General features: G+C 38.1%; 1 protein-coding gene across 1 annotated transcript; it reads right to left on the bottom strand.

The window, feature by feature from the left end:
* Window positions 1–27,997: 27,997 nt before the first annotated feature.
* On the bottom strand, window positions 27,998–130,648 carry LOC100666235 (putative serine protease K12H4.7). The gene is made up of 9 exons (XM_023541023.2): window positions 130,469–130,648; window positions 111,711–111,895; window positions 109,112–109,344; window positions 107,529–107,664; window positions 78,920–79,034; window positions 69,748–69,937; window positions 68,156–68,246; window positions 65,936–66,144; window positions 27,998–28,276 (listed from the first exon to the last, which is right to left on the bottom strand). Exons 1-9 carry the CDS (start codon window positions 130,625–130,627, stop codon window positions 28,167–28,169), a joined length of 1,428 nt encoding a protein of 475 aa, XP_023396791.2. The 5' UTR covers window positions 130,628–130,648; the 3' UTR covers window positions 27,998–28,166.
* Window positions 130,649–144,179: the final 13,531 nt, after the last annotated feature.

Below are 144,179 nucleotides of genomic sequence, written 5' to 3'. Positions count from 1 at the left end.
GATATGAGAATTTGCTCTAGAATGTGTTAATAGAAAAGTAGTGTAATTCTATGATTAGTTATTTCAATAAATCTTGTCTACATTTTTCCAGTTTCATCCCATTGGCTTGAATTTATTAAGTACACATCTGGCTTGAAGGACGGCTGGGATACATAGAGTGTATTCCAGCCGCCATACGCCCAGCTGAAAAACACAGCTTGAATTACCTCAAGGTAAAAAGGAGAATGGATGTAAGGGGAAACTTAGTAGGTTCTGATGTAGCTTCTTAGTAGGAGAATCGTTAAAGCAAGATAAATGTTTTGTCTCTTGAAGCACTTATTATATGAGGACAAATTATTTTCAGAACGATTCTACCACTGGATACTTCCACAAGTGGTACAGGAGAAAGCCTTCCTCATCACATTAATGCCTATAAAAAAAAAAAAAATGCCTACACTGAGTACTAAAATACATCTTGCCATCTGATAGGAGGGAAAAAATACTCATATTTCTGTTACTTTCATAATAGAAATGGTTAAGCATTTTCATGTATTTGCTGGCCATTTGTATTTTTTCTTTTTGAACATTCTATATTCTTTGACTACTTTTAAATTCATAATCAACTAGTTTTAGCATCATGCAGGGGGAGGGAGATTTTTTTTCTTTAACAATAAGAACTAAAAAGTTCCCAGGCCTGTGGAAATACTTAGTACAGAGAAAACACCATCAAAAAGTAAATAACCAAAAATATACTTAGTTTTTTTATAACTAAAAAAATTAGGTTCAAACAGGGCTTTGTCTAGATGTAGCAACAAAACAGAAAGAATGAAAAATAGCATCAGTGTAATTTACTATGGATTTTCTTAATGTCAAGGGAAACAATTAAATCACTGGTATTTTAACCCTTTCAAAAATGGGCTCCTCTCTGAGTCAAGATAATAGTGTGATAATTGTGGTTCAGTACAGTGTATGGAGAAAAGTCACCATATGAGTGGTGACAGGCATTCAAAGCTTCTTCACAGTGGTAACATAACTAAAATGAGAAAAATGCTAGCAATCATTGCTAATTCCTGCTTTTACATTTCACTGTCACCAGATTATGCTAAATAAAATTTCAAATTTGATGCGTACAAATATTCAACACGTTTTCAAAATATACGTTCTTATTTTATAGCCAAACTGATGTTAAATAGTGTGTTTTCTGCTCTAATTGTTGTCACAGTGTACCAAACTAAGTAAAAGTTAATTTTTACGGTGAGTTTCTCTATATATGGGAGTCCTTGAGTGGGGCAAATGTTTCAAGTCCACCCAGAAACACATTGGAAGAAAAGTCTGGCTATCTACTTTTGAAAAATCAGCATTGAGAAACCTATGGAGCACAGTTCTACTCTGACACACGTGGGATCACTATAAGTTGGAATCAACTTGATGGCAATTGGTTTGGTTTCATATATATATATGGAAACCCTGGTGGCATAGTGGTCAAGAGCTATGGCTGCTAACCAAAAGATCAGCAGTTTGAATCCACCAGGTGCTCCTTGGAAACTCTATGGGGCAATTCTACTCTGTCCTATAGAGTTGCTATGAGTCAGAATCGACTCAACGGCAATGAGTTTGGTTTTTTTGAGTTTATATACATATATATATATCAGTGGAGTGGATATATATATGAACTCAAGCCAAGTTGGGTGACCCTGATTTATTCGACCACGATTGTTAAAGTAATCACTGACTTACATATACTTTTGTCATTATACAAATATGTATATATACATATATATGCATATATAATACATGTTATATATACAATGCATATACATGCACACACACACACAAACACACTACCAGAGCCAAAGTACGACTTGAGTATATATCCCATCAGAATTTAGAGACCATCACAGGAATAGATTTGACCCATTGAATAGTAATGACCAAAGACCAGAGGACTTGTGGAACAACATTAAGGGCATCATACATGAAGAAAGTGAGAGGTCATTAAAAAAAGAGAGAAAGAAAAGATCTAAAATTGGTGTGAGAAAAGATTCTGAAACTTGCTCTTGAATATCAAGTAGCTAAAGCGAAAGGAAAAAAAATGATCAAGAAAAAGGGCTGAACAGATGATTTCAAAGGTGGCTCAAGAGGACAAAGTAAAGTATTATGATGACACGTGCAAAAAGCTGGGGATAGAAAACCAAAACAGAAGAACAAACTCAGAATTTGTCAAGCTGAGACAGCTGAAGAAAAAATTCAATCCTCAAGTTGCAATACTGAAGGATTCTACAAGGAAAACATTAGAAGACACAGGAAGCATCAAAAGAAGATGGAAGGAATACACACAGTCACTATACCAAAGAGAACTGGTTGACATTCAACCTTTTCAGGAGGTAGCAATGATCAGAAACCAAAGGTTCTGAAGGAAGAAGTCCAAGAAGCACAGACGGCATTGGCAAAAAACAAGGCTCCAGGAATTGATGGAATACCAATTGAGATGTTTCCACAAATGGATGCAGTGCTAGAAGTGCTCACTCGTCTTTGCCGAGAAATTTGAAAGACAGTTACCTGGCCAATTGACTGGAAGAGATCCATATTTATGCCTGTTCTCAGGATGATTTCAGAAGAGGATGTACAACCAGGGTTATCATTGCTGATGTCAGATGGATCCTGGCTGAAAGCAGAGAATACCAGAAGAATATTTACCTGTGTTTTATTGACACACAAAGGCATTCGACTGTATGGATCATAACAAATTATGGATAACATTGCAAAGAACGGGAATTCCAGAACACTTAATTGTGCTCATGAGGAAGCATTACATAGATCAAGAGGCAGTTGTTCTGACAGAACAAGGGGATACTGATTGGTTTAAAGTCAGGAAAGATATGTGTCAGAGTTGTATCCTTTCACCATACCTATTCAATCTGTATGCTGAGCAAATAATACCAGAAGCTGGACTATATGAAGAAGGAAGGGCATCAGGATTGGAGGAAGACTTATTAAAAACCTGTGTTATGCAAATTTAAACAACATTGCTTGCTGAAAGTGAAGAGGACTTGAGTACTTACTGATGAAGATCAAAGATCACAGCCTTCGGTATGAATTATACTTTAACATAACGAACACAAAAATCTTCACAACTGGACCAACGAGCCACATCATGATAAATGGAGAAAAGATTGAAATTATCTGGAATTTCATTTTACTTGCATCCACAATCAACGTCCATGGAAACAGCAGTCAAGAAATCGAGATGCATTGTATAGGGCAAATCTGCGGCAAAGCTTCTCTTTAAAGTGTTGAAAAGGAAAGATGTCACCTTGAAGATTAAGATGTGTCTGACCCAACCTGTGGTATTTTCAATTGCACCATACACATGTGAAAGCTGGACAATGAATAAGGAAGGCCGAAGAAGAATTAATGCCTTTGAATTGTGATGTTGGTGAAGAACACTGAATATACCACGGACTGCCAAAAGAATGAACAAATCTGTCTTGAAAGAAGTACAACCAGAACGCTCCTTAGAAGCAAGGATCGTGAGAATACGTCTTACGTACTTTGGACATGCTGTCAGGAGGGATCAGTCCCTAGAGAAGGGTATCATGCTTGGTAAAGTACACGGTCAGTGGAAAAGAGGAAGAGCCTTAACAAGATGGGCTGACAAAGTGTCTGCAAAAAAGCAATCAAGCATAACAACGATTGTGAGGATGGCGCAGGAACAGACAGTGTTTCGTTCTGTAGTACATAGGGCCACTATGAGACAGGACCAACTTGATGGAACCTAACAACGACAACACCTCACAGATAGATTTGAGGCACTGAACACTAATGATGGAAGAGCAGACAAGTTGTGGAATGACATCAAGGACATCACACATGAAGAAAGCAAGAAGTCTTCAAAAAGGCAAGAAAGAATAAAAAGACCAAAATGGATGTCAGAAGAGACTCTGAAACTTGCTTTTGAGTGTCTAGTGTCGTTGTTGATGTTAGGTGCCATCGAGTTGGTTCCGATTCATAGCGACCCTACTCACAACAGAACAAAACACCATCCAGTCCTGTGCCATCCCTACAGTCATTATGCTTCAGCTCATTGTCGCAGCCACTGTGTCAATCCACCTTGCTTAGGGTCTTCCTCTTTTCCGCTGACACCGTACTTTGCCAAGCACGATGTCCTTCTCCAGGGACTGATTCCTCCTGACAACATGCCCAAAGTATGAAGGACGCAGTCTCGCCATTCTTGCTTCTAAGGAGCATTCTGGTTGTACTTCCAAGACAGATTTGTTCATTCTTTTGGCAGTCCATGGTATATTCAATATTCTTCACCAATATCACAATTCAAAGGCATTACTTCTTCTTCGGCCTTCCTTATTCATTGTCCAGCTTTCACATGTATATGATGTGATTGAAAATACCATGGCTTGGGTCAGGTGCACCTTAGTCTTCAAGGTGACATATTTGCTCTTCAACACTTTACAGAGGTCCTTTGCAGCAGATTTATCCAACGCAATGCGTCTTCTAATTTCTTTTTTTTTTTTATAATTTTTATTGTGCTTTAAGTGAAAGTTTATAAATCAAGTCAGTCTCTCACACAAAAACCCATATACACCTTGCTACACACTCCCAATTATTCTCCCCCTAATGAGACAGTCTGCTCTCTCCCTCCACTCTCTCATTTCGTGTCCATTTCTCCAGCTTCTAACCCCTTCCACCCCCTCATCTCCCCTCCAGGCAGGAGATGCCAACACAGTCTCAAGTGTCCACCTGATCCAAGAAGCTCATACCTCACCAGCATCCCTCTCCAACCCATTATCCAGTCCAATCCATCCTGAAGAGTTGGCTTTGGGAATGGTTCCTATCCAGGGCCAACAGAAGGTTGGGGGCCATGACCACCAGGGTCCTTCTACTCTCAGTCAGACCATTAAGTCTGGTCTTACGAGAATTTGGGCTCTGCATCCCACTGCTCTCCTGCTCCCTCAGGGGTTCTCTGTTGTGTTCCCTGTCAGGGAAGTCAGCAGTTGTAGCCGGGGACCATCTAGTTCTTCTGGTCTCAGGATGATGTAGATTCTGGTTCATGTGGCCCTTTCTGTCTCTTGGGCTCATAATTGGAGTGAGATGAAATCTCATTGTACTTTTGATCTGCATTTCTCTAAGGGCTAATGATAGTGAACATTTCCTCATATATCTATTAGCTACCTGAATGTCTTGTTTAGTGAAGTGTCTATTCATATCTTTTGCCCATTTTTTAATTGGGTTATTTGTCTTTTTGCCATTGAGTTTTTGCAGTATCATGGAGAATTTAGAGATCAGGCGCTGATCAGAAATGTCATAGCTAAAAACTTTTTCCCAGTCTGTAGGTGGTCTTTTTCGTCTTTTGGTGAAGTCTTTGGATGAGCATAGGTGTTTGATTTTTTAGGAGATCCCTGTTATCCAGTTTTTTCCCACATCCTTTATAATGTTTTCTATACTGTTTATGCCATGTATTAGGGCTCCGAAGGTTGTCCCTATTTTTTCTTCTATGATCTTTATCATTTTAGATTTTATATTTAGGTCTTTGATCCATTTTGAGTTAGTTTTTGTGCATGGAGTGAGGTATGGGTCTTGTTTCATTTTTTTGCAGATGGATATCCAGTTATGCCAGCACCATTTGTTAAAAAGAATCTCTTTTCCCCATTTAACTGTTTTGGGGCCTTTGTCAAATATCAACTGCTCATATGTGGATGGGTTTATGTCTGGATTCTCAATTCTGTTCCATTGGTCTAGGTATCTGTTGTTGTACCAGTACCAGGCTGTTTTGACTACTGTGGCAGCAAAATAGGTTCTAAAATCAGGTAAAGTAAGGCCTCCCACTTTGTTCTTTTTTTTTTTTCAGTAATGCCTTATTTATCCCGGGCATCTTTCCCTTTCATATGAAGTTGGTGACTTGTTTCTCCATCTCATTAAAGAATGTCTCTGGGATTTGGATGGGAATTGCATTAAATGTATAGATTGCTTTTGGTATAACAGACATTTTTATAATGTTAAGTCCTTTTCCTATCCACGAGCAAGGTGTGTTCGTCCACTTATGTAAGTCTCTTTTGGTTTCTTGCAGAAGTGTACTGTAGTTTTCTTTGTATAAGTCTTTTACATCTCTGGTAAGATTTATTCCTAAGTATTTTATCTTCTTGGAGGCTACTGTAAATGGCATTGATTTGGCAATTTCCTCTTCGATGTTCTTCTTGTTGGTATAGAGGAATCCAACTGATTTTTGTATGTTTATCTTGTATCCCGATACTCTGCCTAACTCTTCTATTAATTTCAGTAGTTTTCTGGAGAATTCCTTAGGGTTTTCTGTATATAAGATCATGTCATCTGCAAAGAGATACTTTGACTTCTTCCTTGCCAATCTGGATGCCCTTTATTTCTTTATCTAGCCTAATTGCTCTGGCTAGGACTTCCAGCACAATATTGAATAAGATTGGTGATAAAGGGCATCCTTGTCTGCTTCCCGATCTCAGTGGGAATGTTTTCAGGCTCTCTCCTCTTAGGGTGATGTTGGCTGTTGGCTTTGTATAAATGCCCTTTATTATGCTGAGAAATTTTCCTTCTATTCCTATTTTTGCTGAGAGTTTTTATCATGAATGAGTGTTAAACTTTGTCAAATGCCTTTTCTGCATCAATTGATAAAATCATGTGATTCTTGTCTTTTGTTTTATTTATGTGGTGGATTACATTAATTGTTTTTCTAATGTTGAACCATCCCTGCATACCTGGTATGAATCCTACTTGGTCATGGTGAATTATTTTTTTGATATGTTATTGAATTCTATTAGCTAGAATTTTGTTGAGGATTTTTGTATTTACATTCATGTGGGATATAGGTCTATAGTTTTCTTTTCTTATGGTGTCTTTACCTGGTTTTGGTATCAGGGATATGGTGGCTTCATAGAATGAGTTTGGTAGTATTCTGTCCTGTTCTATGCTCTGAAATACCTTCAGTAGTAGTGGTGTTAGCTCTTCTCTGAAAGTCTGATAGAACTCTGCAGTGAAGCCATCCAGACCAGGGCATTTTTTTTGTTGGGACTTTATTGATTACCTTTTCAATCTCTTCTTTTGTTATGGGTCTATTTAGTTGTTCTACCTCTGTGTTAGTTTAGGTAGGTAGTGTGTTTCTAAGAATTCATCCATTTCTTCTAAGTTTTCAAGTTTGTTTGACTGTAGTTTTTCATAGTAATCTGATATGATTTTTTAAAATTTCAGTTGGGTCTGTTGTAATATCGCCCATCTCATTTCTTAATCGGGTTATCTCCTTCCTCTCCTGTTTTTCTTTTGTCGGTTTGGCCAGTGGTTTATCAATTTTGTTGATTTTTTTAAAAAACCAGTTTTTGGTCTTGTTAATTCTTTCAGTTGTTTTTCTGTTTTCTATTTTATTTAGTTCAGCTCTAATTTTTATGATTCATTTTCTTCTAGTGCCTCTGGGTTTCTTTGTTGCCCTCTTTCTATTTGTTCAAGTGGTAGGGATAATTCTTTGATTTTGGCCCTTTCTTCTTTTTGGATGCGTGCATTTATGGATATAAATTGGCCTCTGAGCACCACTTTTGCTGTGTCCGAAAGGTTCTGATAGGAAGTGTTTTCATTCTCATTGGAGTCTATGAATTTCTTTATTCCATCCTTGATGTCTTCTATAATCCAATCTTTTTTGAGCAGGGTATTGTTCAGTTTCCAAGTGTTTGGTTTCTTTTCCCTGCTTTTCCTGTTATTGATTTCCACTTTTATGGCCTTATGGTCAGAGAAGATGCTTTTTAATATTTCAATGTTTTGGATTCTGCTAAGGCTTGCTTTCTGACCTAATATGTGGTCTATTCTAGAGAATGTTCCATGTGCTTTGGAAAAGAAAGTGTACTTGGTTGCTGTTGGGAGGAGTGTTCTGTATATGTCTATGAGGTTAAGTTGGTTGATTGTGGCATTTAGATCTTCCGTGCCTTTACTGAGCTTCTTTCTGGATGTCACGTCCTTCACTGAAAGAGGTGTGTTGAAGACTTCTACTATTATTGTGGAGCTGTCTGTCTCACTTTTCAATGCTGACAGAGTTTGTTTTATGTATCTTGCAGCCCTGTCATTGGATGCATAAATATTTAATATGGTTATATCTTCTTGGTGTTCTGTCCCTTTAATCATTATAATGTATCCTTCCTTATCCTTTCTAATGGATTTAACTTTAAAGTCTATGTTGTCAGAAATTACTATTGCCAGTCCTGCTCCTTTTTGATTGTTGTTTGCTTGATATATTTTTTTCCAATCTTTGAGTTTTAGTTAGTTTGTGTCTCTAAGTCAAAGTGTATCTCTTGTAGGCAGCATATAGACGCATCTTGTTTTTGTAATCCATTCTGCCACTCTGTCTCTTTATTGGTGCATTTACTCCATTTACATTCAGGGTAATTGTGGATAGGCTATCATTTTGTTGTCTTTTTTTGTGTGTTGACAGCTCCTTTTTCCCACTTGATTTTATCTGCTGAGTAGATTTTCTTTATATATTGTCCTTTCCTCATATTTGTTGTTGTTGATTTTGTGTCTGCTGAGTCTCTATTTTCCCCTTGTATTTTATTTTGATGAGTAGGATAGTTTGTCTCCTTGTGGTTACCTTACTATTTACCCTTATTTTTCTAAATTTATAACTAACTTTTATTTCTTTGTATCGCTGTACCTTCCTCTCCATATGGAAGGTGTGTGATTACATTTCTTAGTCCCTCTTTATTATTTTAATGTTGTGTTCTTTTATATAATAACATTGCTGTTACCCTGTGTTGGGCTTTTTTTTTTTTTTTTTTTGGATTTCCCTGTCTGGGTTGACTTCTGGTTGCTCTGCACAGTGTTCTAGTCTTGGGTCGATACCTGATATTATTGATTTTCTAACCAAAGAACTCCCGTTAGTATTTCTTGTAGTTTTGGTTTGGTTTTTACGAATTCCCTCAAATTGTGTTTATCTGGAAATGTCTTAATTTCAACCTTCATATTTAAGAGACAGTTTTGATGGATATATGATTCTTGGCGGGCAATTTTTTTCCTTCAATTTTTTAAATATGTCATCACATTGCCTTCTTGCCTGCATGGTTTCTGCTAAGTAGTCTGAACTTATTCTTATTGGCTCTCCCTTGTAGGTGACTTTAATCCCTTGCTGCTCTTATAATTGTCTCTTTATCTTTGGTTTTGGCAAGCATGATTATAATATGTCTTGGTAACTTTCTTTTAAGATCTACCTTATGTGGAGTTTGATGAGCATCTTGGATAGATATCTTCTCATCTTTCACAATATGAGGGAAGTTTTCTGCCAACAAATCCTCAACAATTTTCTCTGTATTTTGTGTTATCCCTCCCTGTTCTGGTACTCCAATCACTCATAGGTTATTTCTCTTGATAGAGTCCCACATGATTCTTAAGGTTTCTTCATTTTTTTTAATTCTTTTATCTGATTTTTCTTCAAATATTTTAGTGCCAAATGATTTATCTTGGAGTTCAGAAATTCTAGCTTCTACTTGCTCAATTCTGCTCCTCTGACTTTCTATTGAGTTATCTAATTCTGTAATTTTATTGTTCATCTTCTGAATTTCTGATTGCTGTCTGTCTATGGATTTTTCTGGCTTATTAAACTTTTCATTATGTTCCTGAATGATCTTTCTAATTTCTTCAGTTGCTTTATCTGTGTGTTCCTTGGCTTGTTCTGCGTATTGACTCATTTTCTTCCTGATATCTTGAAGGGTTCTGTATATTAAACTTTTGTATTCTGTATCTGGTAATTCCGGGAATGCACTTTCATCTAAAAGATCCCTGGATTCTTTGTTTTGAGAGCCTGTTGAGGTGATCATGGCCTGTATCTTTGTATGACTTGATATGGACTGTTGTTTCTGAGCCATCTGTATGTTATTGTATTAGTTTATACTTTGCTTACTGTGTCGTATTTGCTTGCTTTGTTTTGGTATACCCCTATGGGTTGCTTGAGTGAGCCAGCCTGACTATTTTCACCTTTGAAGCTCTGGTGTCCTGTTCCCAGCTGGCTAGAGCTATTATCAGGTATATCAGCGTAGGAGTCCATTCAGTTTTCTTTTATGAATTCAGCTCAGGGTCCAGGTAGCTGATCATCAAGTGTGTGGTACAGGCTCTGTCCTACAGTCTTAGAGGGGCAGGGGTGATTGGTGTATATACCGGTATCTGATTGCAGCAGGGGGTCACGCTCTGAACAATGCAGGGGCTGATAACCGAACCCCAAATGTCTCTGAGGAAAATGCATCTCTGTTCCCTACAAGGTGCTGGTGGGTGGGTTCTGCAGATTGACCATGGGCACCCAAAGTTTTTGGTTGTAAGGACTGGGAGGTACCAGTTATCTTTGGACCACTGTCACGGGTGGCTGGGTGACACGAGTGGAGCTACCAGTCCTTAGGTCCCTGATGTGGGTAGGCGAGGACCTTGTTTAATAGGCAAAGCAATGTCAAACATCAAACACCCTCTTTTCCACCGCACAGCTGAAATGGTTGGAGTTTGCCAACAAGAGCCTATTCTCCCGAAATAGGCCCACGCAGGTCCATGAAGAAGGGAAAGGTGCTCAAGGTCCATGGACAGTTTATGCCTGGACAGGAGCCGCTTCTATCCTGAGCTCCCCCTGTTAGTGGAGCTAGCAAATTATCTTTTCCCCCCAATTGCCAATTTTTTCCTTTCCCAAGGCCAGAAGGATGGCTCTAGGTGCTCACCAGGGTCTATTTCAGGCCCAGGGATTCAGCCGCTGAAGCCGGCTTGGGGGTGGGGTGGGAGTGGTAAAATATACACAGGTACTTAGCTTTTGCTGACAGCATTGGTCTCCTCAGGTTCCCGAGGTATGAGTAGGCTGTGTCGCTGGCTGCTTCTCCCTGAGGAAACTGTGGCCGAATGCTACTACCACCCCTTGCTGCCACCGCCTCCACTCCAGGAATGGTGCCTGAGGGCTCCCCGTGATTCAGGTCCGGTAACTCCTCTCCACTTCTGAACGGTCTCTTCCTCTGCCTGCCCTTTAGTTTGTTGTCTAAACTTACCTTTGATGCTCAGAGCTCCCAGCTTGTCACAAATATACTCGTTTCACTTGTTTTTTCGAGTCTTTGTTGTAAAGACAGCTCGCGGAAAGCCTCTGTCTATTCCGCCATCTTGGCTCCACCTCTCCGTCTTTTAATTTCTTGACTGCTGCTTCCATGGCTGTTGATTGTGGATCCAAGTAAAATGAAATCCTTGACAACTTCAATCTTTTCTCCATTTGTTGTGATGTTGCTCATTGGTCCAGCTGTGAGGATTTTTGTTTTCTTTATGTAGAGGTGCAATCCATACTGAAGGCTGTGGTCTTTGATCTTCATTAGTAAGTGCTTCAAGTCTTTTTCACCTTCAGCAAGCAAGGTTGTGTATTCTGCATAATGCAGGTTGTTAATGAGTCTTCCTCCAAACCTGATGCCCCGTTCTTCATATAGTACAGCTTCTCGGATTATTTGCTCGGCATACAAGTTGAATAAGTATGGTGAAAAAATACAATCCTGACACACACCTTTCCTTACTTTAAAGCAATTAGTATCCCCTTGTTCTGTAAGAACAACTGCCTCTTGATCTATGTAAATGTTCCTCATGAGCACAATTAAGTGTTCTGGAATTCCCATTCTTCGCAATGTTACCCATAGTTTGTTATGATTCACACAGTTGAATGCCTTTAGATAGTCAATAAAACACAGGTAAACATCCTTCTGGTATTCTCTGCTTTCAGCGAGGACACATCTGACATCAACAATGATATCCCTGATTCCACATCCTCTTCTAAAAGCAGCCTAAGTTTCTGGCAGTTCCCTGTCAACATACTGCTGCAGCTGTTTTTGAATGACCTTCAGCAAAATTTTGCTTGTGTGTGATATTAATGATATTGTTCTTAATTTCCACATTCAGTTGGATCACCTTTCTTTCTTGGGAATAGGCATAAATATGGATCTCTTCCAGTCAGTTGGCTAGGAAGCTGTCTTCCATATTTCCTGGCATTGACAAATGAGCACCTCCATCTTTGCATCTGTTTGTTGAAACATCTGAATTGATATTCCATCAATTTCTGGAGCCTTGTTTTTTGCCAATGCCTTCAGAGCAGCTTGGACTTCTTCCTTCAGTACCTTCAGTTCCTGGTCACATGCTGGTGTGGCTGCAACAATAAGCTCAAGCATAACAGCAATTGTGAGGATGGCGCAGGACTGGGCAATGTTTTGTTCTGTTGTGCATAGGGTCGCTGTGAGTTGGAACTGACTTGACGGCACCTAACAACAACAACAACAACAACAACAATGCTACCTCTTGAAATGGTTGAACATCTACTAATTCTTTTTGGTATAATGACTCTGTGTATTTCTTCCATCTTTTGATGCTTCCTGCGTCATTTAATATTTTCCCCATAGAATCCTTCACTGTTGGAACTCAAGGCTTGAATTTTTCTTCAGTTCTTTCAGCTTGAGAAACGCCGAGTGTGTTCTTCTGTTTTGGTTTTCCCTCTCCAGCTCTTTGCACATGTCATTATAATGCTTTGTCTTCTTGAGATGCCTTTTGAAATCTTCTGTTCAGTTCTTTTACTTCATCAATTCTTCCTTTTGCTTTAGCTGTTCGATGTTCAAGAGCAAGTTTCAGAGTCTCCTCTGACATCCATCTTGGTCTTTTCTTTCTTTCCTGTCTCTTTGAAGGATGTCTTTTCATGATGCTGCTTATTTGTCCGTGTGTGGATTTTTGTTTTCTTTATGCTGAAGTGTAATCCATACTGAAGGCTATAGTCTTTGATTTTCATCAGTACCGTGCTTCAAGTCCTCTTCACTTTCAGAAAGTAAGGTGGTCTCATCTGCATATCACCGATTGTTAATGAGCCCTGAAACAGCTTTCTCTTTACATAGTCCTGATTCTGGGATAAGTTGTTCAGCATACAAATTAAATAAATATGGTGAAAGGATACAACCATGACACACACTTTTATTGATTTTAAAACACATAGTATCATCTTTTTTCTGTTTTAACAGTGGACTCTTTGTGTTTATACAGATTTAACATGAGCACTGTGATAAATAAAGCACATTTAACATTAATTTAATGTTTTTTTTCAATGCGGATCCTAGAAAATTTTTAATTGCATAAATATCTTGCATTATATTTCTATTGAACAACACTGTTATAGAGCAATTGCTAAGAAACTTTAACATTCCTGTGAATTGCCTGGGGAGATTATTTTAAAGCAATTTATCAAGTCCACCAACATACCCCAACAGATTCCATAATAGATTTACATAATAGGTCTGGGGTTAGATTCAAAGGCCTGTCTTTTAAACAAGCCATATCAGGTAATATGTAGAGTTCTGAAGACTCTTTCGAGTAATAAGACCCACAATCTTGATTTTGCTAGTTCAAGAAAAAAAGACCCAGTACCCCAATAGGGAGCCACAGTGGCTGTGGCTGTAGCTTTTCTACACACCAAAAAACACCTTCTCTGTCATCCCTTGGACTGGATACCCAAAACAATTTCTTGCCTGAATTATTAGTTGTCATCTGTTGCCATGAACTCCAGTTAATTACTTCCACCTGCTAGACTGGACTTCCAGGATCTTTTGATGTACTATTCTCCTTCAACCCCACTCATTAAATCTCTCCTCTCCTTGTAGGACACAATGGTTTGTCTACTAAACTGACAAGTTCCCAAAGTAGGACTTTAGGTGCCTGTCCTGTTCCTCTGCATAGGACATCTACCTCCTTAAAAATAAATCACAAATAATTATAGATTCATGAGCCTCAGCATTTATGTAAAAATTTACTAATTCTAAATAGCTTTCATTTATACATATCAAACTTAAATATTATTGTGAGAACCATTACAAATTAAAACTAGTTTGGTAAGGAAATATGGAAACTTTAATTCTCACAGGCCATTTTACCACCTGACTTAATCAAAACTGAACCACAAAGGTCAAGAGAAAATGAAATCATTTTATTTTATTGGATTTCTTTCATATTACCCATTGTACTTTGTTAATTAGTTTTTTAACCATAGGACTCTTGTAATTATAAAATAGCTTTTTACTCAGACAGTATAAAATCTATAACCAAAACTATTGTCGTCGATTCTGATGCATAGAATCTTATAGTACATAGTAAAACTGACGCAGAGGATTTTCAAGGAGCAAGTGGTGGACTCAAACTGCCATTCTTTTGGTTAGCGGTCAATTGCTTCAACCACTACTTCACCAGGGCTTCTCAAGTGGTAAGTAAATATCATCCAAATTATTACCGCACAAAGATAGGCTAAGACAGGAACTATTTTCCTTTTAGAGTATTTCCTTCACATTCTCTTTACATGGTTTGGATTTTAATGTAGATACATTTTGGTGTATTACTTTGTCACTCAACATTTTTAGATTCAGAACAATATTGTGTTTCATGGCTATACCATAATTTATCTATTCCTTATAACGGACATTTACGTTACAGGCATACCTTGGAGATATTGCCACCTTGGTTCCAGACCACCAAGATAAAGGGAATAGCACAATAAAGTGAGTCACACAAATTTCTTGGTTTCCCAGTGCATATAAAATTTATGTTTACCCAAGACTGTAGCTTATTAACTGTGTCTAAAAACACAATGTGCATACCTTAATTTAAAAAAAACACTTCATTGCTAAAAAATGCTAATGATAACTGAGCCTTCAGCAAATTTGAATCTGTTTCCTGGTGAACAGTCTTGCCTTGATATTGACGGCTGCTGATTGATCACAGTGGTGCTTACTGAAGGTTGGCGTGGCTGTGATAATTTCTTAAAATAAGACAACAAGGTAGTATGCCACATCAACTGAGGCTTCCTTTCCCAACATATTTCTCTGTAGTACATAATGATGTTAATAACATTTTGCCCACAATAAAACTTCCTTCAAAATTGGAATTAATCTTCTCAAACCCTGCCACTGGTTTATCAACTGTGTTTATGGAATATTCTAAATCTTTTGAAGCTATTTCAACAATACTCACAGCATCTTCACCAGGAGTAGATTCAATCTCAGGAAACCAGTTTGTTTGCTCAACCATGAGAAGGAACTCCTCGTCTGTTAAAGTTTTTTCAAGAGATTGCAGCAATTAGATCACATCTTCAACTCCACGTCTAATTCTAGTTCTCTTGCTATTTCTACCACATCAGTAGTTACTTCTTTCACTGAAGACTTGAACTCTTCAAAGCCATTCATGAGGGTTGGAATCAACTTCTTCCAGAATTCTGTTACTGTTGATATTTTGACCTCCTTCCATGGATCACAAATGTTCTTAATGGCATCTAGAATGATGAATCCTTTCTGGAAATTTTTCAATTTATTTTGCCCAGATTCACCAGAGGGATCATTAAATATGGCAGGGAAGCCTTATGAAATTTATTTCTTAAATAATAGGTCTTAAAAGTTGAAAAAAAACTCCTTGATTCATTGGCTGAAGAATGCATGTTGTGTTAGCAGGCATGAAAACAACTAGAATTCCTTGTATATCTCCCACAGAGCTCTTGGGTAACGTGGTGCATTGTCAATGAGCAGTAATATTTTGAAATAAATCTTGTTTTTTTTATTCCCCTCTGAGTAGTAGGTCCCAACAGTGGGCTTAAAATATTCTCTAAATCATGATGTAAACAAATTCACTGTTATCCAAGCTTTGTTGTTCCATTTATAGAGCACAGGCAGAGTAGATTTATCATAATTCTAAAGGGCACTAGGATTTTAGTAGTGGTAAATGAGCACTGGCTTCAACTTAAAGTCACCAGCTAACAAGTTAACACAAGTTAACATTAGCCCTTAATGAGATAATCAACCTGTCCTTTGAGACTTTGAAGCCAAGCTTTGATGTCTTCTCTCTAACTGTGGCAGTCCTAGATGGCACCTTCTTCCAATGTAAGGCTGGTTCATCTATATTGAAAATCTCTTGTGTAGTGTAGCCACCTTCGTCAGTTATCTTAGCTAGATCTTCTGGATAACTTGCTGCAGCTTCTATATTAGCACTTGCTGCTCCACCTTGCACTTTTACATTATGGAGATGACTTCTTTCCTTAAACTTCATGAACAAACCGCTTCTAGCTTCAGACTTTTCTTCTGCACCTTGCTTAACTCTCTCAGCTTTCACAGGATTGAAGAGAGTTAGGCACTTACTCTGGATTAGGTTTTGGCTTAAAGAAAAGTTGTGACTGGCTTGATCTTCTATTCAGACCACTAAAATTTCCTCCATAACAGCAATAAAATTTCTTCATTTTCTCATCATTTTTGTATTCACTGGAGCAGCATTTTCAATTTCCCACAAGACTTTTCTTTTGTATTCACTACTAGACCTTTTGGTGGAACAGTCAGAAAATACACAGCACTTATTGATTATGTTTGCCATCATATGGGTACAGTTAGTGGCTCCTCAAAAAATTACGGTAGTAACACCAAAGATCGCTGACCACAGATCACCATAACAGATATAAGAATAATGAAAAAAATTTGAAATACTGCAAGAATTACCAAAAAGTGACACAGAGTCACGAGGTGAGTACATACTGTTGGAAAAATGGCACTGATAGACTTGCTCAAGGCAGGGTTACCACAAACCTTTAATTTGTAAAAAACACAATATTTGTGAAGCTCAATAAAGCAAAATGCAATAAAACAAGGAGCATACCTGTACTTAAAATGTTTTGTTAGTAAAGTAGCAGTACAATGAGCATCCTTTTATTAAAATGTTTAAATGCAGTTATTTCCTTAGGTAAAGTCCATGAGAGAAAATTTAAATTTCTACAGTGAAGAACCTTTAAAATAGCCTAGATATTTATGGTTAAATTGCTTATCAAAAAGTTTTGTCCATTTTTAGTGGTCTTTGGATTAAATTCTTTCACGTTTCAAAATCTTTCCTGGCTTAATATTGCTGTTGTGTGCCATCAACTTGATTCTGACCCCGAAAGGACAGAACAGAATTGTCCCATAGAATTTCCTAGGTTGTACTCTTTACAACAGCATATTTTTAGGTCTTCAACCAGTTAGTGCACTTGTCTCCTTAATGAATAGTTGGAGTTGAAGTCCACCCAGAAGGGGCTAGGAAGAAAAGCCTGACAATATACTTCTGAAAACCAGCAGTGAAGCCCTAAAGAGCTCTGTTCTACTCTGACACAAAATGCGCTAGTATAGTTGTTGTCAATTAAAATGCAACAATTTTATCTCCAGTTTAATATTTATGATGGTCTTCAGAATGATTTCATCAATTTTTTTGGTTTAATTCTTCATTCATTTTATTGTGATTTTACTAAACTGTAAATTAGATATTTGATCAATACTACTTTATGATATTCATTCCTGTCTCTAAGAGTCTAGTTTCTGTCTATTATCTTAAGTTTTTGTTTATATCTCAGCAAAATGCTAATGTGTTCTTATTAAAAGCCTTTCAAACTTTATTAAAGGTGGTCCTGGACATTTCATATGTGGGGCCCTATATTATTTTTCCATTATCTTTATCTACATAACCATAGTATTTTGAAAAGCTATTGATTTATAAGGGCTTATTTTGTAACTGTGGTTGGTTACAAAATGAATTTTTATTCATTTTCTTTGGATTCCTAAATTCCAATAAAATTGGCCATAAGTAATCATAACCTTATCTTTTCATTTCCAATAGTTTTTCTTTTATTTCCGCCTTTGTGGCACTAAAAACAATTTTAGGAGTGATTTTTACTGTTGACATCTCTGGAATATTTCCCACAAAATACTTGAGAGACTCTAGGGAAGTCTACTCTGCTAGTCAGATGCATTGAGGAGAATGTATTTAGGTCTAGACACAATAGTTCAAATGGAAGCATGTTCAAAGGAGAGTGACAAAGGTGGTTTCAAGGACCTTGAACCAACATTAAATGAGAATCAGTTGAAGGATTCAGGAGTGTTCATTATTCAGAGACAAACCAGATCATAATGGAACAAGAATTTTCATTAAACCAAGGATTAGAAATGTTAAATAAATTCTCCAAAGAACCAGGAAGAAGATAAGAGGAGGACTTTATTTAGGGCATATAAATAAGTTTTAATTAAAAAAGCAACATCATAGAAACAGCTACCTGAATATTTATAACATCTGTATTCATAAGAGCCAAAAGGTGGTATTGACTGTTATTGGCCATTTTGAATGGAACAATCATATGGTCTACTATGCCGGGAAGGACAATTTGAAAAGGAATGGCTTTGATTTTATCGTCAAAAGAACATTTCAAGATCTATCCTGCAGTGCAATGCTGTCAGTGATAGGATAATATCCAAATGCCTACAAGGAAGACCAGTTAATAAGACTATTATTCAAGTAGTCTTATTAACCACTAAGGCCAAAGGCCAAGAAATTGTACACTTTTACAAATTTCTGGAATCTGAAATTGATTGACCATGCAATTGGGATGCATTGATAATTACTAGAGATTGGAATGTGAAAGTTAGAAACAAAGAAGAAGGATCAGTAGTTGGAAAATATGGCCTTGGTGATAGAAATGATGCTGGAGATTACATGATAGAATTTTTCATAACCAACAAATTCTTCATTGCAAATACTTTTTTCACCAACATAAACAGCTACTATACACGTGGCTCTTGACAGATGGAACACACAGGAAACAAATCCACTACATCTGTGGGAAGAGATGATTGAAAAGCACAATATCATCAGTCAAAACAAGGCCAGGGACTGACTGCAGAACAGACCATCAATTGCTTATATGCAAGTTCAAGTTGAAACTGAAGAAAATTATAACTTGACAAGAGACAAAGTAGAACCTTGAATGTATGCCTCCTGAATTTGGAAACCATCTCAAGAATAGATTTGGTGTGTTGAACTCTAATGACCAAAGACGAAACGAGTTGTGCTATGACATCAAGGACATCATATGATGAAAGCAAGAGGTGATTGAAAAGACAGGAAAGAAAGAAAAGACCTAAATGGATGTCAGAAGGGACTCTAAAACTTGCTCTTGAATGTTCACTAGCTAAAGCTAAAGGAAGAAATGTTGAAGTGAAAGAGTTGCACAGAAGATTTCAAAGGGCAACTCGAGAAGACAAAGTAAAATATTATAATGACATATGCAAAGACTCGGAGACAGAAAACCAAAAAGAAGAACAAGCTTTGCATTTCTCAAGCTGGTAGAACTGAAGAAAAAATTCAAGTCTCGAGTTTCAATATTGAAGGATTCTATGGGGAAAATATCAAACAATTCAGGAAGCATCAAAAGAAGATGGAATCCCTATACTAAAAAGAATCGGCTGAAGTTCAGCCATTTCAGGAGGTAACATATGAGCAGGAATCAATGGTAGTGAAGAAAGAAATCCCAGATGCAATGAAGGCATTGGCAAAAAACAAGGCTCCAGGAATTGACAGAATACCAACTGAAATGTCTCAATAAACAGATGCAGCTCTGAAAGTACTCATTTGTCTATGCCAAGAAATTTGGAAGACAGCTACGTGACCAAAAGACTGGAAGAGATCAATATTTTTACCTGTTCCCAAGAAAGGTGACACAACCGAATTTGGAAAATACTGAACAATATAATTAATAGCTCATGCAATTAATATTTTGCTGAAGATCATTCAAAAGCGGCTGCAGCAGTATATCAACAGAAAACTGCCAGAAATTGAATCCAGATTCAGCAGAAGATGTGGATCCAGGGATATCATTGCTGATGGCAGATGGATCCTGGCTGAAAGCAGAGAATACTAGAAAGATGTTACCTGTGTTTTATTGATTATGCAAAGGTGATCAACTGTGTGAATCATAATAAATTGCGGACATTTGGAAGAATGGGAATTCTGGAACACTTAATTGTGCTCATGAGGAACCTGTACACACATCAAGAGGCAAGCATTCAAACAGAATAAGGCTGGTTTAAGTCAGGAAAGGTATGCATCGGTGTTGTATCCTTTCACCATACCTATTCAATCTGTATGTTGAGCAAATAATCCAAGAAGCTGGCCTATATGAAGAAGAATGGGGCATCAGGATTGGAGGAAGACTCATTAACAACCTGCATTATGCAGATGACACAACCTTCTTATTGAAAGTGAAGAGGACTTGAAATACTGATGAAGATGAACAAAACACAAATTCAGTGTGGATTACACCTCAACATAAAGAAAACAAAAATCCTGACAGCTGGACTAATTAAACAACATCATGATAAATAAGCAAAAGTTTGAAGTCATGGGGATTTCAATTTACTTGGATCCACAATCAAAACCCATGCAAGCAGCAGTCAAGAAATCAAAAGGCACATTGCATTAGGACAATCTGCTGCAAAAGACCTCTTTAAAGTATTTAAAAGCAAAAATGTCGCCCTGAAGGCTAGGGTGTGCCTGATCCAAGCTAAGGTGTTTTACTTCTTCCTTTTCAAACTGTGCTTTAAGTGAAAGTTTACAGTTCACTTTAGTTTCTCAAACAAAGAATTTATACACGCATTGTTAACACGACCCTAGTTTCTCTCCCCATTACATTACAGCACAATCCTTTTTTCCAGCCTGTAATTCCTGTGTCCGTTCAAAGAGCCCCTTTCCCTTTCTACCTTCTCATCTCTCCTCCAGATAGGAGCCGCCCTTTTAGTCTCATGTACATACTTGAGCTAAGAAGCACTTTCTTTGCAAGTATCATTTAAAGGCTTATGGTCCAGTCTAATCTTTGCCTGAAGAGTTGCTTTCGGAGATGGTTTTAGTTGTGGGCTGAGAGTCTGGGGGCCGTGTGTTCCAGGGTCCCTCCAGTCCTTGTCAGACCCTTAAATTTTGTCTTCTTACTAGAATTTGAGTTCGCACCCCGCTTTGCTCCTGTCCAACAGGGAATCTCTGTTATGTTCCCTATCCTGGTGGTCATTGGTGGTAGTCGGACACTATCTGGTTCTTCTGGTCTCAGGCTGATGGAGACCCTGGTTTATGTGACTGTTTCTAACTCTAGGGTTCATATTTTCCTTGTATCTTTGGTGTTCTTCATTCTCCTTTGCTCTAGGTGGGTTGAGACCAATTGATGCATCTGTGATGGCCACTTGCTAGCTTTTAAAACCCTGGACATCACTCACCAACGTGGGATGCAGAATATTTGCTTAATATACTTTGTTATGCCAATTGACCTAGATGTCCCCTGAAACCATGTTCCCCAGACCCCCGTTACTGCTCTTCTGTCCCTTGAAGTGTTTAGTTGTGTTCAGGAAAATTCTTAGCTTTTGGTTTAGTCCAGTTGTGCTGACTTCCATTTTATCGTCCATCCTTTTGCCTAAGATAATTCTTGTCTACTGTCTAATCAGTAAATTTCCCTTCCTCTCCCTCCCCACCCTCGTAACCATCAAAGAATTTTTTTTCTGTGTTTAAATACTTTCTTGAGTTCTTATAATAGTGGTCTCATACAATATTTGTCTTTTTGCTACTGACTGATTTCACTCAATATCATGTCTTCCAGATTCATTCATGTAGTGAATCAGGGATTCATCATTGTTCTTTATCATTGTGTAGTATTTCATTTTGTGAATATACAATAGTTTATCCATTCATCTGTTGATGGACACCTACCATGTTTCCATCTTTTTGCTATTGCGAACAGTGCTGCAATAAACATGAGTGAGGATATATCCATTTGTGTGACAGCTCTTATTTCTCTAGGATATATTCCAAAGACTGACATTGCTAGATCGTAGGGTACTTCTATTTTTAGAATTTTTAAGGAAGTGCCATATTGATTTCCAAAGTTGTGGTACCATTTTACATTCCCACCAGCAGTGTACAGTGTTCCAATCTTTCCACCACCTCTCCAACATTTATTATTTTGTGTTTTTTGCATTAAGGCTAGCATTGTTGGTTGAGATGGTATCTCATTGTAGTTTTGATTTGTATTTCTCTAGCCATGGAGTTTGCACTCACCACCTATGCATGTGAAACCTGGACAATGAATAAAGAATACCAAAGAAGAATTGATGCCTTTGAATTGCAGTGTTGGAGAAGAATATTGAACATAGCATGGACTGCCAAAAGAACAAACAAATCTATCTGGGAAGAAGTACAACCACAATGTTCCTGAGAAGCAAGGTTGACAAGACTATATCTCACATTCTTTGGACATGTTGTCAGGAGAGATCAGTCCCTGGAGAAGGACATCATGCTTGGTAAAGTAGAGGGTCAGTGAAAAAGAGGAAGACCTTCAATGAAATGGATTGACACAGTGGCTGTAACAATGACCTTAAGCATAACAAAGATTGTGAGGATGGAGCAGGACAGGGCAGTGTTTTGTTCTGTTGTACATAGGGTTGCTATGAGTGGGAACCAATTCGATGGCACCCAACAACAAGAAAAGGTGAAAGATCAATGGAGAAACAAATTGTGGTGTATCCATATAATGGCATATTATTCAGTTATAAAATAATGAAACATTGATGCACGGTGCAATTTGGATGATTTTTTGAAACATGACAAGTGAAAGAAGCTAAACTTAAAAGTTCACATACTGTATAACACCTTTTATATGAATTTCCAGAATAGGCAAATCCATAGAAACAGAAAGCAGATTAAGTGGCTGCCTGGAGATGGAGTAAGGGAGAATAGGGAGTGGCTAAAAGGAGAATCAAGAGCGATGGGTACTTAATGGGTACTAGTGTTCTGCTGAGGTGATAAAACTGTTTTGAAACTAGAGTGAGCTGCTGATTTCACAGCATGGTGAATGCACTGTCACCGAATGGTACACTTTTAAAATAGTTACTGAATAGTTTGAACACAGATTCTCTAGAAGAATCCTAATCAAAAGGTGGTGATTGCACAACAGAAATATTAAATTCTAATGGAATCCAGACATTTTGGAGTCATGGATGCTGAAAGAACCCCTGAAACTATTGCCATGAGATAATCTTTAAACCTTAAAACCAAAAATATCCCCTGAAGTCTTCTTCAAACCAAACAATACTTTAGATTAGCTAGTAAAGTATGTCTGCCTTGAGCACTGTTCTCTTTTAATAGCTAACTACGTATTCAAATCAACAACAGCAACTCTAAAGATTAGATAGGAACCTTAGGGGGAATGAATTCGTGTTTATGAGAACAACAAGTCAGTAATGGAGGGTGAGAATGGTTGTACAACTCAAAGAATAGAATTAATGTCTCTGTCTTGTAGAAACTTTGGAATTGGTGTCCATTTTGCTATATATTCTCAGCTAAAAATAAATTTTTTTTGTAAAAAATGGTTAATTGCTTGTTATGTGAATCTCACCTAAATTAAAAAAGAAAAAAGCAAGCAGTGTATCTTTGTAGACAGAGACACTCCTGCAGGAATATTCTCAAATACAGGTTTAATGACGCATTAAAGACATGTTGTGTAGCAGATATGAGTACCTAATAGGTGGTTAGTCTGGATCACCTTTAAGATCACAACTTACTGTACAGTCCATGTTTCTATAACTGACTTTACATCCTCTAGACTGCCTGGGCCATAAATGGTTACTGAAATTGATTTAAATACAAACAGAAGTAGGATATAAAAACAACCTCATTTCTGTTGACTGACTTTTTAGTAAGCAAATTCTAGTATTTGAATACATAAAATTAAGTTGTATAAATTAAAAAGGAATAATATTTCCTCAAATCACTCCTTTCAACTGTCACCTTAGAATGATTAACTGATATTGATTTGAATGGACTGAAAAAAAATAATATACATAGAAAATAAATGAGCATCATAGAAAGTTTTCTAATCATTTTTACCCTATGTCAAAAGGCCATTTATTACATAAGTGGAAAAACATACTTTGCTCATGGATAGGAAGACTTAACATAGTAAAAATGTCTATTCTACCAAAAGCCATCTATACATACAGTGCACTTCAGATCCAAATTCCAATGACATTTTTTAAAGTGATGGAGAAACAAATCACCAACTTCATTTGGAAAGGCAAGAAGCCCCGGATAAGTAAAAAAAAAAAAAAAAAAAAAAACATTACTGAAAAAGAAGAAGAAAGTGGGAGGCCTCACTCTAACTGATTTTAGAACATATTATACAGCCACAGTAGTCAAAACAGCCTGGTATTGGTACAACAACAGGTACATAGACCAATGGAACAGAATTGAGAACCCAGATATAAATCCATCCACATATGAGCAACTGATATTTGACAAAGGCCCAGTGTCAGTTAATTGGGGAAAAGATAGTCTTTTTAACAAATGATACTGGCATAACTGGATATCCATTTGCAAAAAAATGAAACAGGACCCATACCTCACACTATGCACAAAAACTAACTCCAAGTGGATCAAAGACTTAAACATAGAGATGGAAGAAAAAATAGGGACAACATTAGGAGCCCTAATACAAGGCATAACAGAATACAAAACATTACTAAATATGACAAAGAGAAACTAGATAAGTGGGAGCTCCTAAAAATCAAACACCTATGCTCTAAAGACTTCACCAAAAGAGTAAAAAGACCATCTACAGATTGGGAAAAAAAATTTCAGCTATGACATCTCTGACCAGCGCCTGATCTCTAAAATCTATATGATTCTGTTAAAACTCAACCACAAAAAGACAAACAACCCAATCAAAAAGTGGACAAAGGATATGAACACGCACTTCACTAAAGAAGATATTCAGGCGGCTAACAGACACATGAGAAAATGCTCTCGATCATTAGCCATTAGAGAAATGCAAATTAAAACTACGATGAGATTCCATCTCACTCCAACAAGGCTGGCATTAATCCAAAAAACAAAAAAATAAATGTTGGAGGGGTTGTGGAGAGATTGGAACTCTTATACACTGCTGGTGGGAATGTAAAATGGTATAACCACTTTGGAAATCTATCTGGCGTTTTCTTAAGAAGTTAGAAATAGAACTACCATACAACCCAGAAATCCCACTCCTCGGAATATACCCTAGAGAATTAAGAACTTTTACACAAACAGATATATGCACACCCATGTTTATTGCAGCACTGTTTACAATAGCAAAAACCTGGAAGCAACCAAGGCGTCCATCAATAGATGAATGGTTAAATAAATTATGGTACATTCACACAATGGAATACTATGCATCGATAAAGAACAGTGATGAATCTGTGAAACATTTCATAACATGGAGGAACCTGGAAGGCATTACGCTGAGTGAAATTAGTCAGATGCAAAAGGACAAATACTGTATAAGACCACTATTATAAGTGCTTGAGAAATACTATAAACTGAGAAGAACACATTCTTTTGTGGTTATGAGAGGGGGGAGGGAGGGAGGGTGGGAGAGGGTTTTTTACTGATTAGTTAGTAGATAAGAACTACTTTAGGTGAAGGGAAGGACAACACTCAATACAGGGAAGGTCAGCTCAACTGGACTGGACCAAAAGCAAAGAAGTTTCTGGGATAAACTGAATGCTTCGAAGGTCAGGGGAGCAAGGGCGGGGGTTTGGGGACTATGGCTTAAGGGGACTTCTAAATCAATTGGCATAATAAACTCTATTATGAAAACATTCTGCATCCTACTTTGAAGTGTGGCATCTGGGGTCTTAAATGCTAACAAGCGGCCATCTAAGATGCATCAATTGGTCTCAACCCATCTGGATCAAAGGAGAATGAAGAACACCAAGGTCACACGATAACCATGAGCCCGAGACAGAAAGGGCCACACGAACTAAAGACTTACATCGCCCTGAGACCAGAAGAACTAGATGGTGCCTGGCCACAACTGATGACTGCCCTGACAGGGAACACAACAGAGAACTCCTGAGGGAGCAGGTGAACAGTGGGAGGCAGACCCCAAATTCTCATAAAAAGACCATACTTAATGGTCTGACTGAGACTAGAGGAATCCCGGCAGTCATGGTCCCCAAACCTTCTATTGGACCAGGACAGGAACTATTCATCAGACATGGAAGGGACTGGACAATAGGCTGGAGAGAGATGCTGATGAAGAGTGAGCTACTTGTATCAGGGGGACACTTGAGACTGTATTGACATCTCCTGTCTGGAGGGGAGATGGGAGGGCAGAGACGGTTAGAAACTGGCAAAAGGGTCACGAAAGGAGAGACTGGAAGAAGGGAGCGGGCTGACTTATTAGGGGGAGAGTAAATGGGAGTATAAGGTGCATATAAGCTTACATGTGACAGACTGACTTGATTTGTAAACTTCCACTTAAAGCACAATAAAAATTATTTTAAAAAAAGGCCATTTATGTATAAATGTTAATAAAGTTTCTTAAAAGATCCTACTAACAGAGAGCATGCTATTTAAGATTTGTGCTTCTACTTCCTAACAAAGAAACCTCTTCACAAAATAGGTAATTAAAGCTGTAACTGCTCCATGTCATTCTCAACCAAGATTAATGTTCAACCTGTATCTTCTTACATTCCTCAAATATCTCTGGACAGCCATTCCCATGTAAACACTCTAAAATTAAATAACAGCAAAATGCTTATAGGTTAGAATCCTCCTGAGAAGTAATTATATATATCCCTGGCCTTACCTTGAGGAATTTAGGTAAAACTATCAGCATCATATTTAAATAGTATTACTGCACTGGGACAAAGGTTACACTTCCTTAATAATAGGTAGAAAATTAATAATTTACCAGAAAAGTACAGAATTACAAAATACTTTGCAGAGAGCACAGAGTATTCTTGGTACGTAACAGTTTGGATATATTAGTGGCAGTTAGCAATAATGAGAAATATTTAGTCCTAGAAGGAGCAATAGAAGAAAGACTGAGTTGCTGGTGTGGTGGTAAGTTCATGGCAGAAATAAGAAACTGTCTTTTCCCTGGCAATTCTTGGGGAAATTCTCTTTTCTTCAGGCACAAATCAATAGTTTAGAACTGTGAATGGATATGAAACGAAAAATACAAAGTAAACTCTGTTCTGAAAACAATACCCAGAACGAATAAGTCATGGTGATCCCTTACCTCCCTTGAGAGTCTAATTGCCCAAATGATGAAAGATGACATACAGCTGAATGACATGTATTGTTTGGGAATGTTGAATCTGAGCTGATTACTAAACATTTTTAACTTTCAGTTTCTTCAGCTGGAAGTGGGATTTTTAAATTTTTTTTTTTTTAACAGAGCTGTGTGGCTTAAATGCAATAATATAGGCTAAGTGCTGAGCATAGCATCTGGCAAGAACACATATGTAATTACATTCAATTATAAACAGTGTCTAGATTCTTAAAAAGCTTGTGAGTGGGCATCTAAGATACAACTGTTTGTCTTTATTTGTCTGTAGGAAAAGAGAAAGTAGGAAACATAAAACTCATAGAAGAAACAAGCCTACAACTATACCCACTCCTCACTAATTGGATAGTGAGTTTTGCAAGACCAGCTCCTTATACAAAATCAGTGTTATGTGAGAAGGGAGATGACTGCCAGATGAATGAACAATTCTGTCTTGAAAGAAGTGCAGCCAGAATGCTCCATAGACACAAGAACTGCAAAACTTCATCTCATGTATTTTGGACAGGTTATCAGTAAGAATAAGTCCTTGGAGAAGGATATCGTGCTTGGTAAAGTACAGGGTCAGTGAAAAAGAGGAAGACCATCAAGAGATGAATTGACACAGTGGCTGCAACAATGGGCTGAAGCATAGCAACAATTGTGGGGATGGTACAGGACCAGGGGATGTTTCCTTCTGTGGAACCCAAGATCATTATGAGTCAGTTTTTCCAAAAGGATGTTAACATACCTAAAGGATGTATTTTAATACTTCACTTAAGTTGTACCGATCCTTAAATTTCCTTAACAAAGTCAATGATTCATTATTTTGCAAAGTATTTTTTCCTGTTTATGTATTAGTGTATACTGAAATCAATCAAAATCCATTTATATTTGCATGTAACGAATAGCCTTTAATGAAAAGAATAAGAGTTCTTGAAATAGAGGCTGTTCTGGAAAACCTGGGATGCATAGCTTCTGTCCCCATAGCAACCAAGTATCTGGCTGCACATGGTCCTCCAGGGTGCTTAATTTCTTGTGCGCTGGGATGCTCTGCTGCTTCTCAAGGTCAGCAAGAAAGGAGGAGCAAGATGACTTATCATTAAAAGAAAACAATCTTAATTCTTACATAGAGGAATTATACATTTACATCTGATCTAATTTCACCCTTGCAGAAGAAGTTACATTTGAGCAATAGAATTAGAGCCAGATTTTGCGTTATGTTGCCTATAGCTTTCAGAGAGACCTATTCCTTTAGCCATTCTTGTAGAATCTGGAAGATTTTTTCTCGTGCTTGAATTAATTCGGCCGAATCACTATCCATTTTTTCGTCCATATCAGCACAGTGTGCTTCACCTAAAAAAAAGAAAAAAATATAAGAATACCAAACACCGTGTATGCAAAAACCAGCTGCACATTAGAACCCATGGAACCCTGTACAAGCAAGCCTATATCTCAGCCTCATCCTGAACGTGTTCTGATTTAACTTGCCTGGGGGTGGACAGGCATCAGTAATTCTTAAAAGCTGGTTAAGAGGTGACTATATCGTGCTGCCATAATTGAGGATTAGTTTGCTACTCTAATGGGCTTTGAATCAAAGTAAATATTTGTAGATTAAGTTTGAGTAAAGATGATATTTATTAAAATGAGGTTCTGTTGTGCCTCAGCAGTCCTTCTATGCCACAAACTAATGAACATTTCAGGAAATAACTAAGGTGGAAGGTTTAGAGAATTTTTTTTTTTTTTTTTTAGCCCAAATGCAACATAACTTAAGATCCATCCAAGGAGGTTACAATGTCTGAATTTCAGTGAGTCTCATTTTAGAAAGTTTTCTACTGGTCTACTGGAGTCACACTGTACAAGATCTGTCACACTCTAAAAGCTGATTGTTCAATTTTCAAAAACTCTTCAAATTAGCTGTTAAACTGGGAGCTTGAAATTGGCCAAGATGGGAGTATTTTCACCATAGAAATCAGAAGTTGCTATAAATCCAGGCTTCTTTTTTTTCCTTATGAGAGTGGACTGATAAACATATAACATATGAGAATAAGATCAAGTGGATAAAATTTGATGGGGACTTAAGTATTTGTCAATGCCTTAATTTTACAGATTTAGAACCTACACTTCAGTGAGTTTAAGTGACTTTTCAAGGAATTTGGTGGTGGAACCACTCAGCTGGAGAGCCACCAGCGTAAGGCCTCCCTGGGTCCAGGTAACCCCAACAGAGAGCTTCCTCAGAACCATTTTTTCTTCTTGTTCATTTGTTTTTTATTTTTATTTATTTGAAATTGTTGTTGTTGTTTCTTCTCTCTCTCTCTTTCCTCCTGTTCTTTCTCCCATCCATCTAACCCTGTGAGCCATCTCCCCCTCTCGATGGGCTGTGATGTATTTGCTCAGCTAGAGAGCCTCTGACACACAGCCTCCCCGGATCTACACTGTCCCCACAGGCCAGCTCCCTAAGTACCATGTTTTAAAAAATTTTTCCTTATCTTTCATCCTCTCCTGTTTCTTTCTCCCTCCCATCAAAGCCCTGCACTGCCCTCTTTCCTTCCTGAGTGGCTATGCTGTACTGCCTGGAAAGAGAGACATTAGCTCCCTGCCACCCCATTCCACTCCACCCCAAACAACCAGCTCACCCAACACCATTTTTTTATGTTTTTGTTTTTTCATTTGTTGTTGTTGCTTTGCTTCATTGGTTTGTTGTGTCTGCTTTCTCTTTCCTTTTCCTGCCCAATTAGTCTCAAGTGTCAGCCATGTCTCTTCTCAACTGGCCAAATGGTAATGCTCAGCTAGAGACCCACTGGAACACGGGGCCTAGCTGAATCTGCCCCTCCCTTACATGCCAAATCCTGAGGTGCCATCATTTTTTAAAATTATTTCCTTCTTTTTGCTTGTTTTGCTCCTGTTTCTCTTTTCTTTCCCTCAACCACTTACATCCCCAAATTGCATCTTGTCCCTTCTCTCCTGCCTATCTGCAACACTTGCTAAGTGCTGTGCCCCCAAGCAACACTGGTATGGACCACTGGATCCTATCGGGCACTACCCCAGCCCCACCCCACTGGCAATGGTACATGCTGCAAACGACCCATCTCTACCCCTCATCCCCAAGTGGACCTTTCCTGCTGCACCATAACTAAGCCACCAGATTTGTTCACCTGAACCAGGTGGTGAGAAGTGTCATGGCCACAGACGAGCAAGGAACAATGCATGCTTAGCCTGCCTGGCCATACATAACCTAATAAAACAAAAGATCAAGAAGAAACCAACAAACATACAATTGATACATGAAGGAAATAATTCCTGAATATCCTGAAGACAGCAGAGAATATCAAAACACATTAAAAAAAAGTACAGGATGGCTCCAGAAGGAACCAAAATAAAACATCAGATGACCTTCCAGTAGAAGAAAAAGCACTGGAATTGCCCGATATGGAATTTAAATCTCTAATATTCAGGACTGTCCATGAGATAAAGGAAAATGCAGACAAAAATAAAGAAAAATAGGCAAAACAATGGAAAATACAGACTAAATCAGGGAAAACACAGACAAAGCAAAGGAAGAATTCAGGAAAATAAAACAGGAACAAAATGTCAAAATAAACTCACAACTAAAAATCATACAAAAACAGCAATTAGAAATCCAAAAGTTAAATAACAAAATTTCAAAAATGGACAGTGTAATAGAAGGTTTTAGGAACAAATTTGAAACAATGGGAGACAAGATCAGTGAAACTGAAGCAAATTCTTGTAAATCACTTTGTTTGAGGGAGAATAAAAAATTCAGAAAACCTGAGATCAATGTGGGATAAAATCAAAAGCCAAAATGTGCATGTGATTGGAGCTCCAGAACAGGGGGAGAAAATGGAAAACACAGACTGGGTCAGTAAAGATTTTCTGTCAGAAAACTTCCCATATATCATGAAAGATGAAAAGTTGACCATCCAAGAAGCTCCACAAACCCTGTACAGGAAAGACCACAAAAGGAAATCATCAAAACATACCATAATCATACTCGTTAAAGCCAAAGATCAAGAAACCAGAGAGCAACTTGAAAAAACAAAAAGTCACATACGAAGGGGAAACAATGAGACTAAGCTCTGATTACTCAGTAGAAACCATGCAGGCAAGAGACACACGTTAGAAAAAAAACATAAATATATCAAAATCAAAGCATGGAAAAAATATATCAAGCAAAAAGGGCAAAAGTGGCAATGCTATTCTCAGATAAAATAGACTTTAAAACAAAATTCACCATGAAAGGCAAGGAAGGATATTATATGACGATTAAAGGAAAAATCCACCATGAGAACATAACTGTAACAAATAACTGTTCCCAATGACAGGGCTCCAAAATACATAAAACAAACTCTAACAGCCCTGAAAAGAGAAACTGACAGTTCCAAAATAATAGTAGGAGACTTCAACACACCACAGTTGGTAAAGGACAGAATACCTAGAAAGAAACTCAAAAAAGATACAGTAGATCTAAAGGCCAAAATCACCCAACTTGACCTCATAGACATATACAGAACACTCCACTCAACAGCAGCAAGAAACACATTTTTTCCCAACTTTCATGGAGCATTCTCCAGAATAGGCCACAAGGCAACCCTCAACAAAATCCAAAACATTGAGAAAATATAAAGCATCTTCTGTGATGACACCACCATAAAAGTAGAAATCAATAACAGGAAGAGCAAGGAAAGAAAAATCAAATATGTGAAAAACAAATAACACTATGCTTAAAACCCACTGGGAAATAGAGGAAATAAAATTTGGAATAAAAAATTTCCTAGAATCAAACAAGAATGAGAACACATTCTATCAACGCCTTTGAGACACAGCAAAGACACAGCTCAGAGGTTAATTCGTAGGAATAGATGCACACACCAAAAAAGAAGACGGGGCAAAAGCAAACCATTAGCTACGCAACTTGAGAAAATAAACAGCAAATAAAGCACAGCAACCCAAAGAAATGAAAGTAAAAATCAGAGCAGAAATAAATGAAATAAAGAATAGATAAACCATAGAAAATATCATCAAAACCGAAAGGTAATTCTTTGAAAGGATCACCAAAATCGCCAAACCGACATAAGAAAAGAGGAGAGAACACAAATAACCCAAGGAAGAAATTAAATGGGTGACGTTACGACAGACCCAGACGAAATAAAAAGGATTATAACAGAGTACAATTAAAGACTATACTAGAACAAATTCGTAAAACTAGAGGAAATGGACAAAGTTCTAGAAGTATACTACCAACTTTAACACAAACTGAGGTTCAGAATCAGAATGGGGCATAACAAGAAAAGAGATTAAAAAGGTAATTAAAAAAAAAATCATAACAACAACAAAAAACTCCTGGCTAATATAACTTCACTGGAAAATTCTCCCAAATAGAGAGGAGCTTGCCCAAGTACTAGTCAAACTTTTTCAGAACAAAAAAAAGAAATGAATACTTCTGAACTCATTCTACGAAGCAAGCATAACACTGATACCAAAACGAGGCAAAGACACCACACACACACACACACACACAAAATACAGATCAATGTATTTCTTGAATATAGAAGCAAAAAAAAAAAAATTTTTTTTTGAAATAAATTCAGTATCATATAAAAAAATACACCAAAAAAAAGATACATACCAGGTAAGCAAGGAGGGTTCATCATTAGAATATCAATCAAAATAATCCATCATATAAACAAAAATAAAGAAAAGAATCCCATGATTACTCCAATCGAAACAGAAAAGGCATTTGATAAAGTCCAATATCCATTCTGCCAAAAAATTCTCAACAAAATAGGTATAGAAAAGAAATTTGTCAAAATAATAAATGGCATCTATACAAAACCAAGAACCAACATCATTCTTAATGGAGAGAAGCTGAAAACACTCCCCTGAGAGAAAGAATAAGACAAAGATGTCCTTTATCACCACTCTTATTTAATATTGTGCTGGAAATCCTATCTAAAACAATAAGACAAGAAAAACAAATAAAGGACATCCAAATTGGTAATGAAGAAGTATAAATGTCCCTGTTTGTGGATGATATGATAGTATTCATACAGAACCCTAAAGACTCCACAAGAAAATTACTAGAACTAAAAGAAAGACTCAGCAGAGTAGCAGGATATAAGATAAACATTAAAAAAAAATCAGTTGGATTCCTATATAACAATAAAGGGAAAGATGAAAAGGAAATCAGGAAAACAACACCATTTACAACAGCCCCTAAAAAATAAAATACTTAGGAACAAATCTAACCAGGGACATGAAAGACCTATACAAAGAAAACTACAAAACACTACTGCAAGAAACCAAAAGAGAACTACATAAATGGAAAAACATACCACACTCAAGAATAGGTAGACTCAACACTGTGAAAATGCTAATTCTGCATATATAATGCAATCTCAACCCAAATACCAATAGCATTCTTTAAAGAGATGGAAAAACTAATCATTAACTTTATGGAAAGTATAAGCAAAGCACTATTGAAGAAGAAGAATAAAGTAGGAGGACTCACACTACCTGATCTTAGAACCTACTATACAGCTACGGTAGTCAAAATAGCCTGGTATTTGTAAAAAACGGACACATTGGCCAATGGAATAGAACTTAGAACCCAATGTAAATCCATCCATCTAGGGTCACCTGATCTTCAACAAGGGCCCAAAATCCATTAAATGGGGAAAAAAGAGTCTTTTTAGCAAATGGTACTGGTAAAACTGAATGTCCACCTGTTAAAAAAAAAAAGTAAAAGGAACCATACCTCACTCCATACACAAAAACTAATTGAAAATGGATGAAACACCAAAATATAAAACCAAAAACTGTAAAGATCACAGAAGAAAAAAATAGGATCAATATTAGAGGCCCTAATACAGGGCATAAATGAGATATAAATCATAACTAACAATACACAAATACCAGAAGATAAGCTAGCTAACCGGGATCCTCTAAAAATTAAACACTTATGCTCATCAAACAACTTCACCAAAAGAGTAAAAAGATAACCTACAGACTGGGGAAAAGAAAAAAAAAAATTGTCTATGACAAATCTGATAAAGGCCTAATCTCTAAAATCTACAGGAAAATCCAACACCTCTACAGCAAAAAGACAAATAATCCAATTAAAAAATGGGCAAAGGATCTGAACAGGCACTTCACCAAAGAAGCGACTCAGGAGGCAAACAGACACATACGGAAATGCTCGAAATCACTTGCTATTTGAGAAATGCAAATCAAAACTGCAATGAGATACCAACTAACCCCACCATTACTGGCATGGGGGAAAAAAAAACACACAGAAAATTACAAATGTTGGAGAGGCAGTGGAAATTAAGAACACTTACGCACTGCTGCTAAGAATGCAAAATGACACAACCATTTTGGACAACATGGCACATCCTTAAAAAGCAAGCAATAGAAATGTCATATGATCCAGCAATTCCACTCCTAGGAATATATCCTAAAGAAATATGAGCTGTCAACCAAGTAGACATTGCACAGCCATGTTCACTGGAGTATTATTCACAATAGCAAAAAGATGGAAACAATCTAAGTGCCCATCAACAGATGAATGGATGAATAAACCACAGTATATACACACAATAGAATACTACACAACAAAGTAGAACAATGATGAATCTGTGAAGCATCTCACAACGTAGGTTAATCTGGAGGGCATAAGGCTGAGTGAAATAAGTCAATCAGAAAAGGCAAATATTGTATGAGACTACTATTATAAAAACTTATGAAAAGATTTACACAGAGAAATATTCTTTGATGTTTACTATGGAGGGAAAGAGTGGGGATGGAAAAACACTAACTAGATAATAGATAAGTGGTAACTTTGCTGAAGGGTAAGACTACACAATACTGGGAAAGTGAGCGCAGCTTGGCTAAGTCAAAGTCATGGAAGCTTAACAGACACCAAAGGTGTCAAATGAAGAGATAAAAAACTCAGCCAAACACCAAATGGAATAAGAAACTGACGAGGACAGAGATCAAGGAAAGATACCTATGGAGCTTTCTTATCAGGTAATGCAGCAGGGAATCGCCATCTTGGACTCCTGTCCATCGGCTGACAGGAAACACAGGAACGCAGCCTCATGAAGTTCCCAGCAGGACACAGAGCACCCAGTAACAAGCGATATACACTTTCCTAACCCCCATCCATTTTCCCGTTCCCCTTCAGTCTCGTCTGCTTCTGCTAGCCACAGTCTTTTGGCCAGGAGGCAACTGCTTTGGCCTCAAGCCGCTTGGATTCACCCCACCCACACTGGCTGGCCTCTTGAGCTAGTGTTTCCTCTTTCTATCTCTTTTGGTCTCTGCTGTACTTCCCACCACCTCCCCCTCATTTCTCTCAAACACCTGGATCCATGTGCCATCTTTGCTTCTTCTTGAAAGGCTGTGAAGCCTTGCTTGATTAGGGAACCACCCCCCTGGCCTGCAACACCAGGGTGGTGGGATCCCTGGAGCTGTTTTTATTATTATTATTATCATTTCACTTGTTTTGTTTTGTTATGTTTGTCTTCTTTCTCTTTTCACAGTTGGGAGGCTCTTCTAGCTTGGCTACACTTCGTGGCTTAGGAGCCACTCCCCTAATATGCACAGTCGTGTAGATGGGATTCCTGGGGGCACTTCTTTTTTTCTTCTCTCTTTTTCCCTTTCTTTCTTCATTTCTCAGTTCTCATCTGTCTACACTTAGCTTCTTTTCCTGTTTCCTGAATACCTGGTGCTGTGTGACATCTATAGCCCCTCTAGCCAGGCTATACTGAGCCTCCTGAGAGACATCCCCAGTCTTCATGGCCATGCCAGTGGGACCCTAGGGACTTTTCCTTTTTTTTTTTTCCAAATTTTTATCTAGTTATTTTTTCTCTTTTTCTTTTTTTTTTCCTTTTCTCCATTTCTCAATTTCTCATCTCTCCACTCTAATGGTAAGCGCCATTTGCACTCTTTTTTTTCCTTTAGTTGTTTTTGGTTCCTACTTCTCTGTCTTTTTTCCCATACCACTATTCCATATATCATAACCAACCCCCCTCATTTTCTGCCTACCTGCACAGTGTGCTGAACATCATACGTCCAAACAGCACAGGCACAGCTTACCAGATCCTGCCCGGCACTGATTCTTGGCTTTCCCTGTTGGCCCTAGCACTTGCTGCAAACAATCCATCCCAACCCCTCCCGTTCAGCTGGGCCTGCCCTGCTGCACCATAGCTGAGTGATTGAACCTGCCCATTAGACATGGAGGTGAAAAGTACTGTGACTACAGATGAGCTAACAACAAACAGTGCACAGCCCACCTGCTCAGACATAACCAAATAAAACAAAAAACCAGAATGAAACAAACAAATCTAAAATCAAGAAATGAAGAATAACGACTGAATGTCCTAGAAACCACAGATGATATCAAAACATACTAAAAAAAAAAAGGACAGGATGGTTCCAGTAGGCATCCAAAATAAAACACCAGATGATTTTCCAGTAGAAGAAAAGGCATTACAACTACCTGACAGGGAATTCAAATCCCTAATATTCAGAGCTATCCAAGAGTTGATGCAAAAAGCAGACAAAAATAAAGAAAAAAAAAGATAAATTTATGGAAAAGGCAGACAAATTCATGGAAAATACAGACAAAAGAAATATAAGAATTCAGGAAAATAATACAGGAACAAAATCCCAAAATAAATTCACAACTAGAAATCATATAAAAACAACAATTAGAAATGCAAATGATAAACAACAAGATTTCAGAAATGAACAGTGTCATAGAATGGCTGAGGGGCAGGCTTGAAATAATGGAAGATAGGATCAGTAAAATTGAAGACAAACACTTGGATACAACTCTGTTTGAAGAAAAATCAGAAAAAAAAAGAAAAATGAGGAAACCCTGAGAATTACGTGTGATACAATCAAAAGCAAAAATTTGTGACTGGTTGGAGTTCTAGAACAGGGAGAGAAAACAGAAAATGCAGAGAGGACCACCAAAGAATTGCTGACAGAAAACTTCCCTAATGTCATGAATGATGAAAAGCTGACCAACCAAGAAGCTCAACAAGCCCCATACAGGATAAACCCCAAAAGAAAAAGAGCAAGGCATATCATAATCACACTTGCTAAAACCAAAAACAAAGAAAAACTCCTGATAGCAGCTCAAGAAAAACAAAAAGTTGCATACAGAGGAGAAACAACAAGACTAAGCTCTGATTATCAGCAGAAACCATGCAGGCAAGAAGGCAATGGGATGAAATATATAAAACCTTGAAAGAAAAAAATCCCAACCACAAATAATATATCTTACAAAACTTTCATTCAGATATGACGGTGAAATTAGGACATTCCCAGATAAACAGAAATTAAGAAAATAAGTAAAAAACAAACCAAACCTATAAGAATTATTAAAGGGAGTTCTTCAGTGAGAACAAACATCAGACCAGAGCCTGAATCTAGAATGCAAGATTGTACCAGCCAGATACCAATGTAGGAAATGAACTCTCAAGGGCTATCCAAAACCAAAAGAATTGCAACAGGGAACCAGATATGTTAATCTGTAAATGACAACAATGTCAGAACAATAAAAGAGGGAATAAATGGTGTAAGTATAGAACTTTCTAACGGAGAGGAAGGCAAGGGGATACCAAATAATAATAGACTGGTTCAAAGCTAGGAAGATAAGGGTGAATTTCAAGGTAACCACAAAGAAAGTTAACAAAAGTACTCATCAAAATAAAGAAGAAAACATAAAGTCTCAATAAAAACAAAATCTACAAAACCAAAATAAATGCAAAAGAAATTCACAAACAAAAGGAACTCAGCACAGGAGAGCAAGAGGAACAAAATGTTAGCAGCAGGAAAAAAAAAGCACTACAAAATGATGGGAATAAACTCACACCTATCAATAATTACTCTGAATGGAAATGGCCTAAGTGCCTAAAGAGACACAGAGTGACATAATAGATTAAAAAAATAGGCTCCATCAATATGCTGTCTACAAGAGACACATCTTAGAAAAAAAGGTGTAATGTTATTAGAAATCAAAGGGTGGAAAAAAAATATCAAGCAAATAACTACCAAAAAAGAGCAGAAGTGGCAATATTAATCTCAGATAAAATAGACTTTAAAACAAAATCCACCATAAAAGACAAAGAAGGGCACTACATAATGATTAAAGAGATGATCCATCATGAAGACTTAGCCATAATAAACATCTACACACCCAGTGACAGGGCTCCAAAATATATAAAACAAACTCTAACAGCACTGAAAACAGAAATTGACATTTCCACAGTAATAGTTTTTAGTAGAAGACTTCAATGCACCACTTTCAGTAAAGCACTAGATGACTAAGACATCCAGCGACTGGCCACTCCTGATAACACGTGCAAATAATGTGAAACAAAGCCTCACCATCCTCTCTTCCAAGGGGCATTCTGGCTGTACTTCTCCCAAGACTGATTTTTGCATTCTTCTGACAGTCCATGAATTATTCAATATTCTTCACCAGCATTAGAATTCAAAGGAATTCAATTCTTCTTTGGTCTTCCTTACTCATTGTACAGCTTTCACAGGCATATGAGATGATTGAAAATACCTTGGCTTGCATCAGGCTCACCTTAGTCATCAAAGTAACATATTTGATTTTTAACACAGTAAAAGTTCTTTTGCAGTAGATTTGGCCAGTGAAATGCCTCATTTGATTTCTTGAATGGTGCCGCCATGGGTGTTGATTGTGGATCCAAGTAAAATGAAATCCTAGACAACTTCAATCATTTCTCCATTCATCATGATTTGCTTATTGGTCCATTCATAAGGGTTTTATTTTCTTTAAGTTTAGGTGCAATCCAAACTGAAGGCTGTGGTTTTTGATCTCCAACAGTTAAGTCCATGAAGACCTCTTCACTTTCAGGGAGCAAGGTGTTGTCATCTTTTACCTCAGTCTTTTTGTTAATCTTCCTCCAATGCTTATGGCACATTTTTCTCATAGTCAAGCTTCTCTGGTTATTTGCTCAGCATACAGAATGAATAAATATGGTGTAAGGATACAATGGTGCTGCAAACCTTTCCTGATATCCCTCACAGTATCCCTTGTTCTGTTACAACAACTGCCTCTTGGTCTATATACTGTATCCACAAGAGCACAATTAAGTGTTTTGGCATTCCCTTTCTTCACAATGTTATCCATAATTATGATCCACACAGTCAAATGCCTTTGCATACTCAATAAAATACAAGTACACATGCAAAAGTTGCATGATGAATAAGTAAGACCTAAAAAAAAATGACACCTTTGAATTGCGGTATTGGTGAAGAATATTGAATATAGCGTGAACTGCCAAAAGAACAACCAAACCTGTCTTGGAAGAAGTACAAACAGAATGCTCCTTAGATGCAAGGATGGAGAGACTATGTCTCATGTACTTTGGACATGTTATCAGGAGGGATCAATCCCTGGACAGGGACATCATACTTGGTAAAGTAGAGGGCCACGGAAAAAGAGGAATACCTGCAATGATATGGATTGACTCAGTGGCTGCAACAATGGGCTCAAGCATAACAATGATTGTGAGGATGGAGCAGGATTGGGCAGTGTTTCCTTCTGTTATACATAGGCTCGCTATGAGTTGGAACTGACTGAATGGCACCTAGCAACATCACCGACATCTTTCTGGTATTCTCTGCTTTCAGTCAAGATTCATCTGACATCATCAGTGATATTCCTCATTGCACATCCTCTTCTGAATCTGGCTTAAACTTCTGGCAGTTCCTTGTTTATGTACCACTATATTTTTTTTTTTATAAACACTTTGGAATGATCTTCAGCAAAATTTTACTTGTGTGTGATATTAATGATATTGTTCAATTATTTCCACATTCTGTTGGATCACCTTTTTTGGAATGAGCACAAATATGTATCTCTTCTAGCTGGTTGGCCAGGTAGCTGTTTTCCAAATTTCTTGGTATAATTTAGTGAGCAGTTCCAGTACTGTCTCCCTTTGTTGAAACATCTCAATTGGTATCCCGTCAGTTCCTGGAGACTTGTTTTTCGCTAGTGTTTCAGTGGAGCTTGGACTTCTTCCTTCAATAGCATCAGTTCTTGATCGTATATTACCTCCTGAAATAGTTGAATAGTGACCTTTTTTTTTTTGGTACAGAGATTCTTCAATATTCTTTTGTTGCTTCCTGCAAAGTTCAATATTTTTTTCTGTAGAATCCTTCAACATTGCAACTGGAGGATTGAATACTTTCTTCAGTTCTTTCAGCTTGAGAAATGCTGAGCAAATTCATCCATTTTGGTTTTCTAAGTCCACGTCTTTGCACATTTCACTATATTACTTTACTTTGTCTTCTCAAGCCTCCCTTTGAAATCTTCTGTTCAGCTCTTTTACTTCATCATTTCTTCTTTTTGCTTTAGCTACTCTGTGTTCAGGAGCAACTTTGAGAGTCTCTTCTGATATCCATTTTGTTATTTTCTTGCCTTTCTGCCTTTTTAATGATCTTTTACTTTTTTTGTGTATGATGACCTTGATATCATTCCACAATTCATCTGGACATCCATATTCAGTGAAGTAAATCCTTTCTAGAGATGATGTCTAAATTCAAATGGAATATACTCAAAGTCATATTTTGGATCTGGTGGACACATTCTAATTTTCTTCAGCTTCAACTTGAACTTGCATATGAGCAATTTATGGTCTGTTCCACAGTCAGCCTCTAGCCTTGTTCTGACTGATGATATTTAACTTCTTCTTCAACTTTACACACAAATGTAGTTGATTTGATTCCTGTGCATTCCATCTGGCAAGCACCACATGTACAGTCATGATTTCTTTTGTTGAAAAAAGGTATTTGCAATGAAGAAGTCATTGGTCTTGCAAACTTCTATCATGCTGCCTACAGCATCATTTCTATCACCAAAACCACATTTTCCAACCACCAATCCTTTCTTTCCAACTTTTTCATTCCAATCAATAAATTATCAATGCATCTTGATTTATGTTTGATCCATTTCAGACTGCAGAATTTAGTAAAAGTCTTCAATTTACTCATATTTCGCTTTAGAGGTTGGTGTGTAAATTTGATTAATAGTCATATTAGGTAGTTTCCTTGTAGGCAAATGGGTATTATCCTACCACTTACAGTGTTATACTTCAGGATAGATCTAGAATGTTATTATAGATGAAGCATGTGACACCATTCCTCTTCAATTTGTCATTCCTGGCATAGTAGACCATGATTGTCTCATCTGGAATAGCTAATACCAGCCCATTTCAACTCACTAATGCATAGGATATTGACGTTTATGTGTTTCATTTCATTTTTGACTACTTCCAGTTTCCTTAATTCATGCTTCATACATTCCATGTTCTGATATTAATGGATGTTTGCAGCTCTTTCTTCTTATTATGAGTCATGCCACATCACCAAACGAAGGTTCTGAAACCTTACTACATCCCTGTCATTAAGGGTGAATATACTTTCAGGAGGGGGCTCTTCCCTAATGGTATTTTCAGTGCCTTCCAACCTGAGGAGCTCATCTTCCAGCACTATATCAGACAATGTTGCTCTACTATTCATAAGGTTTTCACTGGCCATGATTTTCAGAAGTAGAGAGGCCTTGTTCTTCTTCTTAGTCTATCTTAGTCTGGAAGCTCTGCTGCAAGCCACCACAGTACAACAAATTGACAGTCATGTGGTGGATATGTATATATACAAATTATTAAAGCCTATCCTATGTCAACTTGGCACCTGTACAAATCTTCTTAAACCATACATCATTTCTGACTAAAGACAATTATAAAGTGATACTTGTGACTAACATGATACAACTAATACATATACAACCTAAAATGCACTAGCTCTGTTTACATCTTATATTTTATAAGTGAAGAAAACAAAAATATTTGAGGCACACATACAAAGAAGAAATGCTTATAACAATTAAAACCCTCATTTCTGCATCTGGTCACCTCGTGGTAACTGGTATTTTGAACTGCCTTCTTCCACCACTCATTGCATATTCCCTTTGCCCTCAGCAAGCACCTCAGAAGGTCTTGGTTCCTTGCCTGGTGAGGTGAACCAAATCTTAAATCCTGAAGAGTCTAGGCCATTAGCAGTCCTGTCAGAATTGGGTTGCTATAGTTTTACATGGACTTTAGTCACAGGGAATGTTAGTACTAAGAGATGCCCTAAGGGATCTCCTGCATTCCAGACATACTCTTCTCTACCTCCATTATCTAATATCAATCTGATTTTCTCTTCGTAATCAGGATCAATCACACCAGCCAATATGGTAACTCCCTTCTTTGCCTATAGATTCAGAAACATGAGGAGCACAAAGTGGCCAGGTAACATTCTTACCTTCCAGTTCAATGGAATCAGCAATGTATCTCCGGATAGAAGCATACCTCCTTTGGAAACTAAGACCTCTAGACCCACAGAGTATAGGGATGTGGGAAGCAAAAATTTTGGGAGTGGGTCACTAAGGGTAATAGTGAGTGGTGCCACTTCCATTTCCACCCACTGACTCCTGGAACCATGAATCCTGGCTATGGGAGAAACAGCATCATATATTGGACATTTGTTTGGAGCATATACAGCCTTCTGGAGAACATTGCCCAAGCCTGCAAGGTATTGACACTGAACTGGTGCCAAGTAGTGTCTTTAGAAGGCCATTCCATCACTCTCTCAAGCCAACTGTTTCAGGATAATGGGAAACAACTGAGACCAGTGAAGTCCATGAGCATGGGCCCATTTGAGCACTTCATCTGCTGTGAACTGAGTCCAAAGATATGAGGCGGTAGTGTGTGGGATACCATGACAATATATAAGGAATTCTCTGAGTCCACAGATGGTAGTTTTGCAAGTAGCATTGTGTTCAGGGAAGGCAAATCCATATCCAGAGTCAGTGTCTATTCCAATAAGAACAAAACACTGTCCTTTTCATGAAGGAAGTGGTCCAATATAATCAACCTGTCAGCAAATTGCTGGCTGATCACATCAATGAATGGTGCCATTTAGGGACTCAGTGTTGGTCTCAGCTACCGGATGACTGCGCATTCAGCAGTGTTTGTAGCCAAGTCGGTCTTGGTGAGTGGAAGTCAATGTTACTGAGCTGATGCATGACTTCCATCCCTGTCGCCATGGCCACATTGTTCACGAACCCATTGGGCAATGACTTGAGTGGCTGGGGAGAGGATAATTGGTTTCCACAGATTACTTCATCCTATCTGCTGGATTGTTAAAATCCTCCTTTGTTGAGGTCAGTTTTTGGTGAGCATTCACATGAAATAAAAATATCTTCATTTCTTTGGCCCATTCAGAGAGGTCTATCCACTTGCCTCTTCCCCATACCTCTTTGTCTCCAATTTTCCAATCATGTTCTTTCCAAGTCTCTGACCATCCCGCCAAAGGCCATGAGTCAGTATACAATCACATATCTGGCCATTTCTCCTTCCCAAGTGAACAACCAGGTAGACTGCTCAAAGTTCTGCACATTGGGAGGTTGTCCCTTCACTGCTGTCCTTCAGCAAGGTCCCAGAAAGGGGCTAAAGTGCTTCTGCTGTCAGTTTTAAGTGGTGCCTGAATATCCCACAAAACCATCTATAAGCCAGGCGTGAATTTTTCTTCCTAAGTCAAATGATCTGGAAATCCCCAGGAGGCCATAGGTGCAGATGGGAGAAGAAAGGCAATGACAGGAGTGGAGACTGTTGGCATTTGGGCCAATTCCTTGTGCAACTTACTTGTGTGCACTGGGGTGGTTTTTTTTTTGTCTTCAGGTCCTGCTCAACCCTGATCATGTATATACCACTTCCATTTAAAGAGTGCTGCTGTGTACATCTAACTTTATGGCTCTGTGGGTCAGTCAACACCCAGTTCATGACCAGCAGCTCAGGCTGCATTGTGAATTGGTGGCCCATCATTAAGCTTTCAGTCTCTACTAAGGCCCAGTAACAAGCCAAAAGCTCTTTTTCAAAAGTAGAGTAGTTATCTGCAGAGGATGGCAAGGCTTTACTCCAGAATCTTAAGGGTCTGCACAGTAATTCACCAATAGGGGCCTGCCAAAGACTCCAAACACCATCTCCATCTGCCACTGACACTTCAGTCATCATTGTATCAGCTGGATCCTATGGTTCAAGTGGCAGAACACTTACATGTCAGGCTGAACCTGCTGGAGAGCCTTCTCTTATTCTGGGCCCCACTCTAATCTAGCAGCTTTTCTAGTCACCTGACAAATAGGTTGAAGTAGCACACAGAAATGAGTGATATGTTGTCTCCAAAATCCAAAGAGGACCTCTAGTTACTGTGCCTCATTTTTAATTATAGAAGGGACCAGATGCAATAATTTATCCTTCACTTTTGAAGGAACATCTCAATGTGCCCCACACTGCTGGACCCCTAGAAATTTTACTGAGCAGGAATGCTCCTGAAATTTTGTCAGATTAATTTTCCCTTCTCTAGCACACATTTTTTTTTTTTTTTTTACACCACTAAGTCCAGTGTTATTGACACTTCTTCCTTACTTGGTCTAATATGCATAACACCATCAGTGTAATGGACCAGTGTGTTGTCTTGTGGAATGGAAGAGTGATTGAGTTCTCTGAGGGCTAAATTATGTCAAAGGGCTGGAAAGCTGATATATCACTGTGGGAGAACATTATAGGTGTATTGCTGGCCTTGATAACTGAAGGCAAACTGCTTCTGATTGTCCTTTGAAACAGGAATGGAGAAAAATTCAGTAACCACCACACACCAGGTACCAGGAGATGTATTAGTTTACTCAAGTAATGAAACCTCATCTGGAAAATCAGCTGCAACTGGAGTCACCACCTGGTTAAGTTTTTGATAATCCATTGTCATTCTCCAAGATCCATCTGTTTTTTGCACAGGCCAAATAGGGGAATTGAATGTGGATGTGTTGGGAATCACCACCCCTGCATTCTTCAAGTCCTTGATTGTGTCAGTAATGTTTGCAGTCCCTCCAGGAATACAGTATTGCTTTTGTTTATTATTTCCCTAGGTAGGGGCAGTTCTAATGGCTTCCACTTGGCTATTCCTACCTTATAACCATTAGTCCACTTGTGAGGGATCCAAAGTGAGTTTCTTCCAGTTGTGGAGTATATCTATCCAAATTATAAATTCTGGAACTGGGAAAATCACTACAGAATTGCTATGGGACCCAGTGGACTTACTGAGATGTATATGGGTTAAGACTCCATTAATAACCTGACAGCCATATGCTCCCACTTTGACTGCTGGGCCACAGTGAAGTTTTGGGTCTCCTGGAATCAGAGTCAGTTCAGAGTCTGTATCCATTAACCCCCATAGAGAGTGACTGTTTCTTTTTCTCCAGTGAACACACACTTTTGTAAAAGGCTGTTGATGTCTCTGGAGAAATTTTGTAGAAAGATTAACAATATAAATTTTTGGCACTGTAGCGGGGTTCTTCATCGAGGGAATTTGTCCTCCCCTTCATTCAAATAGTTGTGGGTCCATAAACTCGAAGACTAGGAATTGATTAATGGGCTGTGACTCTCTTTCCTGGTGGTTAGAGTTAGAATACTGTTCTCTTGACCTAGAATTCTTCTGCTTGTACTGATGTGGTAGATTTTCTATGTAATTCACTCCTAGGGACACCATGACTATGTAGCCAATGCCATAAGTAGATATGAGTCACACTATTTTTGTTACTGCTTTGACTCCTTTTCCAAGTAATCTCAACTCTATGTCAAAGAGGTTTAATTTTGTTTTATCCATTAAGGTAACTATGCACACCTTGTCTTTGTAGATTGAGTGCCGTCATTTGCCCTCTACCACCATGAAGTCACATCAGCATCTTTGTAGTTAAGTATCTTAATTCATTTAGGATAGTTCAAACTTTCAAATTGGATTTCCACAAAATAGCAGTCACAGAACTCTTTAAGGGTGCTGGGTCTCCCTTCCGTTGTAGTAAAAGATATGTTCCATGTCTGAATCTGTGGGTCTAACCCGATAAATCCACTCCAACATGCCAATTTTCCTAAGCCTTTGGATACCTTCTTCTATAGTATATCTAGTAGGTCTAGCAATACAACTCAATTTAATGTAGGTCACCACATAATCCACACTTCAGCAACCCAGCTAAAAACACTTTTAGATCCCTTCCCAACCTCTTGAGCTGAAACATCGAAAGAAGAATCTGTGCTTAGTGTGTCCATATCAATAGTCTGACTGATCCATCTTTATGTTCCTTGCACCGCTACCCCACAACTTTAATAACCATTCCCACATATATCCCCCCAGGTTTCAGTTTGTAAATATTAGAAAATTCAAGCAGTTCTTCTGGAGTGTAGTGACCTCGTCCTGGTCACACTTTGTACTTTACCTTTTAGGGTTCTCTGGGACTTAAGTCTAGTTATAGGTCTAGAAGTAAAAACAGGTGGTTTGGCTGCACTGTAAGAACATTCAACATTGTCTTGTAAGGCATTAGCATCAGGCGATGACCCAGTCAATGATTCAGCTACCTCCCCAGGGAATGATTCAGATGTAGGCCCTGGAGATACCTCAAACAAAGGATCTTCATACACAGCTGGGTTAATCTCATGCCATGTTTTAACAGTGCCTTCTTTACCCTTGGGAATCAAATCGATTGTATCTGTTGAAAGAGACTATAGAAAAGGTCAATATCACCAGTCACTACAAACCAGCGACCAGCTGTGGAATAAAGCATCAATTGCACATATGCAAGTTCAAGCTGAAGTTGAAGAAAATCAGAAAAAGTTGATAACAGCCAAAGTATGACCTTCAGCATAGCACACCTGAATTTATATACGAACTCAAGAAAAGATTTGACACATTGAATGACCAATGACCAAAGACCAGATGAGAGTGGAATGACACCAAGAACCTCATATATGAAGAAAGCAAAAGGTATTAAAAGACATGGAAAATAAAAAGGAGGCAGAGCCAAGATGGAACAATAGACAGACACTTCCGGCGAGCCCTCTTTACAACAAAGACCCAAAAAAACAAGTGAAACAAGTATATTTGTGACAAGCTGGGAGCCCTGAGCATCAAAGGCAAGATTAGACAATGAACTGAGGGGCAGGGGAAGGAAGAGACCCTTCAGAAGCACAGAGGAGTTGCTGGACCTGAATCGTGGGGAGCCCTCAGGCACCATTCCTGGAGTGCTTGCAGCTGCGGCAGTGGCTGTGGCGGGCAGGTCCTAGCTCTGGCCCACAGTTTCCTCAGGGAGAAGCAGCCAGCCACAAAGCCCACTCACACCTCCGGGACCTGAGGAGAAGGGCGCTCTCTGCAAAAGCTAAGTACTTGCGTATATTTTACCATGCCCCCCCCCAACCCAGCTTCAACAGCTGAATCCCTGGGCCTGAAATAGACCCTGTTGAGCACCTGGAGCCGTCCTTCTGGCCTTGGGGAAGGAAAAAATTTGCAACTGGGCGGGGGGAAGATAATTTGCTAGCTCCATTCAAAGGGGGAGCTCAGGATAGAAGCGGCTCCTGTCCAGGAATAAACCGTCCATGGACCTTGAGCACCTTTCCCTTCTGCGTGGACCTATGTGGGCCTATTTCAGGAGACTAGGCCCTTGTTGGCAAACTCCAACCATTTCAGCTGTGCGGTGGAAAAGAGGGTGTTTGACATTTGACATTGCTTTGCCTATTAAACAAGGTCCTCACCTACCCACATCAGGGACCTAAGGACTGGTAGCTCCACTCATGACACCCAGCCACCTGTGACAGTGGTCCAAAGATAACTGGCACCTCCTAGTCCTTACAACCAAAAACTTTGGGTGCCCATGGTCAATCTGCAGAATCCACCCGCCAGCATGCTCTAGGGAACAGAGATGCATTTTCCTCAGAGACACTTGGGGGTCGGTTCTCAGCCCCCTGCCTTGTTCAGAACGTGACCCCCTGCTGCAATCAGATATCAGTATATATGCCAATCACCCCTGCCCCTGTAAGACTGTAGGACAGAGCCTGTACCACACACTTGATATCAGCTACCTGGAAACCTGAGCTGAATTCATATAAGAAAACTGGACTCCAAGACTGATATACCTGATAACAGCTCTAGCCAGCTGGGGACAGGACACCAGAGCTCCAAAGGTGAAAATAATCAAGCTAGCTCACTCAAGCAACCCGTAGGGGTATACCAAAACAAAACAAAGCAAGCAGCTATGACACAGTAAGCAAGCATAAACTAATACAATAATTTATGGATGGCTCAGAGACAACAGTCCATATCAAGTCACATAAAGAAACAGACCATGATCCCCTCAACAGGCTCTCAAAACAAAGAATCCAGGGATCTTTTAGATGAAAGTGCATTCCCGGAATTACCAGATACAGAATACAAAAGTTTAATATACAGAACCCTTCAAGATATCAGGAAGAAAATGAGTCAATACGCAGAACAAGCCAAGGAACACACAGGTAAAGCAACTGAAGAAATTAGAAAGATCATTCAGGAACATAATGAAAAGTTTAATAAGCTGGAAAAATCCATAGACAGACAGCAATCAGAAATTCAGAAGATGAACAATAAAATTAGAGAATTAGATAACTCAATAGAAAGTCAGAGGAGCAGAATTAAGCAAGTAGAAGCTAGAATTTCTGAACTTCAAAATAAATCACTTGGCACTAAAATATTTGAAGAAAAATCAGATAAAAGAATTTAAAAAAATGAAGAAACCTTAAGAATCATGTGGGACTCTATCAAGAGAAATAACCTATGAGTGATTGGAGTACCAGAACAGGGAGGCATAACACAAAATACAGAGAAAATTGTTGAGGATTTGTTGGCAGAAAACTTCCCTCATATTGTGAAAGATGAGAAGATATCTATCCAAGATGCTCATCAAACTCCACATAAGGTAGATCGTAAAAGAAAGTTACCAAGACATATTATAATCATGCTTGCCAAAACCAAAGATAAAGAGACAATTATAAGAGCAGCGAGGGATTAAAGTCACCTACAAGGGAGGGCCAATAAGAATAAGTTCAGACTACTCGGCAGAAACCATGCAGGCAAGAAGGCAATGTGATGACATATTTAAAAAATTGAAGGAAAAAAATTGCCTGCCAAGAATCATATATCCATCAAAACTGTCTCTTAAATACGAAGGTTGAAATTTAAGACATTTCCAGATAAACACAATTTGAGGGAATTCGTAAAAACCAAACCAAAACTACAAGAAATACTAAAGGGAGTTCTTTGGTTAGAAAATCAATAATATCAGGTATCGACCCAAGACTAGAACACTGTGCAGAGCAACCAGAAGTCAACCCAGACAGGGAAATCCAAAAAAAAAAAATAATAATGTAAGATTAAAAAAAAAAAAAAGCCCAACACAGGGTAACAGTGATGTTATTACATAAAAGAAGACAACATTAAAATAATAAAGAGGGACGAAGAAATGTAATCATACACCTTCCATATGGAGAGGAAGTTACGGCAATACAAAGAAATAAAAGTTAGTTATAAATTTATGGCGGGGGCCAAGATGGCGGACTAGGTGGACGCTACCGCGGATCCCTCTTGCAACAAAGACTCGGAAAAACAAGGGAATCGATCACATAACAATCTACGAACTCTGAACAACAAGCACAGACTTAGAGACGGAAAACGAACAAATACGGGCAGACAGCGACTGTTTTCAGAACTAGGAGCCAGCGCACCAGCTGACTACTTGGAAAATCTAGTTTCCCAGTGATGGCTCGGAGACAGCAGTCCATATCAAACCACATAAAGAAACAGACCATGACAGCTTCTCCAACCCCCCAAACAAAAGAATCAAAATCTTTCCCAAATGAAGATACAATCCTGGAATTATCAGATACAGAATATAAAAAACTAATTTACAGAATGCTTAAAGATATCACAAATGAAATTAGGATAAATGCAGAAAAAGCCAAGGAACACACTGATAAAACTGTTGAAGAACTCAAAAAGATTATTCAAGAACATACTGGAAAAATTAACAAGTTGCAAGAATCCATAGAGAGACAGCATGTAGAAATCCAAAAGATTAACAATAAAATTACAGAATTTGACAACGCAATAGAAAGTCAGAGGAGCAGACTCGAGCAATTAGAATGTAGACTGGGACTTCTGGAGGACCAGGGAAACAACACCAACATAGCTGAAAAAAAATCAGATAAAAGAATTAAAAAAAATGAAGAAACCCTAAGAATCATGTGGGACTCTATCAAGAAGGATAACTTGCGAGTAATTGGAGTCCCAGAACAGGGAGGGAGGACAGAAAACACAGAGAAAATAGTTGAAGAACTCCTGACACAAAACTTCCCTGACATCATGAAAGAAGAAAGGATATCTATCCAAGATGCTCATCGAACCCCATTTAAGATTGATCCAAAAAGAAAAACACCAAGACATATCATCATCAAACTTGCCAAAACCAAAGACAAACAGAAAATTTTAAAAGCAGCCAGGGAGAAAAGAAAGGTTTCCTTCAAGGGAGAATCAATAAGAATAAGTTCAGACTACTCAGCAGAAACCATGCAGGCAAGAAGGGAATGGGACGACATATACAGAGCACTAAACGAGAAAAACTGCCAACCAAGGATCATATATCCAGCAAAACTCTCTCTGAAATATGAAGGAGAAATTAAGATATTTACAGATAAACACAAGTTTAGAGAATTTGCAAAAACTAAACCAAGACTGCAAGAAATGCTAAAGGAGATTGTTTGGCCGGATGACCAATAATATCAGGTACCAGCACAATACAAGGTCACAAAACAGAACGTCCTGATATCAACGCAACTCAAACAGGGAAAGCACAAAAACAAACAAATTAAGACTAATTCTAAAAAATAAATAAATAAACAAAATAATACACACAACAGGAAATCATGGAAATCAATAGATAAAAGATCACAATAATCAAAAAGAGGGACTAAATATAGGAGGCATTGAACTGCCAGATGGAGAGTGATACAAGGCGAAATAGAAGGATACAAGTTAGGTTTTTACTTAGAAAAATAGGGGTAAATAAAAAGGTAACCACAAAAAGGAATATCAATCCCATAACTCAAGAAAAAAGCCAAGAAAAACGCAACGACTCAATAAACACAAAGTTAAACATTATGAAAATGAGGATCTCACAAGCTACTAAGAAAAACGTCTCAGCACAAAAAAACATGTGGAAAAATGAAATGGCCAACAACACACATGAAAAGGCATCAAAATGACAGCACTAAAAACTTACTTATCTATAATTACGCTGAATGTAAATGGACTAAATGCACCAATAAAGAGACAGAGAGTCGCGGACTGGATAAAGAAACACGATCCATCTATATGCTGCCTACAAGAGACACACCTTAGACTTAGAGACACAAACAAACTAAAACTCAAAGGATGGAAAAAAATATATCAAGCAAACAATAAGCAAAAAAGAAGAGGAGTAGCAATATTAATTTCTGACAAAATAGACTTCAGACTTAAATCCGCCACAAAGGATAAAGAAGGACACTATATAATGATAAAAGGGACAATTGATCAGGAAGACATAACCATATTAAATATTTACGCACCTAATGACAGGGCTGCAAGATACATAAATCAAATTTTAACAGAATTGAAAAGTGAGATAGACACCTCCACATATATAGTAGGAGACTTCAACACACCACTTTCGGAGAAGGACAGGACATCCAGTAAGAAGCTCAATAGAGACACGGAAGACCTACTTACAACAATCAACCAACTTGACCTCATTGACTTATACAGAACTCTCCACCCAACTGCTGCAAAATATACTTTTTTTTCTAGTGCACATGGAACATTCTCTAGAATAGACCACATATTAGGGCATAAAACAAATCTTTCCAGAATCCAAAACATCGAAATATTACAAAGCATCTTCTCAGACCACAAGGCAATGAAGCTAGAAATCAATAACAGAAAAACTAGGGAAAAGAAATCAAATACTTGGAAAATGAACAATACCCTCCTGAAAAAAGACTGGGTTATAGAAGACATCAAGGAGGGAATAAGGAAATTCTTAGAAAGCAACGAGAATGAAAATACTTCCTATCAAAACCTCTGGGACACAGCAAAAGCAGGGCTCAGAGGCCAATTTATATCGATAAATGCACACATACAAAAAGAAGAAAGAGACAAAATCAGAGAACTGTCCCGACAACTTGAGCAAATAGAAAGTGAGCAACAAAAGAATCCATCAGGCACCAGAAGAAAACAAATAATCAAAATTAGAGCTGAACTAAATGAATTAGAGAACAGAAAAACAATTGAAAGAATTAACAAAGCCAAAAGCTGGTTCTTTGAAAAAATTAACAAAATTGATAAACCATTGGCTAGACTGACTAAAGAAAAACAGGAAAGGAAACAAATAACCCGAATAAGAAACGAGAAGGACCACATCACAACAGAACCAAATGAAATCAAAAGAATCATATCAGATTACTACATAAAATTGTACTCTAACAAATTTGAAAACCTAGAAGAAATGGATAAATTCTTGGAACAATACTACTTACCTAAACTAACACATTCAGAAGTAGAACAACTTAATAGTCCCATAACAAAAAAAGAGATTGAAACGGTAATCAAAAAACTCCCAACAAAAAAAAGTCCTGGCCCAGATGGCTTCACTGCAGAGATCTACCAAACCTTCAGGGAAGACCTAACACCATTACTATTGAAGGTATTTCAAAGTATAGAAAAGGACGGAATACTACCCAACTCATTCTATGAAGCTACCATCTCCCTGATACCAAAACCAGGTAAAGACATTACAAAAAAAGAAAATTTTAGACCTATATCCCTCATGAACATAGATGCAAAAATCCTTAATAAAATTCTAGCCAATAGAATCCAACAACACATCAAAAAAATAATTCACCCTGATCAAGTGGGATTTATACCAGGTATGCAAGGCTGGTTTAATATCAGAAAAACCATTAATGTAATCCATCACATAAATAAAACAAAAGACAAAAACCACATGATCTTATCAATTGATGCAGAAAAGGCATTTGACAAAGTCCAACACCCATTTATGATAAAAACTCTCACCAAAATAGGAATTGAAGGAAAATTCCTCAACATAATAAAGGGCATATATGCAAAGCCAACGGCCAATATCACTCTAAATGGAGAGAACCTGAAAGCATTTCCCTTGAGAACGGGAACCAGACAAGGATGCCCTTTATCACCACTCTTATTCAACATCGTACTTGAAGTCCTAGCCAGAGCAATTAGGCTAGACAAAGAAATAAAGGGTATCCAGATTGGTAAGGAGGAAGTAAAGCTATCACTATTTGCAGATGACATGATCGTATACATGGAAAACCCTAAGAAATCCTCCAGAAAACTACTGAAACTAATAGAAGAGTTTGGAAGAGTCTCAGGATATAAAATAAACATACAAAAATCACTTGGTTTCCTCTACATCAACAAAAAGAACACCGAAGAGGAAATAACCAAATCAATACCATTCACAGTAGCCCCCAAGAAGATAAAATACTTAGGAATAAATCTTACCAAGGATGTAAAAGACCTATACAAAGAAAACTATAAAACTCTGCTACAAGAAATTCAAAAGGACACACTTAAATGGAAAAACATACCCTGCTCATGGATAGGAAGACTTAACATAGTACAAATGTCTATTCTACCAAAAGCCATTTATACATTCAACGCACTTCCAATCCAAATACCAATGTCATACTTTAAGGGAATAGAGAAACAAATCACTAATTTCATATGGAAAGGAAAGAACCCCCGGATAAGCAAAACATTACTGAAAAAGAAGAAGAAAGTGGGAGGCCTCACCCTACCTGATTTCAGAACCTATTATGTAGCTACAGTAGTCAAAACAGCCTGGTACTGGTACAACAACAGGCACATAGACCAATGGAACAGAATTGAGAATCCAGATATAAATCCATCCATTTATGAGCAGCTGATATTTGACAAAGGACCAGTGTCAGTCAATTGGGGAAATAATAGTCTTTTTAACAAATGGTGCTGGCATACCTGGATATCCATTTGCAAAAGAATGAAACAGGACCCATACCTCACACCATGCACAAAAACTAACTCCAAGTGGATCAAAGACCTAAACATAAAGACTAAAACGATAAAAATCATGGAAGAAAAAATAGGATCTACCCTAGGAGCCCTAATACAGGGCATAAACAGAATACAAAACATTGCCAAAAATGATGAAGAGAAACCAGATAACTGGGAGCTCCTAAAAATCAAACACCTATGCTCGTCTAAAGACTTCACCAAAAGAGTAAAAAGACCACCTACAGACTGGGAAAGAATATTCAGCTATGACATCTCAGACCAGCGCCTGATCTCTAAAATCTACATGATTCTGTCAAAACTCAACCACAAAAAGACAAACAACCCAATCAAGAAGTGGGCAAAGGATATGAACACACATTTCACTAAGGAAGATATTCAGGCAGCCAACAGATACATGAGAAAATGCTCTCGATCATTAGTCATTAGAGAAATGCAAATTAAAACTACGATGAGGTTCCATCTGACACCAACTAGACTGGCATTAATTCAAAAAACACAAAATAATAAATGTTGGAGAGGCTGCGGAGAGACTGGAACTCTCATACACTGCTGGTGGGATTGTAAAATGGTACAACCACTTTGGAAATCCATCTGGCGTTATCTTAAACAGTTAGAAATAGAACTACCATACAACCCAGAAATCCCACTCCTCGGAATATACCCTAAAAATACAAGACCCTTCACACAAACAGATATATGCACACCCATGTTTATTGCAGCTCTGTTTACAATAGCAAAAAGCTGGAAGCAAACAAGATGTCCATCAACGGACGAATGGGTAAATAAATTGTGGTATATTCACACAATGGAATACTACGCATCGATAAAGAACAGTGACGAATCTCTGAAACACTTCATAACATGGAGGAATCTGGAAGGCATTATGCTGAGCGAAATGAGTCAGTTGCAAAAGGACAAATATTGTATAAGACCACTATTATAAGATCTTGAGAAATAGAAAAAACGGAAAAGAACACATACTTTTGTGGTTACAAAGGGGGGAGGGAGGGAGGGAGGGAGGGAGGGAGAGGGCTTTTTATTGATCAATCTGTAGATGGGAACTGTTTTGGGTGAAGGGAAAGACAACACTCAAAACATGGAAGGTCAGCCTAATTGGACAGGATTAAAAGTAAAGAGGTTACCGAGATAAAATGAAAGCTTCAAAGGATAGCGAAGCAGGGGCTGGGGTCTGGGGAACTTGGTTTGAGAGGACTTCTAAATCAATGGGCAAAACAATTCTATTATGAAAACACTCTGCATCCCACTTTGAATTGTGGCACCTGGGGTCCTAAATGCCAACAAGCAGCCATCTAAAATACATTAATTGGTCTCAACCCATCGGGAGCAAAGGCAAAGGAAGAACGCCAAGGTCACACGACAACTAAGAACCCAAGAGACAGAAAGGGCCACTTGAACCAGAGACCTACAATATCCTGAGACCAGAAGAACTAGTTGGTGCCCGGCCACAATCGATGTCTGCCCTGTCAGGGAACACAACAGACAACTCCTGAGGGAGCAGGAGACCAATGGGATGCAGACCCCAAATTCTCATTAAAAGACCACACCTAATGGTATGATTGCGACTAGAGGAATCCCAGAGACAATGCTCCCCAGAACTTCTGATGGCACAGGACAGGAACCATCCCCGAAGACAAATCATCAGGCATGAAAAGGACTGGTCAGTGGGGGGGAGAGAGATACTGATGAAGAGTGAGCTAATTAAATCAGGTGGACACAGGAGAGTGTGTTGGCAACTCTTGACTGGAGGGGGGATGGGAAGATAGAGAGAGAGGGAAGAAGGTAAAATTGGCACGAAACGAGAGACTGTAAGGGCTGACTCAATAGGGGGAGAGCAAGTGGGAGAAGGGAGTAAGATGTATGTAAACCTACATGTGACAAACTGATTGGAATGGTAAATGTTCACTTGAAGCTTAATAAAAATTTAAAAAAAAAAAAAAAAAAAGTTAGTTATAAATTTAGAAAAATAAGGGTAAATAGTAAGGTAATCACAAAGGAGACAAACTATCCTACTCATCAAAATAAAAGACAAGGGGAAAATACAGACTCAGCAGACACAAAATCAACAACAACAAATATGAGGAAAGGACAATATATAAAGAAAATCTACTCAGCAGATAAAATCAAGTGGGAAAAAGAAGCTGTCAACACACAAAAAAAGACATCAAAATGATAGCCTATCCACAATTACCCTGAATGTAAATGGAGTAAATGCACCAATAAAGAGACAGAGTGGCAGAATGGATTACAAAAACAAGATGCGTCTATATGCTGCCTACAAGAGATACACCTTAGACTTAGAGACACAAACTAACTAAAACTCAAAGATTGGAAAAAAATATATCAAGAAAGCAACAATCAAAGAAAGAGCAGGAGTGGCAATATTAATTTCTGACAAAATAGACTTTAAAGTTAAATCCATCAGAAAGGACAAGGAAGGACACTATATAATGATTAAAGGGACAATACACCAAGAAGATATAACCATATTAAATATTTATGCACCCAAAGACAGGGCTGCAAGATACATAAAACAAACTCTATCAGCAGTGAAAAGTGAGATAGCTCCACAATAATAGTAGGACACTTCAACACACCACTTTCAGTGAAGGACAGGACATCCAGAAAGAAGCTCAATAAAGACACAGAAGATCTAAATGCCACAATCAACCAACTTGGCCTCGTAGACATATACAGAACACTCTACCCAACAGTAACCAACTATACTTTCTTTTCTAGTGCACATGGAACATTCTCTAGAATAGATCACATATTAGGTCATAAAGCAAGCCTTAGCAGAAACCAAAACATTGAAATATTACAAAGCATCTTCTCTGACCATAAGGCCATAAAACTGGAAATGAATAACAGGAGAAGCAGGGAAAAGAAATCAAACACTTGGAAACTGAACAATACCCCGCTCAGAAAAGACTGGATTATAGAAAACATTAAGGATGGAATAAAAAAATTCATAGACTCCAATGATAATGAAAACACCTCCTATCAGAACCTTTGGGACACAGCAAAAGTGTTGCTCAGAGGCCAACTTATACCAATAAATGCACACATCCAAAAAGAAGGGCCAAAATCAAAGAACTATCTCTACAGCTTGAACAAATAGAAAGAGAGCAACAAAAGAAACCCACAGGCAACAGAAGAAAAGAAATAATAAAAATTGGAGCTGAACTAAAAGAAACAGAAAACAGAAAAACAACTGAAAGAATTAACAAGACCAAAAGCTGGTTTTTTAAAAAACTGTACAAAATTGATAAACCATTGGCCAAACTGAAAAAAGAAAAACAGGAGAGGAAGCAAATAACCTGAATAAGAAATGAGATGGGCGATATTACAACAGACCCAACTGAAATTAAAAAAATCATATCAGATTACTATGGAAAACTATACTCAAACAAACTTGAAAACCTAGAAGAAACGGATGAATTCCTAGAAACACACTACCTACCTAAAGTAACACAAACAGAGGTAGAACAACTAAATAGACCCATAACAAAAGAAGAGATTGAAAAGGTAATCAATAAACTCCCAACAAAAGAAAGCCCCGCTCCGGACTGCTTCACTGCAGAATTCTACCAAACTTTCAGAGGAGAGTTAACACCACTACTACTAAAGGTATTTCAGAGCATAGAAAAGGATGGAATACTACCAAATTCATTCTACGAAGCGACCATATCCCTGATACCAAAACCAGGTAAAGACACCACAAGAAAAGAAAATTATAGACCTATATCCCTCATGAATGTAGATGCAAAAATCCTCAACAAAATTCTAGCTAATAGAATTCAACAACATATCAAAAAAATAATTCACCATGACCAAGTGGGATTCATACCAGGTATGCAGGGATGGTTCCATATTAGAAAAACAATTAATGTAATCCACCACATAAATAAAACAAAAGACAAGAATCACATGATTTTATCAATTGATGTAGAAAAGGCATTTGACAAAGTTCAACACTCATTCATGATAGAAACTCTCAGCAAAATAGGAATAGAAGGAAAATTTCTCAACATAATAAAGGGCATTTATACAAAGGCAACAGCCAACAATACCCTAAATGGAGAGAGCCTGAAAACATTCCCACTGAGATAGGGAAGCAGACAAGGATGCCATTTATTACCACTCTTATTCAACATTGTGCTGGAAGTCCTAGCCAGAGCAATTAGGCTAGATAAAGAAATAAAGGGCATCCAGATTGGCAAGGAAGAAGTCAAAGTATCTCTATTTGCAGATGACATGATCTTATACACAGAAAACTGTAAGGAATCCACAAGAAAACTACTGAAACTAATAGAAGTGTTCAGCAGAGTATCGGGACATAAGATAAACATACAAAAATCAGTTGGATTCCTCTACAACAACAAGAACATCGAAGAGGAAATTGCCAAATCAATGCCATTTACAGTAGCCCCAAGAAGATAAAATACTTAGGAATAAATCTTACCAGAGATGTAAAAGACTTATACAAAGAAAACTACAGTACATTTCTGCAAGAAACCAAAAGAGACTTACATAAGTGGAAGAACATACCTTGCTCATGGATGGGAAGACTTAACATTATAAAAATATCTATTCTACCAAAAGCAATCTATACATTTAATGCAATTCTGATCCAAACCCCAACGACATTCTTCAATGAGATGGAGCAACAAATCACCAATTTCATATGAAAAGGAAACAGGCCCCAGATAAATAAAGCATTACTGAAAAAGAAGAACAAAGTAGGAGGCCTTACTTTACCTGATTTTAGAACCTATTTTACCGCCACAGTAGTCAAAACAGCCTGGTACTGGTGCAACAACAGACACACGGACCAATGGAACAGAATTGAGAATCCAGACATAAATCCATCCACATATGAACAGCTGATATTTGACAAAGGTCCCAAAACAGTTAAATGGGGAAAAGATAGTCTTTTTAACAAATGGTGCTAGCGTAACTGGATATCCATCTGCAAAAAAATGAAACAAGACCTGTACCTCACTCCATGCACAAAAACTCACTCAAAATGGATCAAAGACCTAAATATAAAATCTAAAACGATAAAGATCATGGAAAAAAAAAATAGGGACAACGTTAGGAGCCCTAATACATGGCATAAACAGTATAGAAAACATTATAAAGAACGTAGAAGAAAAACTAGGTAACTGGGAGCTCCTAAAAGTCAAACACCTATGCTCATCCAAAGGCTTCACCAAAAGAGTAAAAAGACTACCTATAGACTGGGAAAAAGTTTTTAGCTATGACATTTCTGATCAGCGCCTGATCTCTAAAATCTGCATGATACTGCAAAAACTCAACGGCAAAAAGACAAATAACCCAATTAAAAAAATGGGCAAAAGATATGAATAGACACTTCACTAAAGAAGACTTTCAGGTAGCTAACAGATATATGAGGAAATTTTCATGATCATTAGCCACTAGAGAAATGCAGATCAAAAGTACAATGAGATTTCATCTGACTCCAACAAGGCTGGCATTAATCCAAAAAACACAAAATAATAAATGTTGGAGAGGCTGTGGAGAGACTGGAACACTTCTACACCGCTGGTGGGAATGTCAAATGTTACAACCACTTTGGAAATCGATTTGGTGCTTTTAAAAAGCTAGAAATAGAACTAGCATACGATCAATCAATCCCACTCCTTGGAATATATCCTGGAGAAATAAAAGCCTTTACACGAACAGATACATGCACACCCATGTTTACTGCAGCACTGTTTACAATAGCAAAAAGATGGAAGCAACCAAGGTGCCCAACAACAGATGAATGGATAAATCATGGTATATTTACACGATGGAATACTAGGCATCGATAAAGAACAGTGATGAATCTGTGAAACATTTCATAACATGGAGGAGCCTGGAAGGCATTATGTGAGTGAAATTAGTCAGTTGCAAAAGGACAAATATTGTATAAGATCACTATTATAAGAACTTGAGAAATAGTTTAAACTGAGAAGAAAACATTCTTTTGTGGTTACGAGAGAGGGGAGGGAGGGAGGGTGGGAGAGTGGTATTCACTAGTTAGATAGTAGATAAGAACTACTTTAGGTTAAGGGAAAGACAGCACACAGTACAGGGGAGGTCAGCACAATTGGACTAACCAAAAGAAAAGAAGTTTCCTGAATAAACTGAATGCTTCAAAGACCAGCATAGCAGGGGCAGGGGTCTGGGGGCCATGGTTTCAGGTGACACCTAAATCAATTGGCATAATAAAATCTATTAACAAAACATTCTGCATCCCACTTTGAAGAGTGGCATCTGGGGTCTTCAACGTTAGCAAGCAGCCATCTAAGATGCATCAATTGGTCTCAACCCACCTGGATAAAAGGGGAATGAAGAACACCAAGGACACAAGGTGATTACAAGCCCAAGAGACAGAAAGAGCCACATGAACTAGCGACTACATCATCCTGAGACCAGCAGAACTAGATGGTGCCTGGCTACAACCGATGATTGCCCTGACAGGGAACACAACAGAGAACCCCTGAGGGAGCAGGAGAGCAGTGGGATAACAGACCCCAAATTCTCATAAGACCAGACTTAATGGTCTGACTGAGACTAGAAGGACCCCAGTGGTCATGGCCCCCAGACCTTCTGTTGGCCCAGGACAGGAACCATTCCCGACATGGATGGGACTAGAGAATGGGTTGGAGAGGGATACTGGTGAGAAGTGAGCTTCTTGGATCAGGTGGACACTTGAGACTATGTTGGCATCTCCTGCCTGGACGGGAGATGAGAGGGTGGAGGGGGTTAGAAGATGGCGAAAAGGACACGAAAAGAGAGAGTGGAGGGAGAGAGCGGGCTGTATCATTAGGGGCAGAGTAGTTGGAAGCGTGTAGCAAGGTGTATATGGGTTTTTGTGTGAGAGACTGACTTGATTTGTAAACTTTCACTTAAAGCACAATAAAAATTATTTTTTAAAAAAAGCAACCTTCAAAGTTAGAGACAAAAAAAAATAGGTATTGGAAGATATTCTGAGACTTGCTTTTCAACGTGGAGTAGCTAAAGTGAAAGGAAGAAACGAAGAAGGAAAAGCGCTGAACAGAAGATTTAAAAGAAGTGATCAAGAAAACAAAGTAATGTATTTTAAGTAAATGTAAAATGACCTGCAAATAAAAAACCAACAGGGAAGAAAATGCACAGCATTTGTCAAGCTGAAAGAGATGAAGAAAAGATTCAAGCCTCAAGTTACAACATTGAAGAATTCTATGGGGTAAACATAAAGCAATGCAGAAAACATCAAAAGAAGATAGAAGGAATACAAGGAGTCACTGTACAAAAAAGAAGTGGTTAATGTTCAACCATTTCAGTAGGTAGCACGTGATCAAGAGGTAATGGTATTGAAAGGAGTGGTGAAAATTGCGCTGAAAACATTGGTGATAAACAAGGCTCCAGGAATTGACAGAATACCAATTGAGATATTTCAACAAAGGAATGCAGCACTAGAAGCGCTCAATCATCTAAGCCAAGAAATTTGGAAAACAGTTTCCTGGCCAACTAACTGGAAGAGATCCATATTTTTATCCATTCCAAAGAAAGATGATTCAACAGAATGTGGAAATTATCGAAACATATCATTAATATCATACACAAGCAAAATTTTGCTGAAAATCATTCAAAGGGTTTATAGCAGTACATAGACAGGTAATAGCCAAAAATTCAAGCCAGATTCAGAAGAGGACACAGAATGAAGAATATCATTGCTGATGTTAGATGGATCAGAGCCGAAAGCAGAGAACACCAGAAAGATTTTTAACTGTGTTTTATTGACTATGCAAAAGCATTCGACTGTGAGGATCATAACAACTTGTGGATGACATTTCAAAGAATGGGAATTCCAGAGCAGTTAATCGTGCCCAGAAGGAACTGTACCTAGATCAAGAAGCATTCGTTCAAATAGAACAAGTGGATACTGTGGGTTTAAAACAGGAAAGGTGTGTGTCAGGGGTTTGTCCTTTCATCATAATTATTTAGTCTGTATGCTGAGCAAATAATCTGAGACTCTGGACTGCATGAAGAAGAATGAAGCATCAGGATTTGAGGTTTTTTCATTAACAAACTTCCATATACAGATCACACAACCTTGCTTTCTCAAAGTGAAGAGAACTTGAAGCACTTACAGATGAAGTAAAGAAAACAAATAAATAAAACAAAAATCCTCGCAACTGGACCAATAAGCAACATCGTGATAAACAGAGAAAAGCCTGAAGGTTGCCAAGGATTTCATTTTACTTGGATCCACAATCAACACTCATGGAAGCAGCAGTCAGGAAATCAAATGATGCATTATTTTGGGAAAATCTGCTGCAAAAGATCTCTCTAAGGTGTTAAAAAGCAAAGGTGCAACTTTAAAGATTGATGTGTACCTTACCCAAGCCATGGTGCTTTCAAATGCCTCAGATGCACGTGAAAGCTTGACAATGAATAAGGAAGATGAAAGAACTCATGACTTTCTATGATGGCGTTGGTGAAGCATAGTGAATATACCACAGACTGCCAGAAGAACGAACAAATCTGTTTTGGAAGAAGTATAGCCAGAATGGTCCTTAGAATCAAGGAATGTGAGACCTCACATACCATGGACACTTTATCAGGAGTAACAACTCCCTGGAGAAGAACATCATGTTGGTAAAGTAGAGGATCAGCTAAAAGGAGGTAGGCTCTCAAAGAGATGGATCGACACAGTGGCTTCAACAATGGGCTCAAGCATAACAAGGATTTTGAGGATGGTGCAGGACTGGAAAGTGTTTCCTTCTGTTGTACATAGGATCACTCTGAGTCAGAGTCAACTTGACAGCACCTAACAACAGCAAAGTCCAACTATCTTAGGCTGGGTTCTCTCTAGAAGCAAAACCTGTGAATCTTGCATGTGTGTATATATGTATAAAGAGAGAGAGACAGAGACAGAGAGAGATTTTTCTCAAGGTGATGGCTCAAGCAGTTGTAGAGGCTGGCAAGTCCTGAGACTGTGGGCCACACATCAAGCTAGAGACTCCTCCTGACACCTGTGGTTGCAGGGGCTAAGGAATCCAAGATCCACACATCAGACAGCAGAGTGCTGGTCCAAGTCTAAAGAACTGGAGGTCAGATGATGATTTGAATGCAGGATCCAGAGCAGAGCAAAAGCCAGTGAGCTTTGCCAGAAAGTCATACTCCCAAGGAAATTCTCTTTGAACTGTTTGACTACACATAACAGATCTCATCATAGAAGTGATTACATTATATCGCCACTCATCATGGAGATGAGTGTCATTATATGATTATCGAACTACATCACAACTGAGAAACTACTGAGAATCACAGCCCAGCCAAGTTGAGACACGACCTTAATGATCAAAAATCTCAACTGAAAATTATTTCATTAAATAAGTTCTCTTCAGTCTCCAACAAGTCCAGTTCTCCTATGATATATAAAAAAAAAAATCAGTCTCCAACAAGACCAGTTCTCCTATGATATACGTTCTTTCAAATAATGTATTTGAGTCTTCAATCTTGTAAGCAGAAAAAGAACTATAATTAAATGACTAATCATGAAATTAAAGATCATTTCTTCTTCCCCATAAAGACAGGGAAGAAAATGTTATTTTTCCTTCTTTGGTTTTTACTTCTAAATCTCGTTGCATTGTGCCTGTTGTTGTTATTTATTGTTAGTTGCCAATGAATCAGCTCTAACTCATGGTGACCTTATATATAACAGAAAGAAATGCAGCCCAGTTTTGAGCCATCTTCATTACCCCTGGGATCTTTGAATTCATTTTCGCAGCTGTTATGTAAATCCACTTCATTCAGATTTTCCCTCTTTTTAGCGATTGCCTAATAAATACTAACTCAATGAATAGTCAACATACAGATGGTAAAGGGAGAATATGAGATTTTTCTTAAATATTGCATATGTTATTATCTTTCATTTAAAAAATGAGTTTTAAAAGAAGTTACAGATATTTAAGTCAAAAGTTCTGTGATTTGAAGAGGTCTGAGGTCAATATGGAGCCCTGGTGGTGCAGTGAACAACCATCAGCTGGTAACCAAATGGTTGGCAGGTCAGCAGTTCAAACCTAGCACTCACTCCTTGGAAACCCTGTGAGGCAGTCCTGCTCTGCTCTATAGGGTCGCTGTGAGTCAGAGTCAACTCAACGGCAACAGCCTTGGGTTTTTTTGGAAGTCAATTTATAATTACATAAAGTTACAGTAAGTAATTTAATGTGACCAGCTGGTATCACAGCTGGGCGTTTGAGCCCACACTAGCAGAATATGGACCAAGGAAAGAATAAAACAAACCAACAGTAGTAATGGATGAAGTACTAAAATATTATCGGCAACTTTTGCAATTGTGGTTTTCTTCCTGAGAACTCACAGATACTTAATTTAACCCTTTTCAATCCAAATAGAGCAGTGTTTCTCAACTTTTCTTTCACAAGTGTCCCCATAAGGAGCTACGTTAAACAATTTTTCTGCCTCATTTCTGTCCGTGAAAATGTAATAACCCAAATACACTGTATATCTATTTCTATAGTGTGTATGCATACTGTATGTACTATATATGCCTCTGTGCTTTATATATAAAAAGTAGAATTTTTTTATCCCAGAAGAAGCTATTACTGTCCTCTTAGACAATAATTCTGCCCCTGTTGAGAATGTATGAACTAGAGTGATTCTTTTAAAATAATGATGCATAATCAGCAAATTCATAAGCACCTCAAAAATAACTGTAATAGAACTGAAAGATTCAGACCATGTCTTTGCTGCCTTAAGGCTTCCAAGTGCTTTGAGCAAGAGACCATGGCGAAGGCTTTTGTAAATATCACATTATCATAAGCGGCCCATTTTTATTTTGCAGTAGGAGCACACATTTTATCCAATATTAAAGTAGATTATTGAGATTATTTTACAATTAATTATGTAACCAGAATATGTAAAACTGATCACATGGAAAGACCATGTGTTCCAAGTGAGCTTACTGCTCTAAGAAATAGGCTGTTGGAACTCATTTATCTAGTGTTCAGGGCCCTGAGACTAAATAACTTCTTTTAATGAGCAATTACATTCACAAAAGAAAAGACTTCGTGTCACTTGAGTATCTGAAATGATAAACTTCTGACCAAAAAAAAACCCGTACACAAATTGTTCATGTTACATGTGCCTTTCTCTTCCCTTCTAGGTGACCTGGTGGCAAATGGTTAAGTGTTCAGATGGTAACCTAAAGATCAGCAGTTTGAATCCACCAGCTGCTCCTTAGAAACCGTACGGGGCAGTTGTACTTTGTCCTGCAAGGTAGCTATGAGTCAGAATCAACTCAATGACAAAGATTTTTTTGTTTTGTTTTCTGTATTGATTAGTATTTTTAAAGGTGTTCTATTTTAGATGCCAGAAAGATGATGAAATACTAGTGAATATGAAATAATATACCTATCACCTGCTTAGAAGTATTTTGTGTTTCTTGTCAATAACAATATCAAAAGCAATTTATTAATATTATTGTTGTTAGCTGCACTCAAGTCAGCTCCTAACACACCTCAACCCCTGGAACAACAGAAGTAAATGCTGCCCGGTCCTGTGCCATCTACATGATTGGTTGTGGATTAGAATGTTGCGATCCATAGGGTTTCCACTGACTGATGTCTGAAAATAGATCACCAGACTTTTCTTCAAAGTTTATTTTAGACCGGAAGGTCCACCAAAACCTCTTCTACATCATAGACACACACAAGACTCTGCTGACAAACCGGTGGTGGCTGTACATGAGGTGCCTTGGCCAGGAATCCAACCAGGTTGTTGAGCATCAAAGGCAAGGATTTAACTACTGAACCACCATTGTCCCCTTAATTTAGTACATGCTGATACATTTCGCTTTCTTTCTGGGTCTTTGACTATTCAAAACTGTGTTACCTTCAATGAGGACAGCACGAAAGTTTTTATTGATATCCTTTGTGATTCCCAGAGCACTCCATGGATCAAGGGAACCGTTGGAAAAGATGATTTTGCTTCCTTTCACATTGAAGCCACCGTAGTATTTGTTGAGGGCTTGAGCGCTCCGATTCAGTGCACTGAAACTGTACTCTGAACCAAACACATCTGAACATTGTTTAAGAAAATACCTGTAAAGAAAATAAGACAAAAATTTAGGTTCCGGAGAGCAGGATTGAGGAGTGTGAGAAAGTCTTTTACAGAAACAGGGTGACATTTTTTGCTTGTTTGTTTGTTTGTTTTTAGTTATTTTATTTTCCTCTGAGAACCTGACTTACTAAATAGCTAAAATAATCTCTTCAATTTAAGAAACGATCTCTATCTCTTTATCTATCATCTACCTATCTACTCATCTATCTACCTATCATCCATCCATCCATCCATCCATCCATCCATCCATCCATCCATCCATCCATCATCTTTCTATGTACCTACCCACCTTCCTATCTATCATCGATCTATCTACCTATCATCTATCAATCATCTATCATCTATCTATCTATCTATCTATCTATCTATCTATCTATCTATCTATCTATCTATCTATCATCTATCTATCTATCTATCATCTATCTATCTATCTATCTATCTATCTATCTATCTATCTATCTATCTATCTATCTATCTATCTATCTATCTATCTATCTATCTATCATCTATCTATCTATCCATCTATCTATCCCAGACCAGTCACTCTTCCTATGAGGTCCTGTAGTAGTTTAGCACAGAGGAATGTGGCCAAAAAAGTACTTATCTTCCTGGAACCTTGACCAACTCAATGTAGAACCTTAGTGAGGAAGCTATAGACACCATGTGCTGTTTTCTTGGCACCACCTAAGGCATCTAAACAAGTAAATGAGAAAATCCTGTTTTTTTCCATCCTACTGAGCCCGAATTTATGTGTGGATTATTAAGCACTGTGGGAGAAAGAGAGCTCGGTGCATAGCCTGCCTGCCTGACTGTTAAGGAGGAAGACAGCACAGAGGTCACCCTAGGAATCCTCAACCCCACCCAGTTCCAGGTTGTTTAGCCCCTAGTGTCTGGAACCTCCAGCAGAGGCCTAAGAAGGGAGACAAGGAATAGGCATGATTTTCCCTCCTGTGTTCTAGGATCAAAAAAAGATATGTAAAGGAACAAAGGGCTGAAAAGTTGGATAGGCCTTCTCTCCATACTGGTGGAATAGAAACCAAAAGTTGTCAGGCTACAGTAGGTATTTGCTCCAACACAGGTACCTTCACCATACAGACAGCTCTTAAAAATTGTTGTCCAATTGATACACTTGACTTTGACTATGTCACGTTCCATTCCTCATCAGGGAATTTCAGGTTAGAGGACTTTGAGAGAAGGAAGTACAGGCTCCAAATTCATACCTCCCTTCCCCCCAAATTTTATATTTTATCATGATTTTACTTCCAATATATTTTTATATTTTATAATGTCCATGTATCTTCATGTACAGTGTATCTCCACATACACAGTCACATACAAATAAAGAATCCCACACCTGCGATTTTAAGTATGGAATTGCCTTTAAAATTCTTCATATTTATTAACTTCTGTTTCTGTCGGACATATCTAGTTTGTCAGGAACCATATCTTGCTCTACAAATCCAGTAAATATGAACAAAGAATTGTAAAACTATGAGAATATAGTTGACTAATGGTGATCTGCCCTGCTTCATACAACCAGCAAAACTTGGCTAACCTAAAATTCAAAACAGATGGACAACTTGCCTTCTTTTATTTGCAACTTTGCTGTCACCCACGTTCCTTAACGGGGTATTTCAACCAACATAAAAAGCATCTTCCTGGTAAAACAGTATTAAGTAATATAACCCTGTATTGCCATCAAGTAAGACTGATTCTACTAGTGTATTTATACTTATTCATCCTCTAGAATTGAGACAGAGTGTCCTGGTAGCTATTAATTATGGCAGACATAGAAATCTGAGATTTGGTTCTACATATATTATTGAAATGTTTTGATTTCTCAAACTTCCCTCCAAAAGTTTTCTCCCTTAATATTTCTCCAATTTGAGATTCGTCAGTCTGACCAATTTAATCTGCAATTTAAATATGGGAAAAAAAAACCCTGCAATCATGATTTCTAGTGATAAACAGAAGTGGAAGCAGAGCCATTACCTCAGAGGCAATTCGGAGAAGCTCTGGTACTTTGAATCCGTGGTCTGGAAGAAGCCAAATTCAGTGCAACACTGATACAAACGTTGCCTGACTAGAAAGCAAAACAAAACGATTGACTTTACCAGAAATTACATTTTTATTGATGACCAAATAAAAAACAGAAAACCAAAATAGAAACTAAATAGAAAGGTTATAAAAAGATTAAGTACTCTAAGTGCAAGGAGTCCTGATTGTTCACTGGTTACATTGCTAGACTGCTAACTCAGAGATCAGCAGGTCGAGTGCACCAGCTTCTCCGGGATGAAAGATGTGGCAGTCTGCTTCTGTAAAGACTAACAGACTTTGAAACCCTATGGAACAGTTCTACTCTGTCCTACAGAATAGACTGGATGGCAGTGGGTTTGGTTTGGGTTAATTTACACCCTGCTTTTTTTTCTTTTTTTGACCTTTTAAACTAAATTTGATCTCATCATTATTAATGCTATTTTTAGTCATGTCTAACAATACCACACCAAGTACTGAAACTATGTCCAGTGAGCAGGAGAGCTGGTGATGACCCCACATGCTCCTGAAGTAACCCTCTCTGGTTCCCCTCTCTATGAGCACCTCGGGTCTGTCCCACTGTCTGTCCTCTTTTTCCAGACTGTGATGGAAACACACTCTATTCGCCCTGTATCCCCCTCTATTTAACACCCCCTCAGGGTTTCTCGGGCCCTTGTCCACGAAGCTTTCTTAAGGAGGGATGCACAGCCCATGCCTCTGTTCCTTATCATCTCTTCACCCTCAGTCATGCTGTGACTTCAACTTCTCTCCCAGGTCACCAATATTGGTGGGATGAGTAAATCAATGCATCATATTTTGGATAATCACTTAGAAGTTCAGATCATCAAAAGTCTAGCAGTTACATCAAGAATTCACACATCTCCAGGAAATTTTGATAACAACTTTAAAAACTATTCATCTGGGAAATAGACTGAAGTTGTACTGAATTTCAAAAAGGCTAGTGGAAGGGAGAAGATCCCTGGGAGATGCAGATGGTTTGTGCTGACTACTAACCTGAAGGCTGGTGATTTCAATCCACCCAGCAGTGCTGTGGAAGAAAGGTCTGGCCATCTGTTTCTCTAAATGTACAGCCAGGAAAACCCTATGGTACAGTTCTGCTCTGTAACACACCGAGTAGCCATGTGTTGAAATCAACTTGATGACAACAGATTAGGTCATTCTACAGTGCAACCAGGTTTGAGAACTGCTCTGTATAGAATGTGAAGTGGGGTGAGGTATTTTCTTGGCATCAGGGATACTTGACTAAAGTTGAAAATACTAAGGGACGTCTTTCTTTATTCTGTTTCTTGCAATTCTGAGATTTTGGCATTTCTGCCTCTCTTATTAAAGTGATTTAATGTGTGTAGGTCCAGCTCCTCTACTCCTTCTCTCTTCCTATCCTTGATTAAATCCCTTAGCTCTGGTTCTTTGGTAATGCTCACAGAATTTAACGCAGCCTCACAATTTGCAGAATGTTTAATTCACATCATTATGCTCACATTTCTCAACCTCTAAAGGAAAATTTCCATTTTCACCAGATAACACATTACCTTGTAGTATGTTTCCATTGTTCAAAGATGTTTCAGACATTCTTCTCAGGTGATGATTGTAATTTGCATCTAAACAAGAGAGGTTTGCATTCTTGATGCGGTTACTCATAATCCTTGCATATCTGTGATATGGTGAACTCAGTGGTGTTTCAGTCATCTTTTTACAAAAATCATCAGTGCTGAGGATATTCTGGAAAAAAACAAAATTCCAATTATCCTTAAGAGAATATGCATGAAATGGCTTTTAGCTCCAAATGGAATTCAGCTCCAAAAATGATTTTAAATGCTTTAAGATTTTGCTTTTAAATCAAATAAAATGAAAATATATTTTGGTGACTCAGCCGGAGATCAACCCTGAAAACTATCAACTCTCCTGAGCTGGTTACAGAGTCTGTTAAAAGAAAGTGCATGTCCCTTGTACAAGACACAAAGCTCATAAAATCAGCAGAAATGAGCTACTCTGGTGTTTTTGAAAGAAGTCCATGAGGACTAGAATCATAAGAAAAGGATTCTTGAGGAGAAAGAAGGTGGAGTTGGAAGACTGTGTAAGATTTAAATACATAGAGATAAGTAGAGTACATTTGTAGGATTTCACTAATATGAAATATCTAGAATAGACAAAGGCACAGAGATTAGATCTGATAGTGGTTACCAGGGACAAGATGGATGGAGAAAGCAGAGAATGATTGTTTAGGTAACACAGTTGTTTTTTTTTTCCTAAATTGGGATGGAAAATTTGGCAACAGATATTGGTGATGGTTGCACAACATGATAGATGTAATTGTTTTAACTGAACTGTACGCTTGAAAAGTGTTGAATTGGCAAATGTTGTGTTATCTTTTTACAACAATAAAAATTAAAAAAGAACAAAGTGCATTTCATGCAAAGGGAGTAACACATCTGAGGAAGTGGTGGCAGGGATGTGTAACGTCTGAAAGGATGATCAAAGAGGCCTGGTTGTATGAGCTTGAATTGGTTACTTAACCTTCTGAGCCTAAGTTTCCTCGTGTGCTTAGTGGGTACAATAAGAATAAGGTAGTCAGGATAACTCATAACTTTTCTCTGAGAATTAAATGAAAGCATCCTAGTGACTACAGCCAATGTCATTCAATAAAAGTCAACATTGTTATTACCAGAATTTTATTTATTCTTACAATTCGTTTGAATGTGACAAGAATATAGGTAACAGAACTTCTGCTGTTTCTACAATCTTCATATGTACAATTCAGTGACAATAATTAGCTTCGTCATGTTTTTCAGCCATCACCATGTGATTTGGGTCCGTGTGATTATTTCTACTTAGTAAAGAGAAGCATCTAACAGTAAAAGGAAATAACTATTGACCGTAGTATGTGCTTAGATTATGGAATTATTTACCTTTAAAGGGATGGAATATTAAGGAATCATTTAAAGTTTGAACAGGTAAGTAACTTAATTAAAAAGTTACTCGAGGTGAATTAGCCCAGGAGAAGGGACTGGATTCTATTTATGGGAGGTTGAGAGACATTCTAACTTTTTGTTACTGACCAAGTTATTGACTTCAAGATATCATTTCATGAGGGAATAACCAACTGAAATGCCATTGTCCACCAGGAAAAGGATTTGAGAAGAAATATGTGACTTTTCTTACCTCATTGTTAAAAAGGGATAAAAGTCCATTCTCAGTTATTCTTAGAAAGAAAATATTTTGCTAATGACTACTATTTTGGGAACTGGGGGTGTCTCTTCTACACACTCCTTTTATCAAGGATATTATAATATTATGGTATGCTGATATTTCTATTTCTGGCATTTGGGGGTAGCTTTGTTTGGGTTTTGGTTCCGGGGGAAGATAGGAAATGATATGACAGTAAAAAACTCCTAATTAGGAAGCAGTGTAGTGTTTATTCAGCTAAGTAGTACATCAGGGCTTTGTATGGCCTGAATCTCAGGCTCCCGAAGTTCAGGAAGAAGTCATCCACTAGTTCTCACACTAACTGAAGACTATGGTTTGGCTTTCCAATCATGTTCAACTTACTTCCACCAGGAATTACAGAAAAATTGAGCTCAACCCCACGAAGGATGGGAAAGGCTGTGTATTATTTTCATGCTTATTAACTCTCTACACATCATTTAGCTTCGTACAGCAGGAAAGTCCTTGGGTCAACACTGATTATCTCCAGGGGAGAATCTTAGAAATTACAAAGTGCCCCAAATCAATTACCCTGGACAGGAGAATGCAGATTGGGCTACTGCCCAATTACATCAGTGCAATATATATATATATATAGTGATTTAGGTAAAAGTTTACAGAGCAAATTAGTTTCTCGTTAAGCAGTTTATATACATATTGTTTTGTGATGTTGGTTGCCAACTCCACAATATGTCAGCCCTCTACCCTTCTCCACTCCAGGTTCTTTGTCATTCATCCAGTTTTTCTGTTCACTTCTGCCTTTGCTTTTGAGCTACTGTGTCCATTAGTCTTGTATACATAATTGAACTGTGAAGCATGCCCCTTACTTGTGTAACTGTTGTGTCTGTAGACCTGTCTCATCTTTGGCTGAGGGTGGACCTCAGGAGTGACTTCAGAAATGAGACAAAAGGGCGTCCCAGGGTCATATTATCAGGGTTTCTCTAGGCTGAGTCAGATCAGAAAGCCTGGTATGTAAGTATGTATGTATGTGTGTATGCATGTATCTGTGTGTTTATGTATGTTTGTATGTATGTATATATTTATTCATTCATTCATTCATGTACTGAATTTGCCAAAAGAATGAACAAATCTCTATTAGAGGGAGTGCAACCAGAATGCTCCTTAGAAGCAAGGAGGGTGAGACTGCGTCTTACATAATTTGGACATGTTGTCAGGAGGGATCAGTCCCTGGAGAAGGACATCTTGCTTGGGAAAGTACAGGGTCAGAAGAAAAGAGGAATACCCTCAATGAAGTGGATTGACACAATGGCTGCAACAATGAGCTCAAACATAACAGTGATTATGGGGATGGAGCAGGACTGGGCAGTATTTCATTCTGTTGGGCATAGGGTTGCTATGAGTTGGAACCAACTCGATGGCACCTAACAACAACAATGTACACATGGACCTCACAAGATGGAATACACAGAAATAAAATTGATTACATCCTTTGAAAGAGATGATGGAATAGCTCAATATCTTCAGTCAGAACAAGGCCAGGGGCTGAATGGGGATCAAACCATCAATTACTCATATGTAATTTCAAGTTGAAACTGAAGAAAATTAGAACAAGTCCATGAGAGCCAAAGTACAACCTTGAGTATATATCATCTGAATTTAGAGACCATCTCAAGAACAGATTTGACATGTTGAACACTAATAACCAAAGACCAGACGAGTAGTGGAATGACATCAAGGACATCATACATGAAGAAAGCCAGAAGTGGTTAAAAAGGCAGGAGAGAAAGAAAAGGTCTAAATGAATGTCAGAAGAGACCCTGAAACTTGCTCTTGCAAGTCAAGTAGCTAAAGTAAAAGGAAAATATGATGAAGTAAAAGAATTGAACAAGATATTTCAAAGGGCAGCTCAAGAGGACAAAGCAAAGTGTTATGACGACATCCTCTAAGACCATGAGAGATAAAACCAAAAGGAAATAACACGCTGAACATTTCTCAAGCTGAAACAACTGGAGAAAAAATTCAAGCCTCGAGTTGCAATACTGAAAGATTCTACAGGAAAAAACGTTAAATGACACAGGAAATATCAAAAGAAGATGGAAGGAATGCACAGAGTCACTATACCAGAAAGAATTGGTTGATGTTCAACCATTTCAGGAGGTAACATATGAGCAGGAACCAACGGTACTGAAGGAGGAAGTCCAAGCTGCACTGAAAGCATTGGTGAAAACCATGGTTCCAGGAATTGAGAGGACGCCAACTGAGATGTTTCATCAAACAGATGCAGCCCGGGAAGCACTCACTTGTCTATGCCAAGAAATTTGGAAGACAGATATCTGGTGAACCAACTGGAAGAGATCCTTATGCCTCTTCCCAAGAAAGGCGATCCAACCAAATGTGGAAATTACTATGCAATGTAATTAATATCACATGCAAGCAAAATTTTGCTGAAGATCATTCAAAGGTACTACAGCAGTATATCAGTGAACTGCCAGAAATTCAAGTTGAATTTAGAAGAGGACGTGGAACCAAGGATATCATTGCCAACATCAGATGGATCCTGGCTGGCATCAGAGAATACCAGAAAGAGGTTTACCTGTGTTTTATTGACTATGCTAATGAGAATTATTGATAAAAGATAATGGATAACATTGCAGAGGATGGGAATCCAGAACACTTAATTGTGCTTATAAGGAATCTGTATTTGTATCAAGAGGCAGTCGTTCAAACAGAAAAAGGGGATACTGCATGGTTTAAAGTCAGGAAAGCTTTGCTTCACGGTTGTATCATTTCTCCATACCTGTTGGCATAGTGATTAAGAGCTATGGCTGCTAACCAAAAGGTTGCCAGTTTGAATCCACTGCCACTTGTTGGAAACTCTATTGGGAAATTGTACTCTGTCCTATACAGTTGCTATGAGTTGGAATCGACTCAACAGAATGGGTTTGGTTTTGGTTTATTCAATCTGTATGCTGAGCAAATAATCTGAGAAGATGGACTATATGAAGAAGAACGGGGCATCAGGATTGGAGGAAGACTCATTAACAACCTGCGTTATGCAGATGACACAACCTTCCTTGCTGAAAGTGAAAGGACTCGAAGCACTTACTAATGAAGATCAAAGACCACAGCCTTTAGTATGGATTACACCTCAACATGAAAAGAAAACAAAAATCCTCACAACTGGACCAATGAGCAACAACATGATAAATGGACAGAGGATTAAAGTTGGCAAGGATTTCATTTTACCCGGATCCACAATCAACAGCCATGGAAGCAGCAGTCAAGAAATCAAAGGACGCATTGCATTGGGCAAATATGCTGCAAAGGACCTCTTCAAAGTGTTGAAGAGCAAAGATGTCACCCTGACTAAGGTGCACCTGACCCAAGCCATGGTATTTTCAATCACATCATATGTGTGTGAAAACTGAACAATGAATACGGAAGACCAAAGAAGAGTTGGCGCCTTTGAATTGTGGTGTTGGCAAAGAATATTGAATATACCATGGACCGCCAAAAGAACGAACAAATCTGTCTTGGAAGAAGTGCGGCGAGGATGCTCCTTAGAGGCAAGGATGGAGAGACTGCGTCTTACATAATTTGGACATGTTGTCAGGTGGGATGAGTCCCTGGAGAAGGACATCATGCTTGGCAGAGTACACGGTCAACGGAAAAGAGGAAGACCCTCAACAAGGTGGATTGACACAGTGGCTGCAACAATGAGCTCAAGCATAACTATGACTGCAAGGATGGTGCAGGACTGGGCAGTGTTTCATTCTGTTGTGCATAGGGTTGCTATGAGTCGGAACCGACTCGACGGCACCTAACAACAACAACAACATCCCTTCCTGTTTTCTTATCCTGCTTTTGGACACAAGCTGCCTGTCTTAGGCTGGGTTCTCTAAAGAAGCAAAATCAGTAAACCCTATAAATGTATATATGGATAGAGAAAGAGATTTATATCAAGGAAATAGCTCACCAAAGTCTATGGATGACAATAGAAGTCTTTCTCGATTCACCCAGCCCCAGGGGCTAGAGAACCCAAGATCAGCTGGTTGGAGAGCAAGGCTCCTGCTCACAGGCTGTGAAGGTCAACAAATGCCAAGATCAGCAGGCAGAACCGCAGAACTTCTCCTAATTAATGTAGCTGCGGGGGCTGGTGAACCCAAGATTGGCAGGCGGGACAGTAGGACTCTTGCTCACAGGCTGTGAAGATCAGTAAATCCCAAGATTGGCGGGTAAGCTGCAAGCTCCAAGAACTGGAGATCAGATGGACAAGAGGCAGCTGCAGGATCAAGGATAAGCCAAAAGCCTTGGCAAGGTGAGCAGGAAGCAATTAGGTAGTGGAGAACAGAGAGATGAAGGTTGAGGGGGCCGTGAGCCACCACAGGCCTTGCTCATGCTGGTACCACTCAGCAGATTCCATCATGCGGGTGACCACGTATCAAATTTCAACAGGGAAGTGATCACAACGTTATACAACTGCCAAGACACTGAGAATCATGGCCCAGCCAAGTTGACACTCAATCTTATCCATCACACTGCCCATTTGGTCTTGTATATCTGATTGAACTAAGAAGCACATATCTCACGTGTGTTATTTTTTGTTTCATACTCTTGGCTAATCTTTTTCTGAAGAATAGGCTTTGAAAATGGTTTCAGTTCTGGGTTGACAGTATGTCCTGGAGCCGTAGTTTTGGGGGCTCCTCCAGTCTCTGTCAGACCATTAAGTCTAGTCTTTTTACATTAATTTGAATTCTGTTCTACATTTTTCTCCTGCTCTGTCTGGGACTCTCTGTTTTGTTCCCTATCAGGGTGGTCATTGGGGGTAGCTTGGTAACATTTGGTTCTTCTGATCTCAGATTGGTAGAGTCTCTGGTTCATTTGGCCCTTGAGTCCTTTGGGCGAGTATTTTCCTTGTGTCTTTGTTTTTTTTCATTATCCTTTGATCGAAGTAGAATGGGATCAACTGATGTATCTTAGGTGGCCGTTCGCAAGATTTTAAGACCCCAGAAGCCACTCACCAAAGTGGGATGTGGAACATTTTCTTTATAGGCTATGTTGTGCCAATTGACCTAGGCATCTCCTGAAACTATGGCCCCCAGGCCCCAGCCCAGCTACTCCGTTCCCCAAAGTGTTTGGATATATTCAGGAAACTTCTTTGCTTTTGCTTTGGCCCAGTTGTGCTGACTTCCCTGTATTGTATGTTGTCCTTTCTTTCACTGAAGTTGACCTTGTCTAGTATCTAGTTTGTGATTTCCCCTCCTCTCCTCCCCACCCCTGTAACCATCAAAGAATGCATTCATTTTTTTTCTGTGTTTACACCTTTTCTTGAGTTCTTATAATAGTGGTCTCATTTAATATTTGACCTTTTGTGATTGACTTATTTCACTCAGCATAATGTCTTCCAGATTCATCCATGTTCTGAAATATTTCCAGGATTCATCATTCTTCTTTATTGTTGTGTAGTATTCCATTGTGCGTATGCACCATAATTTGTTTACCCATTCATCTGTTGATGGACATTTAGGTTGTTTCCATCTTTTTGCTATTGTGAAGAGTGCTGCAAAGAACATGAGGGTGCCTAAGTCTATTCCTGGGATGGCTCCTATTTCTTTCAGGTATATTCTTAGGAGTGAGATTGCTGGATCCTATGGTATTTCAATTTCTAGATTTTTAAGGAAGCACCATATTGTTTTCTAAAGTGGTTGCATCATTTTATGTTCCCATTAGCAGGACCTACGAGTTCCAATCACTCCACAACCTCTCCAACATTTGTTTTTTCAATTAGTGCCAGCTTTGTTGGGGTGAGATGGTATCTCACTGTGGTTTTGATTTGCATTTCTCTAATGGCTAATGATGGTGAGCATTTCCTCATGTTTCTGTTAGCAGCCTGCTTGCGAGTATAAGAACAGCACATTGTGGAATTTGGCTGGAACATCAGTTAGGAACATTAGGAAGACTAGAACTTCCTATAATGGCAGACTGAACATATGATGTAATAGTTCATTCTGTTGGTGAAGAAGTGTTTTCTAATGTTTTTTTACCAAGGGATGCAATGAGATATGAACTATACTTTAGGAAGATCAATCTAGATTTTTGTGTAGGAAGGAATGTGTTGGGGTTAGATGGGAGGCTGGAAGGCAAATGGGAATGCCTATTAAGGATCTGAAAAAAAAAATAGGGGAAGGATTACAATTAAAGGAGGGCATGACCACAACTGTCTGTGTTTACCGCTCTTTCCCAAGCACATAGCACAGATCTTGGCACTAAATTGGTATGCACTGTGGGAGTCTGGAAGATATGCAGGGGAAAGGAGAGATAGGGTATGAGAAGCAGAGAGACAGGGAGATAAGAAGAGAAAATATTAGAGACATTGCCCTTTAGGACTTTGGAAACTTGGGTGGAACGTTCTCTACTCATAATTATCAAATCCCTCATCCCCTCAAAAACAAGTGTGCATATAAAAAATGATGAGGTACAAGTAACATCTGTAGACTAGTTAATTGTATTTTCCCAATGTTAACTGATTACAACAATGTACTATAGTTATACAACATGCTAATATTATATAAACCTGGATGAAAGGAACATGGGACTTCTCAGGAGATGTTTTGTAACTCCCTGTGAGTCTATAATTAGTTCAAAATAAAAAAAATGTTTTTTTAAAAGAAATGTCCATGCAAGTTGCAAAACACATTCATCCCTATGTTCCAGCAGATGTCTGTCCTTGTACTTACTCTCTTTGGCAATTTACATGGCTGGGTTACAACAGGGTGACCTGTGAGATGACACTGCCTTTGTTAGGTACCCCAGTCTTAGGGATACGTCCTTTAATCTAACATTTCTAAAAAAAAAAAAATCTTTATTAACTTAGTCTCCCAAAAAAGTTAATTTTTCTCTAGATATATCAGAGTTCACAAATCTTACATTTCAAAACCTGTCTTTTTCCATGACCCAGTGGATCAAAAGAGCTAAAAAAGGTTTTCATCTTTATATTCAAATTTCCTTTTATATGCCCTTCATCTGAGAGTTACTCAGATCATTAAAATCCTTCAAGCCTTACTCTTCAGTCCAACAAGACATAATTCAATCATTTTCTATTTGCCTGTAATTGTTACTGTGAAATTGGTCAGGTCAGGGGTATTCATACTTAACAGAACAGCTTTCTAAAATATTTGAAATAAAATATTTTAATGAAATAATTGAATTTTCGTCTACAATGAATCCATTTCTATTATTCTGAAAGAACTTCTTAGCATATTTAGAATTAAAGATGAGTATAGGGTCGCTATGAGTCGGAATTGACTCAATGGCACTGGGTTTGGTTTGGTTTGAAGAAGAGGAAATTGACATAGTTCATCATTTATTTTGATACTCATACCGGGGGCTTGTATTATGATTTTCATTTTTAAAGAAGCTCCCACAGAATGTGTCTTTCTCTACTATTGATTTGTGTCACCTAGGCAACTAGTGAATGCCTACTTGGACCTTTCTTTCTTTCTCCATATCTTCCTCCCCTTTCTTTCTTTAATTTCTTACCATAACACTTTTCCGTTTCTTGTTATATTGAACAATGGGTATCAAAAAACTCATCAAATTCTCTAGGACAAAGGTTGCATGCTGTTTTGAGTCTATTTGAAGAGGTTCACATAACCTGTGGGAAAGAAAACAGAAAAATACAAGTGAAGTTCCATTTCACTGAAACTTCTAAGCGCAAATGTGGAAAACATTCCAAAATAAATGAATAGAAGATTTCTTCAGAGCAAGTTTGGCAGTTCGAATCTGCCAGGGGCTCCTTGGAAACCCTATGGGGCAGCTCTACTTTATCCTATAGGGTTGCTATGAGTCGGAATCAACTCGACGGCAGTGGGTTTGGTTTTTTTTTGGTTCATTACACTGTGGAAAGAGAAATAAGTTATGGTTCCTACTTTTAAGTTCTCAAAATATATCCATGAAAATAATTTCATCTAGCATTTGTCTAACACTACTGTTAACAAAATGTTTTTATTTAAATCAATTAATTGAACCACAAAAATTGTGAGTCCATTCTGAACAACGGTTACTGCTGAAAATTTAAGATTGCAGGAAACTAATATTTTAAGGACTATGTTTCTATAATATATAATCAATTGAGATTATAATAATATTTGATGCTCTTTTCAAAAATACTGGCCCACAATATACATATATTAGTCCCATTTCTATACTACTACACACACATTATATATATTCAAGCCACTAACCATGAAATACACATGCACAGGAAGGCTTACATTATACGGAGGAATTTAGAACAGAATGTAGAAAGATGGATATCATTGCTAATTTCAGATGGATCTTGGCTGAAAGCACAGAACACCAGAAATTTGTTTACATGTGTTTTATTGACTATGCAAAAGAATTCAACTGTGGATCATAACAAATTTTGAATAACATTTCAAGAAAAGGTAATTCCAGAACACTTACTTGTGCTCATGAGCAACCTGTACGTAGATCAAGAGGCAGTTGTTTAAACAGAACAAAGGGACCCTGGGTGATTTAAACTCAAGAAATGAGTATCAGGGTTGTGTCATTTCACCACGTGCCTTAGTTATCTAGTGCTGCTGTTACAGAAATACCACAAGCGGATGGCTTTAACAAAAAGGAATTTATTTCTGCACAGTAAAGTAGGCTAAAAGTCCAAATTCAGCATGTTGGCTCTAGGGGAAGGCTTTCTCTCTGTGTCAGCTCTGAAGGAAGGTCCTTGTCCTCAATCTTCCCCTGGTCAAGGAGATTTTCAGGTACAGGGGCCCTGGATCCAAAGGATGTGCTCTGCTCCCTGTGCTGCTTTCTTGGTGATATGAGGTCCCCAACTCTCTGCTTGCCTTTTTTGTCTTGTAAGAAAAAAGATGGTGCAGGCACATTCCAGGGAAATTGGAAATTCCCTTACTTTGGATCAGGGATATGACCTGAGCAAGAGTTTGCATCCCACCTCAATCCTTTTTAACCACAGTCAGAGATTATGATTTGTAGTACATAGGAAATCACAAAATGGAGGATAACCCCACATGGCCTAACCAAGCTGACACATATTTTTGGGGAAAACAATTCAATCTATCACACTCCACCCTAGCCCCCAAAATTCAAGTCTTGCTACATGTAAACACATTCAACCCATCGTATTGTAGCACAAGCCTTAAATCAACTCTAAGTCCAAAATTCAAAAATTCGTCTTCTGTGAAATCTAGAATACAAGTTTACTGGTTTCAAACTACAATGGCAGAACAGGCATTAGCTAGAAATTTCCATTACCAATAGGAGAAATTGGAGGGTAAAAGGCGCAACAGGCACCAAGGAAGTCATCAGAACACATTACATTAGCCCTCAAGGTTTTGAAAATAATCCCCAGTTCTCTGAGACAACTTACACAATGGCCCTACCCCCCAGACTCTAGGTATTGGCCACACTCTCCAGATTCTGAGTGGAGGCCCCTCGGCGCTGGGTTTCAACTCTGCCTTCCAGGCCCACTGGGACAGCAGCTCTGCTCCCTCAGCTTTAGGAACACCATTCTCCTAGTCCACCTGAGTGGCATCTTCACCCTTATAAACATGAGAGTCTATGGTTCCACCCATTGAAACCCCTGAGGTCATGGCCATAACTTTTGAGAATGAGGCAGCTCAGCTTCTTCTGTTCCCTGTCTCTTCAGCTTCTGCTTCCATGTTTCTTGGCCTCTTAGCTCCATGGGCCTCACGCCCACATCTGCCCTCCTGAGGCAAGTGTTCCAAAGCTTTATAACTCCACCCATAAGTGCCTGGAGGCACCCCACTCTTCCAGGAAGCCTCCTGCTCACAGGCATTCAACTCTCACTCTGTGGGTCAGTCCCAGCAGTATCTAATGCTGGCCTCCTGATTCCATTGCTGTGGCTTCACTGCTGTTTCCAGTCATCTGCCACTATTTTTCACCTTCTGCATCTTCTCCAGTTTTAACAGTTCTCTTCACTTTCTTCTGACTCTTTTATCCATTCGCAGTTTCAAAACCACTCCCACATTTTAGGTATCTATAAGAGCAGCACCCCACTCTCTCAGTACCAAATTCACACCCACACATTATACATATGCAGGTCACTAACCCTGAAATACACATGTGCAGGAAGGCTTATTTATAAGGAGGAATTTAGAAAAGACATAGAATGACGGATATCATTGCTAATCTCAGATGGATTTTGGCTGAAAGCTGAGAATACCAGAAAGATGTTTACATGTGCTTTATTGACTACGCAAAATCATTTGACTGTGTGGATAATAACAAATTACGGATAACATTGAAAGAAATGAGAATTCCAGAACACTTATTTGTGCTCATGAGGAACCTGTACATAGATTAAGAGGCAGTTGTTCAAATAGAATGGAAGGATACTGGGTGATTTAAAGTCAAGAAATGAGTATCAGGGTGTATCATTTCACCATATTATTCATTCTGTATGCTGAGCAAATAATCCTGGAAACTGAACTACATGAAGAAGACCAAGGCATCAATATTGGAGGAAGGCTCATTAAAAAACTGTGTTATGCAAATGACACAAACTTACTTGCTGAAAGTCAAGAGTACTTGAAGCACTTACTGATGAAAACCAAAATCTATGGCCTTCAGTGTAGATTATACCTCTACATAAAGAACACAAAAATCTTCACAACTAGACAAGTAAGCAACATCATGATAAATGGAGAAAAAATTGAAGTCAAGGATTTCATATTACTTGGATCCACAATCAACACCCATGAAGCAGCAGTGAAGAAATCAAACAATGCAAGAAGTGGAGCCAACATGGTGCTATAGACAGAAGCACAACACTGTCCTTCCACAGCAAAGACCCAAAAAACTAAGTCAAACAGAGACAAACATCAAACCTGGAACCCTAAGCATCAAATGAAGGGGTAAAGAACTCAGTCAAGCACCAAATGCAGTCAGACAGTGACAGAGAATGGAGAGCAAAGACAGCTACAAAGTGGAGGTCCCCTATCAGCTAATGTGGCATGAATTTGTCATCTTGGACCCCTTAGCTACCAAGAACGGTGGACAGGGTATACGGGAAGGCAGCTTCACGGAGTTGTCTGCAGGAGACAGAACACTCGGTAAATCAGCTGTACATACTTTTCTACCCCCACCTTTCTTCCCCCTGCTCTGCCTCTGCAGCCTTACAGCAGACTGTGGCTTGGATTCACCCCGTCCACATCAGTCAGCTCCTTTAGTGCCATTTTTTTGTTGCTGTTGCTGCTTTTTTGTCTTCTTCTGGTTTCTTGTCTCTCTCTCAACTTCTTTCTATCTCTCGAACACCTGGATACATGTTCCATCTCTGCTCCCTCTTGACAGTCTGTGAAGCACTGACCAACTGGAAACCATTTCCATGGTCCACACTACCACACCCGTGGGCTCCCTGAGTTTTTTGTTTTTTTTCTTTTCTTTTCTTCATTTCTCGGTTTCTTGTTTCTCTTTACCTTTCTTATTTTTCTTTCACCTGAATATCTGGCACTGTGTGCCAATTCTGCTCCTCCTTGACAGGCTGTGCAACCCTGCATGGCTGTAGACTCGCTTCCAGTGGGTTCCTTGGGGCATTTCTTTTTTTCTTTTCTTGTTTTCCTATTTCTCTCTACCTTCCTTCCCTTTCTTCCTACCAAGCACCTGGCATTTGATTTCTTATCTCCCTTGATTTCTTATGTCTCTGTACTCTCCTTCCATTCCTTTCTTCTGACCACCTGGCCACGTGTGTCTCTATTTCTCTCATTTTTCTTTTTTTTACAGTCTAGTTCCTTAGCTCTCTCTCCCTTCCTTGCTTTCCTTTCTCCTGCCTAGTAAAATTGAAGACAGATCCTTGGATACCACTTTGTTTGAGGACAAATCAGAGAAAAGAATGAAGAAAAATGAAGACACTCTGAGAATGATGTGAAATATTTTCAAAAGCTAACATTTGTGAGCTATCAAATCCCAGAACAGGGTGAGAAAAAGGAAAACACAGAGAGAATCATTGAAGAATTGCTGACAGAAAATGTCCCTAATATGAGTGATGAAAAACTGACCATCCAAGAAGCTCAACAAACCCATATAGGACAGACCGCAAAAGAAAATCACCAAGGCATATCATAATCACACTTGCTAAAACCAAAGACAAAGAAAGAATTCTGAGAGCAACTTGAGAAAAACTAAAAGTCACATACAGAGAGGAAACAATGACAGAATATTTCTGATTATTCAGCAGAAATCATGCAGGAAAGAATGCAATGGAATGATATATAAAACATTGAACGAAAAAATAGCCTATCAAGAATAATTTATCCTATAAAACTTTCATTCAAATATAATGGTGAATTTAGGATATTTCCAGCTAAACAGAAATTAAGGGAGTACATAGAATCCAAACCAACTTACAATAATTATTAAAGGGAGTTTTTTGGTTTGAGGATAAACAACTTCAGATCACAGCCTGAATCTATGATAGATTATTGTACCAGCCAGATATCAACCTAGGAAATGAACACTCAAAAAAAAAAAAAAAAGGAGGTATACAAAACCAAAAGAATTACAACAGGGTACCAGAGGGTAATTGATAACAATGTCAGAACAATAAAAGAGGCAATAAACGGTGCAGGTATAGAATGCTTTAATGGAAATGAAGTCAAGGTGATAGCATGTAATGATAGACTGGATGAAACCTGGGAAAATAAAGGTAAATTTCAAGGTAACCACAAAGAAAGTTAACAAACTTACTCATCAAAATAAAGAAAAAAACGAAGTCTCAGTAAAAACAAAATCTACAAAGACAAAAGAAATGAAAAAAAGTCCACAAACAAAAAGAATTCACCACAGGTGGATAAGAGGAACAAAGGAAATGTCAACACCAAAAAAAAAAAAAAAGAAAGAAAAAGAAAAAACACTACAAAATGAGAGCATAAATTCTCACCTATCAATCATTACACTGAAGGTAAATGACCTACATGCACCCATAAAGAGACAGGGAGTGACAGAATGGATAAAAAACAGAGTCCATCAATATGCTGTCTACAAGAAACACACCTTAGAAACAGACATGAATTTATTAAAAATCAAAAGATGGAAAAAATATATCTAGCAAACAGTTATCAAAAAAGAGCAGGAGTGGCAATACTAATCTTAGATAAAATAGACTTTAGAACAAAATCCACCACAAAAGGCAAAGAAGGGCATTATATAATGATTAAAGGCAAGATTCGTCATGAAGACATAACAATAATAAGCATCTATGCACCCAATCATAGGGATCCAAAATACATAAAACAAACTCTAACAACACTGGAAAGAGAAATTGACAGTTCCACAATAATAGTAGGACACTCCAACACACCACTCTTGGTAAAGGACAGAACATCTAGAAAGAAACTTAACAAAGATACAGAACAGCTAAAGGGCATAATCAGCCAATTTGACCTCTTAGGAATATATAGAACACTCCACCCAACATCTGTAAATATGCATTCTTTTCTAGCACACATGGAACATTCTCCAGAATACACCACATCTTAGGCCACAGAGGAACCCTCAACAAAATCCAAAATAGTGAGAAAATATGAAGTGTCTTCTCTGACCACACCATCAAGGTAGAAATTAACAACAGGAAGAACAAGGAAAAAAAAAATCAATCACATGGAAGCTGAAAAGCATCCTGCTTTAAAACCACTGAATAACAGAAGAAATCAGAGATTGAATAAAAAATTCCTTGATTCAAACAAGAATGAAAACACATCATACCAAACATTTGCAACACAGCAAAGGTAGTCCTCAGAGGTTAATTTACAGCAATAGATGCACACATCAAAAAAGAAGAGAGACAAAGTCAAAACATTACTTACACAACTCAAACAAATAGAAAGTGAACAGCAAAAAAAGCCTACAGCCACCAGAGAAGGGAAATGATAAAGATCAGAGCAGAAATAAATGAAATAGAGAATAGAAAAACAATAGAAAGAATCAACAAAAACAAAAGTTGGTTCTTTAAAGGGATGAACAAAACTGACAAGCACTGGCCAAACCGCAAAGAAAAACAGGAGGGGACACAAATAACCCAAATAAGAAACAAAATGTGAAACATTGTAACAGACCCAAGTGAAATAAAAAGGATCACAACGGAGTATTATGAAAAACTATACACCAACAATTTGAAAACCTAGAGGAAATGGACAAATTTTTGGAAACACACTACCTACAGAAACTAACGCAAAATGATGTTGACAATCTGAACAGACCCATAACAAGAAAAGAGATTGAAAAGGTACTTTAAAAAACTTCCAACAAAGAAAATGCCTGGCGCAGATGGCTTCACTGGAGAATTCTAGCAAACGTTCAGGAAGAGCTTATACCAGCACTACTCAAACTATTTCAGAACATAGAAAAGGGAGCGATACTTGCAAATTTGTTCTATGCAGCCAGCATAACCCTGATACCAAAACCAGGGAAAGACAACACACATACACACACACAAATACTACAGACCAATATCTTTCATGAATATAGGTGGAAAAATTCTCAACAAAATTCTAACCAATAGAATTCAGCATCATATCAAAAATAAATAAATAAACCACAACCAAGTAAGATTCATACCAGGTATGGAAGGACTGTTCAACATTAGAAAAACAACAGAACCTACCACATAAATAATAGGAAAGAAAAGAATCACATGACCATCTCAATTGATGCAGAAAAGGCATTTGACAAAGCCCAACACCCATTCCTGATAAAAACTCTCAATAAAATATGCTTAGAAGGGAGATTTCTCAACATAATAAAGGGCATCTATTTTTTTTGTGGTTTTTATGCAAACCAACAGTCAACATAATTCTTAATGGAGAGAGGTTGAAAAGGAACAAAATAAGGAAGTCCTTTATCACCACTCCTATTTACCATTATGCTGGAGTCCTAGTTGGAGCAATAAGGCAAGAAAAAGAAAGAAAAGACATCAAAATTGGTAATGAAGAAGAAGTAAAACTGTGCCTATTTGCAGATGATATGATACTATACATAGATAAAACAAAATCTCCACGTGAAAACTACTGGAACTAATAGATTCAGCAGAAGAGCAGGACACAAGATAAATACACAAAAATCACTTAGATTCCTATACAACGGTAAACAGAACAGTGTGAAAAGAAAATCAGGAAAACAGTACCATTCATAATAAAATAAAATAAAAATATCTATTGCCATCGAGTCGATTCCAGCTCATAGCGACCCTCTAGGACAGAGTAGAACTGACCCATAGAATTTACAAAGGAGTGCCTGGTGGGTTTGAACTGCTCACCTTTTGGTTATCAGCTGTAGCTCTTTACCACTATGCCACCAGGGTTTCTGCACTTGATAATAGTCCGTGAAAAAACAAAATACTTAGGAATAAATCTAACCAAGGATGTAAAAGACCTATACAAAGAAAACTACAAAACACTAGGGCAAGAAACCAGAAGAGATCTACAGCAATAGAAAAAGATACGATGCTCATAGATAGGTAGACTCAACATTATGAAAATGACAATTCTACCCAAAGCAATTTACAAATACAATGCAATCCGGACCCCAATACCGACAACATTCTTTAGAGAGATGAAAAAAAAAAAACTAATCATTAACTTTATAGGAGTTAAACGGGTTAAAGAGTAAAACAGCAATTTTCCCTATCTTTTGTTTTAAAAACATCACCACCTAGTTGGAAAGGGTCTTTCAAAAGCTTCCCTGGAGCTATAGGACCTTGGAGACTAAGGGCTGGGGGCTGAGAGGGGCTGATCTTGTCCCACCCTACCTACCTCTTAACTCTGAGTAGAAGACAAGATTAGATTATTCCAATTCATTTGCATATGCTTAAATTGACCTAGACTTTTTGAAAGGCAAAAGTAACTAATTTCTTTCCCTTTTACTGTTCTGGAACAGTTACTTTTACTTTAAGACAAAAGTGTCTTTTTTTTTTTAAATAAAATACATTTCATATAACATCTAACTTAGGTTACTTAGAAAGGTTTCTCTTCTAAGATTCACATACAGAACATAAAAATCTTGGTGTACATTTCAAACAGACCAATTTATATAAAAGTTTATCTAACTTGCTACTAAAAATCTAGATCATAAGACAGACACAAGACACAGTTTTTCTGGACAAGGAAAGAATTGAGGTTCTAAGACAGCCTTAAAAAAAGTCCAACAATTTTCAGCCATAGCCTTAAACCTGATACCAGATAGAAAATTAGACACAATGCTCTAGGCCAGAAGCAAGCTCTTAGAACAAAGGAGACAGAAAGGTGACATAAACTCACTGACAATACCACACAAAACAAGGATATTGGGATTCTAGTTTCTTAAAGTGTTTATAGCAATTTTCAGTAAGATTGACTCAACTCACTGGAATCCCTATCCTAGGGTCCCAGCCTCCCTGGAGATGCCACTGTAAGCTAGCCTCTGTGTAGTAAACTTCCTTAGGCCAAAATAGTTCTTGAGTCTGGTGGGGGGTTTTATACAGGTAAAGACTGCAATGACAATGTTGCAGGGATTCAGGGGTACAAGTACACATGAGCAGATAGGTATTGATCATCAGTGCGTTATCTCCAATCAAAAAGAATAATTTAAGACATTATTTCCTGTCCTTGAACATAAAAAATGTGACTCGGTTGAAGGTGGGTTCACAAAGACTCACAAGGACACATCAACTGGGTACTGAGATATAAAGACAATAGGAAAAAAAAAATATATATATATATATTTTTTTTTATAAAATTTTTTTTTTTTTATATATATATATATGTCATGGATTGAATTAAGTCCCCCCAAAAATGTGTGTATCAATTGGTCTGGGTCATGATTCCCAGTATTGTGTGATTTTCTTCTATGTTCTAAATCCTGCCTCTATGATGTTAATGAGGGAGGGTGGGTGGCAGTTGTTAGTGAGACAGGACAACCTACAGGACTGGATTGTGTCTTGAGGCAATCTCTTGAGATACAAAAGAGAGAAGCAACCAGAGAGATGGGGGACCTCATACCACCAAGAAGGCAGTGCCAGGAGCAGAGCATATCCTTTGGACCCAAGGTCCCTGCACCTGAGAAGCTCTTTGACCATGGGAAGATTGAGGACAAGGACCTCCCTCCAGAGTCGACAGAGAAATCCTTCCCTTGGAGGTGACACCTTAAATTTGAACTTTTAGCCTATATTACTGTGAGAAAATAAACTTCTCTTTGTTAAAGCCATCTACTTGTGGTATTTCTGCTATAGGAGCACTAGATGACTAAGAATATATATATATTTTAGGAAACCTTTCACATAAGCCAAAACACAGAAGACTTTGTACTCTTACCGTTTTCTATTAACATTTAGTGACTAGAACATTTGTTGGATCAATGAAGACCCTCCTGACTGTCAGTTACTGAAACCTGTACCAATGATTGTTAAGAAAGGCAATTCAAAATGTAAGATCACAGTTTCTGCTGATCTGTGAAAAGGTTAAGCTTTCAATGGTTTTGCCCATTTTGTACCCTGTAATATTCTGAGGACTTGTGCAGACGTGGCGTTGACGACATGCTTGTCCCTTTTCCCATTCTTCCCTATTCTGTAATATTCCTTGAACTTTGACAGACATGGCTCTAACAACATGCTTGTCCACTTCCCACTTTTGCCTTTTTGAATATACGAACCAATTGAAAGACTTACATGGATGCTCAAGAGAAAAAACAAAGACCGATAAAAAAAATCATAAAAATAAGTGCTGTGAAAGTATTAAAAATTGGCTTTGCTCTAGTCCTTTTATTAGTTTTTGTTTTAAACTTTGCTTGCATTGTTCCTCTTTCTAGACACGCTTATGTGTCAGTGTATGCCTTTAATGAGCTGGTGCCACCTCCCCGAAGGGTAGAGTCATTTCAAGTGATTCAAAGTTCCAGCTCCAAATGATGGTTGCTCAGGGATTTCAACCCATCCCGGATCAAGAGGAGAGACAACACCTAAATAAAAGGCCAACATAGATACAAGAAAGATATAATAGTTTAGCTCAGACAACACAAGAGTTCCACTCCACTAACCTTTTGGCCTCTATGCCTCCATCCAGCAGGAAGCAGCAAGAAAGACTCTCCTCCCTGTTTACCAAGATAGAGAAACTCACAACAAAAGAGGTGATTGGAACAGGCTGCTCCACTGTGACATGAATAAGACCTACGCCATTTTTTTTCTCTTCTAAACTTATTCTCGACTGCTCAGTTCCTTTTTCCTTGCTAAATTTTTACTAATGACTAATGTCCTTTTCAGACTGTGGAAAACAAATTATATCATCTAAGAAAGTTTTATGACCACTGAAACCACACCAGGAGACCAGTCACCCCCTGGGCAAATGAGATAACACCTTGGGACCATGATCACTGAAACAATTCCAGGAGAGAATGACATTCCACAAGTTCCTGAAGCCCATGATTTTGCCCTATAAAACTTTCATCCCATCTCCACTTGGGGGAGACAGTTTTTGGAGGAGATCATTCCCCTCTGTCTCCTGTGTATCAATATAAAATAAAGCTCTTGCTACTCAGCTCATCCCTGTCTCAAGAATTGGCTGTTTGTGGCAGGCAACTCTAACTGGTGAAGTTGCGGTAACATGGGACCATGGTCTCAGGGAACATCTAGCTCAATTGGCATTACGCAGTTTATAAGAAAATGTTTTACTTGGTTCCACAATCAACAGCCATGGAAGCAGCAGTCAAGAAATCAAAAGAAGCATTGCATTGGGCAAATCTGCTGCAAAGGATCTCTCCAAAGTGTTGAAGAGCAAAGATGTCACCCTGAAGACTAAGGTGCACCTGACCCAAGCCATGGTATTTTCAATTGTATCATATGCATATGAAACGTGGACAATGAATAAGGAAGACCAAAGAAGAGTTGACGCCTTTGAATTGTGGTGTTGGCGAAGAATATTGAATACACCACGGACTGCCAAAAAAAGAACGAACAAATCTGTCTTGGAAGAAGTACAACCAGAATGCTCCTTAGAGGCAAGGATGGCGAGACTGCATCTTACATACTTTGGGCATGTTGTCAGGAGGGATCAGTCCTGGAGAAGGACATCATGCTTGGCAGAGTACAGGGTCAGTGGACAAGAGGAAGAAGCTCAACGAGGTCGATTGACACAGTGGCTGCAACAATGAGTTGAAGCATAACAACGACTGTAAGGATGGCTCAGGACCAGGCAGTGTTTCGTTCTGTTGTGCATAGGGTTGCTATGAGTCGGAACTGACTCGACAACACCTAACAACAACAACAGTTTGTTTTGTAAAACTTCATCTAAAGTACAGTAAAAAAAAGAAAAATGTATAGCAGAATTAAAACAAAAAAAGAAAAAAAAAATCAAACAACACATCGCATCAGGCAAATCTGCTGCAAAAGACCTCTTTACAGTGTTAAAAGCAAAGATGTTACAGTATGGAGTTAATGTGCACTTGACCCAACACATGGTGTTTTCAGTTGCCTCATATGCATGTGAAAGCTGGACAATCAATAAGGAAGACCAAAGAAGAATTAAAGCCTCTGGATTTTAGTGTAGGGGAAGAATATTGAATATACATGGACTGCCAAAAAAACAAACAGATCTGTCCTGGAAAAAGTACAGCTAGAAGGCTCCTTAGAAGCAAGGACGGTGAGACTTTGTCTCACATATTTTGGACATGTTATCAGGAGGGACCACTTCCAAGAAAAAGACATCATGCAGGGTAAAGTAGAGGGTCAGCAAAAAATAGAAAGATACTCAATAAGATGAACTGACACAGTGGCTGCAACAATGTGCTCAAACTAATGATCATGAGAATGGTGCAGGATTTTAGCAACAACAGCAATATCCATTTTGCCTCTGAGCATTTATTCAATCAAACCAAATCATTCATCTCAATCCTTCTAGCTCATTACATCCTGGCCTTAGTCCTTTGACCTCTTCTTTGGCAGCCTCAAAACCCCTGGCTTCATAGCACTGAATTTCATCTCATCTCTAATCCAAAAACTCCCCGTTACAAATTGCATGCTGTGATAGAACCTTGACTGCTCCCCCACAGTTTTTAGAATGGCATGAAGTTTTGCCTGAATTCTTCCCCCAGTTCCAGCCTTAGGAAAGGAGCCCAATCTCTGAGCCCATCAGTTCTGTTGGTGATGTCTGGAGACACAGCACCTAGCACGGTGGATAAATTGTGAAGGAAGAAGAAAGATCTAAGTGTCACAAACCTGTTATACATGCAGTGAGGGCTAAAAATGTGTTCTCAAGGGCAGAGGATTAGCCAAAGCACAAGGACATCATTTATGTGAAAGAAGTTTAAGATCCAAAGAAGAAAGGACAGAAGGAGGCCACTGCCTGATGTGGATTTTGTACATCCCGATTCAATACAAATTATTTTAGTCCAAGAATTAAAGGTAGACTTACAGTTCCCCATGAGCAAAGGGAAAGGGGAAGACACATACATAATTTGCACTAACTTTGCAAAAGGAGGCCCACAAGGCTCAGCTGAGTTCTAGACTGCCAACTGAAAAGAGGGTGGTTTAAATCCACCAGTTACTCTGTGCGAGTAAAGACCTGGCAATTTGCTCCTTAGAAGATTGGATCCTAGGAAACTCTATGGGGCAGTTCCACTCTGTCATATAGGGTCACTATACATCAGAATGGACTCCACAGCGCACAACAACAATTCTCCAAACAGGAGAAATCTGGAAAAGGAGTGGGTGCTGCCTTGTAGATAAAAGCACGGGGGAGGGGAAGTGATATACCCTCAGAACATAACATTCCCAGGTAGCAGCAATCCTCAAAACTGTGTGTCTTGCTGAGAAGCCTACCCATTGGGGGACACTTATCCAGGACAGATGATTAGTTTGTCAACAGTCTGGTCCCACATCTTCTGAAACCCTCCCCACTGTACATACAGAGCACAAAAATTGGTTGGGGGGTGGGGACTAACCCTTACCCTCTGTTGGACAAGCCAAAGTCCAGTTCACAAATTGTCAAGGAGTCATACAGTGAGGCAAGCACAACTCTCAAATATTAGTGGGTCATAAACTTGAACTCTGATGAGAATTATCACCCTTTCCTTTCTTTGGAAAATATAACTATTCACACTCTATAGAAGTTTATGTTGTTTCAGGGTTTCGGGAACACAGTAAAAATTTTTTAATAACTTGATTTCCTTGAAAAATGCTAAAACTCTGCAGAAAAACAGGAAATTCTTCCCGTGGAATTTAGAATACTTATGAAAAATATAGGGGGAAATGAAAGGAAAAAAATCACTTACAAAATGACATCCAAAGGTAATAGCCTTAGTAAATAACAAAATCACTTTGTGCCCAACTTTAAAGAGAAAAGAAGTCCAGTAAAGCTGAACGGTACTAAAAGGAGCAGCAGAAAAACTCCAAGGGATGGGTTGGGGTTGGTGGTGGAAAGCTACCCTTTAGGAAATAAATATAAAAGGAGTAGGAAGAACATGCACTGAATATGCAAACATTCAAAATACAAATTAAAATTACAAAAAGAAGCTTGGTCTGTATACCTGAGAGAGCACTGGTAGGTAGCAGGTAATGGTATAAAATCAGAAAATAAAGAGAAATGAGATACATATTTCAAGACAAACAAAGCCATGTACTAAGTTCATTAAATACATAAGCGATGGGAGACAACTACAGGGATGCTGGTCTTTCATATTTACTTTTAATAAATGGTGAGAAAAATCCCTTAAGTTAGAACTGAATGAGGATCTAGATTGCACAGTTCCTAGCAGTCAATTTTAACAAGAAAAATGATAATAATAGAAATAGTCATAATATTGCTCATATGTCATTATAAGTCACAATATTCAAAGGCCCAAGCATGAAATTTTGTATCCATTCCTTTCTCCATACCTTCAAAATTAATTATCTGAGCATTTTAGTGGACATCTTAAATAGTAAATCCACATAAAGTACTCTATAAATATTTCCTGTGAATATTCTGATTGTTACCAGATGCTTCTCATAGCCTCCAGCATCCATTCCCCCTGTTCTTTAAGGGAATCCCTTTGCAAATCACTCTCTTTCTACTCTTAACCTATTGGTGTCAAGAGGTGTTGACATCTATTCTTAGTCTCTGGAACATCTCCTGACCCCGAATAAGGAAGTCAGAACAACATAGTCCTAAGCTATGGTGGTGGACTCATGGGTGAGCCTGTGTACAAGCCGAGCAATAAAAATACTGGTTGGGATATTTCCTGAAACAATCTCCTTCTACGACTGGTGGTACCAAAGGTTAGATAGGCCTAGAGTGATCATTACCATCTTGGCCACCACTTAAGCAGAAGATATTTAAAAGCAAAAGCAAAAAAAGGAGAAATCATCTGAAGGATATAGTTAGAATCCAGGGGCCAAATGTGATGAAACCACTTAAGTCTATCTCTGGACTTTTTAGTTACATGAGTCACTGATTCTTTTTTCTTACATAATATGAGGTGAGATGTTTTTCTGTTGCTTGCAATCAAGAGTCCTGGCAATGTGCTTGCTATGTGCTAGAGAGATACTGATGTCTAAGACAGGGGACCTTGCATTTATGGAGCACAGAGTCTACTGAAAAAGATTGGCATTAACCATCCATTACCCTTGAGATGAAAGTTATAATGGAGGAGTGCAGATCTCTAAAGGCAAGGTTTATCAATGGGTTCATCTGACCTGGTCTGAGAGATCTGGGAAGACTTCCCCAAAGGATTGACGCTTATTATGAGAGGAAGGATGAAAAGGAGTTAGTCTAGGTTAAACAGATGACATTAAGAAAACAAAATCCTTGCACACACACACACAAAAATCCTTATACAAAATCCTTACTCCATATACTCTATAAAAGACAACTTTGAATTGTATTTTAGAATAGGTTTTTTTTTAATATTTTAATACCAGAATTGGAAAGCAAGGATACACACTAACGAGAAATGAATAAGCCTATAGATTAAATAGACCTGTGAGATAAGTAAATTTCTGTAAACACCTGGAATCATACATAAGGAGATGGTTAAAGTAAAAGTAGATGTCTTCACGAACACACAATGGCAAATATTTTCTAGTGATGGGTATTCTGAGGCAACGGACAGTGTTGGGACAGTTTAGATAGGAGGACTAAACTACTGAGGGGTTGAGGTGTGAGACGTTCTGAGGACTGTAAAGTACTTTGTGATCTTAGAAAAGTCATGTAAACTTCTATGTATCGATTTGCAAATCTATCAAATGACTGAGTTATAAATAGACGATCTCTAAAAGCCCCTCTACAAATTAAATTCTAGAGAGGTGTCTTCAGTCTGGTTTGTCAAAGTTTAATTTTGAACACTTTCCAAGCACAACTTTGCCATGCTCTTTTTCACTAGGGCCCTTGTGTTGGTTATTCTCCATTTGTAGGATTATGAACTATCTAGAGAACTTGATATCTAAAGAAAGATAGAAACTGAAGTTCATGTTTGACAACATGAACTCATTGACATCTAGTCATTTCCAACTCATAGCGACCCTATAGGATAGAGTAGAACTGCCCCATAGAGTTTCCAAGGAGCGCCTGGTGGCTTCAAACTGCTAACCTTTTGGTTAGTTGCCATAACAGTTAACCACTATGCCACCAGAGTTTCCATGTTTAACAACATAGAATGTAGAATACAGGAACACTGTCCTGCTTTTAAATATCAAGCAGCACTCCAAAAATTACTCACAGAAATGTATCTAGACTGAGAAATTTTGAGAAATTGAATTGAATGCATGTAGGATGACTATAAAATAATGTGCCTGGTTTCAAAACAAGCACACTAAGTGGTCACAGTGTCCTAAAGAAGGGCCCTTTGAGGATGATCCCCTGATCCCAGGCATGCTGTTGCTTCCATTCAGGGAGCACTATTAGAAACTGATTTTTGGAAAATTGTCTTTACATTGACTAATTCATTGACTACTCATAATGTTGATAAAATGTGGCCTTTAGATGAGTTCTTAAAACACTACAAAGTCCCTTATTGAATTGGCAATTGGGTTACCTATAATTTTACAACAATTAGCAAATGTCATTTAGCTCCAAGACTCCATGTCAGGTAAATAAAGTGGGTACTCGAGCTGTAGTATTCTACTTTAATCAAAAACATTAAGCTGTGTATTTGGCTCCCCTGTGCTCAAACTGTCTGTAGGGCAACTACAAATAAAATCTAAAATAAATATGTCAAATAATGATAGTATCATGAGAGTAAGAGAATCACCTGCTAGGGGAACTGTATTTACACACTTACTGCCAACTGATATGTAGATAAGTTTTAGTAAACTAATATACTGGATTAAATATATGTATAAGGTCCCTATGAGCTGGAATGGACTCGATGGCAACGGGTTTGGTTTGGTTCTGGTTTTAGGATTAAAACAGGAGCTTTTCCAGTAAATCTTTGAGAATTCGTCATTCCAAAATATTTTGGAGCCTCTCTCATGAGCCATGCACTTTGCTCTGTCTTTAACAGGCACCCAAAGAATAAGGATAATTTCTGATAATACAGCAGAGCTCAGGCAAGTAAGGACTGGAGCCAATACTTGAGCTTAAATTCCTATTACCGGACCCTGAAAAGAGACCATCTGGCAATAGATGGTGTCAAAAGTTTGAAAAAACTGGAGTCACGTGTTGGGGATTTCTGGAAATAAAACTTAATTTCTGAACAAAATTTTGTAAAATTAATGAGATCTAATTAAATGCATCCCATGTATAAGAGACCAGAAAGTTTCTTAAATTTTTATTTAGAGCCACAGCTTTGAATAATCTACAATTCATATTTCTTCTAAACCTGAAACTAAATAACTCCAAAATTTATGAATCCTGAAGTTGTGTCTTTATGTGTTTACTGCCCCTTTAGTTTACAATTAAATTATTAGTATTGAATTCTCGCTTTAGCTAACAACCTATTTATGTACGGGGAAGTGATGTATCCTCAGAAGATAACATTTCCATGTATCAGCAATCCTCAGTTTAATTCATTGTAAATATTCCAAGAAACTCACCAGTTTTCAACTTTTTTTAATGTATAATATACAATGAAATAAATTATTTAAGTATCCTAGATTTCCCAACTTAGGAAATACTCAAAAGGGTGATGGGAACAGAAAAATATTACTGAATAATTTTGAATGCTTAAGATATTTGGGGGATAAACTGGTAATATACATTACAGTTATCTTTTAACCTACACTATTTGTGTGCTAAGGTATATTAGAACTGATGTAAAAATCACTTAAATGGGAAGTGAGAAAAGAGAACAGTTAGACTACCACAACTTACTATTAGCAGAAATCGCTCAACAATACTTGACAATCCACACATTTCCTCTGGCCAATGTATTTAAATTTCACTTAGGGGAATTTAAATGTCCTCAAATAGAATTAACTGCAGGTAAGAAACCATTAAAAGTGTTCTTGAAATTTAACCTTAGTTAATAATTTTGAAGCTAATATTATTCTTAAAGCAAACATGGTAAGTATTGATAAATGAAAAAAAAAAAAATCTATTCCTAAAACAAAAGGAAAGTGTGGTTTACTTTATTCATTTTATAAAATGAACTCACAATTGTGACTGCATCAGCAAATGCATCAGCCAAACTCTTTGTTAAATGATTTCAGCTATGCCACTTCAGGATGTATCTATCTTCTACAAGAGAGTTTACCATATGGAATTGATTTGGGCCAAAACAGATTTCACAAGAGCACGATTTTCATATTTCCTGGATCAGTACAATCTCTTAGAATATATACTGGTCTTACAGACGTGAGCCAAAATCTCCAAGAATCTGAATATGGACATCGGGAAATGGGTCTATTTCAGTAGACATTTCCACCATTCAGTCACCTCCAGTCCCTTAAATTGCGTAGAAAAATAAATAACATTTCTAGAACAGTTTGAATCTGAATTTGATATTTTCCTTTCCTCCTAAATATTCTATAGTTAGACATGTAAACCATCTTGCACATTTTCACAATTCACATGTTTTTACAAGTCTATCCAACTGACAAATAGTGGTTGAGCCTATTCCAAGGGCTTAAAGAAAATGGTCCCCACATTTGGTAGGTTTGAGTTCCTACTGGAAATGAATAGCAAAGTCCATAAATAAATGCTCACTGCGGGGTATAGACTGTGGGTTCCAGGGGATTGAGGGAAGAGGGAGATGCTGGAACTGGGCAGTGCTATCAGAAAGGCAAATGGTCCATGTAAAGCATGGCACAGGTCCCTGGTGAGACAGAGTATGTTCAGACCCCTCATCTATTGCTTTATTGCAGAATGATGCACGGGCTAGATGCCTTACTCCTGGAGATGCATCACTGGCTCAGTGATAGAATTATCACCTTCCATGCAGAAGACACAGGTTCAAATCCTGGGTGATACACCTCATGTGCAACCACCATCTGTCTGTTTTGATATGATGCTGAACTGGTTTCATCAGAGCTTTCAGTCTAAGGCAGTCTAGGAAGAAAAGCCTGGTGACCTACTACTGAAAAACAGGCAACGAAAATCCTATGGATTTGGCAAAAGATCAGAGGAACAGCGACAGAGTAGGGAGTTTTGTGTTCCATAGTGCATACAGTTATTAGGAGCCAAGGGTCTAATAACAGCAGCTTTTAAAAACAAACAACTAAAAAAAAACCTTACTTATCCAATTCTTTGGCTTTATAACAGGGAGGAGAATAATAGCTCCCTCACAGGTTGACTGTGCGTATGGGTTAGTAGCACAGTGCTTGGCACATCATTGTTGGCTGTTAAGTTAGTCAGGTGGTAGGACTTAATGAAGTTTTGAAATGATGGATAGAATTTGGGTAGGATGAAACGAAAGCAGGTTCCGGGATAGGGAGCAACGTGTATACAAACTCTGAGACAGAAATGAGATGCAGCATAGAGAAAAGGTCTACTGAAATTTTCAATCTTTAGACCAATTGCACAAAGAAGATACACAATTAAATAATTTATATATTACATATTAAACCAGAGGAAGAACACAGATACCTGTGCCTCTGGAGATTCTGATTCAGTAGCTCTAGAAAGAGAAATGGAGCCAGAATGCTCCTTAGAAGTGAGGATGATAAGACATTGTCTTGCTTACTTTGGACATGTCATCAGGAGGGACCAATCACTGGAGAAGGATATTATGTTTAGTAAAGTGGAAGGTCAGCAAAAGAAAGAAATATCCTCAAGGAGATGGATTTAAACAGTGGCTGCAACAATGGGCTCAATCATAGCAATGATTGTGAGGATTTCACAGGACTGGGTGATGTTTCATTCAGTAATATATAGGGTCACTATGAGTTGTAACCAATTCAAGGACACCTAACAATAACAACGGGGAGAGATCCAGAAATCTGTATATTAAAAACAGACAAGAGCAGGAGCCAAGATGGCTGACAAGGCAGACACTACCTCGGATCCCTCTTGCAACAAAGACTCCAAAAACCAAGTGAATCAATCACATACATGACAATCTAAGAACCCTGACCATCAAACACAGATCTAAAGAGTTGACCTGAGCGACAGGTGAGCGAAAAGTGGCGCCCTGAACCAGTGACAGCTTCTGGAACCCACGACCCATCCCACAGCCTTGAGCCCTCGTGGTTCCCTGGTGCCGAGTGGCAGGGCTCATTGTGGCTTGCTGAGGCGGGGCAGGCACGGGACACAGCCCCAACCCCTAGCCCCCTGGGGTAACCTCTGTAGAGACTCAGCCAGTGCAAGCAGGCTGCACACTGATGGGGCTAACGAGAGAATGAAAAAGCACGGGGAAGTAGTGACTGTTTTTGGAGCCTGAAGCCAGTGTCCCAGTCAGAAAACCTTGGTGCCGGGCTTTGGACTGGGCGCAGGGGAGCTGAGTGCAGCATCCTGAGATGGCGCAAACATGGGGCACAGACCTAGCCCCCTGAGGTGACCCCAGGGGATGCCCAGCCAGTGCACGCAGGCAGCGTAGCGACACGGCTGACAGAAGGAGAAGTCACCGGGAGGCAGTGACTGATTTTAGAGCCGGGAGTGTGGCATCCCAGCTGGGGAACCTTGGCGCTGGACTTTGGACTGGGAGCGGAGGAAGTAACCACAGCTTCTGGGATAGCACAAGCACAGGACGTGGGCCTGACCCTCGGGGGCAATCTCTACCCAGCCAATGCACACAGGCTACACACCCCTTGGGAATCTCAGATAAAACAGTCATCCCAAGCAAGATAAGTAACTTTTTCTATATTGCTGGATGTATTCTCTCCTATCTGTCTGATCCCTCCCCTCCCCTTCCCAGGAGGCTTCATTAACATTGGAATTTCATGGGCCAGAGAGTGAAGTGCTCTGCGTTTTTTTTTTCTTTGTTTGTTTTGTCTTTTCCTAACCCATTCTTCTGGCCTGAGAGAAGCAGCTATAAAAAACCCAGGAACCGAGAATCCTTCCCTGACTTCCCGAAATTGTACTAAAAATACAGAGCAAGCTCCAGCCAAGCATTTGTGATCCACAGTCTTGGGCTTTCATCCCTACAGGGAACAAGGTGGCTATTATAATGCTAAGGCAATTCTGATAGTGATCTGACTGTAATTGTTTTAGTGTATTACTGAAAACACAGGTTTCCCAGGTCTGATATCTCTGCGTATTCAACAGAGCCCTCACTGACCTACAGCGGGGAACTGAGGGCTGAAGCTCCACCCAAGCCACCTAACCTTCTGCCATAGGGGTCTGAGGATAGTGACATCTACCAATCTGTAGAGATACATGCATTGGGCACCTATGGTACAGCTTCAGATCCCACCCACCAAAGTGCTTTAGGAATAGAGACACGCCTACCTCACTGGCACTTGGGGGAAGCCTGTCTGCATCCTGCCCCCCTGGAATGTGACCTGCTGCTGCTACTAGAATCTGGTACACAAGTAGCACCACTACTTCTCTAAGTGAATAGGTGGCAGTCTACCCCACACACTTGGTGACCCAAAATCAGATTCTACTCAAGAATAGTGAATGGACCCTTAGGCTTATATTTCTGGTACTGGCCCAAACCAGCTGGTAAGAGGACATAAGCAATTCAAAGCCTACAACAATCAAGACAGTGCAATCTAGTAGCCCATCTACATATAATGAAAGAAAATAAAACAAGATAAGACTCAGTGAGCAAATATAAAATAAATCATTACAATATCCTATAGATGGCTCAGAGACAACAGTTGATATCAAACCACATAAAGAAGCAGACCATGATTGCTTCTAAAACTCCCAAAATTAATGAATTAAAATCTTTCCCAAATGAAGACACAATCCTGGAATTGCTAGAAGCAGAATATAAAAAAATTAATTTACAGAATGCTTCAAGACATCAGGGATGACCTCAAAATGAAATAAGGCAATCTACAAAAACCAAGGAACACACTGATAAAGCAGTTGAAGAAATCAAAAAGATTATTCAAGAACATAGTGGAAAAATTAATAAGCTGAAAGAATCCATAGAGAGACAGCATTCAGAAATCCAAAAGATTAACAGTAAAATTACAGAATTAGACAACTCGATAGGAAGTCAGAGGAGCAGAATTGAGGAATTGGAATACAGAGTGGGGGAGTTGGAGGATAAAGCAATTGACAGCAAAATAGCTGAAGAAAAATCACAAAGAAGAATTTAAAAAAATGAAGAAACCCTAAGAATCATGTGGGACTCTATCAAGAAGAATAACTTGCGTGTGATTGGAGTCCCAGAACAAGGAGTGATAACAGAAAATACAGAGAGAATAGTTGAAGATCTGTTGGCAGAAAACTTCCCTGACATCATGAAAGATAAAAGGGTATCTATCCAAGGTACTCATTGAACCCCATATAAGATTGATCCTAAAAGAAAATCACCAAGAAATATTATCATCAAACTTGCCAAAACCAAAGATAAAGAGAAAATTTTAAAAGCAGCCAGGGATAAAAGAAAGTTCTCCTACAAAGGAGAATCAATAAGAATAAGTTCAGACTACTCAGCAGAAACCATGCAGTCAAGAAGGCAATGGGATGACATATATAGAGCACTGAAGGAGAAAAACTGCCAGCCAAGGATCATTTATCCAGCAAAACTCTCTCTGAAATATGAAGGCGAAATTAAAACATTTACAGATAAACACAAGCTTACAGAATTTGCAAAAATCAAACCAAAGCTACAAGAAATACTAAAGGAAATTGGTCAGAAAATCAATAACATCAGATAACAACACAACACAAGCTCACAGAACAGAACATCCTGATATCAACTCAAATAGGGAAATGACAAAAACAAATTAAGATTAATTTTAAAAAGAAAAAAAAATGCTCAAAACAGGGAATCATTGAAGTCAATATGTAAAAGATCACAATAATCAAAAAGAGGGACTAAATACAGGTGGCATAGAACTACCATACGGAGAGGGATACAAGGCGATACAGGACAATACAAGTTAGGTTTTTACTTAGAAAAATAGGGGTAAATATTAAGGTAACCACAAAGAGGTCTAACAATTCCACAATTCAAAATACAAACCAAGAAAAACATAACAACCCAGCAAAAATAAATTTGACTACTATGAAAATGAGGAATACACAATTTACAAAGAAAAAAGTCTCAGCACAAAAAAGTAAGTGGAAAATGAAATTGTCAACAACACACACAAAAAGGCATCAAAATGACAGCATTAAACACGTTCTTATCTATAATTACGTTGAATGTAAATGGACTAAATGCACCAATAAAGGGACAGAGAGTCTCAGACTGGAAAAAGAAACACGACCCGTATATATGCTGTCTACAAGAGACACACCTTAGAGAAGCAAACAAACTAAAACTCAAAGGATGGAAAAAAATATATCAAGCAAACAACAATCAAAAAAGAGCAGGAAAAGCAATATTAATTTCTCAAAATAGACTTCAAAGTTAAATCCACCACAAAGGATAAAGAAGGACACTACATAATGATTAAAGGGACAATTGACCAGGAAGATATAATCATATTAAATATTTATGCACCCAATGACAGGGCTGCAAGATACATAAAACAAACTTTAACAGAACTGAAAAGTGAGATAGACACCTCCACAATTATAGTAGAAGACTTCAACACATCACTTTTGGAGGATAGGACTTCCAGGAAGAAGCTCGACAGAGACACGGAAGACCTAACTGCTACAATCAATCAACTTGACCTCATAGACCTATACGGAACACTCCACCCAACAGCTGCAAAATATATTTTTCTTTTCTAGTGCACATGGAATGTTCTCTAGAATAGATCACATCTTAGGTCAGAAAACAAACCTTTGCAGAGTCCAAAACATCAAAATATTACAAAGCATCTTCTCAGACCATAATGCCATAAAAGTGGAAATCAATAACAGAAAAATCAGGGAAAAGAAATCAAACACTTGGAAACTGAACAAAAAACTGCTCAAAAAAAACTGAGTTATAGAAGACATTAAGGAGGGAATAAAGAAATTCATAGAATGCAATGAGAATGAAAACACTTCCTATCAACACCTCTGGGACACAGCAAAAGCAGTGCTCAGAGGTCAATTTATATCAATAAATACACACATACAAAAAGAAGAGATTGCCAAAATCAGAGAACTGTCCCTACAACTTGAACAAATAGAAAGTGAGCAACAAAAGAATCCATCAGGCACCAGAAGAAAACAAGTAATAAAAATTAGAGCTGAACTAAATGAAATAGAGAACAGAACAACAATTGAAAGAATTAACAAAGTCAAAAGCTGGTTCTTCGAAAAAATTAACCAAATTGATAAACCATTGGCGAGACTGACTAAAGAAATACAGGAAAGGAAACAAATAACCCGAATAAGAGATGAGATGGGCCATATCACAACAGACCCAACTGGAATTAAAACAATCATATAAGATTATTATGAAAAACTGTACTCTAACAAATTTGCAAACCTAGAAGAAATGGATGAATTCCAAGAAAAACACTACCTACCTAAACTAATACAAACAGAAGTAGAACGACTAAAAAGACCCATAACAAAAAAAGAGATTCATAAGGTAATCAAAAAACTCCCAACAAAAAAAACCCCTGGCCCGGATGGCTTCACTGCAGAGTTCTACCAAACTTTCAGAGAAGAGTTAACACCACTACTACTAAAGATATTTCAAAGCATAGAAAATGTTGGAATACTACCTAACTCATTCTATGAAGCCACCATATCCCTGATACCAAAACCAGGTAAAGACATCACAAAAAAAGAAAATTCCAGACCTATATCCCTCATGACATAGATGCAAAAATCCTCAACAAAATTCTAGCCAATAGAATTCAACAACATATCAAAAAAATAATCCACCACAACCAAGTGGGATTTATACCAGGTATGCAGGGTTGTTTTTTATGCAAGGTTGGTTTAATATTAGAAAAACCATTAATGTAATCCACCATATAAATAAAACAAAAGACAAAAACCACATGATCTTATCAACTGATGCAGAAAGGCATTTGACAAAGTCTAACACCCATTCATGATAAAAACTCTCAGCAAAATAGGAATTGAAGGAAAATCCCTCAACATAATAAAGGGCATCTATACAAAGCCAAAAGCCAGCATCATTCTAAATGGAGAGAGCCTGAAAGCATTTCTCTTGAGAACGGGAACCAGACAAGGATGCCCTTTATCACCACTCTTATTCAACATTCTGCTAGAGGTGCTAGCCAGAGCAATTAGGCTAGACAAAGAAATAAAGGGCATCTGGATTGGCGAGGAAGAAGTAAAATTATCTCTATTTGCAGATGACATGATCTTATACACAGAAAACCCTAAGGAATCCTCCAGAAAACTACTGAAACTAATAGAAGAGTTCGGCAGAGTCTCAGGTTACAAGATAAACATACAAAAATCACTTGGATTCCTCTATATCAACAAAAAGAACATCGAAGAGGAAATAACCAAATCAATACCATTCACAGTAGCCCCCAAGAAGATAAAATACTTAGGAATAAATCTTACTAAAGATGTAAAAACCTATGAAAAGAAAACTATGAAGTACTAGTGAAAGAAACTAAAAGGGACCTACATAAGTGGAAAAACATACCATGCTCATGGATAGGAAGACTTAACATAGTAAAAATATCTATTCTACCAAAAGCCATCTATACATACAACGCACTTCTGATCCAAATTCCAATGACAGTTTTTAAAGTGATGGAGAAACAAATCACCAACTTCATACGGAAGGAAAAGAAGCCCCGGATAAGTAAAGCATTACTGAAAAAGAAGAAGAAAGTGGGAGGCCCCACTCTACCTGATTTTAGAACATATTATACAGCCACAGTAGTCAAAACAGCCTGGTATTGGTACAACAGGCACACAGACCAATGGAACAGAATTGAGAACCCAGATATAAATCCATCCACATATGAGCAGCTGATATTTGACAAGGGCCCAGTGTCAGTTAATTGGGGAAAGATGGTCTTTTTAACAAATGGTGCTGGCATAACTGGATATCCATTTGCAAAAAAATGAAACAGGACCCATACCTCACACCATGCACAAAAACTAACTCCAAGTGGATCAAAGACCTAAACATAAAGACTAAAACGATAAATATCATGGAAGAAAAAATAGGGACAACGTTAGGAGCCTAATACAAGGCATAAACAGAATACAAAACATTACTGAAAATGACGAAGAGAAAGCAGATAACTGGGAGCTCCTAAAAATCAAACACCTATGCTCATGCTCATCTAAAGACTTCACCAAAAGAGTAAAAACACCACCTTCAGATTGGGAAAAAATTTTCAGCTATGACATCTCTGACCAGTGCCTGATCTCTAAAATCTATATGATTCTGTTAAAACTCAACCACAAAAAGACAAACAACCCAATCAAAAAGTGGACAAAGGATATGAACACGCACTTCACCAAAGAAGATATTCAGGTGGCTAACAGACACTTGAGAAAATGCTCTCAATCATTAGCCATTAGAGAAATGCAAATTAAAACTACGATGAGATTCCATCTCACTCCAACAAGGCTGGCATTAATCCAAAAAACAAAATAATAAATGGAGGGGCTGCGGAGAGACTGGAACTCTTATACACTGCTGGTGGGAATGTAAAATGGTACAACCACTTTGGAAATCTATTTGGCATTTCTTAAAAAGTTAGAAATAGAACTACCATACAACCCAGAAACTCCACTCCTCGGTATATACCCTAGAGAATTAAGAGTCTTTACACGAACAGATATATGCACACCCATGTTTATTGCAGCACTGTTTACAATAGCAAAAAGCTGGAAGCAACCAAAGTGTCCATCAATAGATGAATGGTTAGATAAATTATGGTACATTCACACAATGGAATACTATGCATCGATAAAGGACAGTGATGAATCTGTGAAATATTTCATAACATGGAGGAACCTGGAAGGCATTATGCTGAGTGAAATTAGTCAGAAGCAAAAGGACAAATACTGTATAAGACAACTATTACAAGTTCTTGAGAAATACTATAAACTGAGAAGAACACATTCTTTTGTGGTTATGAGAGGGGGGAGGGAGGGAGGGTGGGAGAGGATTATTTACTGATTAGTTAGTAGATAAGAACTACTTTAGGTGAAGGGAAGGACAATACTCAATACAGGGAAGATCAGCTCAACCGGACTGGACCAAAAGCAAAGAAGTTTCTGGGATAAACTGAATGCTTCGAAGGTCAGTGGAGCAAGGGCGGGGGTTTGGGGACTATGGCTTAAGGGGACTTCTAAGTCTATTGGCATAATAAACTCTATTATGAAAACATTCTGTATCCCTCTTTGAAGTGTGGCATCTGGGGTCTTAAATGCTAACAAGCAGCCATCTAAGATGCATCAATTTGTCTCAACCCATCTGGACCAAAGGAGAATGAAGAACACCAAGGTCACACGATAACTATGAGCCCGAGATGGAAAGGGGCACATGAACCAGAGACTTACATCATCCTGAGACCAGAAGAACTAGATGGTGCCCGTCCACAACTGATGACTGCCCTGACAGGGAGCACAACAGAGAACCCCTGAGGGAGCAGGAGAACAGTGGGATGCAGACCCCAAACTCTCGTAAAAAGACCAGACTTAATGGTCTGATTGAGAGTAGAAGAATCCTGGTGGTAATGGTCCCCAAACCTTCTGTTGGCCCAGGACAGGAACCATTCCCGAAGACAACTCATCAGACATGGAAGGGACTGAACAATGGGCTGGAGAGAGATGCTGATGAAGAGTGAGCTACTTGTATCAGGTGGACACTTGAGACTGTCTTGGCATCTCCTGTCTGGAAGGGAGATGGGAGGGTAGTGAGGGTTAGAAACTGGCAAAACGGTCACAAAAGGAGAGACTGGAAGAAGGGAGCAGACTGACTCATTAGGGGGAGAGTAAATGGGAGTATGTAGTAAGGTGCATTTAAGCTTATATGTGACAGACTGACTTGATTTGTAAACTTTCACTTAAAGCACAATAAAAACTACTAAAAAAAACAAACAAAAGAAATGCCTTCGGTTCAGGTAGGGTACACAAAACCTACTACTCTTAGCACTCTAGCTGTTCTATGAGTCTAGAAAGACAGATTTTAATATAATTATTGAAGCCTAATTTTTTTTTTAATTTTAAATAACTCAAAAAAGAGCTTCCACCACTACCATGGAAATCTCTAGCCCAGGTCTTAAAAAACAATGATTTTCTTAGTCAACAGGGGGTAGAAATTAAACATAAGAACACTTTTGTTCAGTTTCTGAAAAACTTCAGTACAAATCTATGCTTTAGTACTTCAAAGACTGTTGAAAATCTCACTATTCATGGAAATGGCAAGATCTGTCCTCAAGGCCACCTCTCCTTTTTGGTTGACTCTGTTCTCCATGGACGAGTGTTTCAGGGTGCCCCTTGGCTGTCCAAGGACCACAGGGTGACACCCACTCCTTCCTTCTCTCCGATCTGCACTCCCACCAGTTTTAAAAACATCCACAGAGGCCCAGCCACCCCTCTTGTATGATCTATAAATTGCTAATATAAACAATATATAAAAGGATCCGAACTGTTCACAATCTCACGCTCTTCTCAGGTAAGTAGGCTCAAAATAAGGAAATGACAAGTAAACACCACACTATGTATAGACATAGACTCTCTTACACACAAAACAATTCACTTACATGAAATCCCTTTTAAGTTTACTGTAGTGTTTTTGATGTATCAGCCTCTTTGTAACTTCACGTAAAGCCAAGTACACTGAACTTGAACATTCACTGTTATGAGCGTCCAGAGATACTTGAACTTCTTCAAAGTATTCTAAGATTATGAAAAAAAAGTATATTTAGTATGGCTTCATCATAACCATTTATAAAATATAATTCTTTCAAGTTCACAATTTCCTATGTTTTATGACAGAGCTGAGAAAATGAAAAAAAGATTTTGTCAAAATGCTAAGAAAAGTCGTTAGTAATCAGAAAAGTACAACCATGCTCTGCAAATCCTGATCTATTAATGAACAAAACATACTCCTTTAAAGAGGTAGGGAGAAAAATACCTCAGATTTACAGATCTCAGATTTATTGGACCTGTTAAGATTTTATTAAGGCTCCAGAAACCTGAATAGTTTACATTTTAAAACTTCAAATATTAAAGGAAATCTTAAATGGAATTTTTTTTGGGGGGGGTGGTTTTGTCTTTGCAAGAAAATAAGTAGAAATTTTATACTTATTCATTTTAATGAGAACATGTATACAGAGGTCTAAATTGCCAATCAAGAGTATTATTCACCTGCAAAAACCCTGTTGTTGTTGTAGTTAGGTGCCATAGAGTCGGTTCCGACTCATAGCGACCCTATGCACAACAGAATGAAACACTGCCTGGTCCTGAGCCATCCCTACAATCGTTGTTACGATTGAGCTCATCGTTGCAGCAAAAACCCTAGTGACATTGATTATAAATGGTTTCTCATAAAAGCAGGTAATAGGAAGGAAAATTAAAAGGCAACTTCAAAGTAGAAAATTTTTGTCTTTCAAAAGTAAGAGCTTTTCCTTTACTTCTTTGGAAATAGCTAAATCACGAATTCTTTCATTATCAGATCAATATCTAAGATTTATCACACCATTTCCATCTATTAAGAAGCTAGCCATCTAAGATGCGTCAATTGGTCTCAACCCACCTGGAGCAAAGGATAATGAAAAACATCAAAGACACAAGGTAATAATGAGCCCAAGAGACAGAAAGGGCCACATAAATCAGAGACTACATCAGCCTGAGACCAGAAATAGCCGGTCATAAAGCTGCAAATATGGATATCAACTTCCAACGTTGGGTAGCACAAGAATCTCCTGTGGAACCCTATTATTTGTGCTGGAGATAAACTCAAGTCAGTTTGGGTGAACCTGTGTTATAGGGCCAGGCTTGTCAAAGAATCACTGACTCATAGTTACTTTTGTCATCATATAAAACTTTTGTCACTATATATAAAAAATACATATATATATATACACACACACACACACATACATATAAATACCATAAAAACCAAACCAGTTGCCATCAAGGTGATTCCAACTCATGGTGATCCCATGTGTGTCAGCATAGAACTGTGCTCCATGGGGTTCTCCATGGCTGATTTTTTAGAAATAGCGAGACCTTTCTTCCAAGGTACCTATAGGTTGGACTTGAACTATCAAACATTCGATTATCAGCCCAGAGCGTTAACCATTTGCCCCACTCAAGGACTCCCATATATAGGGAGACTTACCATCAAAATTAATTTCTGCTTTCACCGGTGCACTGCTGCCCACTGCTGCAGCAAATAGGTCTGGGTATTTTATTCTCGACCACACTGCAAGGGAGCCACCATAAAATTCACCAAAAGCAACCCACTTATTTTTGGTGAGCCCCATTAGTTTTGCTATTTTAATTCGGAAATTGGCAATGTCACCCAAGACTTGATGGTTCCTGATGTAGCGGAGGCTGGCAGTACTCAGATCTCTAGAATTAAAACATAAGCACACTCTCTTTGTGACAACGATTAAAGCAGAAAATATGCTGCTTAACATCAGCTTGACTCTAAAGTAAAAAAAAAAAAAACCAAAGTAGGAATGATATTTTGAAAACATGTTGAGTTTTGTACATATCAAACTTGAAATTTTAATTATCGTAATCTAGGTGACAGTGACACATAAATGTAGGAACTAGGAGTAATCGTTAGCATTTGTCTCATTTTAGTTATGTCATTTCCTCTTGTCATCACTGTGCAAGAGCTTCACATGCCTGCCACCACCCATATGGTGACCTTTCTCCATACACTGTACTGGAGCACAGCTATCACATTATTGCCCTGCCTCATTTTTCAAAATGGCTAAAATGCCAGTTATTTAATTGTTTCTACGACATTAAGAAAACCCATAGTAAATAGTAATGATGCTATTTCCCATTCTTTCTGGTTTGCTGCTACGTCTAGACAAAACCCTATTTGAGCCTAATTTTTTTTTTTTTTTTGGTATAAAAAAACGAATAAACAATTTTTTTTTAATTTACTTTTTGATGATGTGTCCTCCATAATAAGGATTCCTAGAATCCTGGGAAGTTTTTAATTCAAACGGCTAAAAGAAAGTGTCTCCCTATGGTATGGTGCTAAAACTAGCTGATTATGAATGTAAAAGTAGTCAAAGAATACAGAATGTTCAAAAAGAAGAAACACAAGTGGCCACAAACACATGAAAAGGTTAAGCCCTTTCTATTATCAAACTAACATAAACAGGAGTACTTTTCCCCTCCTATCAAATTGTCCTGATTTATTGTGTTGGCATGGATGTGATCAGGTCGGCTCTCACCTGTACAACTTGTGGAAGTGTCCAGTGTAGAATCATTCTGAAGGTAATTTATCCTCAAATAATAAGGGCTTCAAGAGGCAAAACATTTACCCTGGTTCAGCAAGTCTCCTACTAAGAAGTTACAGCAAAACTGCTAATTTTCTGCTTATATTCACTCGCCCTTTAATCTTTAGATAATTAAAGGCCTGGATTTCAGCTGGGCACTTGGCTTCCAGAATAAACAATATGTATCCCAGCCACCCGTCAAGCTGGATGTGGACTTATTAAGTTCAAGCCAATGGGATGGGAATGGAAAACTGTAGGTAAGATATATTGAAATACGTAATCATCAAATTATCCTACTTTTTTTTTCTAATGACAAATTCTAGAGCAAATTTTCATATCCTTATACTATCTCTCAAACTGCTCAATGACAGTCCAAATTCTATTGTTGTTTCTAACACCCTCTTACTGAAATGTACCACATTAATTTAATTTGGATAGCAAACAAGTTACTTGCTATATTTATTTGCTATGACGCAGATTATTCCATTCTTGAATAGCAATTTACTTCCTTAGATTGATAAAGAAAGCCCAGACTTAAAACTATTTGTAGACAATCATAGCATCTTTAACACACACACAAACACAAATCAAATTTTCTAACGAAGTCATGTATGGAATTACTGGAGTGTCAACTCACTACCAAATGTTAAGGGATTTTGAATTCAAAAACCACATTTGAGGAGTCACAAATAGAACAGGGGAAATATCTAGTAATTATGATTCTGTCAACATAAAGGCTTCCACGAATATGACCCATATAACAAAGGTATCACTTTACTGATACTAATCACATTCTCAGAATTTTAAAAAAGCAATCCTTCTTCTTATTTTAATGAAAATTAAAGAGTTTGACATAAAAATTCAATTTTTCACAACCTTCAGAGTCACTTTGTACGCTTCAATCTATTTGCTTGACTTCATATAATGTATAGCTTATTACTTTAATCAAGTATGCTAAAAACGTATCTTTCTACTGGGGGGAATAAACAAAAATACCAGGCGTCATGAATCAGGTATAGAGGCAAAAATGGGTCTCATATTCTTGCATCTTGCTCTATCACTGCATGCTGAAATTTAATAAGATATCCAGTTACCTTTGATGAGTTGTTTTAACAGAATAGTTACCCCGTTGCCATGGGTAGCATAGTTTTCACAGTACAAAATTCAATTGTAATAGAAAAAAATTAATAGGTATGACATTTTGCTTAAACGAGTTCAGGAAGATACAGAGTTTCATGAAATTATAGTATTTGAGGAATATATTTTATTCAAAGGAAATTTCATATGAATCTTTTTATAAACAAAATTGTTGCTAACCCCATCTCCACCTATCGCTTTTCTTTCTTTCATTTATATTTTCGAATATTCAGCTTCCTGAAATAAGACCGTATTTAGAGTTAACATTGCCTAAATTAAAAAGAGAGAGAATAACAACAGCAATGAGAACAACCACGAAAAGGAAACCCTTAAACTTACCCTGTTGGTTGGCTGCGTCCGTAAAATCTGTGTTCCAGAACTAAGCAGAGGGCACCCAGTCTCTCAGCATATGCGACAAAGGGAAGATTTCTTGATGTCCAGTTTCTTTTTGCACTCCCCATCCCTCCAATCATCAGAAATACTGGCCCGCCAGGTTTGTAGAAGGCATCATTAATGAAATATCTCTAAGAAAGTAAAAATATACTTGTAGGTTGCTAACTCAGCAGGCCTTGTGATTTTTTTTTTTTTTTGTGGTTTCTGATAACTGGGTTGCAGCATAATTTGGTTTGTCAGATTTGAGTTATGGTCCTGAGATTCCATCTAAATCTGTGATATTCATTGTGAAGAAAGTAACCAATGTCACTGAACAACTTGTGCAGAAATTGTCTAATGGGGACATAAACTGCTGTGTAAACCTTCACTGAAATCATAATAAAATGCTATTAAAAAAAAAAAAGCAGGGGAAACACTTTCTCCTTCCTTTTGTTTTCTCTGTCTTCATGTCAAGGTGTTTTTTTTCTTTAGCTTTAATGTCACACTCCTTCAGGCAGAGGGGTAGTCACCAGGTGAATGCAGGCCCCACAGATGACCCAGGTCTTACCCAGTACTCAGCAAGAAGGGTACTCACCTCACCTCAGGGGGTCCTGGGGAGCGGGGGTTAGCAGCAGTCATTGGGTGGAAACTGCAGAGTAGGCAGCAGGAGAAGGGTCCCTTCCTGAGCAGAGGCTCTGAGCTCCCAACTCATGCTCATATCCCACTAGTCTTTACTTTCACCAAAAACCACATACGAAGATGAAGGCATTAAGAATGTCAAGGTAGCAAGCACAGAACATGAAAGCCCACACGGGGTCCCTCTCCTGAGCATGGAGTCATGAACAACTTGGACTGTTACATGGGGCCCGCCACCCCTACCCTAAAAATAAATACTAGCTAATTTTTCATATAATTTACCAATGGGTAAATCAAAATATTTTTCAAATCATATGAGCTGCCTAGAAGCCCTGGTGGCTCAGCTGCTGACTCAGAGTTCGGTGGCTTGAACCTACCCAGCAGCTCTGCAGGACAAAGGACCTGATGATCTGCTTCTATAAATAATCCATTGCTGCCGAGGTGACTGCAACTCGTAGAGACCATGTGGGATAGAAAAGAACTGCCCCATAGGATTACCAAGCCTGTAATCTTTGTGGAGGCAGATTGCCACATCTGTCTCCCATGGAGCAGCTGGTGGGGTCGAACCACTGACCCCTCTGTTGGCATTTGAGAGGTTTGACCAGTGCACCACCAGGGCTCCTTCCTTAAATATTACAGCCTAGAAAACACTATGGGGCGGTTCTATTCTGTCACATGTGGTCACTATGAGTCAGAATTGACTTAAAGGCACACAACAAAAACAAGGGTGGTTCCTTAATAAATTTCCCAAATAGTTCATTTTTTAAGTATTAGAATTAACATGTTAAGCACTTTTGATTTTATCAACTGCCAATTTTTTCCTTTTTTAAAATTGTTAGTGGTTATGGAACCCAGGTGGCACAGTGTTTAGGAGGTAAGGCTGCTGACTATTGTCGAATAGAATGCACCAGCTGCTCCTTTGAAACCCTACAGGGCAGTTCTACTTTGTCCTAAGGGGTTGCTGTGAGTCGGAACTGACTCAATGGCAGCGGGTTTGAATACAATAACTTTTACACTGAGGGTCTAAAACAACTCAACTTCCATTTTTTGTGGTTCCTGTCATCCATTTCTTGATTGATTTATAACATAAATGAAAAGAACTAAAGAGTTATAATTTATGCTAAGGCCAAAACAGACACATTCCCTAAAGTCAGGTTGTCTCTTTCTTGAAAATACAATGGAATCACATGTGGGTGAATTCGCAAGTAGCTAAGCAGTACGCATTGCAAGTGGTAGAGTGCAAGCCTCAGGGGTTGTCACCTTGTGTTTGCTGCCTCTTGTCCAGCCTTACTCCACTTGGGGACATTAACCCATCTGCAGTGGAATCGCCCCAGCTCCAGGGATCAGCACCCCAGGCCTGAAATCTTTAGAAACTGCCTTTTAACCAACACCCTTAGGTGATGAATAGGCACAGGATAGCTGTGCAGTCCAGCCTGACCATTGTCTAACCAACCAGTAAGTCATTGCCATGGAGTCAAACTGACTCATGATGACCCATGTATTTCAGAGTGGAACTATGCTGCATAGAGTTTCAATGAATGAATTTTCAGGAGCAGATCTCCAGACCTTCCTAACAAGATGCCTCTGGGTGGACTTGAACCACCAGTCTTTTGGAGAGCAGCTGAGTGCTTAACTGTTTGCACCACCCAGGGCCTCTATCACTCTGACAGTCTCCAGGGAATTGTGAGCAACACACTGTCCTCCAGAAGCACTCTGAATGAACCTGGCATAGCTGTTGGGCTCATTCTTATATATCCTTTGGCTGAAATATCAAAAAGCCACAGACACAACTTGACTAAAGGCTTAGATACCCTGTGTTATGGATTGAATTCTGTCCTCCCAAAATATGTTTTGAAATCCTAACCATTGTACCTGGAAATATGACCTGCTTTGGAAATAGCGAGGTTTTCACTGTTGTGTTAATGGTGTCATGACAGAGTAGGGTGGGTCCTAAAACTAATCACTTCTGAGGTATAAAAAGGCCAGAATAGACACAGAGATACACATAGGGGGAAGATGACATATAAAGACAGGCACACACAGCAGATGCATCTCTATAAGCCCAGGAAAACCAAGGATTGCTGGCAGCTACCAGCAGCTAAAAAAATTATGCCTTATATGCATGCGAAAGCTGGGCAATGAATAAGGAAGACCAAAGAAGAATTGACACCTTTAAATTTGGTAGTTAGAGAAGAATATTGAATATACCATGGACTGACAAAAGAACCAACGAATCTGTCTTGGAAGAAGAACAGCAAGAATGCTCCTTAGAAGCAAGGATGGCAAGACTTTGTCTCATTAATTTGCACATGTTTTCTGGACAGGCCAGTCGCTGGAGAAAGATATTATGCTTCATAGAGGGTCAGTGCAAAAGAGGAAGACCCTGAATGAGATAGATTGACAGGGTGGCTGTAACAATGCACTCAAGCATAGCAATGACCCTGGGTATGGCTCAGGACCGGGCAGTGTTTCCCTCTTTTGTGCATAGGGTCACTATGGGTCAGAACCAACTCAAAGGCACTCAACAACAACAACCAGATGCTGATGTCTTCCTGGATCCATACCCTGAATGTGGACTTCCAGCTTCCTAGACTGTGAGAACATAAATTTCTTCTCTTCAAAGTCACTCATTTATGGTAGTTTTTGTTATGCCAATAGTAGGTAACTTAAAATAAATAAATAAATATGTGATATTTCTCAAGTCACTGCATCTACACATTGGGCAATTTTTTTTTTTTTTTGGTGGTGAAATAGGCACAACATCCAATTGCCCATTTCAAACATTTTCATGTGTACAATCCAGTGGTATAAATCACACTCATAATGTGCAACCATCACTACTATTTGTTTACATTTCATGCTAATATTTCAAATTAGTATTTAGGATGTGAAATTCTTTGATTTACACTTGTAGCTATTTTATTTTACTCTGAAAGTTTGAGTTCCCAGCAATATTAACATAACTATTTGCTTTATGCCCATAATGTACAGCAGTATACACATTAAAATACCAATATCAATATTAAAAAGAACCCAGGTAGTGCAATGCTTAATCTCAAGAACTGTACCACCAGGATGCCGTCCCATAAAGATTACAGCCTAGGGAATGTTGTGGGGCAGTTCTATGCTGTTCTATATTGTTGCTATGTGTTGGAGTCTGCTTGTTGTCACAAAGAAACAACAAAAATATTAAGAGTGATAGTTGAGTGTCTCCATTTCTCAGTTAGAAGAGAAAGCTGGAGTGGAAATGAGGTGAGTGCTGAAATTGTGGGGATTGCAACCAATATCACAAATCAATTTTTGTAAAAATTTTTAAATGAGAAACTAATTTGCTCTGTAAACTTTCACGTAAAACACAATACAATTATAATAATAACAAAAAAGTTATAATAATATTTTGAAAATTTTGATACTTTTAAAATGGGCAAAACATCTTACAAAATGGGTGAATTGGAGGGCATTATACTGAGTGAAATAAAACAATCATAAAAGGACAAATATTTTATGAGACTACTGTAACAAAAAACGAAGACAAGGCTTACACTCAGAAAAAAAGAACATATTTGATGGTTATGAGGCAATAGAAGGTGAGGAGAGGAAATCACTAACTAGATAGAAGAAAACTGTTAACTTTGGTGAAAGGAAACACAAGACACAATAAGGGGAAGACAGCGCAGTCTGACCAAGACAAAGTCATAGAAGCTTCCTAGATACATATAAACAATAAAGGGATCAATTTATTGAGGCTGAGTGCTGGAGATCATGATCTCAGGGAATATCTAGGTCAATGGGCATAATACAGTTCATAAAGAAAATGCTCTACATCCTACTATGGTGAGTAGTGTCTGGGGTCTTACAGCTTGCAAACAAGCATCTAAGATACATCTATTAGTCACATCCTGTCTGGAGCAAAGAATGAAGAAAATAAAGACACAAGAAAAATATCAGTCTAAAGGACTAATGGACCAAGAGAACCACAACGTCCACCAACCTGAGCCCAGAAGAACTAGATGGTGCCTGGCTATCGATGCTGACCACTCTGATAGAGATAACACTAGAGAGTTCAGGACATAGTGGAGGGAAAAATGTAGAACAAAATTAGAATTAACAACAACAAAAAAAAGACCAGACCTACTGGTCTGACAGAAATTGGAGAAACCCCTAAGACTGTGGGCCCCGAACACTCAGCTAACTGAAAACTGAAGTCACTCCAAATCCTACCTTTCAGACTAAGGTTAGACAGGCCTATAAAACAAACAATAACACATGTGAGGAACATTCCTCTTAGTTCAATCAAGTATAGGAGACGCAGTGGGCAATACCCATGCAAAAGAAAAGATGAGAAGTCAGGAAGGGACCAAATAACTAGACAAAGAGACAAAGGAAACCCAGGGTGCAAAGGGCTGACATATTGTGGGGATTGCAACCAATGTCGCAAAACAATTTGTGCATAAATTTTTGAAACAGAAATTAATTTGAGGTGTAACTTTCACCTAAACAAGAATAAATTTTTTTAAAAAACATAAAAAGGTAACCACAGTAAATAATATCACATTAAGAACAACAATGAATCCATGAAACATTTCATAATATGGAGGAATCTGGAAGGCACTATGCTGAGTGAAATTAGTCACTAGCAAAAGGACAATTATTCTATAAGACCACTATTATAAGAATTCAAGAAAAAGTGTAAACAAAGAGGAAAATGTTCTTTGATGTTAACGATGGTAGGGAGTGAGGGAGAGGGGTATTCACTAATTAGATAGTAGAAAGAACAATTGCAGGTGAAGGGAAGACACCACACAATACAGGAGAGGTCAGCTCAACTGGATTAAACCAAAAGCTAAGAAGTTTCCTGAACAAAACCAAACACTTTGAAGGCCAGAGTAGAAAGGATGGGGGTCTGGGAACCATGGTTTCAGGGGACATCTAGGTCAGTTGGCATAACAAAATGTATTAAGAAAACATTCTGTATCCCACTTTGGTGAGTGGCATCTGGGGTATTAAACCGTAGCAAGTGGCCGCCTAAGATGGATCAATTGGTCTCAACCCACCTGGAGCAAAGGGGAATGAAGAACACCAAAGACACAAGGTAAATATGAGTCCAAGAGACAGACAGGGCCACATAAACCAGATACTACATCAGCCTGAGCCTGGAAGAACTAGATGGTGCATGACTGCCACCGATGACTGCCCTGACAGGGAACACGACAGAGACTCTCTGATGGAGTGGGAGAATGGTGGAATGCAGATTTCATAGTTTCATGAAAAGACGAGACTAAATGGTCTGCCTGAGACTACAGTGACCCTGGAGGTCGTGGTACCCAGATGACCAATTAGCCCAAGACTGGAACCATTTCTGAAGCCAACTCTTCAGGTAGGGATTGGACCAGACTATAAGATTGAAAATGATACTGGTGAGGAGTGAACTTCTTAGCTCAAGTAGACACGTGAGACTATGTGGGCAGCTCCTTTGTAAAGGTGAGATGAGAAGGAAGAGGGGGACAGGAGTTGACTAAATGGATGAGGAACACAAGGTGGAGAGAAAAAGAGTGCTGTCTCATTAGGGGGAGAGCAGATAGGAGTACATAGCAAGGTGTGTACAAAATTTTGTATGAGAGACTGACTTGATTTGTAAATTTTCACTTAAAGCAAAACAACAACAAAAAATCAAGAATCTTCTGAACAAAGAGATCTTCCTAGAAATACCGGAGGTAGAATAGAAAAGATTAATAAACAGAACTCTTAAAGAGATCAGGAAAGAGATCAGGCAAAAGGCAGAACAAGCAAATGAATGCACAGATAAAGGAATCGAGGAAATTAAGAAGGTTATTGAAGAGCATAGTAACAAATAATAGTCTGTAAGAGGTTTTAGAGAGACAGCAAACAGAAATTCAGAAGACTAACAATATAGTTTCAAAATTAGACATCTCAATGGAAAATAACAGGAGCAGAATTGAGGAAATGGAAGTCAGAATTAAGAAGACTGAAGATAAAGCGCTTGACATCAAGGTATTTGAGGAAAAATCAGATAAAAGAATTTTTTAAAAATGAAGAAACCCTAAGAACATGTGGGACTAAAAAATGTAGTCATAGATCTTTCATATGGAGAGGAAGTCATGGCAATATAAAGAGATAAAATTTTGGTTTAAACATAGAAAAATAGAGACAAATATCAAGGAAACCAAGAATGAGACTAACAATCCTACACATCAAAATAAAATACAAGAAAAGCATAAAGACTCAGCAAAAAACAAACTCAACAACAATGAACAGAGGAAAGGACAATATATAAAGAAAAACTACTCAGCACAAAAATTAAGTGGAAAAAAAAGGAACTGTCAACAGCACACAAAAAAAGACATGAAAATAACAGCCCTAAATTCATACCTATTCATAATTTCATAATTCTGCTGAATGTAAAAGGACTAATCATACCAATAAAGAGACAGAGAGTAGTAGAATTGAGGGAAAAAAAAAAAAAAACACAATCTCTCTATATGCTGCCTACAAGAGACACACCTTAGGCTTAAAGACGCAAAAAAACTAAAACTCAAAGGATGTAAAAACATATATATCAAGCAAAGAACAATCAAAAAAGAGCAGGAGTGGCAATATTAATTTCTGACAAAATAGATTTTAAAGTAAAATCCTCCTCAAAGGATAAGGAAGGACACTATATAATGATTAAAGTGTCAATATACCAGGAGGATATATCCATAATAAATATTTATGCACCAAACTACAGGGCTACAAGATACATAAAACAATTCTAAGAGCACTGTAAAATGAGATAGACAGCTCCACAATAATAGCAGAAGACTTCAGGACACCTCTCTCAGTAAAGGACAAAACATCTAGAAATAAACTCAACAAAGATACAGAAGAGCTAAAGAGTACAATCACCAACTTGACCTCATAGGCATATATAGAACAATCCACCCAATATCTACAAAATACACATTCTTTTCTAGCCCACATGGAACATTCTCCAGGATAGACCACATCTTAGGCCACAGAGCAACCCTCAACAAAATCCAAAACATTGAGAAAATACAAAGTATCTTCTCTGACCACAAAACCATCAAAGTAGAAATTAACAACTAGAAGAGTAAGAAAAAAAAAAAATCAGTTACGTGGGAAATGAATAACACCCTGCTTAAAAACCACTGGGTAATAGAAGAAAGCAGAGATGGGATAAAAATATTCCTTAAATCAAACGAGAATGAAAACACACCTTACGAAAGCCTTTGGGACACAGCAAAGGCAGTGCTCAGAGGTCAATTTATAGCAATAGATGAACACATCAAAAAAGAAGAAAATGACAAAATGAAAACATTAGCTACATAAGTAAGTTGTCCACAGCCACCAGAAGAAAGGAAATAATAAAGATCAGAGCAGAAATAAATGAAATAGAGAATAGAAAATCAACAGAAAGAACCAACAAAACCAAAAGTTGGTTCTGTGAAAGGATCAATAAAATAGAAAAACCACTGGCCAAATTGACAAAAGAAAAACAGGAGAGGACACAAATAACGCAAATAAGAAATGAAATGGAGGACATTACAACAGACCTTACTGAAATAAAAAGGATCATAAGAGAGTATTATGAAAAACTATACTCCAACAAATTTAAAAAACTAGAGGAAATAGACAAATTTCTAGAGGCACACTACCTACCCAAAGTAACAAAAAATGATGTTGAAAATCTGAACAGACCCATAACAAGAGAAGAGAATGAAAAGGTCATTAAAAAAACAAAACAAAACAAACAAAAAAAACCTCCCAACAAATAAAGCCCTGGTCCGGATGGCTTCACCGTATAATTCTACCAACACGAAGCCAGCATAACCCTGATACAAAACCATGCAAAGACACCAATAAATAAATCACGGACCAATATATCTCCTCAATACAGATGCAAAAATACTCAACAAATTCTAGACAATAGAATTCACCATCATATCAAAAACAATAATTTTTGGATTGTCAAAAATAATAGCAATACACCATGACCAAGTAAGATTCATACCAGGTATATAAAGGTGTTTCAACATTAGAAAATCAATCAATGTAATCCAATGAATAAAAGGAAAAAAAAAAAAAATCACATGATCATCACAATCGATGCAGAAAAGGCATTTGACAAAGTCCAACACCCATTCCTGAGAAAAACTGTCAACAGTATATGTATATAAGGGAAATTTCTGAACATACTACAGGGCATCTATGCAAACCAACTGCCAACATCATTCCTAATGGAGAAAGGCTGAAAATATTCCCCTTGAAAAAAGAAACAACACAAGGATGCCCTTTATCTCCACCCTTATTTTACATTGTGCTGGAAGTCCTAGCAAGAGCAATAAGGCAAGAAACAGAAATAATGGGCATCAAAATTGGTAATGAAGAAGTTAAACAATCCCTATTTCCTAATGGTATGATACTATACATAGAAAATCCAAAAGACTCCATGAGAAAACTCCTGGAACCAACAGAAAGATTCCTCAGTGCAGCAGGATAAAAGACAAACATACAAAAATCAGTTGAATCCCTATACATCAATAAAGAGAACAATGAAAAGACAATCACAAAAACAATACCACTTAGAATAGCCAATTAAAAAAAAAAATACTTGGGAATAAATCTAACCAGGGATGTAAAAGACCTATACAAAGAAAACACTACTGCAAGAGACCAAAAGATCTGCATAAATGGAAAAATATACCATGCTCATGGATAGGTAGACTCAACAATGTGAAAATAACAATTCTACCCAAAGTGATTTACAAATACAAAGCAATCACAATCCAAATACCAACAACATTCTTTAAAGAGATGGAAAACATATCATTAACTTTATATGGAAAGGGAAGAAGCCCCGGGTAAGAAAAGCAGTACTGAAGAAGAAGAATAAAGTAGGAGGACTCGCACTACCTGACCTCAGAACCTACTATACAGCTATGGTAGTCAAAACAGCCTGGTACTGGTATAAGGATAGATACATTGACCAATGGAACAGAATCGAGAAACTAGACTTAAATCCATGTGCCTATGGTCACCTGGGAAACTCTGGTGGCCTAGTGGTTAAGTGCTATGGCTGCTAACAAAGAGGTCGGCAGTATGAATCTGACAGGCGCTCCTTGGAAAGCCTATGGAGCAGTTCTACTCTGACCTATAGGGTCGCAGTGAGTCAGAATCAACTCAACAGCAGTGGTGGTGATGGATGGTCACCTGATCTTCAACAAGGGCCCAAGGTCCATAAAATGGGGAAAAGAGCCTTTTTAACAAATGGTGCTGGCAAAACTCAATGTCCATCTGGAAAAAAAAAAAAAATGAAACAGGACCTATCCCTCATACCATATTCAAAAACTAACTCAAAATGGATCAAGACGTAAATATAAAGCCAAAAATGATGAAGTTCATAGAAGAAAAAATAGGATCAATGCTAGAGGCCTTAATACACGGCGTAACAGGATACAAACCACAACCAAAAACACATAAGCTCCAGAAGATAAGCTAGATAACTGGGATCTTCTAAAAAGTAAATATTTATGCTCACAGAAGACTTCACCAAAAGAGCAAAAAGAGAACCTACAGACCTGGAAAAAATGTTTGGGTGTTACAAGTCAGACAAAGGTCTAATCTCTAAAATCCACAAGAAAATCCAACACCTCTACAAGAAAAAGACAAATAATCCAATTAAAAATTGGGCAAAGAAAATCAACAGACCTTTCACCAAAGAATACAATCAAGCTGCCAATAGAAATTCTCATGAGCTCTAGCCATTAGAGAAATACAGATCAAAACCACAATGAGATACCATCTCACCCCAGCATTACTGGCAGGAATCAATAAAACAGGAAATAACAAATGTTAGAGAGGTGCAGGAGATGGTAACTCTTATGCACTGCTGGGGGGAATGCAAAATGATACAACCATACAAAATGATATGGCACTTTCTTAGAAAGCTAGAGATAGAAACACCATATGATCTAGCAACACCACTCGTAGAAATATATCCTAGAGAAATGAGAGTTGCCTCATGAATAGACATATGCACACCCATGTTCATTGTAGCATTGTTCACAATAGCAGAAAGATGGCAACAACCTAGATGCCCATCAACAGATGAATGGATAAACAAGCTGTGGTGCATACTCACGATGGAGTATTACACAATGATAAAGAACAACGACGAATCTGTGAAGCACCTCCTAACATGGAGGAATCTGGAGGGCATTATGCTGAGTGATATAAGTCAATCACAAAAGGACAAATATTGTATGAGACCACTACTATAAAAACTCATGAAAAGATTTACATACAAAAAGAAACAATCTTTGATGGTTACAAGGGAGGGTAAGGGTGGGGATGGAAAAACACTTAATAGACAATAGATAAGTGGTAACTTTGATGAAGGGTAAGACAGTACACAATACTGGGGAAGCTAGCATAACCTGTACAAGGCAAGGTCATGGTATCTCCATAGACACATTTAACCTCCCTGAGGGATCAATTTGCTGGGCCGGGGGCTGTGGGGACCATGGTCTCAGGGAACACCTAGCTCAATTGACATAACACACTTTATAATGTTAAAGTTCTACATTCTACTTTGGTGAGTAGCGTCTGGGTTCTTAAAAGCATGGGAGTGGCCATCTAGGATATTCTACTGGTCTCCTTCAGGAGCAAGGAAGAATGGAGAAAAGTAAAGATGCAAGGGAAGGATTAGTCCAAAGGACTAACAGACCACATCTACCATGGCCTCTTCCAGACAGAGTCCAGTACAACTAGATAGTCCCTGGCTACCACCACTGACTGCTCTGACAGGGTTCACAATAAAGGATCCTGGAAAGAGTTGGAGAAAAATATAGAACAAAATTTTAACTCAAAAAGGAAGACCAGGCTTGCTGGCCTGACAGAGACTGGAGAAACCCTGAGTATATGGCCCCCAGATACCCGTTCAGCTCAGTAATGAAGTCACTCCTAAGGTTCACCCTTCAGCCAAAGATTGGATAGATCTATGGAACAAAACAAGACTAAAGGAGTGCAACAGACCTGGGGCAGGGAATGGAAGACAGGAGGGAACAGGAAAGGTGGTAATAGGCAACCCAGAATTGAGAAGGGAGAGTTGTCATGTAGTGAGGTTGTTAACCAATGTCATACAATAATGTGTGTACTAAATGCTTGATGAGAAACTAGTAAGTTTTGTAAAACTTCATTTAGAGTACAGTAATGAAAAAAAAAAAAAACCTACATAAGTGGAAAAACATACCTTGCGCATGGATAGGAAGACTCAACACCGTGAAAATGTCTATTCTATCCAAAGCGAACTATGGACATAATGCAATCTCAATCCAAATTTGACAAAAATCAAATCCATATTTGACAAAGGTCCAAAGTCTGTTAAATGGGGAAAAGACAGTCCCCCTATAACAAATGGTGCTGGCATAACTGGATATCCATCTGCAAAAAAATGAAACAAGACCCATACCTCTCACCATGCACAAAAACCAACTTAAAATGGATCAAGGACCTGAATATAAAATCTGAAATAATAAAGATGATGGAGGAAAAAATAGGGACAACACTAGGAGCCCTAATACATGGCATAAACAGTATACAAAACATTACTAACAATGCAGGAACACCAGAAGAGAAACTAGGTAACAGAGAGCTCCTAAAAATCAAACATTTGTGCTCATCTAAAGAGTTCACAAAAAGAGCAAAAAGACTACCTACAGACTGAGAAAATGTTTTTGGCTATGACAAATCTGATCAGCGTCTGATCTCTAAAATCTATATGATCCTGCAAAAACTAAACAACAAAAAGACAACCCAATTAAAAAATGGGAAAAGGATGTGAACAGGCACTTCACCAAAGAAGACATTCAGGCAGCTCACAGATGCATGAAGAAATTCTCAAGATAATTAACTATTACAGAAATGCAAATGAAAACTACAATGAGATACCATCTCACCCCAACAAGGCTGGAATTAATCCAAAAACACAAAATAATAAATGTTGGAGAGGTTGTGGAGAGACTGAAACACCTATACACTGCTGGTAGGAATTTAAAATGGTACAACTACTTTGGAAATTGATTTGGTGCGTATTTAAAAAGCTGGAAATAGAACTAACATACAATCCAACAATCCCACTCCTTGGAATATATCCTACAGAAATAAGAGCCTTCACAGGAATAGATATATGTACACCTATGTTCATTGCAGCATTGTTTACAATAGCAAAAAGATGGACACAACCAAGGTGCCCATCAACAGAAGAATGGATAAACAAATTATGGTATATTCATGGAATGGAATACTATGCAACAATCAAGAACAACAATGAATCCCTGAAACATCTCGTAACATGGAGGATTCTGGAAGGCATTATGCTGAGTGAAATTATTCAGTCTCAGAAGGGCATGTATTATATGAGACCAGTATTGTAAGAACTCAAGAAAAAGCTTAAACACAGAAGAAAATATTCTTTGATGGTTAGATGGATGGGGAGGGAGGGAGAGAGGTATTCATTAATTACATAGTAGACAAGAATTATTTAAGATGAAGGGAAAGACAACACACAACACAAGGGAAGTCAGCACGACTGGACTGAACCAGAAGCAAAGAAGTTTCCTGAATACAACCAAATGCTTTGAAAGCCAGAATAGCAGGGAAGGGGGTCTGGAGACCTTGGTTTCAGAGGACATCTAGGTCAACTGGCATAACAAAATATATTAAGAAAACATCCTGCCTTCCACCTTGGTGAGTGGCATCTGGGGTCATAAATGCTAGCAAGAAGCCACCTAAGATGGATCTATTAGTCTCAAACCACCTGGGGCACAGGAGAATGAAGAAAACCAAAGACACATGGTAAATATGAGCCCAAGAGGCATAAAGGGCCACATAAACCAGAGACTACATCACCCTAATTCCAGAAGTACTAGATGGTGCCCGGCTACGATTGATGACTGCCCTGACTCAGAAAACAACAGAGAAATCACTGATAGAGCAGGAGAACAGTGGGATACATACCTCAAATTCTAACAAAAAGATCAGACGTAGTGGTCTGACTGAGACTGGAGGGATCCCAGAGGTCATAGCCCCTGGATCCTCCTTATTGGAAGGACTGGAACCATTCCTGAATGGAGCTCTTTAGAGAATGATTGGACTGGACTATAAAACAGGAAATTATACTGATGAGGAGTTAGCTTCTTGGCTCAAGAAGACACATGGGAGTACGTGGCATCTCCTGTATGGAGGTGAGTTGAGAAGGCAGAGGGGGACAGATGCTGGTTGAACAGACATGGGGAATACAGGGTAGAGAGCAAGAGTGTGCTGTCCCATTAGGGAGAGAGCAGCTAGGGTTACATAGCAAGGTGTGTATAAGTTTTTGTATGAGAGACTGACTTGATTTGTAAACTTTCAGTTAAAGGACAATAAATAAAAAATAAAAAAAGAAGTTGAATCTGCCCCTCCCAAAAATAAAATAGGGATCATTTCTATTTTCTAAACCTTTTACTTGCTCTCAGTACATGTAACCATTTTTACTAATTTTGAATGTATTATTTCATTATTTTTGTAAAATATAAATACAAATTTCTGTTTTCTGTCTTTTTTTAGGATGTCATTCTGCTATTTTCACATAGTATCATATCTTGGATATCAGTATATCATATCTTGGATATCAGTATATAGCTGTATATGGAGATGTTGAAATATTCTGTATCTCTGTTACACCTACATGGTATTTTCTAGTGTGGGTATGCCTTAATAATTAAACCAGTATTCTATTGAAGAAATTTGTTTCATTTTTCATCTGTTACTATTTTATATGGTGCTGCACTGAACACTTTGCGCATGTTTCTTTTTGTATTTTTGCTAGTGGGTCTTTCAGATAGATTCCTAAAAGTGGATGTTACTTTACTAAATATTACTAAATACTCTTTTAAAAAGACCGTAACATTTTTTCATTCCTAGCTTCTATGTATGAGAGTGCCTATTACAAAGAGCCTGATCATCAGAGGATGTTATCAGGCTAAAAATAATGGTATTGCGAAGCATTTTATAATTGTGACAAGAGGTTTTTTCCTAAGAATAATTCAAGAACTTAAAGAAAATCACCTCTATAAACAAGAGATCAGAAGACATAATGAAAAAATAACCTGAAGAGATGAAAACTCTAGTGGCCATGCTGAAGATATAAGTACAAGGAAAAATGAACTTACTGCAAAAATAAAAATCATTCACAGTTATAAGGAATCTAGAGTACAAGCTGAAGAAGAATTAGAAATAAATGAAAAAGTGTTTGAATTAGAGAGAAAATTAAAACCGTGAAATAGACAATGGTCATGCAACACACGTGTAATTAGTGACTTTGAAGAAGAAAAACGGATGTAGTGAACAGCAAAAATATATAATTCCAAACAAGGTTCTAGAATTAATAGACTGTGTCTCATGAAAATCTGATATATACTCATAGACATCAAGATGTGGCCAAGGGATTTTTATTTACTTCAAAGAAGAAAGGATCTTCAAGCATTGCCGCAATAATTTTGGCTGGACTCAACCAACTACACAGCCCTATTTACTGCTAGATGAGAGTTTAAGAAAGCATATTAACTAAGTGAAGAAAAGTGACAAGCAAGAATTATAAACTAGTTGTTTAGACATCACACAAGTATGAAAATTCACAGAATATAATTCTTACAAATCTTTCCTATAGAAGCTATTTTGACAAAGGGACTGGAATTGAAAACGTGTCTACTTGCATACAACACTAAGCCTAAAACAACCTTGAGCTTATGATTTTGAATAGAATTAAACGTTACAAAATCTGAAAATGAAAAATATATGCTGATTAATAGTGGGAAAATGCAGAACAGAATTTCAAATTATCCTACAAACTAGAATTTCTGGAGATATGGCAGATGGCTGAAGCCTTGAAACTATTGCCCTGAGATAATACTTAAACTTTAAAGTAAAAATTTCCCCTGAAGGCTTCTTAAAACCAAAGAATATTTTCACTTAATTAGTAAAGTATGTCATCCTTCAGCATTATGTTCTTTTAAGATCTCAACACATGGGATCAAACTGACAAGAACAATGTAAAGATTAGATCGGAATTTTAGTGGGCAGTGAGTTTATCTTAATGGAAGAGGAACATGTCAGCAAATTAGGGTGAGAATGGTTGCACAACTCAAAGAATGGAATCAATATTACTGAGTAGTACATGTAAAAACTGTCGATTTGTGTGTGTTTGACTGTATATATGCTCCACAGCAACGAATTAAATTATAAATGAAAAATGAAAGATAAAAGTTTAATATCACTAAGAAAAATGGGAAAGTAAAGGCGAAAAGCTGGCAAGTTATAGTGCAAAGAGACAAAGGGCTTCATCTTTTACAAAGTCATACAGAGATATACCCAGCATATTAATATGATGTTGTTGGTGTCAGGTGCTGTCAACTCAGTTCCATCTCATAGCTGCCTTGTATGCTACAAAATGACACACTTCCTACCTAGTCCTGTACCACCCTCTCTATCCTTGATATGTCTGAGCCCATTCTTGCAGTCATTCTATAAATACACCTCATTGAGGGTCTTCCTCTTTTTCACTGACCCTCTACTGTACCAATCATGATGTCCTTCTCCAGGGACTGCTTGTTCCTGGTGACACATCTAAAGTTCTTGAGACGAAGTCTTGCCACCCTTGCTTCTAAGGAACATTTTGGCTGTACTTCTTCCTAGACGTACTTATTTGTTGTTCTGGCAGTTCATGGTATAGTCAATATTCTTTGATGACATCATAGTTCAAATGCATCTGTTTTCCTTTGGCCTTCCTTATTCATCAACTCGATTTTGCATGCATATGATTAAAAGAGGGAAAATGCAGAACAGAATTGAATTTCAAAGTATCATGATTGAAAATACTATGGCTTGGGTCAGGTGCACCTTAGTCCTCAAAGAGCAATTTTTGCTTTTTAACACTTTAAAGAGATCTTATGCAGCAGATTTGCCCAATGCAATATGTCATTCAACTGCTTGTCTGCTAAGTTCACAGGTTTTGATTGTGGATTCAATTAAACAAAATCCTTGACAACTTCAATCTTTTCTTCCTTTATCATGATGTTGCCTATCGGTACTGTTGTGAGGAGTTAGTCATCTACATATCTCTGGCTGTTAATGAGAATTACTCCATGTAACCAAACAAAAATGACTTTATCGAATCATCTTGCTTTATCAATTTGATTTTGGAACCATACAAATATTTTAGGTGATTATAAAACGAAATTAATGTTTACAAAATCAATTTTAGAAATAAAAAATGAAACAAATAGACACAAATCATATCTGATAGTTCACATAATCACACAGAGAGAAACTATTGCGAGTGACTGGAAAGCCGTTATTTGATTATACATCTTTAGGAGAATCACCCTTGTGGACAAAAAAGACTAGAAAGTTTTTTTTTTTTAATTTCAGTAATTATGTTTTTGGTGACAGTGTTGGTCTTATTATTCAGAGACTGTGCAAAATAAGGTAAAGAAAATGAGTGATTGTGCAATATTCTAAATCTACTACCTTTAATATTCTTTTAAAATCTGGTAAATAAAGAGAATGAGTCATGTATTTACACTGTCTTTCCAATATAAATTGTGTCACCAAGTAACCAAATAATAGACGATGGGAAGTCTCTTTTACACATATTCAAGTTAATAGATGAAGACTGATAAAATTAGCATTATCATCTTGCAACCCGTCCAGTGAATTAATACACCTAGCCATTGGGCATCAATAGCTTCTACCATAATAATAACAACAACAAAAAGACACTTCAAGCATTACATATCTCTACAGCAACATGAAGAAAACAAAAATCCTCAACGCTGCATCTATTAGCAACATCATGACTAGAGTCAAAACACTGAATTTGTCAAAGATTCATTTTACTTGGAGCCATAATCAATGCCCATGGAAGCAGCAGTCAAGAAATCAAACAACATATTGCGTTGGGCAAATCTGCTGCAAAAGACCTTTTTAAAGTTGTAAAAAGCAAACATGCCACTTTGAGGATGAAAGTGTGACTGTCCCAAACCATGGTATTTTCTATCACCTAATATGCATGCAAAAACTGTACAATGAATGAGGAAGACCAAAGAATAATTGATGCCTTTGAATTATGCTGTTGGTGAAAAGCATTGAGTATATCACAGATTCCCAGTAGAATGAAGAAATCTGTCTTGGAAATGCAGCCACGATGCTCCGTAGAAGTGGAGATGGAGCGACTAGTCTCATATACTTTGGGCATGTTATCTGAAGGGCGCAGTCCCTGGAGTAAGGCATCATGCTTGGTAGAGAATCAGCAAAAGAGAGGGAGGCCCTAAAGGAGATTGATTGACACTATGACTTCCACGATGGCTCAATCATAGAAACAATTGTACAGACAGCACAGAACCCAACATTATCTTGTACTGTTGTACATAGGGTCATTATGAGTCAGAACTGACTCAACAGCACCTAACAAAAACACCACAGGAATGAACTTGATATTATCTATGACGTACTCTTGCTCCCCAGCTCTCACATAAAAAAAAGTGAACAAACAAAAAAACTGAATTTGAACAGTACTCTAGTCCCAGCAAACTTATAGAAACTTCATACAACTTTGAAAGTAAACCTAAAAACAAACAAAAAACAACTGAACATATTCCTTCAAAATTACATGGTTCAGCGAAGGAAGGCATGTTGGTTCAGTGAAATGTCCTCAAACCAAGTAGACAAATCAGTTGCCACCCAGGCAATTCTGACCCATGGTGAGCCCATGATTGTCAGAATAGACCTGTGCTCCATAGGGTTTTCAAAGCTGTCACTTTTAAGAACATTACCAGGCTTTTCTTCCAAGGTACCTCTAGCTGAGTGTGAACAACCAGCCTTCTAGTTAATCGCTCAGTGCTTAACTGTTTGAACCATCCAGCGAATGAAAACACTCCATATCTCTTCTATATTGGACCTCTGCCTCTTCATGGCCTCAAGCTCATAAAATCACCCACCCATCATCATCAGCCCTGGCCATTATTTTTTACCTGACGCCAGAATATTTCCTTTTGGTCAAAATGGTCAAGCTTTTGCATAAACCAGCGCTCATTTGTGGAGCTCGATGTGTTCAGTGGGGAACTCTGGGCACAAGAACAGAAGAGCAGCAATAGCAGCAACATCGGCAGCCACCCCAGAGCTCGGGCCATGGTGGTGTTGTAGGAAGCAGTTTCCACAGCTTGGGCTATTTCTACTGCAGTCACTGCCCCTCCCAGCCCTCCTTGGGCCCTCCACATTGTGCAAGACTGACAGTCATCAGTACTGAATCTGGGCCCCTAGGGCTACATGATGGTATCTTTACATAAAAGTTTAGGTGCCACTATCTCCCAAAATTATTTAGACAATAGAGACATTCCAGTAGAAAAGATCAAATGGGGGAGGGGAAGAATACCTGCTAGTGGCTTTGCACCCCACCTGCTAGGGAGGACGCCTTGTGATCATGGTCCCCAGGGCTGCAGGAATCACAAAAGGCAGGAGTCCAGGGTAAGAGTGGAGTTGCTGAGAAACTTAACATCCATTGAATGATTTCTTTGTCTTTGCTTCCTCATCTCTTGTAATATCTTCTGGTAGAACTCCAAGACCGCGCACATAGAATGACAGGACAAAATGAACGTCCAGATTCCAATCGGTGTGATATGTCTGTGCAGAAAACCAGGCATTTGAACCCCTGGTCACAGTTTCACCCTCCTGGTCTATACTTCTCTCATTATAGAACTGGTGTTTTTGTTGCTCTCATCCAATCTTCACCACCACCGTCATCACCACTTTTTCAAAGTCACCACTGCCATAAATGTATTCTGAAATGATCAAACACTGCTGGCTTCCTGGAAGGCTAAGTAATTACATAACTTTTCTGCCTTGGAACATCTTGTAGTAAAGTTATAATGCAACATATGCACAGGAAGGAGAGAGACGAGAGAAAGGCATATGAGGCATAGTCTGGGAGGGCTTTAACAGGCGTCTATGTAAGTATGGAATTTGAGGATTTTAAATGGTGCAAGGATTTCCACGGAGGTGGGAAGTGGGTGATATTGTGAGTGTTCAGTGGTTCTTTCTCATGCCTAGAGCCCAAAGAGTAATTATCACTATTAGCTTGGATGCCAGACTACTCAGGTTTGAAGCTTCAACCCATGGTGACCTTATGTATATCAGAAGGAAACATTGCCTGGTCCTGCACCATTCTCATAATCTTTGGTATGTTTGAGTTGTTGTTGTAATCACATGTCGCTCCCTTTCCTGGAGGGTTGCCCTTATTTTCACTAACCTTTGCTTTACTGAACATGATGTCCTTTGTAGTGATGTGTCTTTCCTGATGACATGTTCAAAGTAAGCATGACAAAATCTCATAATCCTACATCGTTTCTAAGGAACATTCTAGCTTTGATTTGTATTTTATGTGTTCACTATGATTTTATTATATGGAAAAGCAGTGCTTATGCTAGAAGTTGCAGACTTGCTCTCTTGGTACTGAATCCAGATCTCCTAAAATGAATAAGTGAGCATAAAGCCTTACTGTAGAGAGATACGTAAATTAAGAACAGTAATAAACATTTTCTGCTTGACGAACCCTTAATCTTCTAATGTTTGATTTGTATCATGGAGCTTTAAATGATTTGCCTCTTTCTGGTCCTGTTTCCACACATGTTCAGAGTCATAAGCATTTGAAAACTGGTTAAAGGACAGTTTCTTGTCTCAGTATTAGTTTTTTCCAACCAAAACTTAAAGATTGTATAGCTATTTAATGATAGACTTCAAACAAAATGGTCTGATTTTTTCAATCATTGACTTTGGCAATTCTTTCTTTATAGAAAGTAGTTTTTTTTTTTTTTTTTTAATAATACTATTAGAAAACAAATAATGATGCTAGGATGCTCAGTGGTTCTTTATTCCTCACACTACTTCTAAGAATATCTGAACAAGGTCTATTTGATTTTATAACTGTTAGAACAGAATGTCCCAGTATCTCTTCTTACGGCTTCCATGCTTAGCAAAGGGTATTTCCTGCCCATATTAGAAACCACTATTACATGTTAAGGATGGTGTAAGGGGAATTTTAGGGGTAACTGAAATAGTCTAGATATTGATTATGGTAGTGACTATGTAAACAGATCTTTATCAAAACTCATCGAATTACAGATTTAATATTGGTTAATTTTATATTATGGTACTAATTCCAAATAAAGCAGATTTTAAAAGAATTAATGGAACAGTACACTTTAAACATGGGCATTTGATTATCCATTATAACTCAATAAAGTTAATATAAAATAACAAGCCATCACCTGCTAAAAAAAACATGCTATAAATTCTACAGCCTGGCTTTAAAAGGAGAGAGTGAAAAGGTCAGCCTGGGAAAAAGACAAAGAGCATGAATAAATAACATACAACCAGCATCTTGTCACACAAAATAGTAACCACCCCACAGGCATGGTCTCCAAAGAAAGGTGCTGCTCCACAATACAGATGTAATGTCAGCAACAGAAGACTCAATGGCAATGAGTTTGGGTTTTTTTTTTTTTTTTCATTTATTGAGGAGGACAATGGCATAAATGATATACAATTTTGCCATTGTGTAACAATTCTTTGATGATACTGCTTTCAATGTAGTAAAATTAATGAAGTGAATATTGGCTGGGAGTCTAGGGAGGCTTATGATACTTGGTTTGTTGTAGTCCTTTCAGCCCTGCTCTCAACCCGAGTACCACAGGACTATGGATTCCAGAACAAGTTGAACTTTACAGAAAGTACCTGGAGTGGTTTCAGGCTGAAGTGGTTTGGAGCACCATAACAGGCAGGATGTGAGATTATTTTTTGATGAATGTAGCTTAAAAGTGATTGTTTATTTATTTTTTCTAGACAAGCTACCTATCCTGTAAACCACAGCATGCAAAAGAAAGACTATAAGATGGTATTCTCCAGGGACAAGACTAGAGTTACATTCTAGCCAGCTAGTTAAGTCCATTTCCTAATTCCAAAGGCTGAGATGTTCAATAAGTTAGCCAGTATTCATCTGTGGATATTAAGCATGTGAAATGTGGCTAGTCTGAATGAAAATATGCAGTAAATGTGCTGGGTTTCAAAGACTAAGTAGGTAAAAAAAAAAAAAAAGCAATGCAAAATAGCTCATTACATTAATTGTATGTTGAAGTGATCCTACTTTGGATATAGTGAGTTAATTGAAATTAATTTCACCTGTTTCTTTTTATTATATAATGTGGTTATCGGAAATCTTAAAATTGCATGGGCGCCCTACATTATACTTTAGTCGGACAGAGCTATCCTTAAGGGGCTGGTCTTGTCTATCTCACACTGGCCAAGAATCATCTCTCTGACTTACCAAATAATATCAAGATCATCCCCCACATGTCTTACAGTTTGTCATACTGTGGGGGCTGGTGTGTTGCTGTGGTGCTGGAAGCTATGCCACTGGTATTCAAATACCAGCAGGGTCACTGATGGTGGACAGGGTTCAGGTGAGTTTCCAGACTAAGATAGACTAAGAAGAGGGACCTGCAGTCTACTTCTGAAATGAATTAGCCAGTGAAAACCTTATGAATAACAGCAGAACATTGTCTGATATTGTGCTGTAAGATGAGCCCCCCAGGTTGGAAAGTACTCAAAATATTCATGGGAAGAGCTGTCCCTTCAAAGTAGCCCAAAACCCAGTAGAGTCGACCTTAATGACTTGAATGGGGTCAAACTGCTGACGTGGCATACTCAAAATGAGAAGACACAGCAACAAAAATCTATTAATAATTGGAACCTGAATTGTAAGAAACATGAATCTAGGAAAATTGGAAATCATCAGAAATGAAATGGAAAGCATAAAGATCAATATCCTAGGCATTAGTGAGTTGAAATGGACTTTTACTGGATGTTTTGAATGGGATCACCATATGGTCTACTATGCCAGAAAGGGCAACTTGAAGAGGAAGGCATTGCATTCACTGTCAAAAAGAAAGTTCCAAGATCTGCCCTTAATTACAATGCTGTCAGTGATAATATCCATATGCCGACAAGGAAGACCAGTTAATATGGCTGTTATTCAAATTTACACACCAACTACTAAGGACAAAGATGAAGAGTATTAAGATTTTTTACCAATTTCTGCAGTCTGAAATTGGTCGAACATGCAATCAGGATTCACTGAAATTACTGGTGATTGGAATGCAAAAGTTGGAAATGAAGAAGAAGAATCAGTAGTTGTAAAATATGGCCTTGGTGGTAGAAATCATGCCAGAGATCGCATGATAGAATTTTGCAAGACTGAGACTTCTTCATTTCAAATGTCTTTTTCTCACAAACAAAAACAGCGATTATACACATGGACCTAGCCAGATGGAATATATAGGAATCAAATCAACTACATCTGTGGAAAGAGATGATGGAGAAGCTCAATACTACCAGTCAGAAAAAAGCCAGGGGCCGACTGCAGATCAGAGCATCAATTACTCATATGCAACCTCAAGTTGAAAATGAGGAAAATTAGAACAAGTCCATGAGAGCCAAAGTATAAACTCAAGTATATCCCATGTGATTTTAAAAAACATCTCAAGAATAGATTTGATGCATTGAACATTAATTGCCGAAGACCAGAGGAACTGTGAAATGACATCAAGGACATCACACGTGAAGAAAAATAGAGGCCATTAAAAAGACAGGAGAGAAAGAAAAGACTTAAATGGATGTCAGAAGAGGCTCTGGAACTTGCTCTTGAACGTCAAGTAACTAAAGCAAAAGGAAAATATGATAAAGTAAAAGGGTTGAACAAAAGATTTGAAAGGAGGCTGGAGAAGGCAAAGTCATGTATTATGATGACATATGCAAAGACCTGGAGATAGAACCAAAATGGAAGAACATGCTCAGCATTTCTCAAACTGAAAGAACTGAAGAAAAAATTCCCGCTTAAAGCTGCAATACTGAAGGATTTTATGGGAAAAACATGAAACAACACAGGAGCCTTCAAAAGAAGACAGAAAAAACTGTAAGAAATGCTAAAGGGAGTCCTCTGGTTAGAACATCAATAAAATTAGATAATAACCCAAGACTAGAACACAGGGCAGAGCAACCAGATATCAACACAGCGAATTCATAAAAATATATCAAGATTAAAAAAAAAAGAAAAAAACCTCAAAACAGGGAAACAGTGATATCATTTTGTAAAAAGTGATAAAATTAAATCAATAAAGAGGGACTGAAAAGTGTAGTCATAGATCTTTCATATGGAGATGAAGTCAAGGTGATCTAGTTAGATAAAAGTTTGGTTTAAACTTAGAAAAATAAGGGTAAATAATGAGGTAATCACAAAGGAGACTAACATTCCTACACTCTGAAATAAAATGCAAGAAACACACAGACTCAGCAAAAACAAAGAAACTGTCAGCAACATACAAAAAAAGACATCAAAATGACTGCACTAAACTTATACCTATCCATAATTATGCTGAATGGAAATGGACTAAACTTACCAACAAAGAGGCAGTGGTAGAATGGATAAAAAAGTATGGTCTGTCCATAGGCTGCCCACAAGAGACACACTTTAGACTTGAAGACATAAACAAACTAAAAATCAAAGGATGGAAAAAATTCTAGTAGGAGACTTCAACACACCACTTTTGGTGAAGGACAGAACATCAAGAAAGAAGGTGAATAAAGACATGGAAAATCTAAATGCCACAATCGACCAACTTGATCTCATTACCATTAGTATTGTGGAGCTGCCTATCTCAGTTTTCAATGCTTTTAAAGTTTGTTTTATGTATCTTGCAGCCCTGTCATTGGGTGTGTAAAATATTTACTATGGTTATATCCTCCTGGTGTATTGTCCATTTAATCATTATATAGTATCCTTCCTTATACTTTGTGGTGAATTCAATTTAATGTGTATTTTGCCAGAAATTAATATTGCTATTCCTGCTCTTTTTTGATTGCTGTTTGCTTGATATATTAAGAAAATGTTTTACATCCCACTTTGGTGAGTGCCATCTGCTGTCTTCAACACTAACAAGTGGCCCTCTAAGATGCATCAGCTGGCCTCAACCCACCTGGAACAAAGGAGAAAGAAGAACACTAAAGACAAAAGGTAAAGATGACCCCAAGAGACAGAAATGGCCTCACAAACCAGAGACTACATCAGTCTGAGATCAGAAGAAGTAGATGGTGTCCAGCTACCAACGATGACTTCTTGAAAGGGAACACAACAGTGAGTCCCTGATGGAGCAGGAAAACAGTGGGATGCAGATCTCAAATTCTTGTAAAAAGACCAGACTTAATGGTCTGAATGAGATTGGAGGGATTCTGGAGTTCACGGTCCCTGGACCCCCTGTTAGCCCCAAAATGGAACCATTCCAAAAGCCAACTGTTCAGAAAGGGATTGGACTGGACTATAAGAAAGAAAATGATACTGGTGAGGAGTGAGTTTCTTGGCTCAAGTAGACACACGAGAATATATGGACAGCTGCTCTATGGAGGCCAGAAGAGAAGGCAGAGGGGGACAGGAGCTGGTTGAATGACCCAGGGAATACAGGGTGGAGAGGAGGAGTGTGTTGTCTTATTAGGGGGGAGCAGCTAGGAGAGCATAGCAAGGTGTGTATAAGTTTTTGTTAGAGAGATTGACTTGATTTGTGAACTTTCACTTAAAGCACTAAGTAAACAAATGAATAAACAAATACATAAATAGATAAATAAATAAAAAAGAATGTGGAAGGAATACAGAGTCACTATACCAAAAAGAATGTTTCAATGTTCAATCATTTCAGGAGTAACATATGATCAGGAACCAATGCTACTGAAGTAAGAATTCTAAGCTGCACTGAGGGCATTGGTGAAAAACAAGACTCTAAGAACTGATGAAATACCAACTGAGCTGTTTTGAGAAACGGATGTAGCCCTGGAAATGCTCACTTGTCTAGGCCAAGAAATTTGGAAGACAGCTACCTGGCCAACGGGTTGGAAAAGATTCATATTTATGCCTATTTACAAGAAAGGTAATACAACCAAATTCAGAAATTATCAAACAATATCATTAATATCACATGCAAGCAAGCAAAACTTTGCTGAAGATCATTCAAAAGTGGCTGCAGCTGTATATCAACAGGGACCTGCCAGAAATTCAAGCTGGTTTTATAAGAGGACATAGACCAGGGATATCATTGCTGATGTCAGATGGATCCTGGCTGAAAGCAGAGAATACCAGAAAGATGTTTACCTGTGTTTTATTGACTATGCTAAGGCATTCAACTGTGTGGATCATAACATTACAAAGAATGAGAATTCCAGGACACTTAATTGTGCTCATGAGGAATCTGTACATGGATCAAGATGCAGTCATTGGAACAGAACAAGGGGATACTATATGGTTTACAGTCAAGAAAGGTGTGCATCAAGGCTGTATTTTTTCACTATACCTATTCAATCTGTATGCTGAGCAAATAATGCGAGAAGCTGGACTATATGAAGAAGAACGGGCATCAGGATTGGAGGAAGACTCATTAACAACCTGAGTTATGTAGATGACACAACATTGCTTGCTGGAAGTGAAGAGGATTTGAAGCCCTTACTGATGAAGATCAAAGACCACAGCCTTCAGTATGGATTACACCTCAATACAAAGTAAAAAAAAAATCCTGACAATTGGACCAATAACCAAAATCATGATGAACGGAGAGAGGATTAAAGTTGGCAAGGATTTCATTTTACTTGGATCCACAATCAATACCCATGGAAGCAGCAGGCAAGGAACAAATAAGACTCTTTGCATTGGGCAAATCTGCTGCAAAAGACATTTTTAAAGTGTTGAAAAGCAAAGATGTCACATTGGAGACTAAGGTGTGCCTGACCCAAGCCATGGTGTTTTCAGTCTCCTCATATGCACGGGAAAGCTGGACAATCAATAAGGAAGACCGAAGAAGAATTGACACCTTTGAATTGTGGTGCTCGTGACAAATATTGAATATACCATCGACTGCCAAAAGAACAAAGAAATCTGTCTTGGAAGAACTACAGCCAGAATGCTCCTTAGAATCAAGGATGTTGAGACTACCTCTCACGTCCTTTGGACATGTTATCAGGAGAGATCAGTCCCTAGAGAAAGACACCATGCTTGGTAGAGGGTCATAGAAAATGAGGAAGACCGTGGGCAACACAGATTATCACAGTGGCTGCGACGATGGGCTTAAGCATAGCAACAATCGTGAGGATGGCGCAAGATCTGGCAGTGTTTTATTGCCCAGAGGGTTGCTATGAATCAGAAAGGACTCATGGCACCTAACAACAACAACATCTGGATTATGTTGACTGGGCCTCCTTAAGGATTTGCTTTGGTGTTTTCAGGGCCTTCCCGCCACTACAACACTGTGGGTTACAGCTCCATATGTCATCCAAAACCCATTATCCTTAAGCTGATTCCTACTCATAGTGACCCTATAGAACAGAGTAGATCTGTCTCATAGGGCTTCTAAGGAGCAGCTGGTAGACTCTAATGGCTGACATTTTGGTTAATAGCCATAACTCTTAACCACCCCTCCATCAGTTCTCTAGCACTGTGTATGTAGGTGTCTTAATACTCTGCAGCTTCTTCCCATGCTTGCTTACTCCTTTCTCCCAGCATGCTCTTGGCTGGGATAGCTGGGATAGCAAACCTCAACTGAATCCAAGATTTAACTCTGCTATCTTAAAAAAAAAAAAAAAAAGGATTTAAAGTGAAATAATTAACTGAAGTCTAGTTGCATAAATATGAGAATAGATAAAAGTATTCATCATTATTATTACTTTTAGTCTAAATGAAAGCTTTGTGCTGTACATTTCTCTTAGGGGGCAGTGGTGATTCAGTGGTCATTTCTTGCCTTCCGGTCAAGACACCTGGTTTTGGTTCCCAGCCAATGCACTTCATGTGCAGCTACTTCCTGTATGTCACTGGAGGCTTGCCCGTTACCATGGTGCTAAATAGGTTTCAGAGAAGCTTCCAGACTAAGAGAGACTAAAAAGTAAGGCCTAGATATATACTTCCAAAATCGGCCAGTGAAAACGCTGTGGAGCACAGCAGTCAAAAACTATCATGGGATGGTGGAGGGTCAGCCAGTGTGCCTTCTGTTGTGCATGGGGTCTACATGAGTCAGGAGACAACTCAGTGACAGCTGAGAACATGTTTCTTTTAATTAGCTATACTGTTTAATTTTGTTTTTCACAAAGAATAAAATGTGCTGTTTTCTACAACTACCCTCCCAACAAACTCATTTTCTCCATGAATAGGTAGGTCCTTCACACTCTGGCACCTACTTTTCCATCCCATCTCTTTTTTAGGCTATTTTTTTCATACCCATCATGCTCCTGGCCTTTCCCCTTCTCTAAATGTGCAAACTAAGTCTCTGCACCATGTTCTTTGCTATCTTGGTTTACTCTACCTTCCCCTCAAGACCCAATCCATCTTCTTTCCATCAACATCTACTGATATCTGCTAAATACAATCTAGCTAATAGTGCAAGAGAATTTATATTTTTCCACAGTGAAGTAGTTAAATAAAAATCTTATAGATGTCACAAAAATTTGATAAGTGAAATTCATGGTAGAAACATTATGCAAAAAATTTGTAACTTTAAGGAAGATGTCATTCCAGAAAAAGGGCAGAGGATGGTACCCCATGTTTGGGAATTTTATATCTGTAAATAAAAGCAGGCTCCTGAGAAAAGAAGCTAAGTGTGGTAGTATAAAAATAGGTGAGAAACAAAGAAATGCAAGATGTTGTGGGAATATTCTCTTAGCAGACTGGCTTTGGGTAATATTCTGAAAGTATGCCATAATTTAATTTATTTACTAAAGCATTTACAAAGGTTTGAAAGTATCTTACGCAATAACCTATTTGATTGTTTATTGCAAATCCTATTATGTCACCCTTTGCACAAAAAAATTCAATTAGTCCTTCATGAACACAATTAAAAAAAAAAAATTCCTCACCTTGACTAACAAACCATGAAGTCATCAGACAGCTTGTCTGACATGATGATACTCCACTTGCCCCTTGCCCACTATACTCCTAACACAGGACTTCTTCCTGTCTGTGGAACACTCAGAATTTACTTTCAGCTTAAACCTTTTTGCTGGCTGTTCTTTCTGCAGTGGATGCCCTTCCCACTCACCTTAGCATGGTCTTTTCCTCCTTAATAGTCAAAATATAGCTTAAAGGTCACTTCTTCAGAGAGGTTTTCCCTGTCACCTGATCTAACGTAGCCACTCTCTATCACAGCACCTCCTGGCATTTTCTCAAATGTGACTTCCCACTAGAATGTAAGCCCTACCCAAACAGGGACATGAAGTGTCTTATTTCTGCTTCATCTCGAGGATATGAGGAATTGCCTCAAGAACTTTATTTCCACTCATGAAATACATGAAGGTGAAAGCAGTAATCATGTCATCACTAAAAAATGACATGACCATGTACACAAAAAATCCAAAGCTATTGGTAAGAGAATATAACCCTTTGGATAATAGGAAAATCATTTTACAAATATCAGTTGTATTCTATATTCCTGCAGCAGACAATTTAGAAAGGATATCATTTACAATAGCATTTAAAAATAAGTTGTAAAATTAGTGTGCTCAGTGATTGACAACACAGGAAATAATCTTGTGAATAATTTATATTTTCTACTAATCAGGATAGATTCAAATTCATCCCTGTGACATCACTTCAATGCACTTACAATGTGATGTTTAAAAGGAGAAACTAGTCCTTGTGTGCCAAGATGTGATTTTGCAGCTTTATTGGCTTTTTAAAAAATCGTTGTACTCACTGATAAATTTGCATTAAAGAAGGCCAAACATAGATGACCTAACTACAGATAGCACATATACGTCTACATTTGCACAGTCCAAAAATTATGTATGCTTTGAAAATATCTTATAAAATTACTGAAATTAATAACAGCTAAAAGAAAGACAATGAAATGAAGCAAATAAGATTGGCAATAATTTTATTGCTCACATTAATAATGTAATTTTTAATTATCAATATGATATATAATAATTTTGTAATAAAATAAGGTATATGTAAGCTTATTCTTCAGTAATACAACTTTGCAAGATTTATTAATATTAGTCACTGAGTGGAGTTAATGTTACTTATTAAAACATTGAGACAATTGAAATAATCTGTAATGCCATAAATGGGTCCCTGTGGCGGAAAATTCAGGTTACCTTATTGCCAGCATAATGAAATGATCTGTGTGAGCCTGTTCTGGAGGAGAGAAGCCCATTACCAATTGTGTTTTTATCCAGATTTGCATTATGGAGGGGCAGGATGTTGTCAGGTTTCACTTCATTTTAATTGAATGGGTATCGCTTATTTCTTTTTCACTTGAAGCTATTTTTAGGGATCTCAGAAATTGTGGATGCACATACTAATGGAATATTTTAATTTATTCCTTCACTCCCTCCAAAATATGTGCCATTATTTAATCTGGAGGTGTAAGCCAGTGGGGTATCAATGATCAATACGCCCATGGAGCTGCATTTAGCTTGTGAATATCATCTGTCATGTGTGTCAAGGGAGAATCAGATCCTGGATTTGACTCTTAGCAGCTGTGTGAGTTTGTGTAAGCTAGTCAACCTTTCTGGGCCTAAGTTTCTCATCTCTAAAAAAGGAGTTATAATAGTATTTACCTCATAGAGTTGTGAGAACTAAATGAGAGGATATATATAAGACCCAGGACCCAGCCTTAACTCAGCAGGCCCACAATAAACATTAGCTACCAATATTTACCATTATCACAGAGCCTCTGGGTGGTACAAATGGTTACCTCACATAGCTTCTAACCAAAACATTAGAGGTTCTACCCAGAGGTGCCTTCATAAAAAGAGTTAGGAAACAACTTCCAAAAATTGAGCTGCTGAAAGCTCTTTGAAGCACAGTTCTAATGTGACACACATGATGCTGATGCCACAACAGCTGGTGTGTGTTTGCAACATTATCACAGCAGTGAAAATTTGCACACCCCTGAGGTGCCATGTCTCCACAGTCCTAGTCACTCAGGAAACACTTCCATTGAGCTTCAGAGAACCTTGTTTGGATGCTTTTTCACTAAGCAAAAGGCATAGTTGCTGAGACCACTGGCCACTTAGAGCAACCATCTGCTTTTCCCTTAATCCACAACTTTTTTCCAAGAAAAAAAATCATAGGATCACTCACTCCTCCTTCAGTGTGTCTGCCCATCCATCTAAGAAAATCAACAATCCAGAGACTCAATGCCTCTTTGTTCTTCTGCCTCATTCATCAGAGAAGACTAAAACAAACAACATCAATCCTAACTTCTTGTCATTTACTCAGTGACAGTTCTCATTGTTATAACATTTGTGACTATAAATTAAGCAGACACAGGAAGCTGTCACCTTCTTGGTATAAAAACAGAAGCGCTGCACCACATTATTTTACAAACTTTAAATGCCTTACCCATGGCTCCTTAACTTCTGGGCCCCTTCCACTTCACAATGTCCATTGGCAGCAGTGAATTTGTTGTCACACCTGTATATATCAGCTGAGAGAAAATCATTAATTTATTAAATATGTTAGGCTGATTTTCCCTAAAAAAAAAAGTCAGGTACCAAGAACAGTATCTGTGCGAACACATGCAAACACAGAAGCACACAGATACAAAAACAAACATAATCACTGCCTGAAATCTAAGATATTTGTGATCTCAATTTTAGTATACAGAATTCTTCAAGAGACAAGGAAGGAGATCAAGCAAAGTGAAGAACAAGCCAAGAAACATACAGACACACAGCAATAAAGCATCTTAAGAATATTAGAGAAGACCACAATGACGAATTTAATAAAAAATAAATTTTTTTTTTATTAAATAAGCTGCAAGAATCCAGAGAGACAGAAAACAGAAATCTAGAAGATTAACAATAAAACTTCAGAATTTGACAATTCAATAGAAAGTTATAGGAGCAGAATCGAGGTAATGGGAGTCAGAATTAGTGAGATTGAAGGTAAAGAACTTGACACCAACTACTCAGGAAAAATCATAAAATAATTTTAAAAATTGAAGAAACACTAAGAATTACGTGGAACTCTATCAAGAGGAATAATCTGCAAGTGATTGGAATACCAAAACAGGACGGGGGTAACAGAAAATTTGGAGAGATTTGTTGGCATAAAAATTCCCTGATATCATGAAAGACGAAAAGATACCTATCCAAGATGCTCACTGAACCCCACACAAGATAATACCAAAAGAAAGTCACCAAGACATATTATAATCAAACTTACCAAAAACAAAGGTACAGAATTTTTAGAGTGGCTAGGGATAAAGAAAAAGTTACCTACAGAGGAGAGTCAGTGAGACTAAACTCGGACTACTCTGCAGAAACCATGCAGGGAAGAAAGCAATGGGATGACATATAAAGCTTTGAAGGAAAAAAAAAAAAAAAAAAAAAGTCACCCAAGAATAATACATCCAGGAAAACTGTCTCTCAAATATAATGGCAAAATTAGATAAACTTCAGATGAACAGAAGTTTCGGGAATTTGAAAAACCAAACCAAAATTACAAGAAATACTAAAGGGAATCCTCTAGTTAGAAAATCAATAACATCAGATAACAACCCAAGACTAGACCACAGGGCAGAGCAACCAGATATCAATACAGATAACAAAATCACAAAAATAAATCAAAGCTAAAACATTCAAAATAGGGAAACAGAG

This window comes from Loxodonta africana, chromosome 6 (genome assembly GCF_030014295.1).
Source record: "Loxodonta africana isolate mLoxAfr1 chromosome 6, mLoxAfr1.hap2, whole genome shotgun sequence".
Classification (NCBI taxonomy): Eukaryota; Metazoa; Chordata; class Mammalia; order Proboscidea; family Elephantidae; genus Loxodonta; species Loxodonta africana.
Note: the sequence above shows the minus strand (reverse complement) of the source record. Positions and strands in the feature narration are given on the sequence as shown.

Excerpts from the sequence above, each read along its gene's own strand:
- LOC100666235 (XM_023541023.2), bottom strand. The coding sequence starts at position 130,627 with ATGGCCCGAGCTCTGGGGTGGCTGCCGATGTTGCTGCTATTGCTGCTC. Across the intron at positions 79,035-107,528 it reads AAACTTAAAAGGGATTTCAT|GTTATGTGAACCTCTTCAAA; the intron begins GTAAGTGAATTG and ends TCTTTCCCACAG. Across the intron at positions 68,247-69,747 it reads CAATGGAAACATACTACAAG|TCAGGCAACGTTTGTATCAG; the intron begins GTAATGTGTTAT and ends TTTGCTTTCTAG.